The 144,179-nt window shown below is 44.4% G+C and overlaps 3 protein-coding genes and 1 long non-coding RNA gene across 5 annotated transcripts in view; 1 reads left to right on the top strand and 3 right to left on the bottom strand.

Annotated features, from left to right (window-relative positions):
* POLE4 (DNA polymerase epsilon 4, accessory subunit) overlaps positions 1-205 on the bottom strand; it is a 10,025-nt gene extending 9,820 nt beyond the window's left edge. Inside the window, exon 1 of the mRNA XM_027967027.2 lies at positions 1-205. This exon is cut by the window's left edge and continues 42 nt beyond it. Within this exon, the coding sequence (XP_027822828.1) occupies positions 1-168 (168 nt within the window). The 5' untranslated portion in view covers positions 169-205.
* Positions 206-26,929: 26,724 nt separating this feature from the next.
* On the bottom strand, positions 26,930-94,970 carry HK2 (hexokinase 2). Of its 2 annotated transcripts, XM_015094476.3 has the most exons (18): positions 94,458-94,970; positions 70,723-70,885; positions 54,832-54,980; positions 49,415-49,534; positions 48,725-48,820; positions 47,860-47,959; positions 47,338-47,521; positions 44,659-44,814; positions 40,856-41,089; positions 39,503-39,807; positions 38,136-38,284; positions 37,765-37,884; positions 35,087-35,182; positions 34,321-34,420; positions 34,035-34,218; positions 32,636-32,791; positions 31,258-31,491; positions 26,930-29,163 (listed from the first exon to the last, which is right to left on the bottom strand). In XM_015094476.3, the coding sequence occupies exons 1-18, from the start codon at positions 94,518-94,520 to the stop codon at positions 29,019-29,021; spliced, it is 2,754 nt and encodes a 917-aa protein (XP_014949962.2). In that variant the 5' UTR covers positions 94,521-94,970; the 3' UTR covers positions 26,930-29,018. The 2 variants fall into 2 exon arrangements, with proteins under 2 accessions (XP_014949962.2, XP_060269908.1); XM_060413925.1 differs by lacking the exon at positions 48,725-48,820.
* Positions 58,204-58,883, bottom strand: LOC114113951 (S-phase kinase-associated protein 1-like). The gene has a single exon (XM_042246348.2). The coding sequence runs from the start codon at positions 58,780-58,782 to the stop codon at positions 58,291-58,293; it is 492 nt and encodes a 163-aa protein (XP_042102282.1). The 5' UTR covers positions 58,783-58,883; the 3' UTR covers positions 58,204-58,290.
* LOC121819072 (uncharacterized) lies at positions 92,377-116,112 on the top strand. Its single transcript, XR_009600175.1, has 4 exons — positions 92,377-92,600; positions 109,361-109,517; positions 109,861-109,904; positions 110,598-116,112. It is a non-coding gene; the product is annotated as an uncharacterized LOC121819072 (long non-coding RNA).
* The last annotated feature ends 28,067 nt before the right edge of the window (positions 116,113-144,179 follow it).

Genomic DNA, 144,179 nt, shown 5'->3' with positions numbered 1-144,179 from the left:
AGTCACGTCGGGGTCCGCCTTCACCAAGGCCTTCACTCGCGCCAGAGGCAGCCTCGAGAGACGAGCTCCGGGCGCACTCGTCGGGGCTGGGGGCTGCGGCGTGGCTGCGTCCCCACCGGTGCCCTCCTCCTCCCGGGAAGCCCCGCTTCCAGGCGCCACCGCCGCCATCCCGGCCCTGAGCGTCCTGCGCGCGGCCGCCAACTGTGTGCGCGCAGGCGGCGCCGGCCCCTTTCCCGCGCGCGCTGGAAGCCACGCCCTCTACGGGCGTGTGACTCCGCCCCTCACGCGGCCGAGCAAATCAGCGAGTTCTTCTAGGCACCTGTCGAGTCTTTAAGCACAAGTCCCATCTTCTGGGGTCTGGGACTCTGTCTTACTGCGCCTGATGACTCTCACGCGCCATCTTGCCTCCTCTAAGAAACTTGATTGCAAAAGTAAATACAGCAGTAATAGAAATATATAGGAGAAACTTGAACAAATTTATATGCTACTGGAGGAGACTAAAATAGAAGCAATAAAAATGTGGGAGGGAAAAGTGATGGAAAATATTTTAACAATTCTTCCCACTTTCTGTGATAAAACCTCATCTGTAACAGAGTCCAATTAGGAGAAAGAAATCACACAATTTGAACAGTAAAGTTTAAAAATTCGTAACTATAATAGGGGATTGACTATTAAGGTGCAAAGAGAACGGTAAAGAACAGAGGAATTAATTACATGTATCCTCCCAAGCTGAGGTAGAAAACCCAAGGATGAAATGAACACGAAAGAGCACCCCATCCCACCAGAGCTGCGATCAAGGTCTTGTTGCGGAGGACGCAGCCATGACTCCCTGAGCCCCAGAGTCACTTAAGTGCCCTGTGTATGGCTGGACTCATGGGCAATTCACTTTCTAGGGTGTTTCGGAAACATGCCTAAGGAGAGGTGCTGCACACTGCTGGCACCTACAAAACACTACACTACAAAAACGTGTTCTCAAAAAAGCACACTGGGACCAAGAAATATCCCGTTTTGTCCTCCAATGCACGCTACTGATATAGCATAAAATCATAATCAAGTGGCTGAAGAGAAAGCTTCCGATCTTGCCAGCAAGCAGTGAAGGTGGATCTGGTACTAAAAAGCAATCGGTTGATAATGACACACCAGTTCAGTCACTCGGTTATGTCCGACTCTTCGTGACCCCATGTACTGCAGCATGCCAGGCCTCCCTGTCCATTACCAACTCCCAGAGCTTGCTCAAACTCATGTCCATCGAGTCAGTGATGCCATCCAACCATCTGATCCTCTGTCCTCCCCTTCTCCTCCTGCCTTCAGTCTTTCCAAGCAGCAGGGTCTTTTCCTATGAATCACTTCTTTGCATCAGGTGGCCAAAATATTGGAGCTTCATTTTCAGCATCACTCCCTCCAGTGAATATTCAGGACTGATTTCCTTCAGAATGGACTGGTTGGATCTCCTCGCAGTCCAAGGGACTCTCAAGACTCTTCTCCAACACCACAGTTTAAAAGCATCAATTCTTGGGCGCTCAGCCTTCTTTATGATCCAGTTCTCACATCTGTATATGACACACCAACCCGAGTTAAATTGAATCTTGTGTCTATTCTGCACTGACACTGATGCAGCTGTGTGCAGATTGAGAGAACAACAAAAACATCAACAACAAAAACCAAACTGACTGGTCTTACAAGTCTTATGGTCAGTCTCAAGTGAAAATCAGAGCAGCCAGCAATCCCACCACATTCTGCTCACTTGCCTACTCACCAGATGAGAATTTGACACCTTCTCTTTACTTCTCAAATATATCACCCCTTCTCAATCCCTTGGCTCTCTCTGCTGATGACCTCGGTTGCTATTTCACAGAGAAAATAGAAGCACTGAGGTTGGAGCTTCTGCCCACTCTCATCACCACGCCTACTCACCAAACAGTACCTACAGCCAGGTACTCTGCGGTCCCAGCTGCTATTAGACTGAAATGTCAGTGCTTCTCTCCAAGGCCATTCTCTCCACCTTTGTCCATCAGATTTCCAACCCATCTTGCTTTCCCAAGGAAGTCACCGTGGCATCTCTTCTCTCTCTTCCTCTCACTCTCTCTTTCTTTCTCTCTCCTACAACATCTACTTTTCCTCCTTCAGCTGAACCGTTCCTGTTAGTAAGTGTGTGCTTTGCAGCCAAAGATGGAGAAGCTCTATACAGTCAAAAACAAGACCAGGAGCTGACTGTGGTTCAGATCATGAACTCCTTATTACCAAATTCAGACTTAAATTGAAGAAAGTAGGGAAAACCGCTAGACCATTCAGGTATGACCTAAACCAAATCCCTTATGATTATACAGTGGAAATGAGACATAGATTAAGGGCCTACATCTGATAGATAGAGTGCCTGATGAACTATGGAATGAGGTTTGTGATGTTGTACAGTAGACAGGGATCAAGACCATCCCCATGGAAGAGAAGTGCAAAAAAGCAAAATGGCTGTCTGGGAGGCCTTACAAATAGCTGTGAAAAGAAGAGAGGTGAAAAGCAAAGGAGAAAAGGAAAGATACAAGCATCTGAATGCAGAGTTCCAAAGAATAGCAAGAAGAGATAAGAAAGCCTTCTTCAGCGATCAATGCAAAGAAATAGAGGAAAAGAACAGAATGGGAAAGACTCGAGATCTCTTCAAGAAAATTAGAGATACCAAGGGAACATTTCATGCAAAGATGGGCTCGATAAAGGACAGAAATGGTATGGACCTAACAGAAGCAGAAGATAGTAAGAAGAGGTGGCAAGAATACACAGAAGAACTCTACAGAAAAGATCTTCATGACCCGGATAATCACGATGGTGTGATCACTCAGCTAGAGCCAGATATCCTGGAATGTGAAGCCAAGTGGGCCTTAGGAAGCATCACTACGAACAAAGCTAGTGGAGGTGATGGAATTCCAGTTGAGCTCTTTCCAATCCTGAAAGATGATGCTGTGAAAGTGCTGCACTCAATATGCCAGCAAATTTGGAAAACTCAGCAGTGGCCACAGGACTGGAAAAGGTCCATTTTCATTCCAATCCCAAAGAAAGGCAAGGCCAAAGAATGCTCAAACTACCACACAACTGCACTCATCTCACATGCTAGTAAAGTAATGCTCAGAATTCTCCAAGCCAGCCTTCAGCAATATGTGAACCGTGAACTTCCTGATGTTCAAGCTTGTTTTAGAAAAGGCAGAGGAACCAGAGATCAAATTGACAACATCCGCTGGATCATGGAAAAAGCAAGAGAGTTCCAGAAAAACATCTATTTCTGCTTTATTGACTATGCCAAAGCCTTTGACTGTGTGAATCACAATAAACTGTGGAAAATTCTGAAAGAGATGGGAATACCAGACCACCTGACCTGCTTCTTGAGAAATCTTTATACAGGTCAGGAAGCAACAGTTCGAACTGGACATGGAACAAGAGACTGGCTCCAAATAGGAAAGAGAGTACGTCAAGGCTGTATATTGTCACCCTGCTTATTTAACTTCTATGCAGAGTACATCATGAGAAACGCTGGACTGAAAGAAACATGAGCTGGAATCAAGATTGCTGGGAGAAATATCAACAACCTCAGATATGCAGATGACACCACACTTATGGCAGGAAGTGCAGAGGAACTCAAAAGCCTCTTGATGAAAGTGAAAGAGGAGAGTGAAAAAGTTGGCTTAAAGCTCAACATTCAGAAAACGAAGATCTTGGCATCCGGTCCCATCACTTCATGGGAAATAGATGGGGAAATAGTGGAAACAGTGTCAGATTTTGGACTCCAAAATCACTGCAGATGGTGACTGCAGCCATGAAATTAAAAGACGCTTACTCCTTGGAAGAAAAGTTATGACCAACCTAGATAATATATTCAAAAGCAGAGACATTACTTTGCCAACTAGGCTATGGTTTTTCCAGTGGTCATGTATGGATGTGAGAGTTGGACTGTGAAGAAGGCTGAGCGCCAAAGAATTGATGCTTTTGAACTGTGATGTTGGAGAAGACTCTTGAGAGTCCCTTGGACTGCAAGGAGATCCAACCAGTCCATTCTGAAGGAGATCAGCCCTGGGATTTCTTTGGAGGGAATGATGCTGAAGCTGAAACTCCAGTACTTTGTCCACCTCATGCGAAGAGTTGACTCATTGGAAAAGACTCTGATGCTGGGAGGGATTGGGGGCAGGAGGAGAAGGGGACGACCCAGGATGAGATGGCTGGATGGCATCACGGACTCGATGGATGTGAGTCTGAGTGAACTCCGAGAGTTGGTGATGGACAGGGAGGCCTGGCGTGCTGCGATTCATGGGGTCACAAAGAATTGGACATAACTGAGCAACTGAAGTGAACTGAACTGAAGTCGCTTCAATCATGTTCAACTCTTTGCAACCCTATGGACTGTATCCCACCAGACTCCTCGGTCCATGGGATTCTCCAGGCAAGAATACTGGAGTGGGTTGCCATGTCCTCCTCCAGGGGATCTTCCCAACCCAGGGATCAAACCCATGTCTCATGTCTCCGCATTGGCAGGTAGGCAGGTTCTTTACCGCTAGCACAACCTGGAAAGCACTCCTATTAGCATACATCTTTACTAAAATATTTGCTCTTGACCCACACACCCCCTCCAACTTCTGCCTCATTTCTTTGCTCTTATTTGAAAAAAAAAAAAAAGCCTTTTGCAAGCCTACCTATATTCATTATCTCCAATTTCTCTTTTTTCGCTCCCTCTTGCACTTACTCCAGTGAAGTATTTAATACTACCATCCACTGAGATTGCATTTTCAAGATCATCAATGACCAGGGCCACCCCTGGTGTACAAGAACTCAGAAAGATATTTTTTTCAGGGCTTTTGTCTATCTAAACAATTTGATCTTAAAATGTCTTTCAAAAGTTATGGACCCTTGTGAAGTGCTCGTATTCTACATCAGTGAAGATTTAGGATCATCAATAGAGGATTTGTTTGTTGTATTAACAATGCACATGAAGACTCTTCATCGAGTCCAGGCACCAATTATTCCTGTTGAGGTGCAAGGAAACATCTATTTATGCTGTCTAGGCTAATATAACTCTCGCAATGAGAAAAATGGAGCAACACAATAGGAAAAACAATTGCTCAAAATGTCAGAGCTCTCTGACACCTGTTTGTATTGAAACAATATGGCTTTGGGTTTGGGGGTTTTGCCCACTGTTTGTGCCTCTGCAGTCCTCTAATACCGTTTCTTTAATGCTGGTTATATCATGACACATGACGCTGCAACATAGACTGTGGCACCTATGCATGCTCTCTCAGAGAGTGTCTCTGTGCTTCATTGGTGATGACCAAAAAATGCAAGCCTCCCCAAGCCTTACATACATGAAAGTATGAATGATAATCCAATTTCTGATTATATTAAATTTTCTGTTTGGCATTTTATAGTATTAACGTATAACAACACATCTTCAAATCACCTTTTCTCTTGAATTCTTTAGGCTATAATCACTGCATTTTTAGACTATGATCATTTTAGTGTTGTCTGCAGTCCTGCTTCCAAACACACAACCATCAAAAGGGAAGAGAGGTAAGGAGACATGAATGGAGCAAGAAAAACAGTCCCAGTAGCACAAGAAATGTCCATTCCTTAGGCATAGTTGAAGACTGACCTGGGAAAGTATACTATCACCATAGCATCTGGAGGCAAGAGAGGACATTAGTTGGAAGAGCCTGCTGTCATTGCAAAGCAATAGTCTTAAAAGCCCTCAGAGGAGTTATGCACAGTCACCCTGGAGGACTCGTGTGTGATGTGAAGGCTGAGGAGGGTGTGGGATGAAAGCTCCCAGTGGCAAGGGGCTATGCAGAGTAAAGGACGCCTGCCACTGTCCCATACCTTTGAGTATGAATCAGAGATGACACTACGGTTGGAACACAGATGGGTAAGAGCTGAGGTGTGCACACATAGGCAGCTCAGGTCAAAATGTTGGCACTGATCATCAGTAGTCCAGTGCCCAGTGTCTGATGTGAGAGTCACCCGAAATCAGTGTGTCAGACTGGTGACCCAGTCTCACACAAAATCACATCAGCCAGTAGGAGCAATCCAGCTGTCAGGCTGCCCTCCCAGACCAGGGCCCAGGGCACAAACCTTGGGGTTCCTCAAGGCTATAGGTCAACCCTACACGTGGAGTAAAGGTTGGGAGAGTGCCCCCAGGGGCAGAAAACAAGGATAGGGCTCACACATGTCCCTGTCTAAAGACCAGGGCTGTCATCTGTGCCCAACCTCTGGGTCTACTGTGACTAAATGAGCCCTACTGGAAAGAGATCAGATAACCCCACATATATTTTTTCCATTTGTGCTGTTTCCTAAGCTTCTCTCCAAGGATCCTTATTTTCATTCTAGACTTGATGTTATCTGTGTTCACTTTAAGGACAAGATACAAAATTCCTCATCACCAAGAATTAATTTTTATAGTCTTTGGAGATACCCACCGATTCATCAGGAAGTTTGTTTTTCCAAAGATGCAATTGAGTCACAGAATTTTGAATCTAGAAGGGATTTGAGATATTCATAAAGTCATAGACATCCAGATATGAGAGAGCTTTAAGGTCGTTTAGATCAGTTCTTTATTTCTGAATTCCCTCTTTCTAAGCCTCCTCTCTTGGTTTCTATGACATCCAATACCCTAGTTTCCCAGCTCCTCTTTCTAGTCACTCTTTCTCAGTCTCCTTTGTAGGTTACTTTTCCCAGGGTTAACCCTTCATTCTATTTTTCTCACTCTAGGTCCCTAAATGAGCTCATCCTGGACCATGGCTTTAAATACTATCTGTAGACTAAAGATTCCCAAATTTATATTTCCAGCCCCACACTCTCCACTATGTTTCAGGCTTGTGTATCCAGCTATCATTGTTCCTTGCCACTAGTATATTTCTTAAATGTCTCAAACTTGAAATGCTTAAAAATAGACTCTAGATTTTACCTTTCACACATATCAGTAAGTCCCCCATCCTAGCATTCCAAGCAAATGGTTCTGCTATCCATACAGATGCCAGAGCCTTAAACCCAAGAATCCTTTTTCTTACCTACCTTCTTTTCCTTCAGCCTCACGTCCACTCTATTAATAAATTCTTTCTATTTTGCTCACTTTTTTTCAAATGCCTCTACTTCTTTTCATCTCCAGTGCCAACATTCTTACCCAAGTCATCATCATCTCTCCTCTGGACCATTCCAATAGTGTCCTAACTGGTTTTTCCTATTCTAACATTGGCTCAATCTATGCTCTGCTTAGCAACTGGAGGATTATTCCAAGGTGTAAATTTGAATCTTAAATCAGTCAATGGCTCCCTTGTACTCAGAATAAATTTCAAACTCGTATAACTGCTTCATATGGCTTGGTCACCTCTGAGCTCATCTCATATAGGCCCTCTTGCTCACCATGCTCCAGCATTGCTATTCTTTCATTGCCTTGAACACATAAGGTTTTCCCACCCTCAGGGCCTTCACATACTAAGACCTCTTCCAGGAATGCTCTCCTACTGATTTCTTCTTTAGGTGATGGTTTTAAACACATCTACAAATTCTTAGACTTTAATCTCTTAAAAAGTGGAATCCCACTTTCCCTCCTCTTGCTTCCAATGAATAAAATGCTGCAGAATTAACTCTGTATAACTTGCTACAACTAGCTTGAAAAAGGTGATAAAGCTTCCGACTTCATTCTCCCTATTGGGAGGCTTGTCCTTGGAATGCAGCCATCATTCAAGCAGCCTCGTGGAGAGGCTACAGGAAGGTATTTTTGCTGACTGCCCCAGTTCCGGTCCCTGGCAACAGCCAACATCGATCACTAGACATGTAAATAAGGAAGACTTCAGATAAGTCCAGTCCCCATCCTCCAAGCTGCTCCAGTTGATGCTAGGTAGAGCAGAGACATGCTTTACCAACCCCCACCTAAATGATACATTTGTAAGCAAAACAACTGCTACCATTGTTTTAAGCCACTAAGTTTTGAGGTGGTTTGTTGCATAGCAGTAGATGTCTGAAATACAGCTGAGATGTCCCCTTCTCAGAACTGCCTTCCCTGACTGCCCTAAGTGTCTACTGGTTCCATCCAGCACTAATACATGATTAATCATTATTATTAATGCCCAGCCTAGTGCTTGGTACACAGCAGGTGCTCAGGGAATATTTCTGGAACGAGCAATTAAATGAGTGAATCCTCTTGTCACATTTGAAGTTACCAGTCATTAATAAGATAGAAGCTTATTTAATTATTTGCAGGGTGGTGACATCAAACATCCATTCAGACAGAGGAAAGGGGCTTTGCAGAGCTGCTTCTCTGGTGCTGCTGCATGAGGAGCATGGGAAGACTTGATGGCCACCACTCAGGGGTGGACGTCACTGGGGCCTGGGAAAGCAGAGAGGGAGTCCCAAAGACACCAACCGTGTTGGCAATGCAGCAGACTGTCTGCCTCATCTGTTACTGAGGAAGCAAGTGACTCCCTTTGTTATCTCATGCACATCTTTCTCAGAGGTGGGCATATCCCCAATTTGGGAAACAGAAGGCAGGTGGATTGAGGCAGAATTTCGGGGAATCATTCTTACAAGAGATGCTGCACTTTGGCCTAGTTGATCATGACAAACTTGCCAGATGATCGAGTTTCAGGCTGGTTCCTGGGGGCCCTGTTCTTTGCTTCCCACCCTGACTTGTGGTTTCCTTGGTGACAGGACAGCTGCTGGGCAGATGGCAGCTTTGGGGCCATCTGACTAGCTTCAAAGCTAACTGACTCTGGCAGTTTTGATTGAAATGAAAAGACTTACGGCTCCTACTTGCTTTCTTAAATTAAACCTTCCCTCCTGGAGTGAGTTTGTTTATAAATGTTGCATTAGATTAGGGGGTTTTCCGGTGACAAGAGAGTTTCTTTACCAGAAAGGTTGACTAATTGGGGCTGCTGGCAGTTTCTGCAGTTGAGCTCAGGCAACACCCTCATCTGTTCCCCAAGTGATGCTTTTCAGGGGTGTCTATCAATCAGGTCTCAATAGGAAAACAGAAACCACACCAGTCATTCTGACAGAGAGAATTTAACCTAGGCAGGTACCGGAGGCTGAAAAGGCAAACGAGGAATGTCAAGATAAACACAGAGGCAGTAAATGCAGCAGGCAGCTGGGACTGGAAAGCAAAAGAGAGAGACTGGGGTCCTAATTAATTAGATGCTTGGCAGAGGGGCCCAGCAGAGCTGGAACCCAGACCTCCAATGAGAGGCAACTGCCTTGTATCTCTGAGGCTGGTGCTGGGAGTGTAGAAAAAAACAGGAAGACACTGCTATTTGAAAGAGCTGTCATTGCTGGAGTTATGCTCAGTGAGGAAGGAGAGAGTCCCTGCTCCTTCCTCCAGCCTTGCTGACAGAGCCTAACCTGGAGTTAGTTGGCCACAGAGAATTGTAGTTTGCAGAGTCGTAGCCCCAGTGCCACAGAGTAGAGTATAAATGGGTGGGTGTAAGCTGACGGACGTTGGTTTCATAACCAGCACAGGAGTCTGAACAAAAGGATCAGGGTAGATGACAAGATAGAATACCCAGGTCACAAGTATCCGCATCTTCTCTTTCACTGGTGGATGTCACCCATGTTTACTTAATTCTTTGCACATCAGAGACCTTCTTACATTGTCTTATTTAAAGGCAGATTACGGTAACATGGAGAAGTTGCCTATGTGTTCTGGCCCTGAGGAAGGTGGGAGGCTGTCCTGGGCCCAGCGCTGGTCTGCTTCGCCCCCACTTTGTCCCTGAGCTCCTGCCCTCAGGGCCTAGAACAGCCTGGTGCAGCCTAATCTGTGCTTCTTGCGTCAAGCTTATTTCTCTAAATCTGGAAGTTTCCAACTTGTTCCTCAGGAGCAGGTGGGAGGGTCACCAAGCAGGACAGTCACCCTGCTCTCCAACCTTGTTTCAGCCAGAATAGCTCCACAGCATTTATCACATTTGGTTTCCAAGTCAGTAAACTTTTGAAGATGAGGTTGTACAGAGAAAAATAGGTGGTAGACCCTTATCCTAGAGGGAGAGCCTTCCAAATGCCAGCACCAAGATGCCAACAAGGCTGACTTCCAATGGTCTTCCCTTCTGAGTTGTCCTCTCTCCCTACCAGCCTTAGGCCGGTATCAGTCCCTGTTTGTGCCCTTCAGAGGCTAACCCTCCCCACAAACCTCTTAAGGGTGACCCTTCAAAGGCATGTTGGTGGGTGGTCCACTAAATGCTCAGTGTCTGGGTGGGTGGGTTGCACACATTTGCAATGTAGGTATAATCTGACGTCTTCTTTTTTGTTCATATGTTGGTTGATGTGTTTTTCTGCAAGAAGTCTTTTAATCCACCCTAGAGGAAGAGGAAGGGTGGAAAGGGGTGACTCATTAGGAAGGAAGGAATAGTATTTTTCCTTTCCCAAAGGGACCCTGGACCCACACCTGCCACTAACTTTGAAAGTATAAACATGGAGACAGTTGGCCCACACTCCCACCTTCTCTTGCCACTCCCAACCCCACCCAGCAGGCATTGAAGCATATCTCAACCTGCAAGTCTAAATCCTACCTAAAAACCCTCTGCCTTTGGCTACCCCTGAGATGTAGGTGAGCTCACCATAGGCGAGACAGATGGGGGATGAGGCTCATGCAGCTCTGGAAGAGGCTAGAGCATTTAAGCAAGAAATTTTTAGTCCCATGTACCCAAATATGGTCTAAATGGAGAGACTGACCTTGTTTGGCTATATAGGAGTTTTTGCAAAAAGACCAGGTAGTTGGAACATCAAAAGATTACTGTTACTTAAAATCAGACCTCTCCAGTTAAGGAATTTAGCGCTTTTCTATGTATGGAAAGATGCAAAAGTCTGGGCTCACTGAAATAACTAATTTTTAGATTCCACGTATAAGGGATGTCACGATACTTCTTCTCTGTCTGACTTACTTCACTCAGTATGACACTCTGTAGGTCTATCCAGTTGTTCCAAATGGCATGATTTCATTCTTTTAATGGCTAGTTTAAAAGCTTAGGTTGTTTATTTGAGATTCTTCTTGTTTCTTGAGGGAAGATTGTGTTGCTAGAAACTTACCTCTTAGAGCTGCTTCTGCTGCAGCTCGTAAGTTTTGGACCATGTGTTTCCATTTTCATTCGTCTCAGTTGCTGTTCAGTCACCAATATATTAATCTCTATATTCATGGAGATAAAATATACTTGGACAAAAATTTTTATCTGCCTCTTCATAAAATAATTTTCTCATATAATTTATAAATATGTAATTTTCATGTATTAGATGGTATTTGGGATATTTACATGATGTATAGGGGAAATGGCTACACTTATTGACAAGCTTAAATGGTAAAATGTCCTGATTTTAATAATCCTTTAAAAAATGGTCTCAATGTCAAAATTTATGCTCATGTTTTTTATGCCCTTCTTTCCTTAAATAGTACAAATCAATAATAATCTCATTTTCCAATTCTTTATAATTTTCATTATTTAGTAACACTTTTCTGCCCTAATTTAGTATAAGGATAAATTCAGAACCAAGTGAGCTACATAAAAGTGGAGCTGCTTGCTCCCCCTCTTCCCTCCAAAGTGTCTTTTTGCTTTTGTGTCCAGGTGCCTGGGTTCTTTGCTTTTATCACCCTTCTATTTGCTATTGGGCTTCATTCTTTTTTGTATCCATTTATATAGTTTTAAAAATCATTCCAAAAAAAAAAAAATGCTGAGAGACTGGTGATGATCCTCAGACACAGCATCCCCCTATACCAAAGCTCAACTTGGGCAAATCACTTCTGCTATAATTTGTGGGGGCAAAGTGGAGGCACTGTTTTTGACAAGACTAAATGAAACGGCATATGCTAGAAAGTACCAAACTTCTGGTGATATTCAACTACTTTTGTATTAATTACCCAAAGGCTCCCCTTATCAGTAACAAACTATCCTCCAGATAATTGAAATTTGCCAAATATTTTTAAAAAGCATTGTATTTTGATTTTATATAACCAAGAATGATATATCTGAAAAGTCTCACAGCCCCTTACTCAAGGCAAGGAGCAATGCCTGTTGTGTGCGTTTATTTACTCCAGGAAAAAGAGGGAAGGGCTACAAAGACGATTTCATGAGCTATTAAACATTATCACAACTACCAGAAAACCCTCTGTTGTTGTTCAGTGTGTCAGTCATGTGCAAATCTCTGTGACTGCATGGACTGCAGCACGCCAGGTTTCCCTGCCCTTCGCTATCTCTCAGAGTTTGTTCAAACTTATGTCCATGGAGTTGGTGATGCCATCCAACCATCTCACCCACTGTTGCCCCATTCTCCTCCTGCCCTCAAACTTTCCCAGCATCAGGGTCTTTCCAATGAATCAGCTATTCATATCAGGTGGCCAAAGTATTGGAGCTTCAGCTTTAGCATCAGTCCTTCCCATGAATATTTAGACTGATTTCCTTTAGAATTGACTGGTTTGATCTCCGTACTGTCCAAGGGACTCTCAAGAGTCTTCTCCAATATCATAATTCAAAAGCATCAGTTCTTCAGCACTCAGCTTTCTTTATGGTCCAACTCTCACATCTGTACATGACTGCTGAAAAAAACCATAACTTTGACTAGATGGACCTTTGTTGGAAGAGTAATATCTCCTCTTTTTAATATGCCGTCTAGGTTTGTCAAAGCTTTTCTTCTAAGGAGCAAGCATCTTTTAATTTTGTGGCTGCAGTCACTGTCCGCAGTGTTTTGGAGCCCAAGAAAATGAAGTGTTACTGTTTCCATGGTTTCCCCATCTATTTGCCATGAAGTGATGTGACCACATGCCATTATCTTAGTTTTTTGAATGTTGAGTTTTAAGCTGGATTTTCCACTCTCCTCTTTCACCTTCATCAAGAGGCTCTTTAGTTCCTCTTCACTTTCTGCCATTAGGGTGGTATCATCTGCATATCTGAGGTTATTGATATTTCTCCCAGCAATCTTGATTCCAGCTTGTGCTTTATCCAGCCTGGCATTTCACACAATATGCTCTGCATAAAAGTTAGACAAGCAGGGTGACAGTATACAACCTTGATGTACTTCTTTCCCGATTTTGATCCAGTCCATTGTTCTATGTCTGATTCTAACTGTTGCTTCTTGACCTGCATACAGGTTTCTCAGGAGGCAGGTAAGGTTGTCTGGTATTCCCAGCTAATGAAGAATTTTCCACAGTTTGTTGTGATCCACACAGTCAAAGGCTTTAGTGTAGTCAATGAAGCAGAAGTAGATGTTTTTCTGGAATTCTCTTCTGTGACCCACTGGATGTTGGCAATTTTATCTCTGATTCCTCTGCCTTTTCTGAATCCAGCTTGTACATCTGAAAGTTCTCAGTTCACATACTGTTGAACCCTAGCTTGAAGGATTTTGAGTATTACCTTGCTAGCATGTGAAATGAGCACAATTGTGCAGTAGTTTGAACATTCTTTGGCATTGCCCTCCTTTGGGATTAGAATGAAAATTAACCTTTTCCAGTCCTGTGGCCACTGCTGAGTTTTCTAAACTTATTGGCATATTGAGAGAAGCACTTAAACAGCATCATCTTTTAAGATTTAAAATAGCTTACCTAGAATTCCATCACCTCCACTAGCTTTGTTCATAGTAATGCTTTCTAAGTCCCACTTGACTTCACACTCCAGGATGTCTGGCTCTAGGTGTTATTAAACCACTGGGTTATCTGGGTCATTAAGACCTTTTTTTGTATAGTTCTTCTGTGTATTTTTTCCACCTCTGGTTAATATCTGCTTCTGTTAGGTCCTTACTGTTTCTGCCCTTTATTGTGCCCATCTTCATATGAAAAGTTCCCTTGGTATCTCTTATTTTCTTGAAGAGGTCTCTAGTCTTTCCCATTCTATTGTTTTCCTCTATTTCTTTGCATTGCTCACTTAAGAAGGCTTTCTTATCTCTCCTTGCTATTCTTTGGAACTCTGCATTCAGATGAGTATATCTTTCCTTTTCTCCTTTGCCTTTTGCTTCTGTTCTTTTCTCAATTATTTGTAAGCCCCTTCGGACAATCATTTTGCCTTCTTGCATTTTTTTCTACTTGGAGATGGTTTTGACCACTGCTATGAGAGGTGACCAGTCTTGAAGGTGAATCAGAGAGTCAAAGTGAATTTGGGGACAGGAATCACAGAAATCAAATGGTAGGGTGGTTTCTGCAGCAACGGCAGTTCTCATATGCAACCAATCACACAGGATGTCTCCAAAGCAGAGTTCCTGACAGCCCAGGGATGGAGTGCCAGTGCGGCCTCCTGGGCTGTCATCTCGTCAGCAGCATCTGAGCAGTGTCAGGGGAGAAGTGGGATGGGCTTCTGGACAGGGAACACGGGAGTCTCCAGGCAGCAGGGGCTCCCCAGCGAGCCACCTGGGCTGGCTCAGAAGTAGCAGAACCACAGCATTCTTAAAGACTGCAGGCCTTTCTCAGATGCCACTGGACTGTGCCCCTCCCAGGGACTCCCACTTCATCCTGGCGAGAGGAAAACTATCCCAATAATACTTGATACTGGACATCTCATTCTCTTGGTGAGGGAGTGTTCAGAGCTAATTTCAGCACTGTGACATTTCTTGCATCCAAATGCCGTGAAGCAAATTCATACTTGCTTCAAGCATCCCTGGTGGCTCAGATAGTAAAGAATCTGCTGCAATGCAGGAGATCCAGGTTAAATCCCCAGGTAGGGAAGATCCCTAGAGAAGGGAATGGCAACCCACTCCAGTACTCTTGCCTGAAGAATTCCATAGACAGAAGAAGGCTACAGTCCATGGGGTTGCAAAGAGTCAGACACAACTGAGTGACCAACACTTTCATACATAATGTATATAAATTAAATAATACACATGTAGAAATGCCATTTTCCTGATGTTTTTGCTTTGTGAATGAAGCATGGAGAAATGGCCTGATGGCAACATATAAGGCCTAGAAATTTGTAGAAATTTGCCAAGGAAAGCATTGCTTCATCCTGTTTGACCATGACGGCAGAGCTGGTCCTCTGGGGCAATTCTCGCACCCCAGGGCGAGGATATTCCTGGAATAACTGAGTAAACAAAAAGTGGAATCTTACAAATATACCTTCTCCAGTCCCAAGGGTCAGCAGGCAGCTGCAGATGATTCTGGCGTTTCCCACTGCTTATTTAAAAAGAAAACATTTTTATAATAAAACAAAGAGTTACAGGTTTGTCCTTCAGGGGACCCGAAGTCCCAGTACAGTCAAAGGTACCAATTCCTGTCTATTTCCCTGTTCCAGTTGGCACCATTAACGTCTGCATTCCCCAGAAATGGTTTTGCAGCCTGGAGAACAGAGACCATGATTGGAGAAAGAAACGTGTTTATCACTAAATGATGGAAAGCAAAAGGTCACATCATCTAGTGATAACGCAGAGAGGGAGACCTCCTTCCTGCCCCCACTGCCTGTGGGTGGGACCCTGTGGGCCAGATTTTTGAGGTTTTCTGCAGTGACCACCACCGTGCCAGGGTTTTCAGGTACCCACACCAGCAGCAAATGGTGCTTACAAATAACAGACAAAAAATGTTCAAGCCTGGTGAGCAGTTTAAATCTCCTCATTTTACAGAGTAGGATGGCAGGCCAGGAAAGGTGGATGAGTCATCCACACAGCCTATAGTGGCAAATGTAACCCTTGTCCATAGTAGCGCTCTTAGCAGCCTGGAGCAGTGGGTGCCATGTGAAGTTGTTGACATGGATTTCAAGAACATTAAGAAACAGACAAACAGAAACTGTTGTCCAAGAAAAAAACAAAGGCCACCTATAATTCTACCACCAAGAAACTCGTAAGTAACATGTCAGTCTAGAACATATCCACAGTCACTCTGCCTGTGTTCTCACACCTCTTTGTCTCATCCTTGCTCTGCACCAGAGAATACAGAGTTTTTAGTCACTTCTGGAAGGGTTACAGCATTGCCCATCTACTAGGCCACAGAGGAAGACTCGATAAATTCCAAAGACGGAATATCAACCAGACCATGTTCTCAGACCATAATGCCAAAAAATTGGAAATCAGTCACAAAAGAGCGGGAGTTAGGAGTTAGAGGTATGACGCAGGGAGCCCAAAGCCAGTGCCCTGTGACAACTTAGAGGGATGGGAGGGGGAGGGAGGTGGGAGGGGGCTTCAAGAAGGAAGGGACATATGTACACCTAATGCCAACTCATGTTGATGTATGGAAGAAACCATCACAATATTGTAAAGTAATTATTCCCTAGTTAAATATATATATACATATATATTTTATCTTATAAATTTCAATACTGGAAACTAAATGAGAGTACTAAAATTTGTAAGGTTAAAAAATGCATATGCCATATTAGAGTTCCAATGAAATGGCAATGTATTAAAATTTGTGGAGCTTAGTATATAGAGCTGAATTTGTAACTTCAAATATAAGCTAAACCGTTCACTTAAGAAGCTGAAACAGGAGCAACAAAGCAAGCTCACGAAATAAGAAGGAAAGAAAAATAAACAGTGAAAATCAATGAATGAGAAAAAAACACAAAAAATAACAAAATTCATAAGCTAATTCTTTGAAAAGATAAATGAAGCAAAATTCTGGCAAAACTGGTTAAGGAAAGAGGTGAGAAAGAGACATTATATATTAAAATAGATATATATATATATATATACTATGAAAATGGGGAAAATTACAGACATACAAAAATAAAAGAATAATGCAATAACCACTTTGAAGCAGTCTTGCTAAGACACCAAATTTACATTTGATCAAGAATTGAGGTTAAACTACCAATTTACAGGAATACAGAGGACAGATCACTCTAGAGATGCAGTCATAGGTAACCCTAGGCAATGTGATTTCTTCATAAGAGAGGGAAAACAGAGTTGGAAAGGAACAGAAGGTTATGAGAGATTAGAAAACAGGCAACCAAGCCCAATATGTAGATTTTGTTTGGACTCTGAATTTTTTTATTGTAATGATATTTATGAGACAGTTGGAAGTTTAAACACTAGGCATTTCTTGACATTGAGAAATTGTGAATATTTGGGGAGGAGATGATGGCATTATGGGTAGACTGAAAAAAATACTGGAGCATTTGTAGTTGTCATGATTAAAAGTCTGAGCTTTGCTTCAAAATAATATGAAAGGGGATGAGAATGGAGGTATAGACAAAATGAAATTGGCCTCGTGCCTCATTGAAGCACAGAGGATTCAGTATTCTGTATACGTTTACATGTGTAAGTGAAAAAAGGAAGAAAACTGCCCACCTTTTTTGTGAAGTTAATGTAATTTTTCAGTTCAGTTCAGTTCAGTCGCTCAGTCGTGTCCGACTCTTTGCGACCCCATGAATTACAACACGCCAGGCCTCCCTGTCCATCACCAACTCCCAGAGTTCACTCAGACTCATGTCCATTGAGTCCGTGATGCCATCCAGCCATCTCATCCTCTGTCGTCCCCTTCTCCTCCTGCCCCCAATCCCTCCCAGCATCAGAGTCTTTTCCAATGAGCCAACTCTTCGCATGAGGTGGCCAAAGTACTGGAGTTTCAGCTTTAGCATCATTCCTTCCAAAGAAATCCCAGGGCTGATCTCCTTCAGAATGGACTGGTTGGATCTCCTTGCAGTCCAAGGGACTCTCAAGAGTCTTCTCCAACACCACAGTTCAAAAGCATCAATTCTTCGGCGCTCAGCCTTCTTCACAGTCCAACTCTCACATCCATACATGACTACTGGAAAAACCACAGCCTTGACTAGACAGACCTTAGTCGGCTAGGTCTAATTCAAAAGCTAATGTCTCTGCTTTTGAATATGCTATCTAGGTTGGTCATAACTTTTCTTCCAAGGAGTAAGCATCTTTTAATTTCATGGCTACAGTCACCATCTGCAGTGATTTTGGAGCCCCCCCAAAATAAAGTCTGACACTGTTTCCACTGTTTCCCCATCTATTTCCCATGAAGTGATGGGACCAGATGCCATGATCTTCGTTTTCTGAATGTTGAGCTTTAAGCCAACTTTTTCACTTTCCTCTTTCACCTTCATCAACAGGCTTTTTAGTTCCTCTTCACTTTCTGCCATAAGGGTGGTGTCATCTGCATATCTGAGGTTATTGATATTTCTCCCAGCAATCTTGATTCCAGCTTGCATATCTTCCAGCCCAGCATTTCCCATGATGTACTCTGCACAGAAGTTAAATAAGCAGGGTGACAATATACAGCCTTGATGCACTCCTTTTCCTATTTGGAACTAGTCTGTTGTTCCATGTCCAGTTCTAACTGTTGCTTCCTGACCTGCATACAGATTTCTCAAGAGGCAGGTCAAGTGGTCTGGTATTCCCATCTCTTTCAGAATTGTCCACAGTTTATTGTGATCCACATAGTCAAAGGCTTTGGCATAGTCAAGAAAGCAGAAATAGATGTTTTTCTGGAACTCTCTTGCTTTTCCATGATCCAGCGGATGTTGTCAATTTGATCTCTGGTTCCTCTGCCTTTTCTAAAACCAGCTTGAACATCTGGAAGTTCACGGTTCACATATTGCTGAAGCCTGGCTTGGAGAATTTTGAGCATTACTTAACTACCGTGTGAGATAAGTGCAATCGTTCGGTAGTTTCAGCATTCTTTGGCATTGCCTTTCTTTGGGATTGGAATGAACACTGACCTTTTCCAGTCCTGTGGCCACTGCTGAGTTTTCCAAACTTGCTGGCATATTGAGTGCAGCACTTTCACAGCATCATCTTTCAGGATTGGAAAGAGCTCAACTGGAATTCCATCACCTCCACTAGCTTTGTTCGTAGTGATGCTTTCTAAGGCCCACTTGACTTCACATTCCAGGATGTCTGGCTCTAGATGAGTGATCACACCATCATGATTATCTGGGTCGGAATGATCTTTTGTGTACAGTTCTTCTGTGTATTCTTGCCACCTCTTCTTACTATCTTCTGCTTCTGTTAGGTCCATACCATTTCTGTCCTTTATCGAGCCCATCTTTGCATGAAATGTTCCCTTGGTATCTCTAATTTTCTTGAAGAGATCTCAAGTCTTTCCCATTCTGTTCTTTTCCTCTATTTCTTTGCATTGATCGCTGAAGAAGGCTTTCTTATCTCTTCTTGCTATTCTTTGGAACTCTGCATTCAGATGCTTGTATCTTTTCTTTTCTCCTTTGCTTTTCACCTCTCTTCTTTTCACAGCTATTTGTAAGGCCTCCCCAGACAGCCATTTTGCTTTTTTGCATTTCTTTTCCATGGGGATGGTCTTGATCCCTGTCTCCTGTACAATGTCATAAACCTCATTCCATAGTTTATCAGACACTCTATCTATCAGATCTAGGCCCTTAAATCTATTTCTCACTTCCACTGTATAATCATAAGGGATTTGAATGGTCTAGCGGTTTTCCCTACTTTCTTCAATTTAAGTCTGAATTTGGCAATAAGGAGTTCATGATCTGAGCCACAGTCAGCTCTTAAAAGCAAATCAGGACAATACAAAAGAAAAAAATGATGGCCCCATTTCACTTATAAATGATAATGCAAAAAGTAAAATGCCAGGTGATCTCCATCCAATAATATACTAAAACAATGGTTTATCCCAGAAATAAAGGAAGATTTTCCAGAGAATGCATAGTGCTATTCATTACAGTTAAGACTAAAGGAAAAAAAACCCATCATCTCTTTCAACAGATGCAGAAAAAGCCTTTAATGTACATCTACTGAAGATTTTATAATTAAAAAATCTTAGCAAACTAGGAATAGAAAAAAGAAGTCCTTAAATTGGTAACCCAAAACTGACATCAAAAAAATTTCTTAATGGAGAAAATTTAGGCACATTTCTTTTAAGATTGGGAAGGAAACCAAAATGTACTATTACTGCTACTATATAGCAGTGCTAGAGCTCCTAATCAATATGGTAAGAAAAGAAAAAGGTTTTAGTGATTTGAAGGGAAAAATAAAACTAAACAATTATTTATTTAAAAATATGATAATCTGCATAGAAAAACAACAGATTAAACAACCTATTACAATTAATAGTAAAATTAAGCAAAGTTATTAGAGATAAGGTGAACATACACAAATTTCTAACTTTTTTCTATACCAGTGCTTCCCAACAAAGAGTGATTTTGCCTTGCAGGTAGGATTGATAAATTTGACAAATCAAGTTTAAAATGACACCAAGTTTAATTTGAAATTTAATTAAGTAATACATAATTAAACATGTCCTATACAAAAACTGGAACAAAATATTAAGTGTTAGTGTTTTATGTGAGAATCCCACTCCAAGAGGAATTTTGGCAATGTCTGAAGACGTTTTCAGATATCAAAGGGAAGGGCTGCCACAGGCATCCATGGTGTAAGACAAGGAGAGCACTAACTACCTACAAGACATCTTTTGAAAAGGATTGTCCAGCCCCAAACCTTAACAGTGCCGAGGCTAAGAATCCCTGCAGTAATCAACCAGAAAATATCATAAAAATCAGGGATCATGCACAAGTGTAAACTGTCTCAGTTCAGTTCAGTTGCTCAGTCGTGCCCAACTCTTCGCGACCCCCATGGACCACAGCCCGCCAGGCCTCTCCGTCCATCACCATCTCCCAGAGTCCACCCAAACTCATGTCCATTGAGTCAGTGATGCCATCCAACCATATCATCCTCTGTCGTTCACTTATTCCCCCATCCTCAATCTTCCCCAGCATCAAGGTCTTTTCAAATGAGTCAGCTCTTCACATCAGGTGGCCAAAGTATTGGAGTTTCAGATTCAGCATCAGTCCTTCCAATGAACACCCAGGACTGATCTCCTTTAGGATGGACTGGTTAGATCTCCTTGCAGTCCAAGGAACTCTCAAGAGTCTTCTCCAACACCACAGTTCAAAAACATCAATTCTTCAGTGCTCAGCTTTCTTTATAGTCCAACTCTCACATTCATACATGACTACTAGATAAACCATAGCCCTGACTATACAGACTTTGTTGGCAAAGTAATGTCTCTGCTTTTCAATATGTGGTCTAGGTTGATCACAACTTTCCTTCCAAGGAGCAAGCATCTTTTAATTTCATGGCTGCAATCACCATCTGCAGTGACCTTGGAGCCCAAAAAACAAAGCCAACCACTGTTTCCCCATCTGTTTGACATGAAGTGATGGGACTGGATGCCATGATCTTCATTTTCTGAATGTTAAGCTTTAAGCCAACTTTTTCACTCTCCTCTTTCACTTTCATCAAGAAGCTAGTTCCTCTATACTTTCTGCCACAAGGGTGGTGTCATCTGCATATCAGTATCAAGGTTATTGATATTTCTCCCGGCAATCTTGATTCCAGCTTGTGCTTCCTCCAGTCCAGCATTTCTCATGATGTACTCTGCATATAAATTAAATCAGCAGGGTGACAATATACAGCCTTGACGTACTCCTTTTCCTATTTGGAACCAGTCTGTTGTTCCATGTCCAGTTCTAACTGTTGCTTCCTGACCTGCATACACAGTTCTCAAGAGGCAGGTCAGGTGGTCTGGTATTCCCATCTCTTTCAGAATTTTCCACAGTTTATTATGATCCACACAGTCAAAGGCTTAGGTATCAACAAAATTCACAAAGCCTCTATAAGAGAAAATTTTGAAGCTCTGAGAAAAGGAGAAAAGATTATAATACACAGAGAGACATTCTATGTTCTTATAAACATTCAAAAGGTCAATTCTATCCCTCAAATCAGTAATTTCATTGCAACTCTAAACAAAATTTAAGCTGTTTTTTTTTTCCAGGGATTTGATAACTTACTCTAAAATTTATATGGAGGAATAAAGGACCAGGAATAGCACAAATTTGGAAAAGAAAAGAAGAAAGACTTGCCCTGCTAGACAAAGCACTCTAGAAAGTCCTGGTAATAGAAAATGTCTGTTAGTGGTTCAGGGACAAGCAAAATAGATCAATGGGGCAGAAAAGAGTCCTCAGAAACATACCCTTTAATATATTCAGAAGAAGAGTTATAAATCAGTGAGAAAGAGCAGGCTTACTAAGGACACAAAGGAAAAAAAAACACTGTACTTTACCTGATATTACATGGAAAGATGTAATATCAGATTTTACAATAACCCTTTTTAAAAAGTAAATCTATTAATAACTTTAATAGAAGACAATATTAATGGGATAAGGGTGAGAAAGGTCAAAGTTACAAACCATAAAGCAAAAAAGAATTGATGGGTTTGGTTTTTCCAAAAGAAAGGATTCCTAGTCAACAAATACAGTGGACAAAATTAATAGATTGGGAGAAGTTACATTCAATACCTGAAGCCAACAAAGGACTGATAATCTAGATTAAATAAGAGACTTCAGCAAATCAGCAAAAGAAAAGGAAGAACCCTGGTTGAAAAATCAGCAAAGAAAATGACCAGGCAGTTAACTAAAGGAAACATAACAAGAGATGCTGAAAGTCATAGTGGGGAAATGTAAATTAAAACAATCATATTATCTCACTTTATACTAAGCACGTTAATAAAATGAAGAGAACAAGATAAGTCGCCACTAGAGTTATTAGTGGCTGGGGGTAGCCTTTTAGGAGAGTAATTTGGTAAGACAGGATCAAATTAAGCAAACACACAACATATGATCCGGCTCTCCTGATCCTGGGTAGGTACACGCCCAGAAAAATAATCACAAACTTAATTAATGTGCAAAGCTGCTTGTCCCAGTGATGTTTGTGTAGCTGGGCTAGGTCAATCCACAAGTCTATTACTGGAAGCACAGGTGGGAAAGCACACAATAGGATTTTCATGCAGTACCTGAAAGTAATGACTTAAATGCGCACAATAGAAGCAGCCACGAGCTGTTGTTGTTGTTTTTTAAGTAAAAAGTGATTTTTTTAGCCAACAGCATTTTGCAAATTAAAAATTATGCACACAAGACACACGAATAAGTTGCACATCAATATAATAACATGATTGCCACTTGTGAGAGAAAAATGGGCAAAAGGATAAAAGATAATAAGAAAATAAAAAAGCAAGAAAGGTCCTTGCAAAGACTAGACAATGTCTTGAATGATGGGGGTGGAGGGGTGGGGTGGTAGGCATTTAAGTAATCTAACCTTCTGCCCCTGGTGCCCAAACCAAAGAAAACGCAGCAACAAACAAGCAAGAGAGAGGTAAGACAAGCTGGCAGAGGCTGGAAAAGCTATTTTCAAGCCAGACACAACCTGGGTAGAGTCCATTTGTTTGAAGGAAACAGACTTCCCCAGTGGTGAGGAACCCTACGGAGGTGGGGGTTGTGTAGGGAGCAGCCTGAGGGGAATCTGTCAGTACGGGCGGCCCAGGGGCTTACAGGGTCTCTGAGTGCAGAAACTTGACATAACTTTCTTCTCAGCATCTTCGGTTCAGTTCAGTTCAGTCGCTCAGTCGTGTCCAGTTCTTTGTAACCCCATGGACTGCAGCACGCCAGGCTTCCCCATCCATCACCAGCTCCCAGAGCTTGCTCAAACTCATGTCCATCGAGTCAGTGATGCCATCCAATCATCTCATCCTCTGTCGTCCCCTTCTCCTCCTGCCTTCAATCTTTCCCAGCATCAGGGTCTTTTCTAATGAGTCAGTTCTTTGCCAAAGTAATGGAGTTTCATTTTCAGCATCAGTCCTTCAAAGAATATTCAGGACTGATTTCCTTTAGGATTGACTGGTTTGATCTCCTTTCAGTCCAAAGGAGTCTCAAGAGTCTTTTCCAACACCACAGTTCAAAAACATCAATTCTTCAGCGCTCAGCTTTCTTTATGGTCCAACTCTCACATCCATACATGACTACTAGAAAAACCATAGCTTTGACCAGACAGACCTTTTTTGGCAAAGTGATATCTCTGCCTTTTACTATGCTGTCTAGGTTGGCCATAGCTTTTCTTCCAAGGAGCAAGCATCTTTTAATTTGATGGCTGTAGTCACCATCTGCAGTGATTTTGGAGCCCCCCAAAATAAAGTCTGTTACTGTTTCCATTGTTTCCCCATCTATTTGACATGAAGTGATGGAACCACATGCCATGACCTTAGTTTTTGAATGTTGAGCTTTAAGCCAACTTTTTCACCCTCCTCTTTTACCTTCATCAAGGGGCTCTTCAGTTCCTCTTTGCTTTCTGCCATAAGTATGGTGTCATCTGCATATCTAAGGTTATTGATATTTCTCCTGGCAATCTTGATTCCAGCTTGTGCTACATCCGGCCCAGCATTTCGCATGATGTACTCTGCATAGAAGTTAAACAAGCAGGGTAACAATATACACAGCTTTGAAGTACTTCTTTCCTGATTTTGAGCAGGTCCATTGTTCCATGTCTGGTTCTAACTGTTGCTTCCTGACCTGCATACAGTTTTCTCAGGAGGCAGGTAAGATGGTTTGGTATTCTCATCTCTTGAAGAATTTCCCACGGTTTGTTGTAATCCAGTCAAAGGCTTTAGTATAGTCAATGAAGCAGAAGTAAATGTTTTCCTGGAATTCTCTTGCTTTTTCTATGATCAAATGGATGTTGGCAATTTGATCTTTGATTCCTTTGCCCTTTCTAAATCCAGCTTGTCCATCTGAAAGTTCTCAGTTCATGTACTGTTGAAGCCTAGCTTGGAGAATTTTGAGCATGACCTTGTTATCATGTGAAATGAGTGCAATTGTGCAGTAGTTTGAGCATTTTTTGGCATTGCCCTTCTTTGGGATTGGAATGAGAACAACTTTTCCAGTCTTGTGGCCACTGCTGAGTTTTCCAAATTTGCTGGCATATTGAGAGAAGCACTTAAACAGTATCATCTTTTAGGATTTGAAATAGCTCAACTGGCATTCCATCACCTCCACTAGCTTTGTTCATAGTAATGCTTTCTAAGGCCCACTTGACTTCACACTCCAGGATATCTGGTTCTAGGTGAGGGATCACACCATTGTGATTATCTGGGTCATGAAGACCTTTTTTGTACAGTTCTTCTGTGTATTCTTGCCACCTCTTAATATTTTGTTTCTGTTAGGTCCGTACTGTTTCTGCCATTTATTGTACCGATTTTTGCATGAAATGTTCCCTTGGTAGCTCTAATTTTCTTGAAGAGATCTCTAGTCTTTCTCATTCAATTATTTTCCTCTATTTCTTTGCATTGTTCACTTAGCAAGGCTTTTCTTATCTCTCCTTGCTGTTCTTTGGAGCTCTGCATTCAGATGGGTCTATCTTTCCTTTTCTCCTTTGCCATTCACTTCTCTTCTTTTCTCCCCTAATTGTCAGGCCTCCTCAGACAACCACTTTGCCTTTTTGTATTTCTTTTTCTTGGGGATGGTTTTGATCACTGCGTCCTGTACAATGTTATGAACCTCCATCCATAGATCCTCAGACACTCTATCAGATCTAATCTCTTGAATCTATTTGCCTCACAAGTAGGGTCAATGGAAGACACTGCAGAAAATTGGAAAGAAGTCAGGTGTTTCTAACCACCTCCCACCCCAGCTCTAGGGTTCTAGCTTCTGACCCAGCCATTAGGATAGAGGTGGAGTTATTTGATGTTGCTAAACTCTGGGTTGCTCCTCTACACTGTGGAACTGCTCAGCTCTACTAGTACCTCTGTAACCAAGTCCCCGTGCTAAAATCTGTTTGAATTAACCATAGTAGATTGTCTTCCTGACCAGATCCTGGTACAAGTTAGGCAAACCCCTATTCTGTTATTTTAAGTCATGCAATCACAAATACCCTTAAAGATAAATCTTGGTCTCCAACTATGTCTATTTCCTCTCACAAATTTCTAGAAAAGTGTACAGAACATTGTTTTTTTTTTAATGGATATTGCCTATTCCTCTCCTAAATGAATGCACTTTGCACTTCTATCAATAGTATATAAGTATGCTCCTATAAGCTCATCAATTTGAAGTCAGAAAAATAAGGTCTAATTTTAATTTCTTTTCCTTCACCACTAGCAAGTTTGAATTTTGTGTTCTACCTATCTCTATCATTCTGTTAGCCTTTATCTGCTCCTTCTTCAGGTATTGTCAAGCAAGGCCATGTCAATATCAGTGGGTATCACTAAGAACTTGTAAGAAGTTTATTTACCAAGTTTGTATTTTGCTTATTAAGGAAAGGGTTTTAAAAGATGATAAGGAAAGGATAGAAGCAAGTGCTTTTTAGAGTTCATGTAAGTAAGGGCTTTATGTCTTGAATGTGAATCATATATACCTACAGAGTTTAGCCAGAGTCCCTGAGGGTTCTGCTTCATCTCAGCCAAACTGCTTAAAACAGCAGACTGCTGCACCAGCCATGGTTTCAGCAATGGTTGAAATCCAGGGGCTCAAACACAGCCTAGGAAAGATCTAGCTTCCCATTCCATTGGCACTGTGTTTCTGGAGTGAGAAATATCTGGGGTCAAGGCAAAGTGTTGGTCACATGCCTGTCAAGCACGTATAGTCAAAATCAAAACACTCAGCAATTACTCAGATGGGTTCAGTTCAGTTCAGTTCAATCGCTCAGTCATGTCTGACTCTTTGCGCCCCCATGAATTGCATCACACCAGGCCTCCCTGTCCATCACCAACTCCCAGAGTTCACTCAGACTCACGTCCATCAAGTCCGTGATGCCATCCAACCATCTCATCCTCGGTCGTCCCCTTCTCCTCCTGCCCCCAATCCCTCCCAGCATCAGAGTCTTTTCCAATGAGTCAACTCTTCTAATGAGGTGGCCAAAGTACTGGAGTTTCAGCTTTAGCATCATTCCTCCAAAGAAATCCCAGGGTTGATCTCCTTCAGAATGGACTGGTTGGATCTCCTTGCAGTCCAAGGGACTCTCAAGAGTCTTCTCCAACACCACAGTTCAAAAGCATCAATTCTTCGGTGCTCAGCCTTCTTCACAGTCCAACTCTCACATCCATACATGACCACTGGAAAAACCACAGCCTTGACTAGACGGATCTTAGTCTGCAAAGTAATGTCTCTGCTTTTGAATATGCTGTCTAGGTTGGTCATAACTTTTCTTCCAAGGAGTAACATGATTGAAAGATGACTACACTCTTAAAAAGTCTCATGAATCACACGTGGAATATTTGAAAAATGTTAAAATTTATTAATAATAGTTAACATCACACAGTTAATCCCACTAGTTCTTTATTGTACATGACAACATCTTCACTAGACTGAGTGCTCCAGGGTTTGAGATGATCTGCTACTGAGTACATTGCAGTCATAGATTGAGAGTCAATACATTTACACAGGCGAAGCAGCGCCAGCAAGGAACTATCACCTAACTGTGGGAACACAACCATTCAAAACGCATTTTCCAGCGTTCCATTTCAGAAGCCACACGCACAGCTCTACCTTTTAAAAATGTGCAATTTCATAGATGGTGCCTAATGTTTCAAGTTTAAAAGTTAAAGTTCACTTCTATTTCTTGGGCATCCCTTAGTGATACACAAATCCAGACACTGCTCTCACTACAAGTTTGATAAATGCGCAAGATTTGGGTGCTTTGAGTTGTGTTGTTCCATTTTTGTTTTGATCCTTGTATCCTACTCAACATTGTTAAAAGGCCTTCCCCTCTTTATTATGCAGTATATGGGTTTAATAAAAATATTAAAATGATTTAATATTTTAGGGCAGAAGTGGGCTCGCAGATTCAGGATTAACTGCACTCTAAAAAGTAGGGTAAAGAAGGTTTTAGGTCCCTTTCCCTCTCCATCCAAGCGGTTTGAAATAAATACTTCTTGTAAAAACAGCTTAGCCTAGAAGTCTGTGGACAATACCTCTTATAGAACACTTACAAAACAAACCCAAGGTGAAATTTGCTAGAAGGGTACAAATCCACCAAACATGTTGTCCCTGAAGTTTTGTATGTTTGATTAATAGTTTGGTTTTGGTTTGCTATCAACAATTAGACCATTTTGCAAATATTTTTGGTGACTTCCTTTATCTTGTTAGAGAGGTTTAAAAAACTGCCTTAAGACTGAAGATTGCTAAGCAGTTTATTTGAAATGATTCCTGTTTCCTTTGTTAACATCTCATGTAATATTGTGCCAGAAAAGTTTCTAGACTGAGCAATCAGTTGGTGTGGTTTCTTCAGTCCACAGTCCCAACCCCCTTCATGCTATCCCCAGACACCTTCCAAGTTTCTGAGTCTGCAGGGAAAGGAGGAGCTGCTTGACCGTTCCCTTACTTTAATGATGTTTTCCTTCTCTTCCTGTAGATGAATGAGGTATTTCTAGTAACCGATTAGCATATCTTCATCTTCCATCCTTTAACTACATTGATCTATTGAGACCCTGTGTATTTATAGACATAACAAATTAACATATAAATACATTACATACAAAGGATCATACAGTGTCAAGATGAAGGAGCAGATGTACTTCATGAACTAAATACATTTCAAATATAAATTAAAATGAAAATACAGTGTTTCCACTTCTGCAGGAAAAAATTTTAAAACAGACCAAAAAGTCTTCCCGCCCCCAAAGGTCCACTGCTTATTGATGACCTGTGAACCTACTCCCAGGACTCTAGGCTTTGGTTTTGCTTGATCAGACTCAGGATGCTTTGATTCCAGGAACAGCATCCACTGGAACCCACCTGGCAAATGCTTAGAGATGAGGTTGAAGAGGGGCTGCCACATGGCTATCCATGGGCTTCCCCTCCATTGCTGCCCCTCCTCCCTGCCTATGGGAGAATCAGGCTCAAGTCAGTGGAGACCTCTCAGCTCTCTGAGAGGAGAAATAGCACCAACTTTCAAGCTGGGGGATGCTTTCCATCTAGAAATGTCATGGTCAGGCTTCAAGGTGAAGCAAACAAATTTTTTATTTTTGTCCCCATCCTGTAGGATTATACAGGGGCATGGAATTTGGCCAGGGGGATTACTAAAGATTAAATCTTTTTTTCGAGTTTTTAAAAAAAATCAATGGTAACGGTTGTGAAAAGTGTGAACAAATCCTTACTTCAAATTGTATTTATCTCAGGAGGGCCAAGGCTTGGGTACCAAACTCTACAATGAGTAGACAGAGAGACAAACTCTAGTCCAGTGAAGTTCTCTCTGCCAAGGAAAAGCCAAGGGGTCTGCTTCTGACACAAGGGGAATGGCATCTTATAATTTAAAGCAGGAAAGAAGGGAAACCAGAGAAAGTCCTTCCAATTGCAGGGGCTCTACCGTTGTCCAGCCTCTCGGATGCGGCAGGCCACAGCAGTGATGAGAGCTGCCCCCTTCCCACTGCCATCTTCTGACTCCAGGAAGGACACATCACATTTTGGAGCCAAGTCCTTCACCGTCTCATGCATGACTTTGGCAAAGCTGAAAAAAGTTGGGAGGAAGACAGAACAAAATGTCTTAGTCACGACAGATTTGTGTCCTAAAAGATAGTGCCCTAAGAAGTGATGCTGGAAACCTAGGAATAATCGAGATGGAGAAGAGGATGATAGCTACCATGTATTAAACACTATGTATTGTTTTTTCAGAAAACTGAGGTTTGGAGAGACTAGCAACATGCCCAAGTTCTATGTTACAGTGGGCAAGAGAAGCTAAGTGAGAAGCTAAGATTCAACTCTAGGACAAAAGCCTGAGATTATGGCCAGCTGTGTTCTTAAAAGAGCAGTCATTTATGCATGCCTTGCAGAAGTGCCTGTTCATCAGCTCTAGAGGCGAGGACCAAGTCCCATACATGTGGTATTCAACTCATGTCAGACTCATGTCTAACCCAAAATTTCATTAAAGGCAAAAGGAGCAGACTTAGGAGGGTGTTGCTGGGAGATGACAAGAATCAAAGATTCTTCCTGATATGGGACTAGAGAAAGAGACCATTTGTCATTATTTACCCACTAGAGCAGGGTTGCGTTGCTCCTCCCCATTGGCAGAGCTGAGAATAGAGGTCCTAACCTCAAGCCCCGGTGCTAGTGGCTGGACTTCTGTCCCACTCCCAAACCCTCACTTGGGACTGAGGTTCCTATTTTCACAATGACACTGAACATCAATAAGAGAAATTTAGAACTCCTCAGGGTCCACTCTTTGCACTAACTGTAGACTCTGGGCAAGCGTCTCAACGCCTTGAAACAATCATGGTGACACGGATGGCAATTCAATCAATGAGTCTCTCCATCCTACCTTCTGCTGAGCAAGGGGCACAGCTCTGTTCTTTTAAGTTTTAGTCGAAGAGCTTCTATGGAAAAGGGACTGAGGCATATCCTGATTTTAAAACAATTTGTTCAAAATATATGCAAGTGAGAGAAGAAAGGAGAAGAGAAATAGTGATGAGAGGACAAAAGGGGGAAGAGATGGACAAAGACAGAAAAAAGAGTAAAAAGAAAAAGGAATTCAGTATTTCCATACTAGAGATGAGGGTGGCAAACTGCTTCTATAGAGGGCTAGACAATTGATCCTTTGCGCTTTGCGGGTCATATAGTCTGCTGTTAATAGCCAAAAGCAGCCATAGACAACACATAAACAAGTGGGCATGGCTGTGTTTCAATATGTTTATTAAAAAAAAAAAACAAAACAGTTGTGGCTATAATCTGCCAACTCCTACCCTAGACGATAGACAAAAATGCTCCAGATTTCCCGCATACATTTACTAGAACATTGGCAGAAGCACTGTTTGAAATAGTCAAAATCTAGAAATAACCCAAATATTCATCATTAGGATAAATTATAGCTTAGACACTCAGAGGTTACAGCCCTGAAAATTAATGAACTATGATTGCAGACTTCAGTGTTGATGCATCTAAAAACCACATGCAATGTGAGAAAAACCAGTCACAAAAGAAAAGATGCCATCTTATTTCCCTTGCGGTAAATTCAAAATTGAGTAAAACTGGGACTGCCCTGGTGGTCCTACGGCTAAGACTGTGCTTCCAATGCAGGGGGCTCAGGTTCAATCCCTGGTCTAGGAACTAAGATCCCATACGCTGCTCAGTGCAGCCCAAAAAAAAAAAGTAAAAATAAACACTATAGATACATACATACAATATGGGAGAAAAAAGGTGATAAACTTAATCACCTCAGCACTTACTCTTGGTGGGAAAATGAAGGGTGCAACTGGGAGGAGCTCACAGGGGGCTTCCAAGCTGGATGGTAAAACACAGACCTACACAGTTATTAGGAGAAGGAAATGGCAACCCACTCCAGTGTTCTTGCCTGGAGAATCCTGGGGACGGGGGAACCTAGTGGGCTTCCATCTATGGGGTCGCACAGAGTCAGACAGGACTGGAGCGACTTAGCAGCAGCAGCAGACACAGTTATTAATCGTTAAAACTATAATACATGCACTATATACACTCTTTGCAGTGTCTGATAATTTGCCAAAAAATAAAGATTGAGAGAAAGGAAAGCAGGGAAAGAATGAAGAGATGTGGGGAGACAGATGGGCAGAGAGAGTAGAGGTCAGGCACTCACTGAGGATGTAGCTTGTAGAGGGTCCCGTCCACACCCACTGTCACTTTGAGGGTGTCCAGCCCACGGTTTTCTCGTATTTTGTCCACTACAGCAGCCATGCCTGCGCCACAGAGCTGGGCTGCCCGTCGAGCCACCACGGTGCACACCTCCTTGACGATGATGCTGTCATCGCAGGTGCTCTCGAGCCCTAAGTGGTGCAGGATGGCGCGGACCTGCAGCAGGGCCAGGCAGTCACTGGGGCAAGAGGAGACAGCCAGTGGTCAGTGACGTACCAAGAGGGCCTGATGGCTTGCCACTCCAGGATCCTACCTCCTTCATCTGAAGCAGTTCTGGGGGACCCGGACTTCCAAGGGCTGGGGGTCAAAGCTACCGTCCGTGAGAGGTGGTTCCATTTCTAAACTCAATTCAGGAACTAGCGCTTATCACCCTGGCCCACATGGACAGGAACACAAAGAAACAGCTCCCTCTGCCACTTTATCTAGGCAAGGTGCACACTGCTGCTGCAAAACTGATACTCAAAAGGAAATTCTCTGGCCATAATTCCACTTATTTGGAAATAGCAAAGACAGTGCTGATGCTAATACATGACAGTTTTCAGTTGCAAAGCCCTTTCCTGTCCAATCTCTCATTGTTCACAGGCCAGCAGGACAAGCCTCAACAGCCAACATTAGATGCCTCTTCTACTCCTCCTCCCCGACTCTGGGTGGTCTCAAATCGACCTGTGCTCTATTTATAGAAGAAGAAAATAGGCATGTAAACTGGAACAGTATTCTGTTCGCTGGTGCAGATAACTTAGGGCCCCCCTCATGTAGGCTGTCTAGTTTCTGTTTTTCAATATGCCTGAGAATAATATTAATGACAGCATTAATTTTCAGAAGGCTCTGAAACTCAGCATTCTAATTTAGAGCAGACTTCTCTTCTCCACCATTAAATTGGAGGAAGAAAGCCTTGCTTTAATGAGCCACCACAGGATGCCACTTAATCCTGGTTGCCTTATTACTGCACCAGCGGTTAAGAAGATCCTTCTTGCCAAGCACAGGGGCTTCAGTGAGTTATCTTCCACAGTGCATTCCCATTTACATTCTGTGAGCAGCTATCTTTCTTTCTACCTTTGAAATTGGTCTAAAACCAGCAATACTGCTTTGCACAGGTTCATCCAGCTTAGCATGATTTTTCACAAGAATATATATTTTCCCTTAAAATGCCAACTGTTCATAAAAGTACTTTAAAACAACACTATATAGAGACAAACACGTTAGCTACTAAACTGACCTGTATGTAAGCCACACCCTGATCATACCTGAACTGTGAAAATCCCAGCTTGTCTGTCCATGAAAAGGACACACGGCCCATCCTACTCCAGGCCCTAAATTCTCACCTCTCAATCTGAGACAGGAACTTGGTTTCAAAGATTCCCCTTGTCTTGAGCCGCTCTGAGATGCGGCCACGGAAAAGCAGCCCACGCTTGGTGAAATCGATGAGGATGTTACGAACAATCTCGCCCAAGTACATGCCGCTGATCATTTTCTCAAACCTGCAATGCAGGTAATGTTCATGGAGGTTAAAAAAGAAGTGTAGGATGTGCTGAGACAGACCAGCCTTCACTACATCAGAAGGTAGAGAGCATACAGCTTCCCATTGGTGGAACAGGAAATGCTATTTGACTCACTTAGGCAGGATTCCTGGCATCCACACGTACTGACTCATAGCGTTCAGTAAAGTATGTCCTGAGGCCCAAGGGATTCCCTGAATTGACTCCATTTAATGGGTTCATTTTCCTTCCAAGGCTTATTCTTGACTTCTCAAGAAGGAACTCACACCAGACCCCACCCCACTTCCAGAAGAGTAGGATGCTGAATCTTAATCCCTGATGTTGCTGAGAATTTAGCATGCTTTCCCGTCAACCTAATCATTTATTGCTTAAATAACTAGTGCCAGCTGAGAACCAAACTGGCCAAGAAAACCAAATGTGACTACTCAATAGCTTGAGGGCCTCCTGGCTCGGCCTAGTGCCTTTAAAAATATCAGCATTCTAGATTTCTACCAAGACTCCATCATCGTTTAATCTTGTCTTACTCCAGCCTGTTTTCTTTCATTAATGTTGTCTGGCTGGTTCCTGGAGGCACTATTCTGCAGAGGTACAGTCCCTGGTTAATCCAATTAGGAAAAACTACATTCAACCTCTTCCTAATGGGACCCCACCACACCAAGGGCTTGGTGATGCTGGAGCTGCCCCCTTGTCCAGTATGACAATAGAGGATGCTATATACTGGATGGATGGAGAAAGGCTTGCTCCTATTCGCTTCCTGGTCCTACCTGCCTCGCCCCAGCAATGCTTCTTCATTCTGATGGCAATAGGTGGTTCAACTGTCTGTTTTCCTCAAGTCCCACACCTAGGTTTTAACACTTTCTCTCACCTGCCCAGTCCTCACAGTAGGAGCTGCTTCCTACATGTATACTAACTTCTGTGCTACTCAGCAACCCTCTTTGATCTTTTCATCCCTCTAAAACCTTGATCAACTCCAATTCTCCTTGCAACATAGCTGTTGTGATTTTTGTTTTCCCAACTGGACTTCAAGACCATCACAGTTCAACAGGGCAAAAAGGACTTAACCCAGAACTTTCCAGATGTATCTGACAAGAAGCCCTTGCCAAAGAAACCTCTTCTGTTAACATCTCAAGAGAATGAGCATCCTGGGATTTGCTGTTGTGGGTGACTCATCACTGTTCAGTTCTGAGATAAACATACCAGAGCCCACACGCAGCTGGGCACCTACCTCTGTCTGCCAGGGTTAAGGGAAAGTTCATCCACAGCTGCATCAAATTCTGTGCGCAAGTCATCGAGGCATCCGTTGTCCCCGAAGGCCCCCCACTCCATGTTGACACACATCCGCCCCTCTTCCCCTTCCACCAGCTCAACATTCCGCATCTCCTCCATGTAGCAGGCATTGCTGCCTGTGCCTGCCAATCAAGAGAGGTCAGTCAGGGCCTCCCTCAGCACCATCCCCCCCACCAACCCTAGGCTATGTGAACCCGCAGGGGAAGGACAGCCCAAGTCCTCACCAACAATGAGGCCGACTTCACAGTGAGGGTCTTCATAGCCACAGGTCATCATAGTCCCAACTGTATCGTTCACCACGGCAACCACGTCCAGGTCAAACTCCTGAGAACAACAGCAGATCCCAGTCCCCAGATGAGCCACAATAATCTCCCTCAGACACTTGCAGGGGAGATTTAGATGTGTATAAAACTTATTGGTGGCTCAGAGGTTAAAGCGCCTGCCTGCAATGCAGGAGACCTGAGTTCGATCCCTGGGTTGGGAAGATGCCCTGGAGAAGGAAATGGCAACCCACTCCAGTATTTTTGCCTGGAGAATCCCATGGACGGAGGAGCCTGGTGGGCTACAGTCCACGTAGTCGCAAAGAGTTGGACACGACTGAGCGAATGAACTGAACTGAACTGAACTGAACTGAACTGAAAGCTTACATAGCAGGGCTTATTTGCTCTGCTCAAATGTCACCTTCTCAGAGACCTTCCCTGGTTATACTACTTGAAAGAATGTGCTTCCCCAGCCCCACTCACTCTGTCCTCACCCAACTTCATTTTCCTTCATAGCACAAAAGCACCTGACGTTAGCTCATGGTTTGTTTATAGAACGTGAGCTTGTGGCCATTCCTGAATCCCCAGCTGCCCAGAGGAAGGCTTGACAGACCATGGACACTCACAGACTGCCGAAGGACTAGAATAATTGTCCCTGTGACCGGCACAACAGCTCCCCCCGCTTTTGTACACAGAGACCCCTTCCAGCCTCGTGCTATGCCTCCCCTACCTCTCGCCGGTGGATGGCTTCCTTCAGCAGCATAACTACGTCCTCACCCTCGCAGCCAGACGCCTTGAAGCCTTTAGTCCACTTCAGGAGGATGCTCTAGGAATCACACATGGGCAGGGAGCGGGATATCAGAGAAGGACTCTTGGCTCATTCTCTAGTTGTCAACCTCACAGGTTATCAGAGGCCCTTTGAAAACCGAGCATCTCATCCACAAGTTATTCTAAACCTGTCTCACCTACTAGAAGGGCCTACTGTGCACCAGGCACTGGGCGAAGCACATCACATGTGCTACACCATTTAACCTCCACAGCAACTGTGTGAAATGTCTGTCATTATCGTGCCCATTTTACAGGTAACTCTGGCCCTGGAGCAAACTGCCCAAGGCCTGCAGCTTGGAATAGAGGAGGCCCTCACCCGCAGGCTCACCAACTCCAATGCACGGGCTCATAAGCACCACACGACTGCCCCTGCCAAGGAGCTAGGCTCTATACGCTCGTTGCCCTCACCAGGAAAAACAGTTTGCCCTGAACATCACATAGAGGGGTCAGTTTGTGCTTCTGAATTTTCAGACTCCACTACAAAGTGAACGAGTACCCTCTGCGGAGTTATACAGGGCCTTTCAGGAGCAGATATACGATGGCTCTGAATATGGGGGGCTGTTTCATATACTGCTCCCTGGATCCCTCTGTGCTGCTTCAGGCCATCAGGGAATAGGCATCCAGGACCCCCACACCACTCTTGAGAGGCCGGAACCCAAAAGAGGGCCACGTGCTCACTATCTACCCACTGGCATGGTTTCTCCAGGACTTGCTTGGTTTCTCACGGCCCAGGAGTTTAACATCACGAGTCCCACTGTGTTCGGATCCCAGGAAACTCAGAAAAACAAAGTTCAATCTCAGTAGTGACCTAGTTTACACACTTATATCCAAACCACTCTGATTTTCTTGTTTACAAATTAGCTTGACGTCTCTGATGAAATTTTGTATTTGGCATTTTCAAGCATTTGGAATGTTGAAATAACATTACTGCAAGTGGTCCTTAGATAATATGGCATGCAGAGGCCCCAACAGCTGGGGAGAGGTGCCCGTGGCCACCAGCTAAGCCAGGCAGCTTGAGGCCTCTGGGCTTCACAACCTGCTGATTTCCCCATCAACAGACTGATCTCAGCAGAGCAGAACCCAACTTACAGACAGAACAACAGACAGAACCCAGCTTCTGCTTCTCTTGTTCTTAGCTTTCACAGTTCTAGACTGAATACCTGATGCTTACAGAAACTTAGAACATATGGCATAAATGCAATACAATGACCTGGAATTTTGCAATTCAGGCACAAAAAGAAACAGTTGACATGTCTTGGGGGTCACCAGATAAATATATAAGCATATATATGTCTATAAGCATATATATATACATGCCATACTTGAAATATATACCTGAAAAGTATGTTAAAAATATTTCAGTAGAAGTATACTTGAAAAGTCTGTTAAAAAAATTTCAGTAGAAGAAGTCTAGAAGCATATAAACTGGAATTTTTTTTAATCTTCCTATTAATCACATTTTATACATTTCTGTATTATAGAGTTTATACTTTTCTTAAAAATATTTTTCTGGTCTTACCACCAGTGTTTTCCCAAATCATTGAGATTCCTTCCAAAAAACTAGTCGCTAATATGAGGCAGTAAATGACTCATGACTTAAATATTTCCCAACTGTTGAATGACTTAGTATGTTTCTAATGACTGTTATAATAAGCAATGTTTCCTTAAATATCACATAAGTACTTATATACATGTTTGATAAGTACTTTTGGTAAACTGATGCAAATGAGAAGGCTTTGAAAACCAATGCATTAATACTGAAAAAAATAATATGTTGAGACAAAGAAGCTGGAAAAACTAAAAGCAATCCTAGACTAACACTGGACAAATGTTAACAGATGTTGGGAAATACTGGATTCGGCAGGGTTTTTACCAGGACTTCCTAACACCTGTCCTAGCAGTGCACATGGTAAATTTAACTCGCAGAGGGGAGGACTAGGAGGCATTTACAAAACTCACTGAGTCACATAAGGGCTGCTGTAAGAGCACGAGATCTTTATCCCCTTCTTCATTCACCCAAGGCAAGCTGACAGGGAATAAAAAGCAAAGGGGACACTAGGGAAATATCACGACATCCAAACAGGAGATGGAGTGAAATGTCCCGAGCCCAAAACAGGGGCCTCAGGAACAGCTGAGCATAACTGGCAGCATGGACCCATGTGTCAAGAAACTGGAATGAAATCATGGCTTAGACACTCGCAGGCTATATGACCTGCAAGATACTTGGCCTCTCTGTAGACCTTGTTTTCCTTTCTGCAAAATGGGCACACAGACACCTACCTTATATGGTTGCTGTGAGGGTTAAATGAGGAAACCTAGCAGAGTACCTTGCACAAAATACTTTTAAAAAATGTTAGTTGCTGATATTATTAGCATCGTCATCATCATCCCAAAGATTGTTACCTACTTGACTCTCACCAGCTCTGACTTGCTCATTCCCATCAACAAGCCCTTCCCCATGACTGATCACTAATGCCCTTCTTTTCTTCCTCTTGGGTCAGCTTTCTCCCTTGCTCAAAACTCTGGCTGGTTCAGAGTTAGTAAAGCCCATGGGAGACCCCTCCAGGAAAGCACTGTTACCTCGTCTAGGCTGTTCTGCTGGCAGGGGAAGGAGAACGTGAAACCTAGAGGCAGGGACACACCCTTCATGCCCATGTACTCCAGGAAGTCCGCAATGCACTGGACGATGTGGTCAAAGAGCTGTAAGGAGAAGTTGGGCTCTGAGCAGGGTGGTAGGTGGGCCAGGGCAGGCTGCACCAGCAGGGCCTGAACACCAGCTCTGGGCCTCTACCCAAGAGAAAAGCCAGCTCAGGCACATACTTAAGTAAAGGCCAGCCAGAGCCTTAGCCCACCTACTCCTCCCCAGGACCACGGGTGAAAACAGAGAAAGCACTGCTCTCCCGGGTGAGGAGGGGTTGTCTCGGAGCCCTCCCAGAGGTGCCCTGTCTTACCTCGTCCCCTGTGCCGTGCATGACCTCCTGCGGGATCGAGTAGATCTTGTTGTGCATCTCCACCCCGCGGCGCTTCCCGTTCCGCACACGCACCAGCAGGACCCGGAAATTGGTGCCCCCAAGGTCCAAGGCCAGGAAGTCTCCTTTCTCTGGAAAATAAGCCCGGGAAGATAATTCACTGGGGCTAAAGAGAGTGACAGTCACCTTCCCCTAATGGGGAGCTCTCCCAGGATAACCCTGGACAACCTCAGGATAATAGACAGTGGTTTAGTCACTAAGTTGTGTCCGATTCTTGCAACCCCATGAACTGTAGCCCGCCAGGCTCCTCTGTCCATGAGATTTCCCAGGCAAGAATACTGGAGTGGGTTGCCATTTCCTTCTCCATGATAGACAGTAAGTTCCACCTAATGATAAAGAAAATAAGAACCCTGGGATTAGACACTTCCTGGCTCCTTTGTGGTTCTCAAATGAATTCAAGTTGCAGGATCCCAGGAATTACAATGAGCTCCAGAACATAGGAAAGAAATCGTGATATGGTACACTCCAGAACATCCAAATATGCCACCTGTACAAAATCAAAGGCCACCTTACATAAGGCTCCAGAATAGAGAAGAGAAAAGGAACAACAGTCCAACTCTCCAAAGAAAACTGAAGGGAAGTCTTTCTAAATGAGAAAACCCTCCTTTGTAGGACAGTCACAATGCACTGCATGCCTCAGTCAGTTTCCATGCAACCCTCAGGCAGCTGCAAGAGGGAGGCACTGCACTCCCCTCTATAGAGGAGCGAGACCTGGCTGAACTAGGGTGCAGCAATACAACCTGTCCCGTAGCACAAAGCACCATAAACAATATGTAAGCAAATGGGCATGGTTGTGTGCTAATAAAACTTTATTTGTAAAAATAGGCAGTGGGCTAGATTTAGACCATGGATTTTAGTTTGCCAACCCCTGACCTTATATGAGCTAACCCTGGAACCAAAATTCCTATATTTGAATCCAGCTCCACCATCTCCTAGTTGGGCAGGTTTCTTAATTTCCCTGTGCCCAGGTTTGGTGTAAAACATAATAGCTTATTAACAAGCAAAATTAACTACTAGTGTCTGTTAACAGTTGAAGATTAAATGAATTAATACGTGTGGAATGCTTAGAGAAGCGTTTGACACATAGTAAGCAAGTATTTACTACGATCCCTGTTCAGTTTTAGCAAAGGAGTACCTTGGTTGAGCTCACTGAACACCAGAATTTCCCAGGACTACAGCTGAAGAAACACATTTGACAGTCTGACCTGAACACCTAATGCTAAGGCTAAGGGAATCCTCTTGGAGTGACTGAGCCCCGCGGTGAGCTAGATGGCAGCCCTGCTGCATACCTGTGCCGTCAGGGGTGGCACACACGTAGGTGGGCAGCATCTTGACAGGAGCAATGGCGTGAGTCTCCTTGCTCAGACCTCGCTCCATTTCTATCTTCATCCTCTTCTTGACCTCCAGCAGCTGCTCACGGCTCAGCTTCAGAGACTCCAGGGTCTTCTGGCGGGCTCGGTGCTGATCGGCCAGCCGATAGGCCACTGCCGTCACCATGGCTGCCCCCTTGCCACTGCCATCCTCAGAGCGGAGGAAGCGGACATCACAGTCAGGCACCAGGCGCCGCACGGTCTTGTGAAGACGCTTGGCAAACCTGCAGTCACAGAGACGGGCTAAGAGTTGGGTGCCCACAGGTAGGGTCAGTGGTACAAATGTTTGGGGCAGTAGCTCACCACCTCAGCCCAAATGACACCCTAAACACTCTCTTCCTACTCTTTCCCAGGTTAGGGGTCACTGTATAAAAGCTCAAAATATTTAAATGTAACCACCATGTGAAAAGAAAAGGACCCTTCTGGGAAGCCACCATCTCCTGCAGACACTCACAGAAGACCCCCTTCTCATAGGCCCCAGCTCCTCTGCCCAACTTATCAGCCTCAGGTGACTCTGACACCAACTACTATTCATGTTTCATCAATTCAGCAGATGCTGCCTAGGAAAGATCCAAAAACAAAAACGTCAAAATGCTCTAGATTTTGGGCTCTCTTTGGCTGCTTTCTGCCAAGAAGCCCAGAGGTGTCTGAACAGCTAAGGATTTGTGTGGTGGCTGCTTGGAGCCACAGTCTCCGAGGCCTTACTACTCCAAGTGTGGTCCATGGGCCGGCAGCATCACTGGGTGCTATTAGAGTCACAGGATCTCAGGCTAAACTCAGACCTTCTGAACCAGAAGCTGCCTCTTAACTAGATCCTCTAGTAATCTGTGTGCACTTTAAAGTTTCTGAAGCACTGGACCAGGAGCCTAGGGCATGGAAGGGCTGAGGCCCTCCACATTCCCCTTCAGTTAATGCAGGGCCATTGACCAGGAGTTCTTATTTGGTGAAAATGATGAGCTAAGTGGGTACCATAGAAAAAAATATCTTTCAAGTTAAAGGATCAAAACATAGACGGCAGGGCAGGATCAATTCAATACCTAGGTGAGCCAGAGAAGCTGGAACTAAGAAAGCACAAAAAAAGAGCCCCCAGAAGCCAGGAGAGCTCCGAGGAAAGCCTCCACCCATGCCGAGGACAACACAGCTCCCGCCTGCCCAGTGGGGAGCTTCCATTCCACAAAGAACCTGGACGCCATGGCCCATCTCCACCACCCCCACAGTGCGACGCAGAGTTCCTGCAGAGTCAGGCCTCTGAGGGCCCGCGTGCTGACTCACTGAGGGTGCTTCTTGTAGACGGAGCCATCAACCCCGACGGTGGAGCGCAGCCGGTCCACGCCTTTGTTCTCCTTGATGCGCCGCAGCACGGCCGCCAGCGTAGCCGCACACAGGCTGGCCGAGCGTGTGGACACGATCTGGCAGACCCGATGAGTAGCCACACAGTCCTCATCCGTCGGGTTCAGCCCCAGCCGCACCAGGATCTCACGGGCCTTCCGGATGCCATCCTTCTCCCTGGGGAACAGAAACAGCGTGTGAGCAGGTGTCTACTCACCGTGGCCAGTGGGAGGGAAGATGTGTGCCCACAAGGAAAGCCCTTGGCCCCAGCAAATGCCATGTCCCAGGGAAGGCAGACACCCGCCTCACTGCTCTGCCCACCTATGGAACAAGGAGGCGAAGAAAGCACAAACTGAGGTCTTCTTCCCCACCCCTCCACCCCACCCCCGGTCCCCCCACCCTCCCCACTCCCCCCTACCCCCCACCCCCGCCAACACACAGTACTTCAGGTCCCCCTGTTTCCCCAGTGAGATCAACCAAGTTTCCTTATGCACACACTGTGGGAGGACAAGGCCCTGCTCCTGGGGCTTTACACACCAAGCTGCGTGTGTATCAGTTTGCTTGTCTCAGGATAGTGGGAATGTTGTCCCTGCCACCAACTATCTCTGACCACAGGAACCCAGCTGTGGAGCCCACCCTATTTTCTCTCTATCAAGCAGTCTGTTGCACTTCACCATGGAGTTGGCAGTGCTTTAACTTGCATCTAAAGATGTTGGTCAAGGGTTGATGCTTTGAGATTAGCCCTCTTTTCAGGGGGAATTAAGTGTCCACAAATATCAAGCACTGTCATTTCCTCCAAGTTTAACAAGGAGGTACAGTTCATTCAAGTATCCCACTAAAAACAAAGTCATTTGGACTGTCTCACTGCTCCTGTTAGCACCAAAATCATCTCCTCTCCACCATCTGGTGCCTGAAACGAGGCCTCCTCAAGTGACAAGTGGAAGTCTCAAAAACAGGACACCACTGCTTCCCTGGTGGCTCAGTGGTAAGGAATCCACCTGCCAATGCAGGAGACACAGGTTCAATCCCTGGTCTGGGTAGATGCCACATGCCACAGAGGCTCTAAGCCCGTGTGCCACTGCTATTGACCCTGGGCTCTAGAGCCCGGGAACCACAGCTACTTTGCCCACGTGCTACTGAAGCCAGTGAGTCCATGCTCCACAAGAGAAGCTACCACATTGAAAAGCCACCCCTACTCACTGAAACTAGAGGAAAGTCTGCACAGCAATGAAGATACAGCACAGCCAAAAATAAATAAACAAAGCTGCAGTTAAAAACAAAACAAACAAACAGGAAACCAAGTCCAACTTTTTGGATATCATTGATTGAAAAACAAAAATCAAGCCATGCTCACTCCCACTCCCGCTGCTCGGTGAAAATGCAGGCTTCAACTCTAACTTTTGGAACTAATGGGCCGTCCAAGGACCTCTTTTTCTGTTATGAAGCAGGAGTCAGGATAGAGCCCTTTCTGAAAATCGCCAGTATGGAATGATTGTCTGAGGAGGTCTTACAGATAGCTGAGAAGTGAAAGACAAAGGAGAAAAGGAAAGATACATCCAACTAAATGAGTTCCAGAGAATACCAAGGAGAAGAAAGTCTTCTTGAGAATACCAAGGAGAAGAGGAAAGACCAATGCAAAGAAATAGAGAAAAACAATAGACTGGGAAAGACTAGAGATCTCCTCAAGAAAAGTGGAGATATCATGGGAACATTTCATGCAAAGATGGGCACAGTAAAGGACACAAATGGCAAGGACCTAAAAGAAACAGCAGAGATTTTAAAAAGATGGCAGGACTTCACTTAAGAGTTGGGCAAATGTCTTAATGATCCAGATAACCACGATGGTGTGGTCACTCACCTAGAGCCAGACATCCTTGAGGTGAAGTCAAGTAGGTCTTAGGAAGCATCACTACAATTAGTGGTGGTGATGGAATTCCAGCTGAGCTATTTCAAATCCTAAAAGATGATGCTGTTAAAGTGCTGGGCTCAATATGCCAGCAAACCTGGAAAACTCAGCAGTGGCCACAGGACTGGAAAAGGTCAGTTTTCATTCCAATCCCAAAGAAGGGCAATGCCAAAGAATGTTCAGACTATCATACAATTGTGTTCATTTCACATGCTAGCAAGATAAGGCTCAAAATCCTTCAAACTAGGTTCAACAGTATGTGAGCCAAGAACTTCCAAATGTACAACCTGGATTTAGGAAAGGGAGCGGAATCAGAGATCAAATTGCCATCTGTTGAATCATAGAAAATGCAAGGAAATTCCAGAAAAATATGTACTTTTGCTTCATTGACTATGCTAACGCCTTTGTGTGGATCACAACAAACTGTGGAAATTCTTAAAGAGATGGGAATATCAGACCACCTACCTGCCTCCTGAGAAACCTGTATGCAGGTCAAGAAGGAACAGTTAGAACTGGACATAGAACAACAGACTGGTTCAAAGCTGGGAAAAGAGTACGTCAAGACTGTATATTGTCACCCTGTTTATTTTACTTCTATGCAGAGTACATTATGTGAAATGCCAGGCTGGATGAATCACAAGCTGAAGTCAAGATTGCCAGGAGAAATGTCAATAACCTCAGATATGCAGATGGTCCCATCCTAATGGCAGAGAGCAAAGAGGAACTAAAGAGCCTCTTGATGAAGGTGAAAGAGGAGAGTGGAAAAGCTGGCTTAAAACCCAACATTCAAACAACAAAGATCATAACATCCAGTCCCATCATTTCATGGCAAATAGATGGGCAAAGAAATGAAAACAGTGGCAGATTTTATTTTCTTGGGCTCCAAAATCACTGCAGATGGTGACCGCAGCCATCAAATTGAAAGACACTTGCTCCTTGGTAGAAAAACTATCACAAACCCAGACAGCCTATTAAAAGCAGAAATATGACTTTGCAGACAAAGGTCCATATAATCAAACCTATGGTTTTTCCAGTAGTCATGTACAGATGTGACAGTTGGATCATAAAGAAGGCTGAGTGCTGAAGAATTGATGCTTTCAAATTGTGGTGCTGGATAAGACTCTTCAGAGTTCCTTGGATTGCAAGATCAAACCAGTCGATCCTAAAGGAAATCAGTCCTGAATAGTCACTGGAAGGACTGATGCTGAAGCTCCAATACTTTGGCCACCTGATGTGAAGAGTCAATTCATGGGAAAAGCCCCTGATTCTGAGAAAGACTGAGGGCAGGAGAGGAAGGGGGCATCAGCGGATGAGAAGGTTGGATGGCATCACTGAATCAATGGACATGAGTTTGAGCAAACTCCAGGAGATGGTGAAAGACGGGGAAGTCTGCATGCTGCAGTCCATGGAGTCGCAGAGGGTCAGACACCACTTAGCGACTAAACAACAACAGGGAATGGAATGCCAGGGCTTCAGGAAAAGAGAAGTAGATGAAAATGAATCATTGAAGGGTCCACAGGGAGCCCCTAGCATAAAGCTGAGGTCCCTGTGCCAGGCAGGAACTCGAGTGCAAAAGTGAAAGTCCTTGCATGGGGGCCAGCTCTCCCCAGCACCATGAGTCACTCTGGTCGTCGGCACATTCAAAACAGACACAAGGGGAAAATATCTGGCAAGTGACATCAAGCCATAGGCCTGCCTTGTGAGGCCAAGGCCTCACGCTGGGTGAGACCCTCCTGCTGTCCACATCTGAAGGGTCAACAGCCTGAGCGTCTTCCTCATTCCCCAGCCATCTGTCCACCCTTCTGAGGTCCCAGCAAACAGAGAAGGACCCAAAGCTTACCCTTCAATATCTGAAACATCTTTGGTCTCAAAATGGCCTGTGGCAAGAAGTTCAGGGCTGAGCTTCCCCCCAAAGAGCAGCTCCTCCTTGGCCATCTTCACCAGGATAAGCCTCACCAGTTCCCCCATGTACATTCCACTGATCATCTTCTCAAATCTGCAGAGAGAGATACAGCAAAAAAATAAGTCTCCGCTGCCAGTAAATCTGACACGTCCTTGTGGAAGCGGCATGCACACACGGCGCCTATGCAGAACGAAGTGCGAACTTGTGTGGCACTGACTAGGAGGGAGATGTGTAGAGAAGTGACAGCTGGGCACAAATGGGCTTGGAGGCACTGGGAGCTTAGGCTGTCTCTGCAGGCAGGTGGGCCTTGAACTATGGAGAAGGAGGGTCCTTTAGCAGCCAAATCAAACATCCAGGGAGTGTGGGACACTCTACCAAAGCTTGAATTTGAGATGAAGTGGGTTATGTGGTAGGGTAACAATTTTTAATAAACTTTTTCTCTGGCAAGGAAATGCTCTTTTAAAATGAATTCTTATGCAAAACTTCAGTATTTATCTCAAGCAGAAAAAAAAAAAAAAAACCCACAGGTCACTCTAATTAAATTTGGGAGCACAGGGCTAGCAACTCATCACCTCAAACTTCCTTCCCCTTGCAGGCCATTTGTGGCTTCCTGAGAAAACAGAACGTGGGATGGAAGGGGGGTTGGGCAAGAATAGGGACAAATGAGAAGGAGCTCTTAAGTGTCACATGGTTTGGGGAATCTGGAAGTGAGACATGTTGGCAGTTTCTGAGCAGGAAGGTGACAAGATAGCGGAGAGGGAAGTAGGGTAATTCATTTTTTCAACACTAGGTGACACTGTTTTCTTTATAAGACAGTCTTTCTGGCTTAGATATATGACAGGCGAAACCAAGCCCTTGCAATTCTTTCTAGCCAAAAAAATTTAAAAAAAGGTCCTTTCATGGTATCTTGGAAAGGATCTAGGTCCCACACAGGGCCTTCAGAGAAGGCCCAGAGCCAAGGTGTGGAAGAAATTCCAAAGTCACCTGGTGCAAACTACAAGAGAAGAAGCCGGGCCCTCAGGAAGTGACTTGCCCAAGACCCAAAAACAGGTATGGCAGGACTAGAGCTGAGTGGAGAGCTGGCAAAGCTGCTTGAGCAGGAGGTATGTTGAAAATGTTTAAGCACCAGCACAGGCACGCTGCCGGAGAGGCAGCCCAGCTTCGGCAGCAAGGAACTCACGTGTCTACTTCTATACCTTCTCCAACATAGCTGGTTCTGTGAGAGATAATGGAGGGGGCCAGTGGGGCTCTGAAGTGTGAGTGGTAAAGGTTTTTATCTCAGGTTTTAAAAGCACTTTGTTTCAGTCAGTGTTTGGAACATGTTTATTTAGAAACATAACAAGAGTGAGAAAAAAGTTCGTATTCAAGCCCAGCAATAACTGCAGGGACAGCTGATGCACTGGCAATATGGCCTCCCAGCCTTTTTTGTTTGTTTGTTTGTTGAGCAGTTTTTTTAGTCCATGAATTTCTCACCAGCCGTGGCAGACACAGCCAGTACGCTGTGAATGGACTCACTCACTTTTCAACATGTGAGAGAAGCTTGTGACTTAAATAAGCTGTGCTTTGAGGAAGCAAAGACACCTCCCTGTAGAACGAAGGATTCTCCTATAAAGCTGGTTTATAAGGTTGGATTTTCCTCTCCAAGCAGGGGTAAGTACCAGATTTCCTACATCAGTCACAGCACCAATAAGACCATAGAGGGCCTAGGAATTCCCTGGCAGTACAGTTGTTGGGACTCCGAGCTTTCTGGGCTGAGGGCCCTGGTTCAGTCCCTGGCCAGGGAACTAAGATCCCACAAAAAAAGGGCCAGAGAGGACTTAATTGCTCAAAATGTTTTGTAATTGCCTTTAGAGCTTGCGGCAATCCCTGTTTCAAGATCTTTAATAAGGACATTAGGCAAATGTTTGTGAGATTGAAATAATGTTTTGTAAGAGTCAGAAGTAACCAAAATCTAAGTCTGACCAGATTGGAGAACATAACATCCAGGGGCCGTTAAAAAAAGTTAGAGCCCCTCCTCCAGTCCACTCAAGGGCCCTGGTTGGCCCACAGGTCCAGAGAAGGCAGCCAAAGGGGCTCCTTAACCAACTTTTCTACAGGCCTGAGTCTGCCTACAGCTATAGCAAGAGGCCCTGGGACTCTTGCAACTCAGCCTAGCTCATAATAGGCAGCAATTAGGAGCCAACTCTCAGCCTCATGCCCTGGGCAGTGACAGAGGTGGAAGCTATGAAATGAGGTTTCAGATCCCTTATCTTTGCTATCTCTTTGCTTTTCTTATGTGGTGCACAAATGGTTTCTGTGGACAACGTACAGACTGAAGGCAGAGAGAAAGAGCAGGGCAGCATGCTTAGAATACGATCTTCTAAAATGACCACTCTTGAGAGTCAAATTAGTAGCCATAATGTGGTTTTTCCACTTGTTCTATCGTTTGCAGACAGCTCTCAGCAACTGACAGTCACAGTATATGTAATAAGCACATTTCCATAAGCAGTGGGTGCCTTGGTAACTTTAGGGACTATATGTGAAATAAAAATAAGAACCACCCCCTCATCCTGGCCAGCTGCCACCTCAGCTCCTGAGTCCAACCCTTGAGCCCACTGCACACAGGGGGCCGCTCACAGTTGCTTCCCGGGGTTCAGAGAGCCCATGTCGATCTCCTGATCAAACTCCGTACGGATGTCATCAAGCGCGCCGTCATCCCCAAAGGCCCCCCACTCCATATTGATACACATCCGGCCCTCATCGCCTTCCACCGTGTCAATGTGGCGCATCTCTTCCATGTAGCAAGCGTTGCTGCCCGTGCCTGCACAAAACAAGAGAATGCTCAGCACCCACTCACGCTGTCCTCCCCCAGCCCCCGGCCCCCATCTCCCTCTTAAAACTCTGTCCTCAGACAGTGTGAATGGGATTCCTCCCTGGAGGCTCCTGGGGCATCTCAACATACTACCCACTACCACCCACAACTCCTCAAGTCCAGGCTTAGCCCTCAAAAGTGACCACACCATTATCTTCTAACAGGAAGGACAAAGGAAGATCCAGGCCATGGACTCCTCCTCTCTTTGCAGCCCACACCCGCCCCACCATCCATTGGCCAGCACTGTGTTCACACACCCACAATGCTCACACGCAGTGTTCACGTACCCACAATGAGACCAATCTCACAGTTCTGATCATCATAGCCACAGGTCATCATGGTCCCAACGGTATCATTCACTACAGCCACAATATCAATATCAAAGTCCTGCAGGGATAAAAGGGGGACTCTAACTTTCACTGTTACAGAAAGACTACAGATGTGAAGATAAAGAGTAATAAGACACACGGCTCAAGTGCAGGGCTAGAGCTGGAAGTTGGGTCCAGATCCAGTCTAACGACAGCATCTCACTTCCCACCCCACTGGTCTTCATCACAGAGGACTTCCCTCACAGCAGGCCTGCAGTCTAGTTCGCATTACTACGCGAAGAAGAGCCTGTCTTGTTATCACTGTCTTCTTCTCATTCTCTTTCTTCTTTCCTTTCTCTATCTCTCCCTCCCTCCCAGTAGGTCTTGCCCTTCTGTGACTAGACCTTTATCATGTCCTTTCTCTGCCCTATTCCACCCTGATGCCAACATAAATCCCAAACTTCTTATTTGAAAATGAGGGTTTTGCTTTCACCAAGGCTAAGATTAGTTGTCCATCATGCTAACCTAAAGACCCCAAAGGCATCTGATCATATATCAGATCACTGGTGTGCTAATTGCCACTCAATATATAGACGGGTCACTGTGCAGCATACCTTAAACTTACGCTTTATGGGGAGCTAACTCTCAATAAAATTGAGAAAAAAAACCCAAAGATTTTGGGGTGACATAACAGAGAAGAAAAGAAAACCCCTCCTTAAGACCCACAAAAAATGCTCATGCCAGTTTGAGGACAGACAAGGCAAGACTTCAGAGTGGACTCAAAAGAATGCAAAGGGCCTCCAGACCCCAAGCCCTGGGATCTCGCTCTGCTGCCCCTACTCACCCCTCTCCTCTGGATGGCCTTCCGGATCAGAGTAACCACATCTTTCCCTTCCACACCACTGGACTTGAACCCCTTGGTCCATGAGACCAGGAAACTCTGGAAAAGGACCAAGAAATATTGATTTCCCATGGAACTCAGTCCGTACTCCTCATCATTAGGAGACCTCTGCCATGGGGCTAAACTAAAGCCATGACTGAACTTATACAGGTCTTCCTATTAGCCTACGAAGGAGGAACTATGTTAGAGGCCACGTCAGGAGGTTAGATGCATGATCTACTATCCCCGAGAAGCAGGCTGTAGAACTGCCAGAAAAAGATTCTTGTATCCTAACATTGCAAACTTTCAAGGATGTTTATTACGACACTTTAGAACAAAGGAGTCCCTGACTAATTTCTCACTCTCGTTTCCCTAAGAGGGATAAGGATAATGAGCAATGTATGTCGGCCTGCATTTAGTCATCTGAGGGGACAGGGATTAAGACTCCCCACTTCTCCAATACCTCTTTACCATCCCTCTCACATACACCTACACACGCTCTCCTAGAAGGACAGATCTCCCAATACTCAAACATTGCCCATGCAATCCATCAGAGCAAGCTCCATCACCATAGTAGCAAGTGGCTCAGAGTTCTTTCCAGTCCTCCCAGTCCAAAGAATGAAGCAACAAAAATGTCTGAAGGATTCATCTTACCTCGTCTAGTTTTGTTTGGAGGCAGGGGAAGGAGAAGGTAAAACCCAAAGGGAGCTTCTTATCTTTGATTTGTAGCTTATCCATGAAGTTGGCCAGGCATTCAGCAATGTGATCAAACAGCTGAGGGCACATAACACAGGAAGATAAGCAGGGAGGCAGAAAGGCATAGAGATTAAGAGCATGGACTTTGGGCTCAGAAAGGAACTAGCTTGGCTGAGTACATGCAAGATATGTATCCCTTCTGAAGTTTTAGTTTGTTCATCTATAAAATAGGGGTGATAACTGGACCTGCTCACAAGTTACCAAAAGGATTAAATGAGTCAACACATATAAGGACTTAACACTAGTTAGAAGAGTCGGACACAACTGAGCGACTTCACTTTCACCTTTCACTTTCATGCACTAGAGAAGGAAATGGTAACCCACTCCAGTGTTCTTGCCTGGAGAATCCCAGGGACGGGGGAACCTGGTGGGCTGCACAGAGTCAGACATGACTGAAGCGACTTAGCCGCAGCAGCAGCAGCAGTGATTATTAAATTCTGTCTTCCACTTAGACCATTTATCCAAAGCACAATGGGGTTATCAATATAACCACATTAGGCAGGGAAAAATCGCAGTCAAAGCTAATCAGAAAGTCATTGCAAGCCCTAGCAACAGAGTACCCTTTAGTGGCTCTGTCAGAACCTCCCTTGATAAGGATGCACAGCTGATTATCTTACCAGAAATGGCAACCCATCTGACTGCCAACAAGTATTTTAGCAACCCAGTCTCTTGTGACTGGGGGAGGGGATGGGACATTCTCTGCCGGCATTCTATAAATGAACTTAACAAAAGTAACTTTTAGATCTTTCCTCCATTCTAGAAAACCAGTCTTCTGGGGGCAATTCCAAGAAGTTATCTTTGTTTTCTAACTTCAATATGAGAACCTAAGTGAGTTCACAAAGATCACTGAAAAAGAAACAAGGTTTGTGGATGGGCAGCCTCACAATATAACTATTGTAAGCAGGATCCAAAGCTCCTAAGAAAACTTGTAAGCCTAAGAAATTATCCACTTTCAATTTGTCCCAAAGCCCGTAGCCCCTTGGCTTCCTTTTTCCCCATTCAAAATCCTCAAAGAGAAATGGGTGACCCCTTTGACACAGAGGCTGAGGCTAGGAACGATCTGGTGCCAAAAGTAAGCGAAAATCCAAAAGACTGAGCAGATTCCGAGAGCCAGGTTGACCAGATGGCAAAATCTAAAAGCCAACAGAAGTAAAAGGAAACAATGTTTCTTTTCTTTTCCAGGCAGAAGCAAGGAAGAGCCCACTAGTCCAGGGACTCCCAAAGTGTAGTCCACAGCATCATCATCAAGTCCAGATTTAAACCTCCTGAATCACAAGGTGGTTGTAGAGCCTTCAAAGTAATCCTAAAGCGGTGGTTTGAGAACCATTGCACTAAACCACCAAAAGTATTTGCATTTACAAAGGGATTGAGAGGCTTGGGATGACAGGGTAGGTGAGGAGGTGGCACTGGCCGCCCAGATGTCTGGGGTATGCTCAGTCAGTGGGAGAATCTAAAGACAAGGCCAGCCCCTTCTAGAAGGGGACTGGCTCTAACTGAACTTCCCAGTGGATCCTGTCTCTGTCTGAGCATGTGTAAAATTAACCTCAGGTAATGCTGAAACACTCAATTTCCAAGCCAAAACTTTCTCAAGAGTACGTGCTGGGTAATGACAGGGCTCTCTCACTAAGAGGATCCCCAGTGCCTAAGTGCCAACTCCCTTGAGCAGAGATCAAGGATTTTAATGTGGAAATAGGGTTTCTGGATGGATATTCAGCAAGTTCTGTTCTGTTGGCAAGCTGATCAGTGACACAATTTACAATAGGGTTAAACAAATTCCCAGTACCTTCTTCCTGGTACTATAATCAAAATTATCTTTAGTACAATAGTTTGACCCAAAAAAAGGAAGTTACAGAAGCTGTGCAAAGAGATAAGGCCAATCATCAGAGATAGGGGGAGGGTTTGAAGAAAGAGAAATGGTTTCCCCTCTCCCAGCCCTGATCATTGCTCTTTCCAATTGCACTACCAACAGGGGTAGGCAGGAAAAAAAAGAAAGAGGAAGTGAAGAGGCATTAGATAATGTGTTACCCAATACAGTAGCCACTAGCCATCTGTAGCTATTTCAATTAATTAGAATTTTTAAAAAGTCACTTCCTCAATCACACTGCTGCTGCTGCTGCTGCTGCTGCTAAAACGCTTCAGTCGTGTCCAACTCTGTGCAACCCCACAGATGGCAGCCCACCAGGCTCCCTCGTCCCTGGGATTCTCCAGGCAAGAACACTGGAGTGGATTGCCATTTCCTTCTCCAATGCATGAAAGGGAAAAGTGAAAGTGAAGTTGCTCAGTCGGTCCGACTCTTAGCGACCTCGTGGACTGCAGCCCACCAGGCTCCTCTGTCCATGGGATTTTCCAGGCAAGAGTACTAGTCATTTTCAAGTGCTCAATCCTGCAAGTAGCTAGCGGCTGCCTCACAGTATAGGGCAGGTACTGAACAGCTCTACCACATGCAAAGTTCTATTGGACAGTGTTGGGTTAGAGCCTGCAGCTCTTTAAAAGAGGGGAGGAGGAGACCATCTGCTTCCTTTGAAGTAAGACTATCTCCTTTTCTGTTAGCTGATGATCTAAGGATAAGATACTGGGAGAAAGAGCTAACACTTTTCTGCCATAAAAAGGCTCAAAGGGTATTATTTTATGAAGGGAGAAAGGCTTTCTTTCCGTTATTGGTCTGAGAATCTGCTCACTCCCCTTCTCACAGGAAACACTAAAAAATCTAAACTGGCTGCTATTATAATCTGAAATTCACTGTTCCCAAGTGGAAGTTCATGGGCCATGAGACAGACTTTGTCCAGGACTCATACTATCCAGGTTCACAGATCTCCAAAAACCGTTGCAAGTTTTGAGTATGGTGATTTGGTCATGGTTTTAACTAAATTTTATTCTTTAAATCCATTGTTTTCCTATAATTAAAGGTTGATAGATAATATCTTAGGAAGAAAAAAAGAAAAGGAAAAGAGAGGGGGGGAAAGCACTAATAATTCTACCACCAAAATAGCCACTATGACTTTCCTTCCAATCTTTTTACCAAGTGTTTTCTGCAGTTTTTTTAAAATATAAATTTATTTATTTTAATTGGAGGCTAATTACTTTACAATATTGTACTGGTTTTGCCATACATTGACATGAATCTGCCACAGGTGTACATGTGTTCCCCATCCTGAACTCCCCTCCCACCTCCCTCCCCATCCCATCCCACTGGCTCATCCCAGTTTTCTGCAGTTTTTACGATGATAGCATTCTTTCCCTTCCTTGGGATGAATGAGCACCTGTATTTTCTAGTTTTCATTGTTTCATTTTTATATAGAATTTTTTTAAATCTACTGGAAGCATTTATATTGCAATTGAGTCATAATTTCTTTCAGGTGGGTTTCATAGATTCTTTGGACTAACACATTTTGTTTCTGTATTTTGGAGCCAGGTGACCACCTCAGTGGAGCTCAAATCCTACAGTCCCAGAGACTCCCTTGCCCAACCCCAGCATTAAAACAAGGAAAGCAGGTTTTCCCTCAGGGCCGTCCCCAAGGACACACAAAGGGTCTAAAACTCTCTCCCCTACATGTCCTGCTCATCATCCGAAGTTCCCTTCCCAGGAGGTGGTCTGCTGTGGTGGGAAGAACAGTGCATTAGAAGGGAGAAGCTTCTACCTCTTCCAAGCTCTAAGGTTCAAGAGATGACCATGCAAGATGGGCCCCTTGCTTAGATATCACCTCCTCCGTTCACACTTTTGTTGAGTACATATTAGGTATAATAAACACAGCAGGAATAGCCAGCACTCAAGAGTGATCCCTATAGCTGTGCAAGTATCCAGGAATGTCTTTGGTGATTCCTCTCCATGAACTGAGAGCAGCTAGAGTAGGAGGAGAAAGAACATCCCAAGGAAGCTTGTGCAGAGTCTGTGAAAGGGGATACCATTGTCCTTGGATGCCGAAAAACAGAGAACAATGGCTGGACCTGTGGCCATCACCCACCAACCAACCAGATACTTCTGCTGTGGCGGCAATGAGTGCCCTCTGTAGGAAGGCTCTACTGAGGGAACTGTTGAGAGGGAGAGCCCCCAAGAAGAGTCAGCACTAGCCCCTTTGGGGAGTGCTTTCTACTCTGGAAGCAGGGGCAGATAGTAGAGAACCTAGACCACCATACTGCCTAATTCCAGGAAGCACCATTCCCACAGACCACATCACGGGGTCTGAAAAGCAGATGGAGCCTCCTAGGGCCGGACAAACACAGGCTCTGGTCGTTTGGATCTGGCTTTGTCCCTTGCCTCTGGCCCCTCCCTCCCCTGAAATGGCAACTGGGCTCAATCCTTCAAAGCCCAGTTCCACATCTAAAAGTGGACAGAATAGAAGCACCCAGCCTTAGGGCTAGTGTGAGGAGAAAAGGAGAAAATCCACACAAACATGTGTTACTTCTGGTGGGCCGATGTGTGTGTCTTGGTGGTCCAGTCGGATCTGAAGAACTGAAAGGGGAGACCAGGACGTTGATTCCCAGCAAGGATCCATAGCTGAGTACACAGTAGCTGCTCAACACACGTTCGGACACTATCATGATGGCAAGTCCGTCCTTGCTTGTTCTCTTCTAGCTATTACTGAGACGACTCTTACTTAGATTTCTTACTTACATTTCTTACTTACTTACTTACTTCTTACTTTACTTACATTTCTTCTCCATCTACTCTTTCTATTTTATGTGGCGAGTACAAAACATGACTTGGGGTCACAGAGATGTGGGGATGACTTAGCACGATTTGGGGCCAGTGTGGAAGTACACAGAGCCCACTGCAGCGCCAGGTAGAAGAGACAGCCCAAAGCTGGGTTTTTTTCCAACAGGCTCCCATCCCTGTGTGTAAAACTTCTTCTGTTTTAGAATGTCAAAAAGAGGGAGAGCAAATAACCTAAAAGGTTAAGAAGCATGTTCCATTTCACGTTTTGCTATGCTAACAACGGCAGGTCAGAACAATCACCGTGACAGGTGGCAGCGTCAAGCCACAATTATGTATTCTCCTGACTTGCTATTCAATGACACCACTAACCACAGGTATCTGGGTGTACTGGCCCAGACTCCTCTTCACCAGTGCGTGCAAGCAGAGCTCAGATGAGACAGAAAGTGAAAATCCCTCCCACTAAAGCGCATCCAGACCCTGGGGTCTCGTGCACATGCTCTCTGGCCACAGGGACCTCTCCTGATGGAGGCCCCCACCTAGCCTCCAGGTGTTGAGGGGCATCACCCGGCAAAGAGGGGAGTCAAGGTCTTCTCCCTCCAAGACCACAGAGAAGGAGCATTGTCTGCTCCTGTAGGGCCCAGAGCCCCAGTGGGCGTCATACCTGGGTGCCACTGCCTCGCATGATGTCCTCGGGGATGGCATAGATCTGGTTCTCCATCTCAACCTTCTGGAGTCCATTGTCTGTTACTCTTACCCAAAGCACACGGAAGTTGGTCCCTCCAAGGTCCAGAGCCAGGAACTCTCCATGTTCTGCAGAGAGAAGGGCCACTATTAGTTCAGGAAAGACAAGGTGCAACTGTTTCACAGAGACCAAAACTTAAAACCCAAGAATCCTGCCATAAACACTGGTCATCTCTGGATGATATGTGGGTGAAAAAAGTGGGTCTTACTTTTTTCTACACACTTTTATGTATTGCCTTATTCTTTTTCTTAATGCTAAGCACTTGTATTACTTTTAGGATACACATGAAGAATCAGTTTCCTATCCAATGATGGGGTGGCCACCCCCTCACAAAAGCTGACTATTTCCCAAGGGCTTTCACCCAAGTCCCCACTGAGCTCACAGGGCCCATCAAGTCCTACATCAAGAGACCAGGCCTTGGTTTTCTTCTTCATGCCCCCAGGACACCCAATACACTGCTACAAGCTTGTGGCCCCCCTGGGCCTTTTGCCAAATTGTGATCTTTGCACAAAATGTAGTCTTTAATGTTTGTACACAGTGACGGCAAAATCCCTCGGCAGGAATGAGAGTCACACGAGGGAGTGGAATGGGATCCAGCCAACTATAAGTTAAGAGGCCTCGTAAATAAGTCTAGCAGGTGCCCCCTGCCAAAAAAAAAAAAAAATCCCAGGCTTACTCAAGTGTGAGAGAATGCTGACCTAAGAGTATATGAGACAAGAGTCTGGCCACTCAGACAAGCCACAGAGCGGGGGCGAGAGGGGAGCGAGGGAGAATCCACAGACACAAGTGGGTCAAGAGCTCCACGTGTCACGGGAAGGCACAGTCCAGTCCCTCCAGGAAATTAGCAGAGCAGAACAGGAAACATCCGGATTCCAGATGGTAACAGGGGCTGCGGGGACACACGCCATTGTGCGGTGCAGAATGGAAGTGCTGAAGAGGCGTGGAGGCCCGAGCCGGGGCTGGGGCTCAGAGGGCAGGCCAGGACCGGGACATGGTGGACTTGTCCCCCGAGCAGTCTCCTCAACCAGGCCTGCTCCAGCAGTCTGCCAGTGCCCCGCCACACACCTTCCGAAAGGATACGTGGTTATTTCCGGGAGGGGGATTCACTTACTGGCATGTTGGTCAATACTCAGCCCCTCTCCTGATGGGAGACTTGCCACTGAAGTAAGGGAGAATGGATCAGAGGGTCCGGGAAGCACCCTGGCTAAGAGAAACAAGGGTTTATTCTGACCCACACGCCCTCAGCAGCAAGGAGTGTTTGGTCCTGAGGAAAGCCGACCTCTGCCCAGCTCCTTGAGGGCACTCACCAACACTCCCCTCCCATCCAGAGGGGCCGCCTGAAGTGGACATCATGCCCCCGAGATTGCATGGGCCTTACCTCCACGCAACCCTGGTCTGCTGGCAACAGTGCACGGGGAGACCGGCTCTGGCGCCCACATTACCCACACCACAACTCCAGCCACTCTGGGGACATGGCAGATGCCTGAGCCTCTGCGCTTCAGCTGCCTCATCTCCGGAGCAGGAGCTTCCTACCTGATGTGGTAAGGTGAGGGGAAAACCAAGTAACACGCCTCAGGTAGCCAGCACAATACCAAGAACTCAGAACACACTCAATAAGGACCAGAAACCTTCCATGCAGGCTCTTGGCAAACACAGCCTGACACTCACACTTGAGTCCCCCGGGCCCAGCATCAGGGCTGCCTCTCAGAATGAAAAAAAGTAAAAGCAACATCCTGAGGCAAGACTGAAGAAATCTGTCTAAGAAAAGCCACCAGAATCTTTGCCAGTGACTTCAGCACGCCTCCTCAGGGAGTACTAATTTTCTGTCCCTTTCCAAGGCATCTCGCGGTCCCCCAGCCCTTCAGCCACCGCTGCTAGATAACTAGGGCAACCTCAACCCCATCTAGAGAGACTGCTCCCCTTGGGCTGTGGCTGACTTTTCCAGGCATACCAGTTCTGAGCCTCCCCTGGTAGTGGGACGTCAGCCAGTTTGTAGGGAGAACTATGTGAGGCTCTCATGGGGGATGAAAAGGAAAATCAAAGATGAATCGCCTGCCTCAGCATTCTGCAGCCCAGGATGCATGAATCTGCTGAATCGGCGACCGTGGGGGATTGAGGCGGCCGAGGCTGCCCCTGGTTAGTCACGATTCAAGGCTAGCCCAGCTGGATTCGCTGGAGGGGACAGCTCCATCAGGAATGGTGGGTTTGCAGTATTTGCTGAGGGACTGTAGGGAAATCACAAATAATAAAGTACTGCTGATAAATCCATTCCCAAGAAGGAATGTCATTCTTTTCAGACTCCGCCAGATCAGACATTCCTCTTCACCTCTCCTGCCTGATGCCCCTCCGCAAACACGCATAATCACAACTAACACAGCCGAAGACTTCAGTCCTTCCAGAGTCCAGTATCTCTGAGACAGGCCCAGCATCATGACCCCTGGAGCTAAATTGTAAGGTGACCCCTTGAGACAGTGAATGGACCCCCTTCCCTAGTGCCCACCTCCCCACTATGCATGAGCTGCTTACCCCGAGCAGCAGCAGGCTTTGTTCTGAATTCCAGCTCGCTGCTTCAGTACCTGTATGGACTCTCTGAGCACGTCACCTCGCCTGCAGAACGGGGCTCATAATGCTGACTCTCCCAGGGCTCATGAGCTTACACAAAATCCAGAACACATTATAACGGGATATACAGGTCCAGAGTGAGCCGTCGATCGGCAGTTACTGCTGTCACCGTCATTGCTTCTTCGATTATGTAGCTCCTCTCTCCTAGCTCTCAGCCCCTCTAATTCTTGCCTACTCCTATCCGATTCCGGGCCCAAGTCCTACCACCACTGTTTGCCTTCCAGGACATCCCAGAAGTCCGGAGCAGAGGGTATGTGATGTGGTATGAAAGGGGACGGTATCTGCGGGTCTGAGACAGTCAGACTGGCTGGGCAGAAGCAAGGCTCTGGAGCAGAAGAAGCTACAGGAGAAACCTATAGCTGGTTTCTTTTTCTTTCTTTTGAAGGTTTTTTGCAAGCTGCTTTATTTACAATGCCAACTTTAAAAGTCACTGAACTAAAATTAACTGGACGATAAACTAGGCAGAAACTGCTTTACAAAAAGGGAAAGCCCCAAATGCCACTTTCTATAGGGAACCCACAGTTCAATTTTATTCAGAGCAAAGAAAAGAAACTTTCAATCCTGCTAGAAGAAACTGGGCCTTAAGTTTGAGAACTGTACTGAAACGACACGTGCAATGAGGACAACATTCTGCTAATACAGTTGACTTGCTGCTGCATTTGCTGACTGTTTTTCTAATATTAACAATGATACACAAAGCAGTGCTACTAGTATTTGGAATAATCCTTACAGTGTTACAGCGTTAGACACGAAATTTCACTTCTCCTCACACCACTGGTTCTCTTTGCGTACCTGGGCTTCCTCTTCTTCAGTAAAATCATTTTTGATATTGAATGTCTTTCGAATCTCCTCAGGAGTTTTGCCCTTGATCATATTAGCAACAGTCTTGCAGGTAACATCAAGCAAACCTTTGATGTCTAAGTAGTTTGCTGCCAATATAAGCTCAAAGAGTGTCCCTTGGTCAACTTTCAGGAATTCTTGATCCCAAGCAAGTATATCATCTGTTCGTTTCTCTTTGTTCTCTTCATCCTCAGGAGGAAGAGGATCATCCTTGTGGTGGGTGCACCACTGAATGGCCTTTTTTAATATTGCTGCATTAACATTTGGTAAGGGGACTGGACCATCATCTCCTTCATCATCCATTCCCAAATCTTCCAACACAGTCTTGATGGTCACAGACTGTTGTGCAATTTCAACATCAACTTCAAATATCTCTCCATCAGAACTCTCCAGCTTAATTGAAGGCATGGTGTTAGGTCTCAAGGAGATGGCGGGCCGGAGGCTGAAGTGAGCAGGGCGATGTCGTCAAACAGCAAAACTGCAAAGCGGAGAACAAGGCCACTACAGCCTAGCTGCTTTCTTCCGTACACAGCCACAGGGCGTAGGGCCCAGTGAGGCCCAGCAAGATTATTCTGCTGAATGATTATATTTGGTGTAGAGGCAACGGATTAAGAAAACATCTCATATTTCATTTGCTTATTGACGGTTCATTTGTTAAACCAAATATTTAAGATCCTAAGATCAGAGGTAAGATTTACTTTATTGTTAAGCAAGTTGTTATGTCTAGAAAACAATTTTAACATCTGATTTTTAAAATGTTCAAACAGTACAAACGTGGGAAAAAATGAAAAGCAGATATCTCTTTTCTTCTCCACATCCCCAAAGTAACCATTATTAATGTTTCTTGAGCGTGGGCTCAGTCATTTCAGTCATGTCTGACTCTTTGGGACCCTGTGGACTGGAGCCCACTGCGCTCCTCTGTCCATGGGATTTTCCAGGCAAGAATACTGAGTGGGTTGCCATTTCCTTCTCCAAGTTAGGTTAGACATTTTGAATTACTGACTGGCAGTGTAAATTCTTTTTTCTGTGAATTTTCTACTCACATGTCCTGCCTTTTATACATATATATTCTTTATTTTATTAATAACTTAAAAGAGCTCTTTGTATATTAAGAAGAATAGTTTCATTGGTTGTATATCTGCAAATTTCTTCCAGTTGGATGTTTGCATTCACTCTCCTTTATAAGTCTCCCTCTCCAGTTACTTCTAAATGGTGTCACCACCACTACAAAAAAATCAAAGAAGCAAGGTTCTACTATAGGTTTATTTGAAAGGTCAAATTCATCTTAAACTTTATTATGTGACTTTTTTGAAAAAACTGAAGCCCAGAACCTTGCCTTCACCTCTGGTCTCTGGGACACAGCTTGGACTTCCCTACTTGCATCTGAATTATTGTGGTAATAAAACAGTGAAAAGACAGAGGCAGGTGTGGAGGAGATTCAGTTAATTTAAGGCCCAACATGTCGATATTTTTAATAGAAGAGAAATTTGTTAAATGATGTTTATAAACATAATCTCATTAATCATCAATGACCCCCATTTCCAGATAAGAAAACCAAGGCTCAAGTCAAGAAAAACTAAAACCAACATTTAAATTCAGGTCTAGTTTTCCAGCAAAGTTTTCTGTTGTAATGAGCAAGGAGGCTGCTCATGAGAAAATTATAAATCCTCAAATAAGGAATTATTCACTACTGGGGCTCCCCTGGAGGTCCAATAGTTAGGGCTCTGAGTTTTTGCTGCTGAGGGCCTGGGTTCAATCTCTGGTTGGAGAACTAAGATTCCACCAGCTTCCTGGCATGGCCAAAAAAGCAGGCGGTGGGCAGGGGTGGGAGGATGGGATTCTTCATTATCAATGCCAAAAGCAGAGGTTGCCACAGGCTCTAAGCTGGCCTGGGTGGCAAAGGAAGTGAGAGTGTGGCTCAGAAGTTGAGTTACTTGGTTAAGATCATTTAGGGGGAAAGGCCTGCTGGATTTGACCCCAAGTTCATCTGACCCCACACCCATGCCAGTTCCTCCGCACCTCACCCATCTTTCTCATGGCACTACTTCCTTGAAGCTGAGGGTTACCTGATGCAGAGTCCAGGAAGGAAGCAAAAAGCCATAGTGTTGAAAAAGAAAGCAAAAACACCCTTATCTCTATCAGTAACTTGGCCCATCCCTCTGGGCCTAATGATCTCAGAACTGAGTGGGAGGTGGCAGACGGACATCCACTGGCGAGAGGTGACACACCCCTGTCCTTACAGGAACCCAGGACCTACTAAAGCTTTCTGAGGCAGGTGTTTTCGCTAGCCGCAAATTGGTGCTGTCTCATACAATTATACCAAACCCCTGTTCCCAACTTATTGGATACTCCCCAAGCCCTCTCTGATGAAGAGCCTCCTAATTAAGAACATGCCCCTCCAAAAACAGACAAAAGAAGAGGTAACAACCCTCTATCAGAAGAAAATAACTCACAGTGAAGAGGAACAGGCCAGGCTTCCCTGCTCCTGAGCCCTGGTCCAGTGGCTGAGTCTGTCTTGCAATGCAAGGCATGTAGGTTCGATCCCTAGTCAGGGAACTAAGATCCCACATGCCATGGGGCAACCAAGCCCGTGCACCCCAGAACCCAAGCACCGCAGCTGGGGAGCCGGCACGCCACAATTACTGAAGCCCAAGAGCCACAACTAGTGAGTCCATGCGTCACAGTGAAAGGTCCTGCATGACGCAATTGAGACCTGATGTGGACAAATCAATCAATCAAAAAAAAAAAAGGAACTAGCAATAGAGTATCAGGTCCTGCCACCCTCCATCAAACTGCCCAGTGCTTTAAGATTCAAGTTGTTTCCTCTGGCAGAGTTTGTTTGCTGACTCATTCCCCATCCTGGACTACAGCTGTGCCCACTTTCAGTGAGTGTTAGTCACTCAGTCATGTCCGACTCTTCGTGACCTCACGGACTGCGGCCCACTAGGCTCTTCTGTCCATTGGATTTCCTAGACAAGAATATTGGAGTGGGTTACCATTTCCTTCTGCAGGGGCTCTTCCTGACTCAGGGATCAAACCCAGGTCTGCTGCACTGCAGATGGATTCTTTACCATCTGAGCCACCAGGGAAGCCCCACTTTCAGTGAGGTTCTTATCAAACGCATAAGGTCAGCAAGATAAAGGGATTTCAATTTCTCCTGGGAACTCACCCATCCTAGGGAAAGGCTGAAGAGGACTAAAAACGGCATTTGAGTAACTAACGGCCTGAATGTGATACTCACCATCATCTTGGCTGATGGGACATCAGTAATGTGTTTGAGCAGGCCATATCTCCTGCATTGTTCAAGTCACCCACTCCCAATGTCCACGTAATTTGTGAGGGGTGAGTTGAATTTCCCAACAGTTTATTTTCAATCACTAGGTACTTGCCACTAATTAAAATAGGTCACCACCTGCCACTCCCATAGGGAGCTCAGAGCAGTTTGCCAACCAGTGCATAAAGGGTGGCTTGCAAATAGAACAGGTCTGGTTTTGTTCTGAATTTTTAAGTAGCAGTACCCTTTTGTCCAAGGCAACTATGTTCAAAAGTGGCAATGCCCTGCCCTGTGAAGGCTGAAAACTGGGCCCACCTCCTGACCCTGGGGCTTCCTCAGATGACTAAATGGACTTCTTCAGAACCACAAGCTCCAGAAGCCTTCTTTAAATAAGTAGCTTCAATGCAGCGTTCCCAGAGCTCTGAGGATCCTAGAAGGTGGCATGGTGCCGTGACGGTCTACTCTAAGAATGTATGGCATGGACTCCAATTGAGATGACAACTCAATTTCCAGGTCTTGGATATGTAAGCTGGCAAAACTAACTTTGCCAGACAAACGTTTCAAGACATGTATTTCCTACATACCTGGAAACACCAGTCATTACTACATCTGGCAGTCTCTTTTTAAGTTCCGAGATTTCAGCTACTCCATTATAGCACACCAACAGGATGCTGAATGCAAAAACGTACAAACAGAGAGACATAAACCTGCCCCAATTAAAGGGGCCTGGAGCACATAGCACCTTACAAGTGTCCCCCAGAACTCCCAAAACACCATCAGGAAGCACCACTCTGGTACTTTTATACTCAGGAAATGTTTCTTAAGGAAGTCAGAGCTGTTACAGTAGTTCCGCAGATATGAAACCACTCTTCAAAGGATTAAAATATGATTGCTACAATACTGTGTAGGCATTGAGTGTGTAAAGGTTTTCAGGCAGGCCAACCTGGGTTCAAATCCCATTTTAACATTTAGCCATATTATTAGCCATGTAATTCAGCAAATTATTAGAAATCTAACATTGGGATTTCACCATCTGTTAAAAAGGGATAGTAATAATATCCTATCTAGCCAGGACCTCCCCACCTCTCCCTAGGACACAGGGACAAAGACACACAGACACATATAGTTTTCGGTCAAGGATCAATGCAATGAAGGCGTAAGGTGTTTGGCATAATGCCTGGCACATGTAAATGTTTAATAAACTCTAGTTATATGATTATATGACTATATGGAGGCTAATGAATACAATCTTCATTTTATATTGTAGGTACCATATAAATCCACTTATTAAGCTGCATGTATGAAAGCTATCGATCTACACTTCACTGTCTTCACTACACAGCTGTTGATACAATGCTGAGTAACCAAGATAAGAGCTCCTTACAGGGTTCCATGCCAGCTTCCAGGCACCCTATCACGTCTAGTCTCTCTTTATCACAGCATGTGCTTGCATTATATAACCCCATATCATTGAGTAATCATTTCGTCTGTTCAAGCCTTATGTCCCCAGGATAATTTTCACTCTTCAAAGATGGGACACAAGGTAGTTCAGCACACTGCTGCCCCACAGAGGACCAGACGCAGTGGGGACTCTATTAAATGAACTGAATAGCTAGGCCTAAGTTACTAACACAAGAATGAATGCATTGTGCTAGCAGTGTTGGGGGCAGATAAGCGCAAATGCAGCACTAGCGATACGCCTAATGGCCCAGGCTTTGAAACACAGCTGGCTGGTTCAAATCCCAATGCTTCAATCTGCTCACCACGCAACTTAGATTAGTTGCCTAATCTAACCTAGTTTCTTCATCATCGTCATCATCATTCCCTGCTCTGGAGGGAATTAAGTCTAGCTAGAGGATGGCTTAGACAGTAAAGAATTGGCCTGCCATGAGTTTGACCCCTGGATCAGGAAGACCCCGTGGAAAAGGGAATGGCTACGCACTCCAGTATTCTTGAAGCTTCCCTGGTGGCTCAGATGGTAAAGAATCTGCCTGCAATGCGGGAGACCCAGGTTTGATCCTTCGGTTGGGAAGATCCCCTGGAGAAGGATTCTATGGACAGAGGAATCTGGCAGGCTACAATCTATGGGTTTGCAAAGATTCAGAAACAACTGAACAACTAACACTTTCAATTTTTCAGAGGGTAGAGATATACTCGAATAAGCAATTCACAACTCAGGTAAGTGGGGAAGTATCAAAAGATCAATACAGCAAAACCTTCATCTTACTCCGCCTTGTTGTTTGGTTGCTAAGTCATGTTCGACTCTGCAACTCCATGGAGAGCAGCAGCCCAGGCCTCCCTGCCCCCTCTATCTCCCAGACTTTGCCCAAGTTCATGTCCATTGAGTCAGTGATGCTATCCAACCATCTCATCTACTCTGCCTTAAGACATGCTTGTATCTAAACAAACTTGCCAAGACAAGGAGGGCAATAAAGACACACGACAAAGATTGCTTGTTTCTAAGTTGGAATGCTGGGGTAAAAAGAACTTGCTGAAAATGTAAATTATTTAACAAATAATTAATTGGAATGCTGGAATATTTGTAGATTTTTAGTTGGGTTCTACTTGAGCTTCTGATTATAATGGTACAAAGCAAATCCATGTTTATGGTCAATTTTAAAAGCTAATAATTTGAAATGCTTTAGAAACTTCTGTTCAGCAACTTGAGCCAACGTAAACATGAATCTGTGGCCTTGGAGTCAAGACTACCTGTGCTTTAAGTCCAATTCTGTCACTAACTGGACTCAGGTGACAATCTCTTTTAGCCTTAGCTGTCTTATTTTTAAATTGGGAATATCTCTCTTGTAGACTTTACATGGAGCATAAAATAGATTGTTTACATAAACAGACATCATGGGTGATCATTAAATGATATCAATTATTCTTGCATTTCCTCTCAAGATGAAACTGCTCCTGAAAACCATATCCCTGTGAGGCATGTAGTAGGTCCCAATCGGGCTGTATTTGGGGCTATTATCTCAGTCACATGCACAGCCAAGCTTAAGTTAGGGCTGCCTACTGCGAGCTCAAGATGGTGAGATTCCTGGCAGATACAAATAAATAAACACTTTCTCTATTCAACTCTGCACTGCCAAAAGCAAAACAGGTAGGGGGAGTTACAGACAATAATTATTGGGGCAAGTGGAACTCTCATACAGCATTGGTGGGAGTATAAAAGAGCTTAACCACTTTGGAAACCAAAATTCAAACCATTTTGGTCCAGGAGTTTCTTATGAATTAAACACATCCCAAACCCTATGATCCAGAAATTCCACTCTTAATTGTTTACTCAAGAAAAGGAAGAAAATGGAAACATTTCCACACAGAGGCTTGTGCAATAATGTTTATAGTAGCTTTCATCACCTTAGGGGAAAATTGGAAACAGCCTAGGTGTCCATAGAATTCATGTCATATAGGACGCCAATCACCCTAGAGAATCAGCAACCAAAAAGGAACTACTGATATACACAACATGGATAAAGCCTGCATTATGATGGGTAAACGAAGCCTTGTATAAAGAGTAACTACTGTATGATTATATATAGGGAAGTTCTAAAACAAGAAAAACTAGTAATACATGTGGATTTAAAACAGGGACTGCTTCTGGGGGTTGGGGACAGGAGCTGCCTGGGAAAGTGCACCAGGGAACTTCTGGGCTGATGGTAATGTTTTCTATCCTGATAGATGTTGTATTAAATAGGTGTATGTATTTGTCAGTTCATCATATGATATTTAAGGTTTGCATCTCGTATGAAATTTTACATCAAAAGATAAAAGAGTAACATTGACCTCCAGTTAATAATAAGCACACCGAGGTTTTAGGGTTGAAATGAACTGATTTCTGCAATGCACTCTGCAATGCCTCAAGTAAAGCAAGCTAGACTGAGAGACAAAAGGATAGAGGAATGTGATAAAACAGATTTGGTTAAAATATAAATGTAGACTCTAGGTAGTCTGTATATGGATGTTCATTATATTGTTCTTTCAACTTCCTAAAACTGTCTTAGAGAAAAAAAAAAAATCAGGAGCATTTTTCATATATATATCCTGTTGACACCAAATTTAGTCACCAAGCAAGATATTTTTGCTATTATTTAGTTGCTAAGTTGTGTGACCTCATGGACTGCAGCGTGACAGGCTCCTCTGTCCATGGGATTTCCCAGGCAAGAATACTGGAGTGTGTTGCCATTTTTTCCATCAAGTGATCTTCCCAACCCAAGGATCAAACCCTCATCTCCTGCACTGGCAGACAGATTCTTTGCTACTGAGTCACCAGGGGCAGACCACAATCCACAGGGTTCCAAAAGAGTCAGACACAACTTAGCAACTAAAACAACAAAGATATCCTTGGATCATTTATAAATATTTCATTTTTATCTGTCCCAACTATTTTTCTTTGCACTGCATGGTCTACACAACCTATGAAGCACAGATACTTTTGAGTCAGCTGCCACGGGGTTCTGGCTGTTGACATTCCCTTCCTTCTCACAGAGAACTCAAACAATAATTTAGAGGTTCTTTTTTCTTGTGTGTAATGGAGGCCTCCATCATAAATGAATGGCCTGACACTTCCTGAAGTCTCTCCCACATTCTCTTACCAGGCCTCTGATTACCATTACATAGCTGAGACCTGACTTATGAAAGCTGGAACTCAGTCCATGCTCCAAAATGCAGGACCACCAATGATGGGGATGAACCCTCACACCTGCTCCCTGAGCAACAAAAATCAGTGCTGGGTGTGCACCTTGCTGTCTCGGCTACATATGACTGGGTTTACAACACACCGAGAAAGTTACATGACTGACTCCCCCTTAATTCTGAGAGCCAACCCTCTGATGCTTCTTTTTACAAATGAGAAAATGGAGGATTGTGGTATAAATGAACTACTCGAAAGCATACAACTTGAATTCACAGTCTTTTAAACCTAGAATTCTAATCTTTGCCCCTTACCACACACTGCCCTGAAACCACCTCTCACCCCTGGCAAGAAATAGCCAATTTTACAAAGGCCTGACCAGGACAAAACTGGGTGAGGAGCATTTAAGATAGTGGCTTTCACACTGCAAGCTGAAAAAAGATTAGTTAAGTCCTGACTACAGACGGTTCTAAAGTAGATAAGATAATAGATGTGTCATATTTAAGAATAAACATTAATTCCTGAAACTCGTTTCAGTTGTCTATCAACATTCCTATGCATGAGTTTCTTGCTGTGAGTATATAGTCCAGAAAAGTTAGAGAGCCACTGACTACGTCCCTCTAGATCACAGCTTTAGATCTGAGGTTTAATTTCCCAGATTAGAAAAGTAACACTGGAAAGGGCTGATCAAGGTGCTGAAGAAGGCTAGCCTGGATCAGGCACCACTTGCGCAAGGCCTCTAGCCCTCTGCAGCAGAGAAGCACAGTCACCACCAGCAGCAACAGTGTCTGGATTGCAGCCTTGACCAGCAAGCAGGTGTGCAAGCCAAGCCTCACCGGCTGCGTGACACATCCGGAGAAAGGCAGTGGTCCTGCACACAGCTCTCCCTCGTTTCTTCTCGCAGCACTTTACAAAGAAGAATCTTCATTTTGACAAGTTTTATTGACTGAAGAGTTAGCAGTCCTCTCTACCACCTTCCAGAACTCACAGCCCCCGATTAACAAAACATAAAACCCAAAGCCTTGATGTTGACCATGTTCAGTTATATTTCCTCATGCTCCCCTCCCCAGTTCAATTTTCTTTCTCTCCAGAAGCAACCCTATCATTTATCCGATGCACATTTTCCAGTTTATACCCTAGCAATTTTAGGGTGTGTACATGAGCAACATATAGCATTGCTTGGAGTGATTTTTTTTTAAATTACATTCAACTACTGTGAGGTACATGTCCTGCTGTTTTCATTCATTTTCTTTCAGATGTATCCATATTTATACACTTTTTTTTGGTAATATGCTACATAGTATCCCATCACACACAGTCTATAAACGGTCCCCAATACACTGTTATTTACAAGCAGCACTGCCATGAACATTCTTAGACATGTCTCCTCGAGTTCATATGGAAATTTGTTAAAGGTATAGTTGGAAGTAGAATTACTGAGTTGTCATATACACATATATGTAGTCACTGCCAACCTCACAGTCCAGGCAAACCCTACCAATAACTTAATACATGTCCTTAAGACTTTACACACCTGTACACACACACACATACATATATATGATCTTAACATGAATTTAGATAAAACTGTCTCATGGTTTACGCTGGGTTACAGAGGACTGTTTTCTGCATTAATTGACCAGTGTCCAACTGATGGACATTATGGGTCTTTCCTTCATTACAGTAATTCAAGGAACTTCACACCGTGACACAGTAGTTCCAGGATGTGTAGAACAGACCGGAACTATCGGATCTACCTCTTATTTTTACAAGGGAAAAAAGGCTGGGGTGAGAAGCTGGCCCACGGACACCTCAGGAAGTGAGAAATGATGGGGCTGGGGGCCCCATTTCCTACAGTCTGGTCTCCAGTACTCTAGGGGTCACCTGCTCTGCTTAAGTGAATAAAAGATTCCAGTACACAGTTGGGGCTTCCCTTGTGGCTCAGACTGTAAAGAACCTGCCTACAATGCAGGAGCCACAGGTTCAAACCCTGGGTTGGGAAGATTCCCTGGAGTAGGGAATGGCAACCCACTCCAGTATTCTTGCCTGGAGAATTCCATGGACGGAGGAGCCTGGCGAGTTACAGTCCACTGGGTCACAAAGAGCTGGACATGACTGAGCAACTAACATAGTACACAGTATTCCTTTTACACGTTAGGCGCTGTCTCCATTAGCATGGCAGAATCTGTGACCACACAGTATAGCGATGGGTTCAAACTCTTAAGAGGCAAGGGGAGATCTCCATGCTCCAGTCTCAGGAAAGCAACAAGAACAGAAAAAGCTGGTCGCATACCTAGTTCTCCAAAATAAGCTTATTCACCTGCCTATAATCCAGGCCACACATCCACCCCTAACTCCATTTTAAAAAACTTTAACTGAGCATGTGCGGCGTGCTCTGTTGCTGAGTGGACAGGCTCACGTGTGCACATACGCACATAATGGAACAAGCGCCGCAGCCCCGATGCCTCGCCTTTGGCATTTATGAGTTTGAATCCTGACTTAGCTTCTCATTAGCTGTGTGACCGTAGACAAATTATCTGACCATTCAGGCTCCCAACTCATCTTTAAAAAAAAAAAAAAAAAATGTAGGTAAAATTTGTACATATCTTATAGGGTTTTGTGAAAAGTAAATAAATTACTACCTTAAGTGCTCAGAAAAATCCCAGTATTTATGATACTTGCTTAGTGCTAGTGCCTGAAACAAAGACAAGGTCCCTGGACTAAAAGAGCTAGCAAATTTATCAGAAGGTCAAATAAAAACAGTAAAAGCGGGTGTGGCTGCCAGTCAGAGGAAGTGGCAGGCAGAGGAAATGCACCGTTCCAGAGGGCACACAAGAGACACAGGAGAACTGGAGGAGGCTCCTCAACTCAAGGAGCTCTCTGAAAGGCTGAGACACACTCACTCACAACACTCCTGGACAAGGCCACACCCTCAGCGCCGGGCCCCAGGGCTTTAGCAAACACGTATCTCTTTCAGGGACTGTAGAAAGGTGAGCCTCAGGGACACAGACATGATGGAAACACTGAAAGCATGGCCAAGGCCGGTCCTGTGCCTTTCCCCCCCTCTGGACCTTCTCTGCAAATACAGATCTTCACCAACCATCGCCTTCCTGGCCTCATCTCCTCTCACGTGGAGACTCTGTACTTCCTAGTTCCTCCACTACCCTGGCAGCTGCTTCCAGGCTCTTTCTTTCACCCTCTATATGCAGGTAGCCATCACGCATCCTTCACTCCTCATGGCCCCAGAGACACTTTAAAATGGAGGGCTGTCATGAAGATTAACTGAAACAAACTGTGTGCCAAGTTTGTCTGCAGAAAGTACTGGCCCAACTTCGTTCCATTCCCTTCTCTGAGGATGCTGCCACCCTGGGACAGCTGTGCTCCACACCCTGGTATGATCTTTGAATTCTCTCTGGTCTCTGCCCACTACATTCCACCAGGGCCATGCCCCGTGCTCTACTAACCACCCATCACCCCACACGCACACACACTCTACATAAACTGCTGACAATGTGCGTTCCCAAGACAGCTCTGCTCACACCTCTCAAAAACTTTCAGCTACTCCCCAGTGTGTATCACTGAAGCCAGACTCCGTGTCTCAGGTGTGCATGCAAGGTTTCCGAATCTAGCCTGAACCCACCTTCCGACTTCAGTCTCCCCATGACCCTCATCTCCAGTTTAGTTAAATCACGTTTGGGGAGGTGCATCATGAAATACAGACTGTATCCAAATAAGGGGATAAAACAAAGCTTGACAAGTTCTAATTGCACAATTTCAGAGACTTTCATACCTTAATATGTACCATGTCTCTTTTACATTATCCCAGGTTTATTTGGATTTCTAGTAGTCTTTATTCATGGAGTTCAAGAAACAATCTAGAACAATCTGCACCACAATGATTCTCCAGCAAGCCTGTGGAATGTACCAGTTAGGTGGGCTCAAGAGTGACTGCCATGGAGTATGGCCGTAAGCATTTTAGGCATATTTGCTGTTTATGACCCTTACTGTATGCAGTCTCTGTGAAGGTATAAAGTGAAAGTGAAGTCACTCAGTCGTGTCCGACTCTTTGCGACCCCATGGACCATAACCTACCAGGCTCTTCTGTCCATGGGATTTTCCAGGCAAGAGTACTGGAGTGGGGTGCCATTACTGAGCCATGGATGGAATCAAATGGCCGATAGCAGTACCCCAGCAGGAATGATAAAGATTTACTTCTCCCTTGACTGCCAGGCTGCCTCCTTTCCCAGTCTTCCCCTCTATCCCATGCCACAGACTTCCATTCAAATCCCTACATGCTTGAATTAGCCAGCGTTGGCTTCTGAGGCTTAAATCCAAAGTACCATCACTGATGTATATAGTTCTTTGGGTCCCTGAGCAAAGTCATCCAAGTCCCCCCCAGGCAAAGGAGCTCCCAGACCCCTCCCCGTGGGTACAGTACCTGTCCCGTCTGGAGTAGACCTCACAAAAGTAGGCAGCATTTTTACTGAAGCGGTGGGGTGAGTGGTGGCTCCAAGCCCTTTCTCCATCTCCTTACGAAACCGCTTAGCAATCTCCAGAAGAGTATCATCAGAAAGACGCATGTGGTAGAGATACTGGTCAACCTGAAAAAGAGGAAAGTGATATATATACTAAATTAATTATGGTATTCATTTATGTCATGGAACATCATTCAGCTTATCAAAAGGGTAAAATCTATTAGGTACAGAAGATTATTAAAGACCGTTGAACCAGAATCTGTGACAGGACTTTGTTTAAAAAAAAAAATAACTAAAAATTAAAATTAGAAAAATGGTCTAATTTCATTTCTGGAGAATGGTGAAGACCAGGAGAAAGTCCAACTAGGGGGGAGGCCCATCTCTTGTCCTGTGCACTCAAGGCCAGTTGTGCCAACCCTACTGCCCCTCACCATAGGCCAAGCAGCCATCACCTCCTCCCTAGACTAATAAGCGTCCCTGATTCTACTTTTCCTTCTGCCAGCCATTTTCCATCCCCAGACAGAGTCTACACTATTCCCATGCTTAAACCCTTTCTGCGACCTCCCATTGGCACCAAATCTGAAACCCTCCCAAGGCCCTACCATACAGCCTGGCCTCGCCCACTGTTCATCTTACCGCTGCCTCTGCACTCCTTGTGCAGACCAGCCTTGGCTCAGTCCCCCAGCACACCAACCATGCCCTTCCCTGCCTGCAAGACTGTTCACACAGGCCACTCAGCACCTCACTCTGCTCTTCATCTACAGACCCCTTACCAATCCTTCAGCTCTCTCTGCACAGAGTCCTTCTCGGATCTCCCTAATAAAACAATCAGCCCTCCCTGCTTTTTCTATGAACTCAGACTTTTCCCTTCACATCACCAACCTCAATTTGGTAACATACATTAGTGTCCAAAACATAAGCACCAAGGGCAAGAACCATGACTATTTGTTCACGCTTGCACCCCTGAAGCCCAGCACAGTGCGTGACACATTGACAGAGGCTTGATACACATCGTAAAGCAAAGGTCCTCCCCCATCCTCAGAGGCAGAGGTGGCTCTCCCTAGTCATTTGATTTATCTTGTTTTCAACATAAATTTCTTTGAACTTTTCCCAGATTTAACACTGGGAGAAGGAGAAACAACAGGAGTCCCCCTCAGACAGCCTGCTTCTTGAAGGCTCTCATCTGCTCTGGCTCTGGATATTCCCAGTTTTCTTCTATCAGAAAAAGATCTGATAGAAATCCATACAAGGAGGCACTCAAGTTTCCACAATATCCCTGTTCTCAGCAGGAACGTCCAGGCCAGGTGGGTTGCTGGCCATGGAGATGGGGGTAGAATCAGGACCCTTAGACCAGGCTACAGCTATGCCCTCAAGGTATGAGGGTGGTGGGCCTGGTACTCCCAGCCTCATCAGCAAACTGCGGGGTGAAGTGACCTTGTTCTTTCCAGCTCCCAGACTTCAGGATTCCCAAGGGAATCCTGACTGGCTTGGTTTGGCTGATGACCACCACCACTGTTACTCCTGTGGGACACAGAAGTAAACGCCCACCTGTCCTTTGCCCAACTCTGACCAAGAGGCATAAACATTTATAATTAGCTTTCCCTGACAAATGTGCTCATTAGTATTAACAGACTGTTCTATTTTCCGACACTTTTTTTTTTCAGATCTTCTTAGAACCAAACTTTTTTGGTTCTAAGTTAAAACCAAAGGTTTTAAACAAATTTTGAAGCTTGAGATTCCCAGAGGAACAGCAAAAGTTGTTTAATACTTTAAGGAAAGAACAGACCCATTGCCCTCTTTTGGGTTGGGGGGGTGGGAAGAATTAGACAGAGAGCGAGAGAAACAGTCCTCTTACTCACAAGTTCTCTCTTGCAGGCCACATCCTAACTCCCTGTGGGGTTTGGGGTCCATCCCTCTCTCCTGAGGAATTATGAGATTGGCCCTTCTCAGATCATTTCAAACATCCTGACCACTACTAATCTTTCATCATTCTTCTAAAATCCCACAAGCTGAAAGATCAGAGACTGGATAAAATGCTGAAAGAAGCTGTAAGCAAGACAAAGAAGAGACTGTGGTTAATCAGCCCACCCCTCTTCGTAACTGCATGGCTAAAATAGAACAAAATTGACAGACACAATCCTCACGTGGGATGGAAAAGGACGAAGCAGGGCTAGAGTAGTGAAAGCCCCTCAGCCACTTCTCCACTCCCTCCCCAGCCAGCAGAGGGACTAGGCTTGTCATAGAGAGTTTGAAATATGCAGAAATGAGGATATCCCCAAGTTCCCTTGGTGCCAGCATTTATTAGAGAGCTACCGTAGACATCTAACTCCTTTGGTCTAAATCAGAAAGGCTTCAATCATCCACTCTATTTCCTACTTTCAGGTTCATGGCACCTCAGGTTCATGGCAAACCCCCTTTTTGCCTTAGCCTCCCAGGTCTGTGGGGCACTAGCCCCCTTCCCTGAGCAGGGTCACTGATCTGGGCTTCCTACAATACTGGGGAGCCAGGGTGTTCCTGAGGAGGTTGGCCTCCCCTACAACGACACGTGAGGCTCCCAGGAGGAAAAAGCGTATAGTCTCAGACAAGTCCTCTCTCTCCCTATTGGCACAATGGGAGACAAAACGCAGGAGACTCTGGGCCCAGAGCAACTATAATCACCACAGAGGCCTCCTGCTTCAGACTCAGTGACGCCTGGCTTGGCCGAGGAACACATTAGGGCTTAATGCATCTCAGTGCTAATGTACAAGTCCCAGCCACCAGACCAAAGGCTAAAGCCAAGCCACATCCAAGTCCAGCCTCACAGGCAACAGTAATAACAGCAAACCCTTCAGCTAAACCTGTTCTCAAGGTCTTATACCCATTAACTCATTGAATCCTCACTACAACCCTTTGAGGTGTTATTTTCTCCATTCAACTGAACGGGGAAGGCAACATGCCCCAAATCACACAGATGCAAAAGATTAAGCCAGGACTGGACGGGGCAGCCCACCGTGCTTTTGTCCACTCTACTAGATGAATGCCCCTCTCTGCTGAACAGCAAAGTCAATACGGCTCAAATGGCACTACAATGCGTGCAGGCTGGCCACATCCACTAAAGGCCATCTTCTGAACCAGTCATCCCACCACACAGACACGCACAGGGCTGCCCTGGCGGGTCAGAGGGCTGCAGACATATCTCTGGACATTATCATGATTTTGACACGTGACTAAGTTGGAGCTCCTGCATTACTGCTGCTGCTGCTGCTGCTGCTGCTAAGTCGCTTCAGTTGTGTCCAACTCTGTGCGACCCCATAGACGGCAGCCCACCAGGCTCCCCAGTCCCTGGGATTACTACTTTCCCAAAAAGAAGCGAGGCCCAGAAGTCTCGCTGCCACCCACTCCTGCTTCCATAGATGGCTCCAGATGTTCTGTTGTGGGAAAGCTGAGCCTGTGGTGCTGCCCAATTAAGGAGCTGCCCTATCACTTCTTGGAGTGTGAGCTCATGTACACACAAGACCAAGTTAGGATGGCATAATTCTACTGTGGTCATGCTTAATTTAACTTTGATGTTTAAGCTGCTATAAGGCTTGTTGGAAATCTAGTCAACACTCCTCATCCTTAACTCTCAAAAGGACCTAACAAGTTAAAGGGTCAGCCTTTACTCAAATCATATTGCCCTTTACCCAAGAGATTATAATCATTCTTCAGTGTTCAGTAACAGATGAAAATGGTCATGATGATCACCATTACAGTAGCTAAACATTTACCAAGTATTTCTTACCTCCCCAAACCCATCCTACAAGTTTACTGACATGAAGTTCATTGTTCTTTTGTAAAACTTCTATATCGCTGTTTTATAGCTCACTTGGTGAGAAGCACAGGTGTCTGGCTCTGAAGCCAGGCCCTTCGGCCTCTCACCCTCACTTTTCCTGTGGACCCTCCTCATCTGGGTGGGGACTCTCTGCTCTGCAGCTTCTTGGATGACCTCAGTACTTGATTTATCATCAAAGTACTTTGATTTACATTTCCATCAGATGAGACCAAGAAAAAGCATACGGGACAGTTATGAAAAATGCAACTACAGCACCTTGGCCCAAACTTCCTCTCTTTGGGCCATAATGATGGACATGAAGATGTATCCACCCTGAGTTTCTTAGGGCCACTGAGGAAGGAATGATTAATCACCTGATGTTATAACTTCCTAAACACACCACTGAGGCCCACCAGCCTTGGCCAGCACTGCTGCATTGAGTTGAGGGTAGCCAAGGGAAGCAGGAGTCGGAAGCAAGAAGCAGCCTCCATACGAAGACCTTTCTCCTGGATTGGGAAGGAAGTAAATCCAGAATCCCGCCAACTGTCACTCACAGTGCAACCCGAAGGAGGGAACACAAGCAAGGCCCAAAGTCATAGGAGAATGTCATTTAGGAGTTCCCAAATGTACACAGCACAGTAACGCTATGGCTAAAAAATACTAACTCTTAGAAAGAACCTTGGGGTAATGACAATTCAAAATCCCATTGAACGTAGACAGCATTTGAGTTTATCTCCTTTGTCCCTCCCACCCCAATAGGCATCAGGCTATTAAATCTGAATGCTTCCAAGCATGACAGGCTCCTCACTTCTCAAAACTGGTTAGCTTCTACTGTTGGTCAGTTCTAGTTGTTAGAAATTTCTTCTCTGCGATAAATCTACTTTCTGATAACGTCTGTCTATGCTCTGCCGCTTGGGATAAGAGTTTCCGAACTTGGCTAAGAATCTCAAAGATCCATTCCAGACTAATCAAACTGACACCTTTTTTACTGTCTGGGTGCTCCCCTCTCCTTGGATTGGTATCTACCTTACCAATAATGTGATAATAATGGACTGTGTTCTAGTCAACACTGTTCAAGGTCATCTGTTACCACTTGCTGCCTGGGATCTTTGAAAGTCGGTAGTTAGGACATTAGGCTAAACTGTGAAATAATTCTTCATCAATCCTGGGTGTTGAGAGTTGCAAAGACAAATCTGAACTTGTTGGGGAAAAAGTTTCAGTTATTGGAAGCTATCACAGTAGAATCATTGAGGTTGGCCCTTATTTAGTAGCTGGTGGTGGGGAACTATAGGCTGTGGCATCAGAAAAATCAGGGTTCAAATCCCGGCTCTAGCATTTGTACAGGCACCTGAGTCCCAGTTTCCTCCTTATGAAACGGGAGGACTAACACTCACAGCAGAGTCACTAGCATAAACGGCGTGGCAAATGTAAAGCTATCTATTAATATCTAACCTTTTTGTCTATCCCCTTTCCTCTTTTTCTCCCAGACTCCCCTGTGCCAAGTGGAACCTTCAGAGGATCAAAGACATTTCTTAACCCTACTTAGTCACACTGGGATTAGCAAAACAGGAGCTGTGTCCCCAAATTCTTCCTTCTCTTTTTGTGGTGTGTGTGTGGCCGAACACCCTGGATCACTTCTCTTTAAATCTCTATTAGGAAAAAAGATGGAAAGGATGGGGTGTTCCAGGCTGGGGATAAAGAGGCAGGCCAGAAGCAAAGCTTGGTTGCGGTATGAGAAGGTCACTTGCTTAACCAGAGGCTAGGGTGTGTATTAAACACAGATAGTAGCTTTAGACACATCTATTTAGCAATCTCAAGATTAGAAATTCCTCATTGGGCAATTGTGGTCAATTTCTTTCTTCGCATAACACACTAGTCTATGACTGCCTCCTCTCTAGAACTGTGGGTTCAGACAAGAGAAGTTCTAAAGAGAAATTGAAAACAAGCAGGACCCTGTGGAGCCTTCCCAGGTACAAAAGCCTTTCCAAGTCCCCTGTTCATATTTGCAGGAAAAAAGGCATCGACCTCCTAGACTTCTCCAGAGTTCTAAAGAACAGATTCAAATAGTTACTAACTAGGGAAGGGAGGGAATTTGGAAATGAAGGAGGAGCAGCCTAGAAATAACAGTGCAGCAATAAAGCAGGGTCCTGGTTCCTCCTCAAGGGATACACATAACAATTATCTCTTGAGTTCTCCTGAGTTTTTTCTGCAAGAACTAAGGCCCCCATCTAGGTGGAGAATAGTAACTTCAGGCTTAGCTAAAGATAAGTAAAAGAGAGACTGAAAAAGTTGGCTTTAAACTCAACATTCAAAAAACTAAAATAATGGCATCTGGTCCCATCACTTCATGGCAAATAGATGGGGAAACAATGGAAACAGTGACGGACTATTTTCTTGGGCTCCAAAATCACTGCAGATGGTGACCACGGCCATGAAATTAAAAGACGCTTACTTCTTGGGAGAAAAGCTATGACAAACCTAGACAACATATTAAAAAGCAGAGACATTACTTTGCCAACAAAGGTCCATCTAGTCAAAGCAATGGTTTTTCCAGTAGTCACTGTATGGATGTGAGAGTTGGACACATAAAGAAAGCTAAGTCTCAAAGAATTGATGCTTTTGAACTGTGGTGTTGGAGAAGACTCTTGAGAGTCTCTTGGACTGAAAGAAGATCAAACCAGACAATCCTAAAGGAAATCAGTCCTGAATATTCATTGGAAGGATTGATGCTGAAGCTGAAGCTCCAATACTTTGGCCACCTGATGCAAAGGACTGACTCATTAGAAAAGACCCTGATGCTGAAAAAGAATGAAGGCGAGAGGAGAAGGAGACGACAGAGGATGAGATAGTTGGATGGCATCACCGACTCAATGGACAAGAGTCTGAGTAAGTTCCAGGAGATGGTGAAGGACAGGGAAACCTGGTATGCTGCAGTCCATGGGGTCGCAAAGAGTCGGACACGACTGAGCAACTGAACAACACAGCCAAATGGAAAGCTCATCTCCTTAAGTGCCTACAGTTTCCTCCAGACTAGCACTAAAAGGAGAAGCTGTGTCATAGCCACAATGCAAGGAATAGAGGGAGCAGAAGATCGCTGTTGCAGAGGCTCCACTTCAAAGTGTGAAATGGCTCAGGTGTGGCAGACACAGCCCCAGTTAGGTATGAGGAAGCCCAGAAAGGAAAGTCCTGGAACTGAGAGCCAGAAAGGAAACTCACAGAAACTGAGGTCAGGGGAACAGCCTTGACCAAGGTCGCAGAGCTGAAACTAGAATCTGGATCACTCAGATCCCTTACTATAGTGTCAGAAATAGTAAATGACAATCCTACCCCAAGCGTCCTCAGGAACCGTTCCACTGTCATGTTGCAGGCCAATTTCAACTGAGTGACCTTCCCTGAGACCAACCTAACAGGTCTCAGAGAGGAAATGGTCCTCATCAAACTACTTACATCCAGAAAAGAACAATATTCCAACGTTGACGGTTTGTTACATAAAGTGCCATAAATCCTACCTTGAATACCTTAAGAGGTCTCAACACCTTAAATTTCAACATCTAAATCTGTAAGATTCTTTTCTATCACTCAATTGCTGAATCCCTGACCCAAGCTTCTCCCATTTTAAGCCTTTGTTGAAAATCAATTACATGCAAAGCACTATAGTATACAAGAATATAATTTTAAAAGAAATCAATTGCAGAGATAGTGGTGATAGTTGTACAATAATGTGATGTCCTTAATGCTGCTGAATTATACACTCTAAATATATATACAGTGGGTCTTTGAACTACACACAGGTTGGGGTGCTGATCCTCCACTGGAGGCACTCCTTATATATAGTTCACATCCACAGATTCAACCATGAATAATGCAGTGAGACAGTACTATAGCACATTATTATTGAAAAAATCCACACATAAGTGGACCCGTACAGTTCAAACCCATGCTGTTCAAGGTTCAACTGACGCGCACACACACACAAATGTTTTTTAAATTTTTTTAAAGAAATCAAGCTTCTTATTCTCTAGGACTTCATTGTAGACTCAGTGTTTCTGAAAAGAATGGAAGATGGGTGTTAATGTAAAATGGCCCATGCGAAGTGTCACAGGTATGAGTAAGTGGCCTGTGAGACTAGCATTCAGAGGAGATTGCTTCTGGGCTGCTGCTGCTGCTGCTGTTGCTGCTAAGTCGCTTCAGTCGTTTCCGACTCTGTGCGACCCCACAGATGGCAGCCCACCAGGCTCTGCCGTCCCTGGGATTCTCCAGGCCAGAACACTGGAATGGGTTGCCATTTCCTTCTCCAGTGCATAAAAGTGAAAAGTGAAAGTGAAGTTGCTCAGTTGTGTCCGACTCCTAGCAACCCCATGGACTGCAGCCTACCAGGCTCCTCTGTCCATGGGATTTGCCAGGCAAGAGTACTGGAGTGGGGTGCCATTGCCTTTTCTGGACTTAATCCTAGTTACCTTTAATCAAGCAGTCACAGGAAGGGAGAATCATAAAGATCATCCCATTGCATGAAATTGCTGTGTTGTTCACTGGCCAGTCCATTCCCTACAGGCAACTTACAGGGAATTTAGTGTCAGGAAGTCTTGCTGCCCAGAGTCACTGTACTTCCTGATACAGGCCAATGAAATTAAAACAACTGACTTAAGAAGAGTCGGTTTTGGTTGTTGTTGAGGTTTTTTTTGGTTTTGTTTTTGGTTTTGTTTTTGGGTTTTTTTTTGGGGGGGGGGGTGGTTTGCTTTGGCTATTAGGAAGCTCAGGGCTCTGTACTCAACTTTAATCAACTAAGTTTTAATCATTCCTGCCTGTTCCGTGACTCTTATTCTAGAAGTCCTTTCAATGAAAGTTAAACCGTATCATCTAATCCTTTTAGTAAGCAGGCAGAAAATAAACAATACATGAACAAGCAAATGCTCATCAGTCATTCCTACAGGATACACCATCGTGGTAGAAGGGCAAATTCAAGTGACCAAATTGGATAAGAAAGCAACTCCATAAGCATAGTTGGCCTGGGGACACAGGGACACCCTGAGGTACTGCTGTACTGCCAAACTGCTTTCTCCAGCCTTTGGGTATTTCTGATTTAGTACCTAGAATCTTCTCTCCAAGAGCTGCTGGATGAACACTAGCTAATTCCCATGTTTTAGATTCTTCTAGCCCCCAAGCAAACCAACTGACTGAATTTCAACTTTCCTGGCACTTCTGTATTTGTCCCAAAGATACAATCAGGTGTATATATATTAAATAATATCTAAGGACAGACTCCAGGGCTCTATAACCTAGTCTCCTAGGAAGAAAGTTAGGAAGGACCACACCCCACTGAAGTGAAGGACTTTGGCTAATTTCATCTACTTTAACTCAACTACAGTGAAAACAGGGCTGGAGGGGCAGGGGCAGGGTATTCTACAGCAATGAGAATGTGCCACCTGTCACTCCATGCCTATGGAGATGAATCTCACAATATAAAGTTGAGTAAAAGAAGCCAGATACAGAAGGGAACAGATCATATCATATGAGTCCATTTATAATAAGTACAGAAACAGATCTACGCCAGTAGAAGTCAGGATAGTGATTACATTTAGTGGGGGATATACTTGCTGTTGGGACTTCCCAGCTGCCGCTAGTGGTAAAGAGCCTGTCTGCCAATGCAGGAGATGTAAGAAACTCCGGTTCAAACCCTGGGTCCAGTCCTTAGGTTGGGAAGATCCCCTGGAGGAGGGCATGGCAACCCACTCCAGTATTCTTGCCTGGAGAATCCCACGGACAGAGGAGCCTGGTGGGCTACAGTCCATACCATTCCACAGAGTCGGACACAGCTAAAGCAACTTAGCATGGAGTATGAAAGTGAAAGTGAGGTCGCTCATTCGTGTCCGACTCTTTGCGACCCCGTGGACTGTAGCCCACCAGGCTCCGCTGTCCATTAGGTTCCGCTGTCCATGGGATTCTCCAGGCAAGAATGCTGGAGTGGGTTGCCATTTCCTTCTCCAGGGGATCTTCCCAACCCAGGGATCGAACCGAGGTCTCCTGCATTGCAGGCAGATGCTTTAACCTCTGAGCATGGAGTATATGTAGTTGTTATTAGGGATTCCTAGGTGGTGCTAGTGGTGAAGAACCTGCCTGCCAATGCAGGAGACACACGAGATGCGGGTTCAGTTCCTGGGTTGGGAATATCCCTTGGAGAAGGAAATGGCAACCCACTCCAGTATTCCTGCCTGGAGAATCCCATGGACAGAGGAGCCTGGTACAGTCCATAGGGTCGCAAAGAGCCCAACATGACTGAAGTGACTTAGCGCATACACACACATACACACACACACACACACACGCATGCTTGCTGGTAATAATTTGTTACTGGATCTAGGTGGTGGTTACTTAGTGTTCTCAGTTCTCTATGCAAATTATACTTCACTTTAAAAATAAAGGAAGGAAAACTGACAAGGTTCTGACTAGGTCCTAGTCTTTGGCACATGGTAGGGAGAAAGAGGTCAAATCGGAGGGGAAAGTCATAACTTAAATGTAGCCACACACAGCCTTCCGGTGACTCTATGTGCTAATATATGCTTACAACTTAGTTTTGAAAGAATTTCATGTTTTCACATTATTCCTTTGCCAGTGTTTTACTGCAAATCATTGACAAGGAAACCAAGGTCTGAAGAAGCTTCCCCAAACCATAGGCCAAGTTCCTAACAGGTCCCGTAACATCCAGGCCAGATGAATGCCCTGACCTGGGGCACAGGTGTGCGCTCATCCAGGGAAAGCTAGGTAACTGCTATCTGTGACCTCATTAATACTAATGTCTTCACAGACTCCTCCTGGGAGGACCAAGTTTGTACAAACAGCAGCAGGTTTACCCTGTAAAGTTGCCAAGCCAAGGCCAGATGTTCCCGATAAGATAACAACAACAAAAAAAGGATAAGTTGGGGAGGAAAAGACACAGTAGATTCTGGATTCTTTAAGGCTCCTGTCCTCTGAAATGCAGCTAACCAAAAGCTACAGATCTGCCTTGACGCTTTTTAGATGGGACAAAGCAGACCCCCACTAGGGTCATCATGCCACCTCAGGGAGATGGCAGCTGACACCTCACAGCCTGGAGGGCAGGGTGAGTGTGGAGCCAGGCTCACAGGCCACTCCTCCAGGATCCTGCTGCGCGTGAGCCACAGGGTTTCCTGTTCTTCCAGTTCTTGCTCTCAGCTGCATCAAGTTACAGCCAGACAGACTGCAGGCAACAGCACCTGTCAGGGGGCCAGGAGACAGGCCTTTGGATCCCTGTCCTGGGACCCTCCTATCCTCAGACTATAGGACATCAGTTCAAAGGAATAACTTGTCCCAGGTGTGCATGACCCTGCAACAGTTCTTTTTCCCACACATACTGACTGCTAAATTGAGTGTGCCAGGCACTTAGGATACTGGGATAAAGGAGATCCTTCTGCCTGCAAGTGCTCAGACTATCAGTAGGAGGCAAATATGTCAACAACTAATTACAAACTGAGGCAGTAAGGACAGATGGTAAGCAGCTTCTTTCACTACAATAAGATGTAGATTCACAATCACTTAAATCGCACACATCAATACAATTCTGAGTTGTTTTTTTTTTTTCTTGAAAAGGTTAGAGATGTGTGTTGACCCTGTACCTAGAATGTTCTCCTACTCTGGCCTAACAAATTCCCAGTTGTTCTTCAGGGGCCCAATACAAATGGCCCCTCCACAGATATCTTCCCCAAGTTCCCAGCTGGTTATACCACCTTTTGACTAAAAGGCGTCTCTTGCTGTCACTGGTCCCAGAGGACTGCAGGCACTGACTGCAGGTTCTCAACTTCGTGTCTGTGATACCAGCCTTATTTCAGTATTGAGATACAGCAGGCGCTCCAGACACAACTGTTATGGGGATACAGAGGCGCAAAGGGAACACCAAGGAGCAGAGTCAGAGAGTAACAAGCGCTGGCCACCGCAGACTGCCCCAGTGCTCAGAGCCTGGCCTTGTTCTTCAGGCCTGGGCCCACGCTGCATGTGATCCTGGCCGCAGAGCTTCCTCTCCGTCTACCTGGCTGCCCTGGCCTGTCCCCCAGATCCCTTACTCTGCCTCCTCTGGACAGCCCTATCCCAGGGACCAGACTCTGCGCCTGAGCCCAAATTCCCACAGGGGGATCTAAACTCCCCATTCCTGTGTGCTGCCCACTGTCACTTGCTGGATCAAACCCCTCTGGGTCTGTCCCTTTGTACCATGTCCAGCCCCAGACCTTCCCACCCACCCCTGTCACACCCACCATAAGCAGGGCAACCACATATCCCAGTTTGCCCAGGATAATCCGCCCGGTGTGGTAGCAGCGTAACTGTTAACAATGTCCCCTTTTACTCTCAAGTGATACAGTCTGGACAAAAAAAAAATACGGGGTTATCATAGGAATAGGCCACAGAGCAAATTCTGCTTGTGGTTCTTGGGGAGCCTACATCTGAATGATGGGAAGAGCTCACGCTCACTGCTGAAAGGAAACAGGATGGGGCAGAGCATGGAACTGGGTTCCTGGCTGGTCCCTTAGTACAAGACACCTGCTTTCCTCACCTGTAAAATGAAGGGTTTGGACAAATGAGCTCAAAGGCCTCTTTCAATGGACACCAGCTTCATAACCCCATGAAACTGAAAGACAATTGGCCGTCCCTAGTTGTCCCAGGCAGCCCCATGCTGGGGCCAGAGGCCAGGGCTCCTGAATCAGACCGCCTGGGTTTGAATGCTGGCTTGCCCTTGAGCAAGGCACTGCCCTTTCTGTGTCTTGATGTCTTCCTCTGACTAATAGGCAGCAATAATGGCTATCCTGGAGGCTGCCTGAGGTGGCTTGAGTTGTGGTCAAGTTCCTAGACAGAGTCCAGCACTTAGTAAGTGGTGCACGTTTGCTATTTTAAGGCCTTTGGGAATTAAGGGGAAAAGCGAACTGATAGGAAATGGCTGGAAGACTTCATTAGAAGCGGTTGAAACAGGAAAATTTGGGAGGAAAAAGTCCTTCAAAGGGGAAAAAGGAAAAGTGACAGCTTCAAATTCCCTTATTTAGCCCAAATTAAAGCTGTTCAATAGCTTATCTGGCTTCATTCCTTTTTCAGACAATATGGAGATGCCAGAAGGAAGAAGTTGGGAATAAAGCCTTCCAAGAACATAGACCATATCCAAGCCTCCAGGACAGGGCTGCTAAGCTGAGGAGAGAGAAGTAGGCTGGGTGGGTAGGTACCAAGGTTTCTCAGAGCCAGGTCCTCAGACCTGACTCACTCTCTTCATTAACTCCAAGATTATTCTGCCAACAAAGGTCCATATAGTCAAGGCTATAGTCTTCCCAGTGGTCGGGTACGGTTGTGAGAGCTGGACCATAAAGAAGGCAGAGTGCCAAAGAATTGATGCCTTCGAACTGTGGTGCTGGAGAAGACACTTGTGAGTCCCTAGGGCAGCAAGAAGATCAAACCAGTCAAACAAAATCTTTTATTTTAAAAGGAAATCAACCCTGAATACTCATTGGAAGGACTGATGCTAAAGCTGAAGCTCCAGTATTTTGGTCATCTGATGCGAATAGCCAACTCATTGGAAAAGTCCCTGATGCTGGGAAAGATTGACAGCAGAAGAAGAGGACATCAGAGGATGAGATGGCTGGATGGCATCACTGATGCAATGGACAAGAACTTGGGCACACTTAGGGAGATGGTGAGGAAAGGGGGGCCTGACGTGCTACAGTCCATGGGGTCCCAAAGAGTCACACATGACTGGGCAACTGAACAACGACAACAGCGCCGCTCCAGGGAAGGACTATTAAGGAAGTGCTTAGAGATCCACAGACAACAGTGCAAAAAGCATGGCACTTCCGGGGGAAAGGAGATTTTCTAGCCATGACAAGAGGCTGTACAGGAATGAGACAAGTAGATCATGGGTCCCACACAGAGGGTCCTCTCTGGCTTTGTCAAGAACCCCAGGCACCCTAATGTCAGAAGAGGCCAAACTAGACAACCCCAAATCTGTATATGAAGGGCAAAGATCTCTTTGCTGAGAACCAAGATGTCCAGGGACTCTATACTCAATGTGCCAAAAAAAAAAAAAGGGGGAGAATGACCATTCACTTCACTGAAACTCCAGGGTTAGTGCGGCTGAAACCTACTTTGACCCAGCTGTATGACTCAATAGCACAAGGCACCTCAAGTGGTTCCCCCAGTGGGAAGGCAGAGTCTGCGGCAGACTGAGGAAGTGTGAGCAAGCATCTCACAAGCCAACTTCAGCATGCGTGGCCTCAGCAACTGCCCTTGGAACCTCTGCAATTCTGCCCTCCAGGGGAGGTACCAATAGAAAGGGGACCAGGCTTCTACAAGGAAAAGAGGTTTGAACTAATGCTATGACTATTCAGTGCAACTGTGTCTCTCATGACTTCCCAAGGAGAACGCTTCAACTAAGGCACACCAAAACAGCCCAGGCATCCCAAAGACCCACCCACCCAATGGGGTTGCTACTTCCTCCCCAGAGGATCAGGAGCAAAGCAAGTTAGAAGAAGAGTTCAAAAGTGAGTCTCCTCTGCCCAGGGAAAGAGAAGGTTTTAGGAGTCGGAGGGAACAGTGAGGACGCTTCCTTATTCCTCACCTTTAGGAACTTTCCAGCCTTCTATCCTCCCTGTCCTCTGCTCTAATCTGACATCAGACAGAGAACATAAATGGGCCAGAACCCACCTGCCCTGAAAGCTCTTAGAAACAGGGCCTCTTTTGCTCCCACCCAGATGGGCAGCACAGTTGGGTATCTGAGAATGTCTTATGTACTCATATTTGACAGCTGTCTAGGAAATCCCACAGAGGAACCTGGCGGGGGCTACAGTCCATGGGGTAGCAATAAGTAGGACACAACTCAGTCACTAAACCACCACCAATATCTGCCATATTAAGTGTTGACTTAATGGCACAACTCTAAGGACTTCACATATATTCACTCTCTTAAATCCTTACAAAGAACCTATTAAGGTGTTATCCACTCTCCATTTCACAAGTAGAAGAAACTGAGGTCTAGAGAGGTTAAATAACTGGCCCAAGTTCACACTGCTGGTTTGTGGGGAGCAAGGATTCAACCCCAGGAAGCCTGGCTCTACTTCACCACGGAGACCCTCCCAGAGACTGCTGGACTGTCCCTCAGTGGGCACCAACAGCCCCTTTCCTCTGTCCCCAGCAATAGCAGTTTCACCACCTCACAGGCCTGTCTTGCTCAGAAGCCTGGCAATGCCTGGCCTACAGGGAAACCCCAACAAAAGTCAGAGTGAGATTCTCCGGGGGTCAGCTGAGCAAACTTCTCTCCCACGGCTTTCTGGAGTGCTTACCTTGCCCACAGTTTTCTGGTTGAAGACAGAAAAACAGTAACTCAGGTAACCCACACTTCAGCCAGGGGCCATGGACAATTACTGTGGTCTGCAGACCTCACTGTAAATTCACCTTTTGTAAAAGGCCACGTCCCCCCATGACTATCCCACGACATGGGACACTAAGAGCGAAGAACTATGGTCCTCATCACAGCTGCTACTAAGTAGTATGACCATTTGGCGATGCACTATAATACTAAAATGAGGGATAGACTACTCTATTTGATGCAGCTTCTCCTGATGTAGCTTCTCAATCCATAGATACTTGAGGGCAAAAAAGTCTTTTTTTTTTTTTTGGCGGGGGAGGGGAACCTGTCCTGGGCATTGTAGGATGTTTAGCACCATCCTTTGCCTCTGCTTACTAGATGCAATAACACATCTTCACCCACCTGCTTATAACAACCAAAAATGTCTCCAGACAACACCAAAGTACACCTGGGGGGCAAAATCACTAATAGTTGAAAACCATTGCTCTAAAGGAGTAGTTTAAAAACAAATAAACAAAAACACAGTCTTTGCCCCTGTAAATTGGACTAGGAGAAAAACTCTTGCTCTTTATGATAGACTAGGTAGCCCCTCACAAGATTATCCAGCCCAAAATGTCAACAGCGCTGAGGCTGAGAGAATTGCTTTAAAAGTAAGCAGAAATAGCCACCTGTGATCTATGGCATGAGATATTAACTCACAGCCAATGAACTCTGATTTGCTTCGCCAGGTCTCCAACCCAACTGCTTTGGAAAGTCGAAGATAACATGCAGTGTTGGAAAACAAACCAAACTTGCTGACTTCAAAACTTAACAGTGATAAAGAGGAACCAGTTATCAGGAGTCATCTTTTAAACCGGAAGTATCTGAACAAATGAAGCCAGTTTTCTGGGGTTCCTGAGCTCTTTTAATGTACCAGATCTCCTTACTAAGGCTGCTAGTTTTTGAGAAACCTGTTAGGGCTTGTGCTGTTTTGAGGCCCCCTGGAAAATGGCCCCTGCCTGCCTTCAAACTCTTCAGGGTGATAGAAAAGTTCAACTTTGAAAAGTGATACATAAAAATATATATTGGCTTTGTCTGAGGAGGCTCACAGAGAATATTAATTCATTCAGGAGTAAAGAAAAAAGTGCTTCTTGGCCACTCTCTGAAATATAAATTTGACAATACAAAACAAATGGATGATGAGTAAAAGCTACAAAGTAACATTGTAAAAATTTTTTCCAAAAAAAATTTAAATAAATTTAAAAAGCATATTAAAAAAGTTACAAAACATTCCTGTTAGCGTCACCTGTCTTCTGAGCAGGAAAGGGGCTTAGTATTAAGCTACTAAGTACTAAGTTAGAGTTGAACAAATGGGCCAAATTGTACCTACGTGTCAATGTCAGTTAACTCAGCCAAAAATAATCTCGTGTGTGCCTGAGCTAAGTTGTTTCAGTCCTGTCCAAGATTCCACGGACAGAGGAGCCCGCCAGGCTCCTCCAGGCTCCTCTGTCCACAAGATTCTCCAGGCAAGAATACTGGCATGGGCTGCCATTCCCTTCTCCAGGGGATCTTCCCGACCCAGGGGTCGAACTCACATTTCCTGTGTCTCCTGCTTTGCAAGCAGATTCTTTACTGCTGAGCCATTAAAGTTTAATCAATCCTTTTACTCCCACACTTTCATCCCCTATCTGAAGATTAATGACACAGAGTAGGTGCTCAAAACTACCAGTCAACTCCCCATCCCATGGGAATAACTCCCACAACCCTTCAGCAGATGTAAAGTATCTATTCCTGGAGCCTTATCTCACCAGAGAGCTGAAAGGTATCTTAGTTTCAATTTTTGACATACTATCTAGAGGGCCTTGTACACACAGCAGATTCTCAAAAAAACATTAAACTCTCATCTCTTGGGGGTTCCGTTAAACCTTTCTGCTTCCAAGATATTTCCCCCTCTCATTAAGTTCAGAATTGAAAGCTACCCTTCATTAATCTAGTGAAGAGCCTAAATTAACTATCTGTATTCCAAGACTGCGTGTCACCAGTCTATGCGTATTGAAATAACTGATTAGTGACTAAATGCATTCTTCATTTCACTCCCATGGTAAATCCTGATTCTCATCCTTAGGAGACCAAAAAACCCTGTATCTTATATATTAATTATAGTTCAATTAATTAAAAGAATCCTCTAAGTCCCCAGACAGGACACAAACCTTTGACTGCTAGAAGACAGGAAACACTTGTCTCTCTCCTTCCAACTCTGGGCCCCCCTTTCTCAGGATGAGCCTCACACCATGCCTCAGGCCTTGATGAGGGAATAGCTCACGATCCAATGGTCCGCCCTTCCACTCCCCCTTCAGTCCAGTGCCAGCACTTCCCCCAGATGCCTCTCACCCTCCTCCTCTTCCTGCAGCAGTTACTCAGGTTCTTTTTCCTGAAAGGTCTACTCCTTTCTTGCATTCACTGAGCACCTCACTAGTGGCTACAAACAGGCTATAAAGGTGAACAGCTAGGATTCTCCATTCTCGGAAACTACCAACTCCAGTGTACAATGGGATGACACAAACGCCACACAAAAGCATCTAGTGTGAACAGGTGTGACACGTAAGGGGAATGGAGATGCAAGTCTCGGGAATGGAAGATAGAGAAGATGAGGCTGATGTGGGAGCTGGGGTCAGAGGGCAATCAGTGCACAGTCTTTTTTTTAAGTATAATTGATTTACAATGTTGCGTTAGTTTCTGGTATACAGCAAAGTAATTCAGATAAATATATATGCTTTTTCACATTCTCTTCCTTCATGGTTTATTATAGGACATTGTTTAAAGCATTTTTTAAAACGTATTCATTTATTTATTTTTGGTCATGCTGGCTGTCTGATACTGCACAGGTTTTTCTCCAGTTTCCCGGAGCAGCATGCGGCCTTCTCATCGCTGTGGCTGCTCCTGTGGCGTGCAGTCTTCGGTAGCTGCAGTACACGGGCTCAGCAGTTGCGGCTCCCGGGCCCTAGAGCACAGGCTCAATAGTTGTGGTGAATGAGCCTAGTTGCTCCGCCACATGTGGGGTCTTCGGGGATCGGGGATCAAACCCATGTCCTCTCCATTGGCAGGTGGAACTTTTTACCACTGAGCCACGAGAGAACCTCTATTACAGAATATTGAATATAGTTCCTGTGCTATACAATGGGACCTTGTTTATCTATTTCATATATAGCTTGTATCTGCTAACCACAAACTCCTAGTTTCCTCTTCCCCACTCCTTCTCCCCTTTGGTAACCGTAAGTCTGTTTTCTGTCTGTGAGTCTGTTTGTTTCACAAGTCCATTTCTGTCATATTTTAGATTCCACATATAAAGTGAGGGCTTCCCTGGTGGCTCAGAGGTTAAAGCATCTGCCTCCAATGCGGGAGACCGGGGTTCGATCCCTGGGTCAGGAAGATCCCCTGGAGAAGGAAATGGCAACCCACTCCAGTACTCTTGCCTGGAGAATCCCATGGATGGAGAAGTCCATGGGGTCGCAAAGAGTCGGACACGACTGAGCGACTTCACCTTACCTTACCTTACATATAAAGTGATAGTACAAGTGCTTAAAAGGCTTCTGAAATGATCTAGTCCAACTCTAGAAAGAGACTAGAAACAAACCCCACGAGGCCTCTGAAGCAACCCAGAAACCAGCTGACAAAGGTATAGCAATCAGAAAAGAAATTCAATTAAATGAGTCCAGGGATTCCAACCAGAAAAGTCAGAGAGTACTGGTGCCATTAATCTGACCAAGAAGAGAGTTAGCTGCATTCCTGGACATGCTGGATGAAGGTGCTGCCAGCGTCCAAAAGTGAACACAGACATAGACCAGGATGGAGTCTTCTAACGGTCCCAGAAGCAGGGAGTGTGGTCATGAGCAAGGGCCTCTGGAACCCAACTGGCTTGGCTTCAATTCCCTGCTCTCACAAAAAAGTTAGTGACCTTGAACAAGCCACATGTGCCTCAATTGCTTACCAGTAAAACAGCGATGCTGATAATAGTATCTACTTCATGGTGTTCCTGTGAATGTTAATGAGCAGCTGTAAAGAATAAATGCTAATAACAAGTGTAAAGAGCTTAAAACTGCCTGGTACACAGTAGATGCTATATGTGTTTGCTCTTGAGTTTCAAACTGTCAAATCAGCAAAAGTGAGCAAATAACCCTTACTCTCCCTGGTGGCTCAGAGGTTAAAGCATCTGCCCGTGATGCGGGAGACTCAGGTTCAATCCCTGGGTAGGGAAGATCCCCTGGAGAAGGAAATGGCAACCCACTCCAGTACTCTTGCCTGGAGAATCCCATGGACGGAAGAGCCTGGTAGGCTACAGTCCACGGGGTCACAAAGAGTCAGACACAACTGAGCAACTTCACTTCACTTCACTCCTAACAGCACAAAACACTGGACTTGTCTATCAGGAGACAAGTGATTCCGATGGAGCTAATTTTGGGCAGATGAACCTAAACTTTCCCTGCCTCAGACAATAACCCAGAATATATAAAATGATACAGATTTCAGAAGAGTTCAAATGAAGGCCTTTTCAAAAAACTCTAAAATTCAAGCTTCAACCTTCTCTCCTAATTCTTCCTTCAAGGATCAACTTTTAAGAGTTTAAGAGTCACTGCTCTATGTTCCCAGGTGGCACTAGCGATAAAGAACCTTCCTGCCATTGCTGGAGACGTAAGAGACATGGTTTAAAAGATGTTTACAAAATATTCTTTCTGATTCTCTTCCTATTTCCCAAATGTAGCTGGAATCAAACAGCTTTGCTCACCTAAGTTCAGTTCAGTTAGGTTGCTCAGTCGTGTTCAACTCTTTGCGACCCCAGGAACTATAGCATGCTAGGCTTCCCTGTCCATCACCAACTCCCAGAGCTTGCTCAAACTCATATCCATTGAGTCGGTGATGCCATCCAACTATCTCATCCTCTGTCATCCCCTTCTCCTCCTGCCTTCAATCTTTCCCAGCATCAGGGTCTTTTCCAATGAGTCAGTTCTTTGCATCAGGTGGCCAAAGTATTGCAGTTTTAGCTTCAGCATCAGTTCTTCCAATGAATATTCAGGACTGATTTCCTTTAGGATGGACTGGTTGGAACTCCTTGCAGTCCAAGAGACTCTCAAGAGTCTTGTCCAACACCACAGTTCAAAAGCATCAATTCTTCAGCACTCAGCTTGCTTTATAGTCCAACTCTCACATCCATACACGACTACTGGAAAAACCATAGCTTTGACTAGACGGATCTTTGTTGGCAAAGTAATGTCTCTGCTTTTTAATATGCTGTCTCGGTTGGTCATAGCTTTTTTTCCAAGGAGCAAGCGTCTTTTAATTTAATGGCTGCAGTCACCATCTGCAGTGATTTTGGAACCCAAGAAAATAAAGTCTCTCACTGTTTCCACTGTTTCCCCATCTATTTGCCATGAAGTGATGGGACTGGATGCCATGATCTTAGTTTTCTGAATGTTGAGTTTTAAGCCAACATTTTCACTCTCATCTTTTTTCTCCAACTTTTTTACTGCTCACCTAATCTGGGAGACTGAACAACAGACTGGTTCCAAACAGGGAAAGGAGTACGTCAAGGCTGTATATTGTCACCCTGCTTATTTAATTTATATGCAGAGTACATCATGAGAAACCCTGGGCTGGTAGAAGCACAAGCTGGAATCAAGATTGCCGGGAGAAATATCAATAACCTTAGATATACAGATGACACCACCCTTATGGCAGAAACTGAGGAACTAAAAAGCCTCTTGATGAAAGTGAAAGAGGAGAGTACTTTAGGGCCACTTCACGAGAAGAGCTGACTCATTGGAAAAGACCCTGATGCTGGGAGGGATTGGGGGCAGGAGGAAAACGGGACGACAGAGGATGAGATGGTTGGACGGCATCACCTACTCGATGGACATGAGTTTGGGTAAACTCTGGGAGTTGGTGATGGACACGGAGGCCTGGCGTGCTGCGATTCATGGGGTCGCAAAGAAGTCAGACACAACTGAGAGACTGAACTGAACTGAACTGAACTGAAACTCCAGCTTCCGCAACTGCTGAGTTAAGGCCTGACTCAATTCTGCCCCCACTGGTAATTTAGAGGAAATACACCCAAGCGTCCCTGAGGCACTTCACTCGCTGAAAGGTAGCTGCAAGTGCAGAGAATCTCACAATAAAGAACTTTTTACGTTGTTGTGCTTAATCATCACAACTTCCTAAACTGGAGAAACTAGACGTTTATCACTCTTGTTTTACAAATTAAAAAAAAAAAAGGTTGGCGGTCCAAAGAACCACAGTGACTTGCTCAGGGTCCTGTGGTTAATAAACCACAAAACAGAGATTAGAACTCATTTCTACATAACCTGGGTAATTCTCTTTACAACCTGGGACTAAAGGGATGACCACTCCCCATTCCAGGCCAGTAAGGTTCCAGTCCTAGCTTTCATCCTCTCGCTTGGGGGAGGGCAAATTTGTGGACCTAGGTTCCATCCTCTGAACAAGGAGTGAGTAAATTTAGAAGTCCTGGGGCAATACTTCACCCAAATGAGAAGACAGCCTCTGAATTAATAACCCTCCAGCTTAAAGGAAATCAACCTTGAATATTCATCAAAAGGCAGGCTGCTGAACCTGAAGCTCCAACACCTTTGGCCACCTGATGCAGAGTCAACTCATCAGCAAGACCCTGATGCTGGGAAAGTCTAAAGGCAAAAGCGGTGGCAGAGAATGAGACGGTAAGATAGCATCACCAATTCGTGCATGCTTAGTTGTTCAGTCGTGTCCAACTCTGCTACCCCATGGACTGTAGCCCATGAGGTTACAACCAGGCTCCTCTGTCCATGAAATTTTCCAGGTAAGAATACTGGAGCAGGTTACCATTTCCTCCTCCAGGGGGTCTTCCCGACTCAGGTAATTTAGTGGAATTACCTAAATTTAGAGAAATCACGCATCTTTTGCGTCTCCCGCAGTGGCAGGCATATTCTTTACCACTGAGCCCCCTGGGAAGCCCCAGCATCACCAACTTAATGGACATGAATTTGAGCAAACTCTGGGAGACAGTGAAGGACAGAGGAGCCTGGCATCCTGAAGTTGCAGAGTCGGACACGACAACAGCAAGCTTTGAATTCTAGGACTTGCCAAGAAATGACAGTCTTCCACAAGGGTTAACTCACTTCTTGGGCAAATAAGCCGAAAGCTAAGGTCCTGCCTCTGACAGACAGGTACTCAACTAAACGAGATGCCGTCTGCTCCCTATTCCAGTTTGAGGCTGGGAAACTTCGTGTTATATTGGAATTCATCTGCCACGGCTCTGAAAACACTGTGACGGCAACCCACCATCCTCTCCTTCGCTCTCAGGATCAACCAGAAAGAGAGTATGAGCAGGTCGTCCCACAGAAAGATAATGTCAAAACATTTTCCCCAAAATGTGTTCCCACTAAGACAGAAATTTCAAGTATGTAATTGAGCAACGTTCCGTCATTGACTCACAGATCTGGACACCCTCCACCCCCGCCCACCCCTTCGTCTCAAATCCTAGCTGAGGCCCAGGGCAGGAGCCAATCCCGCAATCTCGAGCATTTCAGAAACTCAATTCTCCCCCAGAGAGCGCCTGGGGCCCTGGCTAGCCCCACCCCCACTCCATACCCAGAGGCACAGAGAGCGAGGCTCCCCGGCGTAAAAGATCTGGCCCGAAAAAGAGCTCGGATCTGAGGGCACTGCTGAGAGAGAAAGTGGGCAGACTGGTCGAGGCCTACAACTGAAAAAGGCTCGTTTCCAGCAAGACAAAAATCCCCAGGAAGACGGCAAAGGAACGAGGGGGTTGTGGAGTTGGTCCTCTTGGAGAAACTTTTGGGAACATCAAAAGTAATATCCAAAGTCCGGCCCCCATTTGGAGGCAGGACCGGGGGTGGGATACTCGAGGCGGGGCGGTCCGGGGCCAAACGCTAGGGAGGAGGGGAGGAGGGGGTGGACGGCCCTAGCGGAGCCTCGGTTCCGGGCGCCTCAGTTCCGGAAAAGGGGCGCGGCGGGCGAAGTTCCTCTGCCCATTTCCCAGCTTCTTCCCGTGTGGTCTTTTCCCACGAGGCCGTGAGGAACGCTAGAGGGACTCGTAGGTCCCCGAAATGCCGTCTTTTAGCGCTGGAGGAGCCCAGGCAGCCGAGTCTGCTCCCCCGACCCCGCCACGATTCTCCCCACGTGCTCCGGCCGGAACACAGGCTGCGAACGGGGGGTTCCTCCCACGTGGAACCAGCAGTCACAGACTACGTGCAGGGTGGCCCGCCCCTCCAGGGGCGGGGGGTGGGGGGAAGCGCGAGCGCGAGTGCGCTCGGGAGAGCAGAGAGGCAGAGGCGCGCGGTGCACGAGCCCCGGAGCCTCGCAGGCGCGCACACGCCTGCCGGTGCCTAGCGGACGTGGCTCCTCCAGCCCAGGGCTTTTCCCCGCCGTCCTGGTATTTTCCGCGTCCGCGGCCCAGAATGGGGAGAAAGCGGGTCCCCGCACGGTCTAAGAGGAGATTCCTAGTCGGCCGGGACCCCGGAGAGAGAGCCGCGTACAAAGTAAGGTTCTCAGAGGCGAGCCAGGCGCCCCTTGCTTACCTTCTGCACTTGGTCGTGGTTGAGCTCCGTAAAGAAGTAGGCGAGCAGATGTGAGGCAATCATCCTGCCAACTCCCGACGGAACAGAGCTGGGAAACCGAGGCCGGAGCGCGTGCGGGGTAGGAGAGTGCGGCGATCGGACCGCTTTGTACCTGGACTTGGCGGCCCAGCCGGGATTGGTGAGTCCGGGAGGCACACAAAGAAAGCACACGATGGCGCGCCCGGCTGGAGGGTTTCGGGTCTCTAAAAACAGGTTTTGGTAGTCGCAACTGCTGAAAGACCAAGAATCACTCCAGGCGACGTGTTGGGATGTCCCAGTGTCAAAGTACTAACTTCAGCCACAAGATCACTAAGGCTCAACTTGAGAAAGAATCGAAGTCCGGCTTCACTAGGGCGACCGGAACTCTCTGGCTCATACGTGGGCTGCGTTCGCCCGCGGATCTTCTCGGCTAGGTGTCACGGCGGTGCTAGCGGCGGGCTGGGACTCCTGTGCTGGAGTTTCGTGCAACAATGTGGCTTATTGAGGGATTGCCGGCTCGCGGGCCGCCGGGTCAGTGACGCGCGCACGCCCATTGGCTGCGCGGGGAGGGTGTGTGCGCCTACGGGCCGCCCCCCGCCGCGGCGCAGCCAGTCGGAGCTTACGGCCCGCGGGCGCGGCCGCTCAGACACGGAGTGGGCCAGCTGAAGGGGCGCGCCTGGGGCTGGGGGCGGGGCCAGGAGCCGAGGATGAGACGTGTGGTCCGTGGCAAGAGGCTGCGGCGGAAAGGCGCATGAGCCAACGCCGCGTCAGGCTCAGCTATGGGTGGGGGGTGCATGATCACAGACCCGGGGTGTGGGGTGACTGGAAAGACGGGTCAGCGGACCTGCACACGCCCTGGGCGGGGAGAAAGACACTGTCTGGCATCTCGGGGTCATGTGAGGGGCCCCTGCTACCCGGTCACATTTCTGAAGCATCTTAGTTCTCACCTATTGTGGCTCCAGGCGTCCGCGCAACGCTGATGCAAAGTTAGCCGCCACAACTACTGCTTTACTTTATGCCAAGCTTCACAAAATTGAATGGATGTGAGTTTTACTGACCTTGTTTTACAGATGAGGATACAGAGCCCTTAAGAAACTTGCCCAAGTTCTTACAGTTAGTGAGTGGCAGATAAAGGAAGGAACCCACGTCCTCTGACTTTGAGGCCCTATTCTTTTCCCAATTAGTTACCCCATCCTGCCATTCTAAGAGCCAGAAAGTGGAAAGCAGAAAAGAACTTTTGTCTGCAACTGTGGGACTGATGCGTGAGTGAAACTGGGTGGGTGGTAAGTGTGTAACCAAATGACCCTGGCCATGTGTGGAGTGGGGTGGCTTAGGGATTCTGAGACAAATAGGAGCCACAGCTAATGTCCAGCATCAAACTTTTTTTTCCTTTTTCTAGAAATTTTATTGAAATATATTTGATTTACCATGTTGTGTACATTTCTGCTGTATGGCAAAGTGATGCTGTTATACATGTATATTCTTTTTCCTATTCTTTTCCATTATGCTTTATCACAAGATATTGAATACAGTTCCCTGTGTTATACAGTTGGACTTCATTGTTTATCCATACTATATATAACAGTCTGCATCTGCTAATCCTGAACTCCCAATACTTCCCTCCCCTTGCCCTCCTGCTTAGCAACCACAAGTCTATTCTTTTATCTGTGAGTCTGTTTCTGTTTCATTTGTCTCATATTTCAGCTTCCACATATAAGTGATATTAGATGGTATTTGTGATATTAGATGGTATTGATCTTTTTCTCTCTCTCTTTCTCTTTCTGACTTATTTCACTTAGTATGATAATCTCTAGGTCTATCCATGTTACTGCAAATGGCATTATTTCATTCTTTTTAAGGCTGAGTAATCCATTATATACACATACCATGTCTTCTTTATCCATTCATTTGTAGATGGGTGTTTAAATTGTTTCCATATTTGGGCTGTTGTAAATAGGGGTGCATGTATCTTTTCGAACCACAGTTTTGTCTGGGTATGTGCCCAGGAGTGGGACTGCTGGGTCATATGCTGGCACCAGACTTTGATTCATGCTGGAAGCCACCAAGAGTGACTACAGCCTATGGGAGATCAGTGATTGTGGAGAACAGCAAGCCTGAGGTTGGAAAGATCACAGAGGAGGAAAGATGAGGGTTTGCAGTGTTCTGCTGAGGAGTTTGTCCTTCTCTGATAAACAGGGGAGTGCTATCTGCAATCTATAATAATAATAAAACAGAAGTATTAAATGTTCATTCTTGGGAAATAAGAATATACAAACATATACAAATATACAAATTTCTGCATGCAAATATACAGAAAAAGCAAAAACATCGATGATCTAGCCTCTCAGCAAAACTTCTCAGAAGCTATGTACTCTTGCCAACTAACTACACGTTCTCACCCTTCCCTCCCTATACTCCAGTCAGGCTCAGGTCCAAAACTGTTTTGGTCATCATCACCACAATGACGTACATATTGTCAAATCCTCTGTTCCTATCTCTTTTTTTTTTATCATTTAAAATGTTTTATTGACATGTATTTGATTTGTGGGCTTCCCTGGTGGCTCAGTGGTAAAGAGTCTGCCTGCCAGTGGAGGAGATATGGGTTCAATCCCTGGGTCAGGAAGATCCTCTGGAGAAGGAAATGGCAACCCTCTCCGGTATTCTTGCCTGGGAAATCCCATGGGCAGTGGAGCCTGGTGGGCTGCAGTCCGTGGAGTCACAAAGAGTTGGCTATGACTTAGCAACTAAACAACAGCAGCACAATAGATTTACAGTGCCGTGTTAGTTTCCAGGGTACAGCACAGTGGCTCTATATGTACATGTATGTGCTGCTGCTGCTGCTGCTAAGTCACTTCAGTCGTGTCTGACTCTGTGCGACCCCATGGACTGCAGCCTACCAGGCTCCTCCGTCCATGGGCTTTTCCAGGCAAGAGTACTGGAGTAGGGTGCCATTGCCTTCTCCCTATATATATGTATATAGATATACATACATATCTATAAAACTATTGTGTATATATTCAATTCTATATATATATGTATATTTTTCAGATTCTTTAATAGGTTATTCCAAAATATGGAGTATTTGGAATACTGTGCCATACAGTAGGTCCTTGGTTATCCAGTCCTATCTCTTTTATACCCTTGTCTTACTGCCCCTCTCAGGGATGTTGGGCACAACTGACCAAATCCCTCATCTGGACACATCTTCCTCTGCTGAGCCAGGGAAGCTTTACCTTTCTGGTTTCCCTCGAACCTCACTCCAGGTTCCTTAGCCCCCACTTTCTCTACTGGTAAATGCTGGCCTATTCAAGGGCTGTCCTTCACCCTCTTCTGTGGTCTAGTGTCACTCTCTCCCTGGTGTTCCCTGCCAGCCCCATGACTATTATATCATTTATGTGCTGATGACTCACTAATGTAGATCTGCCGTGAGGCCCTCTCCCGGAGTTCCAGATGAATTTCTCCAACTGCCATTTGTCATCTCCCAGTGAAGTGACTAGCATCTCTCATCTAACATGTCCAAAGCCGAACTCAACTTGTCTTTTCAAATCTCTTCCTCTCCCAGTTGTCTCAGCATATTGCATCATCATCCGCCCTAAATCATCCTTGATTCCTTGCTAACTACTCACCTTCATCTACAGCCAATCTGTCAGCGAGCAGTCAATCCGACCCATAGCCAAGCCACCAACAACTCAGCCAGAGCCACTATCAACGTTTTCCTGCCTTGCTCCCTGCTCCCATTCATGCCTCTCTCCACCCAAGCCCTAAAGTCAGTTCTTCACTCAGGGGCCAAAGTGACCTATAAAATACAAACCATTCTGTGTACTGTGAACTACAAGAAGGCAAGATCTGTACCTGTGTTGTTTTCTCATGTCCACAGGGCCTAGAACAGTGCCTGTCACATGATAGGCATGTAATAAATATTTGACAAATGAATACAAAAAATTTAGAGATAACCATTGTCCACATTTTGTATAACAATTCACACACCCAACATCTCTCACCAGACTGCAATAGTCTCATAACTGGGTTTCCCTCTTTAGATATAGAAATGCCACAGATAAATAGGTTTAGCCATCCAACAGAGATTCTTAGAGACGTGATGTGACCTTATTTGCTTTTTTAGAGCAATAATTGCCCTCCATGTGGATACAGGGGAAGGAGGTCAGAGACCAGAGGCAGAACGAAAGCTGTAAGATAGCATGAGGACCTGAACCAAGGTAAAGGTAGGTTACGGAGTCAGGCAATAAGGTTAGGTGTTTTGAAGACTGAGGTAGTATTGATGGCTTTGGTGAGGAGTGGGAGATGAAGAGGAGGATGCCTGCTGCCTAGAAATACTGTCCAGTAGTACAGTGTTACAAAACCTTTTGGCCTCAGGCAGGTGGGACCACACCCAGTCAGCCAGTCAGTCAGTCAGTTCAGTTGCTCAGTCGTGTCCAGCTCTTTGCAACCCCATGGACTGCAGCACACCAGGCCTCCCTGTCCATCACCAACTCCTGGAGCTTGCTCAAACTCATGTCCATCGAGTCGGTGATGCCATCCAACCAACTCATCCTCTGTCGTCCCCTTCAGTCTTTCCCAGCATCAGGGTCTTTTCCAGTTCTTCCCATCAGATGGCCAAATTATTGCAGTTTCAGCTTCAGCATCAGTCCTTCCAGTGAATATTAGGGCTGATTTCCTTAAAGATGGACTGGTTGGATCTCCTTGCAGTCCAAGAGACTCTCAAGAGTCTTCTCCAACACCACAGTTCAAAAGCATCAGTTCTTCCGTACTCAGCTTTCTTTATAGTTCAACTGTCACATCCATACGTGACTACTGGGAAAACCATTACTTTGACTAGACAGACCTTTGTTGGCAAAGTAATATCTCTGCTTTTAATATGCTGTCTAGGTTGGTCATAGCTTTTCTTCCAAGGAGCAAGCGTCTTTAATTTCATGGCTGCAGTCACCGTCTGCCCAGTAGGTCATGTCATCTATGATTCTTTCTCCACACAGTAATTGTAGAGCCTCTTCCCCACACCCCTCTTTGGTCCCATTTCATGTGGACCAGATAACAAGGTACTTCAAGTGCCTGTTATCTCACAAAGCTCCCAATCCTGGGAGGTGGTTGGAGTGGGTATTGGTACAAGCCCCCCACATACATGACAAAATAAAGAGTATTGCTCACTCCAGGCCAGGACTTAAATCTTCGACTTTTCTGGCTCCAGACTCTACACCTGGAATTTATTATTGATTGATCCTCAGATCCCACCCCCGCACACAAACACACAAATGTTGAGGAGTCATGACACATCCATGTAATTTACATTCCATAACCCAAAGAGAAATAAATCAGCAAATACATTTTAAACAAACCCTTGCTTTGTTCAGGACAGTCTGTTCAGTGCTGAGAGAAATACAAAAGACTTCTTAGCCCTGAGGGATTAACTGTTCAAAGATATAAAAACATTATTACAGAATGGAAAAGTCTATCACTAAGAGCAAAATGGGCTTCCCTCAGAGCTCAGTTGGTAAAGAATCCGCCTGCAGTGCAGGAGACCCCGATTTGATTCCTGGGTTGGGAAGATCCTCTGAAGAAGGGATAGGCTACCTACTCCAGTATTCTTGGGCTTCCCTTGTGGCTCAGCTGGTAAAGAATCTGCCTGCAATGCGGGAGACCTGGATTCAATCCCTGGGTCGGGAAGATTACCCTGGAGAAGGGAGAGGCTACCCACTCCAGTATTCTGGCTTGGAGAATTTAATGGACTGTATGGTCCATGGGATAGCCAAGAGTCAGACATGACTGAGTGACCTTCACTTTCACTTTCAAGAGCAAAACGTGTGTGTTTGTATGTGATGGAGTTTTGGAGGAGGAAGAGACAGAGCAATAGGCCAAAGTCAGCCAAGGCATGTCTGAAAGATTCAATGCCAGCTTTTACACAAGGCTGCCTCTTGCCTCACACAGGGCTGAACTGAGCCTGACCTGAGCCTGACCATTAGGCTTCAGGGAGCTGCCCTGGGAAGAGGCCACTTTGGCAAGAGGCTACTCTATTTGCCAAATATTCCTTTTACTAGTTGGGATTTATCAAGTTTGCAACTCATTGTGAGTGATGGGATTACTTAGAGAATTTTAAGACTGAGAGCCGGCCTGCCCTGAATATAAATGTTTAGGACTACTTACATTGTGTTGTCTTTAATGTTGGGCCCTAATGATATGCATAAATTTCTTATGTTTCATAGTTCAATTGTAATGTATGAATTTGAGAGATTGGGGAAAAGAGTCATTTAAAAGCAGTTACAATTTAAAAATTGAAGCCACAGGGTTCACAATAATCTAATTTTATCTGTCACAGTTGCAAACTGAACACCATCAAGCTAACTTAAGCAGAAAAAGAGTTTATTGAAGAATCTGTAGTCCCTTTCAGGATCTTCAGGAGGACCAGAGAATCAAATTCAGAGGCTAGCCAGCTAAGTATAATGTACAAATTATACCATCAAACTCTGCTGGTGAATATGCTATTACTGTGGCTACCGGGCTCAGGCCTCTTTGCCCAACACCTGATGTTAACCATAGGGTTTTACAGCTGGTATATGGCGCAGCCACCTTTGATGATTAGACATCTATCTGTCAGCATCCTTGCTAGAAGGAATTTTGCATGACACCCCTTTCTTTATGGTATTTGCCTCTGAACTGACATCTTACAAGTGATTGCCAGAACCTGAGCCACATATTAATGCCCTAGATTCAAGGGAAGCTGGGGAAACGGGCCCACAGTGTCAGGAGTCACAACTTGGAGAAGTCCTAAATTAAGAAGGGTGTTCAAAGGGGCTGGGCAGGCCCAAAGCTTGGCAACACATTCACCACACCCAATAGTCACTAAATGTGGAGCATTGCAAAGTTTAAAACAATCTACAGATTCAATGCAATCCCTATCAAATACCAATGGCATTTTTCACAGAAATAGAATGAAAAATTCTAAAAGTTTCTAAAATTCTAAAACTATGGAAACGCAAAAGACCTTAAGTAACCAAAGTGATCCTGAGAAAGAACAAAACTGGAGGTATCACACTCCCTGATTTCAAACTGTACCACAAGCTACAGCAGTCCTCAAAATAGTATGGTGCTGGCACAGAAATAGAACATAGATCAATGGAATAGAATAGAGAGCCCAGACATAAACCCATGAGGTGGCCAAAGTATTGGAGCTTCAGCTTTAGCATCAGTCCTTCCAATGAACACTCAAGACTGATCTCCTTTAGGATGGACTGGTTGGATCTCCTTGCAATCCAAGGGACTCTCAAGAGTCATCTCCAACACCACAGTTCAAAAGCATCAATTCTTCGGCGCTCAGCTTTCTTCACAGTCCAACTCTCACATCCATACATGACCACTGGAAAAACCATAGCTTTGACTAGACGGACCTTTGTTGGCGAAGTAATGTCTCTACTTTTTAATATGCTGTCTAGGTTGGTCATAACTTTTCTTCCAAAGAGTAAGCATCTTTTAATTTCATGGCTGCAATCACCATCTGCAGTGATTTTGGAGCCCCAGAAAAGTAAACTCTGACATTGTTTCCACTGTTTCCCCATCTATTTCCCAGGAAGTGATGGGACCAGATGCCATGATCTTCGTTTTCTGAATGTTGAGCTTTAAGCCAACTTTTTCACTCTCCTCTTTCACTTTCATTAAGAGGCTTTTTAGTTCCTCTTCACTTTCTGCCATAAGGGTGGTGTCATCTGAATATCTGAGGTTATTGATATTTCTCCCGGCAATGTTGATTCCAGCTTGTGCTTCTTCCAGCCCAGCGTTTCTCATGATGTACTCTGCATAGAAGTTAAGCAGGATGACAGTATATAGCTTTAACGTACTCCTTTTCCTATTTGGAACCAGTCTGTTGTTCCATGTCCAGTTCTAACTGTTGCTTCCTGACCTGCATACAGGTTTCTCAAGAGGCAGGTCAGGTGGTCTGGTATTCCCATCTCTTTCAGAATTTTCCACAGTGTATTGTGATCCACACAGTCAAAGGCTTTGGCATAGTCAATAAAGCAGAAATAGATGTTTCTCTGGAACTCTGTTGTTTTTTTGATGATCCAGTGGATGTTGGCAATTTGATCTCTGGTTCCTCTGCCTTTTCTAAAACCAGCTTGAACATCTGGAATTTTACAGTTCACATATTGCTGAAGCCTGGCTTGGAGAATTTTGAGCATTACTAGCCTGTGAGATGAGTGCAATTGTGTGGTAGTTTAAGCATTCTTTGGCATTGCCTTTCTTTGGGATTGGAATGAAAATTGACTTTTTCCAGTCCTGTGGCCACTGCTGAGTTTTCCAAATTTGCTGGTGCACCAGCTGCAACGAACCACGCAGAAGCATGGCCGAGACGGGCTACCCCTCTCCCAAGGTCAGGGGCAGCGACCAAGAGTGCTGGGCTGCGACAGCACAGGAGCGGCCTAGAGGAGCTACCACACATCCGAGGTCAGGGGCAGCGGCAGAAAGGAGCTCCACGTTCAAGGTCAGGAGGGGCAGCCGTGAGGAGATACCCCTCGTCCAAGGTCCACAGATATAGTCAATGTCAACAGTAAATGGGGAAAAGACCACTATGAAGTATTGCCAGAAAGCCCTCCTGCAGTGCCATTCTAAATGTGAGGGCTATTGTGTCTGATCCCCTCATCCTGAAGGCCACGGGGTTTTATCCCCCAGTTTGCCTGAGAAGAGCACGGCAGCATGCTGAAACTGACATGGGAGCACTGTGTGGTCTCAAGCCTTTCTGAGCTCTGCCTTTCTCATCTGCAAAGTGGAGATCATGAGACACAATATGCGAAGACTTCAGAATTCGTGGTGGATCTTGAATACCAGTTACCTAAGCACATCACTCATAATATCAAGTTTTCTATCTGATAAGAACTCAGTGATAAAAGAAAATTTCACATGTCAGAAACAGCAAGTGCCAAGTCTTGGAGTCATGGAAAGGATTGGTTTGTTCTGAATGGCATGCAATGCTCTGGTCTAGAGAACAGATTTCAGTGGGGATTGGCAGGAGGGAAGCTGGGCAGGTAGGCAAGGAAGGCTCAGACAAGAAGGAAGGAATAGAATCCCGTCAGCACTCAAAAGCATAGCGCTAAGGCTGGAAGCAATGTGGAGGACAGATTGGTGGGAAGTAAGACCAGAGTCCTGGGGAAAGATGCTGAATGCCACTACTAGGCTTATGACAGAAGACAAAGATGTGAAATTAGTGAGAAAAGCATGAAGTAGCCCAAACAGGACATGATCAGTGATTGAATGTGAGGGATGGAGACAGGAAAAACTCTTAAGACAGTGATTCTCAGCCTTGGACTGCTCTTGGAAAGACTGGTGACTGTGTAAAGAGCTTCTTCAAATTAACAAGAAAATGAAATCAAGAACGCTTAGGTAAAGGATGCAAACAAGTTCATGGGAAAGGAACAAATGACTATTTGGCGTTTGAAAAGATGATTAACATCACTCAGAGTAGTGACATGCAAATTTTAAATATATTGTTGTACCATTTTTTCACCCATCAGTTCAGTAGAAATCAAATAATGAGAACACCCCTTACCACAGGGACAGAGGTACTCTTTCTTTTTTGGGGGGAGGGGAGCGGCGTGGACCGCAGCATGAGGGATTGTGGTTCCCCGACCAGGGATCAAACCCAAACCCCCTGCATTGGAAGCACAGAATCTTAACTACTGGACTAGCGGGGAAGTCTAGGAGGTGCTCTTTCTTGCAGCACATTTGCTGACATGGGAACACAGCCTCCATGAGGTCAGTTTAACACAGTCCCTCAATTACAAGCACTCCTACCCACTGATCTTGAGATCCCATTTTTCTTACAGACATAACTACATATGCATGTAAGTTTGTACATTCGGGCATAATTTGTCATAGTAAGGCCGGGACCAACCTGAGCCCTATCAGTTGTGGACTGGCTCAGTTCAGCTCAATTCAGTCGCTCAGTCGTGTCCACTCTTTGCGACCCCATGAATCGCAGCACGCCAGGCCTCCCTGTCCATCACCAACTCCTGGAATTCACTCAGACTCACGTCCATCAAGTCAGTGATGCCATCCAGCCATCTCATCCTCTGCCGTCCCCTTCTCCTCCTGCCCCCAATCCCTCCCAGCATCAAAGTCTTTTCCAATGAGTCAACTCTTCACATGAGGTGGCCAAAGTACTGGAGTTTCAGCTTTAGCATCATTCCTTCCAAAGAAATCCCAGGGCTGATCTCCTTCAGAATGGACTGGTTGGATCTCCTTGCAGTCCAAGGGACTCTCAAGAGTCTTCTCCAACACCACAGTTCAAAAGCATCAATTCTTCGGTGCTCAGCTTTCTTCACAGTCCAACTCTCACATCCATACATGACTACTGGAAAAGTGGACTGGTTAGGTAAATTAATGGAGAAGGAAATGGCAACCCACTCCAGGACTCTTGCCTGGAAAATTCCATGGACTGAGGAGCCTGGTAGGCTACAGTCCATGGGGTCACAAGGAGTCGGACACGACTGAGCAACTTCACTTTCACTTTCACTAGGTAAATTAAAGCACATCCGTACAATGGAATTACTTAGTCATCACATAATAAAAAACAAAGAGGTTAGGTATTAATATCAAATGATCTATGAGATACAGTTAAGTCAAAAACTCAAGATATAGAGCAGTATACGTACAAAATTATCATTAGTGTATAAAAAAGAACCAAATATAAACATATACCTGTGTAGTACAGTCATAAACTTTCCTCTAGGTAGAGGACCTGGATAACTGGGAGACAGGCATGGGAGAGAAACTGTATTGTATAGTCTTTGTGTGTGTTTGTGTAGTCCTTTGCACCAGGTGCAAGAATTATCTATTCACACACACACAAAGATAGAAATAAGAAACGTACCTATGAGTGTAAAGGCAGCACAATAGAACGGAAATCACTTGGGGTTAGACACCTGAATCCACCAACTGTGAAGTTTCAGGTTTTAAAAAAAATGATGCTCAGCCCACACAGCAGTCCAATTATATAAGAAGCTTGCGGGGACGGGGGAGGGAACCCAGGCATCAACATTTTTTAAAGTTCCATGAGTGATTCCAATGTGCAACCAAAAAAAAAAAAAAGCATGGTATAAGCAAACCTGGGTGTTTTGGCTTCAGTGCTGCAGAATCAGCTGAGCCTGCATCAGTCTTGGCATTGAAATCTGACTCCTCCACTCACTAAGCACAGCTTGACCCATTTGCACTTCTCTGATCTTTATATCTGTTCCTGATCCAGCATCATCTAGTCCTTATCTTTGTAGCTGCCTTATCCCTGTCCTCTAGACAGCAGGAGCTCAGTTTATTTATAAACTTGCCAAAAATCCAAGTAAACTTCCTAACGTCCTAATCGCTTCAATGACGGGAAATGTGGTGGTGGTTTAGTCACTAAGTCATGTCTGATTCTTTGCCACCCCATGGACTGTAGCCCACCAGGCTCCTCTGTCCATGGGATTTCCCAGGCAAGAGTACTGGAGTGGGTTTCCATTATGGGAAATCTATCCCTTTTAATTATGAAGGCAACTGTCCCAGCAGGAATGAGGAAGGGCCCTGCCTCTCTCTGTGCCACTCTCCCCTGATGACTTCAGTTCAGATGATTTCAGGTGCAAGGAACAAAACACTCTGGCTCTAACAATAAAAATACTTGTTTCTAATAAAAATCTGCCTGGTGGTGGGCTGGGCTCCAGGCTGGGTGCGTCAGGGCTCTTGCCCCACTTCCGGGAGAATCTCTTGGTTTTGCCTTTCTCTCTGAGTTTGCTTCGTCTTCCTGCTACAACATATCCAGATTCCATCCACAAACTACAAAATCCAGAGAAAGAGAAAGGACTTGTCTCCTCCTGGGTCTCTTTCTTATAAGGGAATAAAACATATCCTGAAACTCCCCAGTAGCCTTCTTTTCCCTTAATTTCATTAGTCAAATTGCCATATACTCATTCTAAACTCAGTTATCTTGAAAGAAGAGTAAGATTATCACGGCTGATTTACATCAGTGGTTCTCTACTATGGGGGTGATTTTGCCTCCTAGCAGACATTTGACAATATCTGAAGACATTTTGGGTTGTTTCAGCTAGGATTGGAAATACTACTAGCAAAGATGCTGCCCAACATCCTGTAATCACACAAAAGTCCCCACAACAAAGAATTATCCAATCCAATATGTCAAGAGTACCAAGACTGAGACACTGGGCTTAGATCAATCAGGGCCCATCCCTGGAGCTGATGACAGGGTTACCTTCCCCTAGTCATTTGGTGGATCCCAAACAATATCAGGTTTCTTAGGGAAAAGAATGGATGTGATAGGCAGCCAACAATGTCCCCTATATGACTGCTTCAAAGGTCTTGGGATCCAGCATCTGCTTCCTTCAAAGTAATCCAAACAGGAAATTTATAAACTGATGGCCTAATCACAACAGATTATATAGATCTGTAGTCCCAGAAGCCAGAAAGGCTAACATTTGTGATTTAATATTTATATTTTTGCGGAACTAGTAGGCTGGCACTCAAAATAGCCACAGGACCCTTGCACATTGGTCAATCCAAGAACATTAAAACTTTGCTTCTCTAAATCATATGAGAGAAGACAGTGTGATATCACTTGATAGGATTTTAGCTATTAGAGAAAACGTGTGGCTGGCTGCTCCCACTCGCCACACTGGTTGGTGTCTCAAGGAGACATGGGAGTTCAGGGAGTCGAGATTAAAGTATCAGCTAAAACATCCAGAACAATACATCACTGTTCTTTGTTTTTTAGCTGAGACAGTTATTTATCCAGTATCTCTTGGGCCTGAAAACAAAACCATTAATTACAAAGACCAACCTTTTAGGACACAGAGCAGGGTTGATATACCATCCTGGAAACTGTGTGTGTCTGTGTAGATTTCTGATTACTAAACCTCTGGAAATATCTTGAGAACTAACTCATGCCTACAGAATGGGCACATGCTTCTGGCGTCATCAGGACTCAGCCACCACCAGTGCATGGCGGCTGTTTTCCACGTCATCATGACTCTCTCCCAGAGCTCTGTTCTGTAACTTCCTTTTATTAAACCTAAAACTTCATCCACCCCATGGCTCACATCCCCACAAATTAGAGTCACTCTCTGTGGTAGTCATTAATTCTAGTCACAAAATAGTTTTAGTTCTCCAAGATCATGGTAGGATTGCATAACCTCATCCCTTTAAATTTAGATGTGATCAGGTGACTTGCTTTCAGTTCAGTTCAGTTCAGTCCCTCAGTCGTGTCCAACTCTTTGGACCCCCTGAATCCCAGCACGCCAGGCCTCCCTGTCCATCACCAACTCCCGGAGTTCACTCAGACTCGCGTCCATCAAGTCAGTGATGCCATCCAGCCATCTCATCCTCTGTCATCCCCTTCTCCTCCTACCCCCAATCCCTCCCAGCATCAGAGTCTTTTGCAATGAGTCAACTCTTCGCATGAGGTGGCCAAAGTACTGGAGTTTCAGCTTTAGCATCATTCCTTCCAAAGAAATCCCAGGGTTGATCTTCAGAATGGACTGGTTGAATCTCCTTGCAGTCCAAGGAACTCTCAAGAGTCTTCTCCAACATCACAGTTCAAAAGCATCAATTCTTCGGCGCTCAGCCTTCTTCACAGTCCTTCTCTCACATCCATACATGACCACTGGGAAAACCATAGCCTTGACTAGACAGACCTTAGTCGGCAAAGTAATGCATCTGCTTTTGAATATGCTATCTAGGTTGATCATAACTTTTCTTCCAAGGAGTAAGCGTCTTTTAATTTCATGGCTGCAGTCACCATCTGCAGTGATTTTGGAGCCCAAAAAAATAAAGTCTGACACTGTTTCAACTGTTTCCCCATCTATTTCCCATGAAGTGATGGCACTGGATGCCATGATCTTTGTTTTCTGAATGTTGAGCTTTAAGCCAACTTTTTCACTCTCCTCTTTCACTTTCATCAAGAGGCTTTTAGTTCCTCTTCACTTTCTGCCATAAGGGTGATGTCATCTGCATAGCTGAGGTGATTGATATTTCTCCTGGCAATCTTGATTCCAGCTTGTGTTTCTTCCAGCCCAGCGTTTCTCATGATGTACTCTGCGTATAAGTTAAATAAGCAGGGTGACAATATATAGCCTTGACGTACTCCTTTTCCTATTTGAAACCAGTCTGTTGTTCCATGTCCAGTTCTAACTGTTGCTTCCTGACTTGCATACAGATTTCTCAAGAGGCAGGTACGGGGGTCTGGTATTCCCATCTCTTGAAGAATTTTCCACAGTTGATTGTGATCCACATAGTCAAAGGCTTTGACATAGTCAATAAAGCAGAAATAGATATTTTTCTGGAACTCTCTTGCTTTTCCATGATCCAGCGGATGTTGGCAATTTGATCTCTAGTTCCTCTGCCTTTTCTAAAACCAGCTTGAACATCAGGAAGTTCTCAGTTCACGTATTGCTGAAGCCCGACTTGGAGAATTTTGAGCATTACTTTACTAGCATGTGAGATGAGAGCAACTGTGCGGTAGTTTGAGCATTCTTTGGCATTGCCTTTCTTTGGGATTGGAATGAAAACTGACCTTTTCCAGTCCTGTGGCCACTGCTGAGTTTTCCAAACTTGCTTTGGTCAATGAAAAATTCAGCAAGTGTACACCAAATATTGAACTTTGGCTGTATCATAGAAACATAAAGACAGCTTCTGTCAACCTGGATCCCTAAGTGAAGATGACATGAAACAGAGGTAATGTCAACCTGTAATGTTGGGGTTAGGGAGTGTAACCTGCTTTATCCTGACTGATACTGTTCCCCAAATATTGGCTTCCCTCCAGCCGTTTCCTCCTACACCTTTTCCATGGATTACTCCCAAGTTTGCTGTCCTCCACCTAATTTTCTACCCCTCTTTTCATATCTCAGTATCTACAGTGTGCCTTGTGGAGCCCCATTTTGTACCAGGAAATTCTCCTGCATCCTCAACTTCCCAACAGAATGCGTCCTTTACTGCTGGACCTTACCTGAATCCTAGCTGTCTTCTAGAGGCGTCTCTTCCCACACACTTCAGACCTGAGGGTGGGTAAGTGACACTGAAATTCCCATGGCTGGCGATGGCTCTGTCTTTGAGTAAAAGTCCCACACCATTAAGACTCATGGCCTCCTGCTGGGTCACCCCCAGTCTTTCATTTTATTGACATCCTTCCCTTTTGGGCTCCTAGTCTTCTTATCTTCTCCACGTCCTGCAGAATTCTGGGAGACTTCAACGGTCCTAAGGACAACTACCAAACACCCGGGCCTCATAGCTTCCAGACCTCATAGTTTCCAGTCCTTACCAAATCCAGTGACCTCTATCTTCTTTGTATTCTGATCACTTTCTCTGAGGCTACATCCTGAACCCTCTCAAACTTGTTTCCCTTCTGCAGTAAAAGCTATGAGGACCGCCACAGATGGACAAGGAAATGGCTCAGTAAGTTGAGTTGTACTGGATCCTAAGCAACATTCCTCTTCCCAAACTATATCCTAGAGCAGAGGTTCTCAAATTTTAATGATTTCCTCCCATTACCTGTGTGTCTTGTTAAAAGGCAGACTCTATTAAGCAGGTCTGGCGTGAGACCTGAGATTCTGCATTTCTAACAAGCTCCCAGGTGATAGCCATGCTGGTTCATGGCCCTTACTTTGAGTCACAAGGAGCTAAGTGTCCATGAGACCTGGCTGCCCTGTTCTTTCTATTCTTCCTATGAGAAAAGCTCACCAGTGCCTCTTTGAGTTCTAATCAGCCCCTGTATAACCTGCCCCCCAAAATGGAGACCTGTCTTAAGGGCTCCAGTGAACTGCCTGGAGTTTCACATTTTGACTTTTAATGTGTTGTTGTTTTAATATTTATTTATTTTTAATTGCTGATTGGTTTACAATGGTGGTTTGATTTCTGTCATACATCAGCATGGATTAATCATAGGTGTACATATGTCCCCTCCCTCTTGAATCTCCCTCCTACCTTCTGCTCTTTCCCCTACCTGGGTTATAAGGAGCCTGGGTTTGAGTTCCCTGAGTCATACAGCAAATTCCCACTGGCTCTCTATTTACATATGTTAGTGTATATGAGTCCATGCTACTCTCTCCATTTATCTCACCCTCTCCTTCTCCCCCATCCTTACCCCAGTGTTCATTGCAGCAAGACTTGGAAGCAACCTAGATGTCCATCAACAGATGAATGGATAAAGAAGCTGTGGTATGTATATACAATGGAATACTACTCAACCATAAAAAGGAATGCATTTCAGTCAGTTCTAATGGGGTGGATGAACCTAGAGCCTATTATACAGGGTGAAGTAAGTCAGAAAGAGAAAAAGAGATATCATATATTAACTCATATACGTGGAATCTAGAAGGATGATACTGATGAATTTATGTGCAGAGCAGCAATGGAGATGCAGATATAGAGAACAGATTTATGACTTTTAATTTTTAAAAAAATCTCAAATGATTCACAATTCTTCAATGCATAGCATACTCACATCAGCTCATGAAAAGTCCCATTACTTGCAGTTTATTTCTTTTCATTTTCACTTTTTAAACCCTTCCATCTTGGTACTTGCACCTTTCTTCTCCCCAGCTTTTGTCGTAGGCCATCACTCTAGTACGTTTGCTATAGGTCATTAAATACGCATGCATTCAACCTTGGAAGGTGAGTTGTGTATGCTTATGTTTTTAAACTACATAAATGATGTGCACTTTACAAAGAAAAAAGCTCGAGATCTTCCTGGGAGATCTTGCTGTGGGCTTTTCCTGCTGAGGTGGCTGGGATTCGTGTTCCCCTTATTTATATGGGAAACGAATGACCCCCTTATTATGTGAATCAGCTCCAGAGAATCTCTATTTCTTGTGACCAAAATAACTCAAGGAGCACCCTACCTCACAGGGAGGTTGGGAGCTTAACGGAGAGCAGGATGTGGTGTCTAGACATCCCTAACCCATTGCTCCTTAAGTGTCAGACCCTCTCTTGTTGTAGCTGGCAAAGAGCTAGATGGTGAATGATTTAGGCCACGATTAAGAATTGTCTCCATATGGCCTAGTTAGCTTTGCTGTAAATCAGCAACGCCCCTAACACTAGCCTAAAATACTGTTGTAACCTCTTTGACATAATAATAGAAGTTATAGAGTTTAAATCATGATTAGACAGACCAGAGATAGATCCAGAAACAGATCCACAGACTAATAAGTTAAAGGTGGTTTTTCAAGTTGGTGAGGAAAGGATGGATTAACTAATATATAAATGGTGTTGGAACATCAGGGTGATGATCAGTGAAGAAAAATTAATTTGGATTCTTAGCTTAGTGCTTACAACAAAATTAATTCCAGATAAAACAAACATTTATATGTTTAAAAATTATTAGAAAATATTGTGGGAAAAATTTTGCAGTAACCTCCAGTTAAACCTTTTCTAAGCATCACACAAAACCCAGATGCCTTAAAAGAAAGATGAATTTAGCTACATTAAAAAAATTTTAATTCCTCAAGTCAAACTTGCCATACACAAACTTCTTTAAAAATCAGTAAGAAGTGCATTATCTTATTTGAAAAATGGGAAAGAATATGAAGAGTTCATAGAAAAGAAAACATAAATGCTCTAAATATATGGAAACATAGTTGAGATCACTTATAATTAAAAAAATGCAAATTAGAGTTACAATGATGATACACTTTTCAGATCAAATCAATTGACAACTTTGAAAGATTTTAGAAACGATACTAACAAAGACGTATGGGGACAGGCACTCTTGTAAATTACTTCAGACAGCAATTTGACATTATATCAAATTAAAAATGAACATACCCTTTGACTTCTAGGAAAGTATTCACTAATATATTTGAATATGTATGAAAGTATACATCATGTTATTAATGCAAATTATGATTTGCCTAAATAAGGGAATACTATAAAGAGCTATAAAAAGTTGCAAAGATTTTGGATTATTTACAGAACATGTTCAGAGTACAAAAAAAGCTGCAGAACAATGTAAGAGTGCGGGGATGGGGAGGGAGTGAAAATACATGTATATTTATAAGCACATAGAAGATCTCCAGAAGGTTATACCAGAACTTCACAGAGAAGAAGTAGGGGCAGTGTGAGCCGGAGAGGGAGACTTAACATTCTGTGTTTACCTTTTCACACCCACTGAACTTTATATCATGCACATCATTATAAAATGTAATTAAAATTTTAAATGATAAATTATCAAATGCTACCCATTTTTTCAGCAGAAACTTTAATGTCCATTGAGTTATGATGTCCATTGACTGTAGATACAAAGAAACAGGAAAGGAAGTTTAAAAAGGAAGTAGAAAAAAAGAAATCAAAATTTTAAAAAAATGTTTTTAAGGAAGTAGAAAGAGACTATAGAGAGGGTTCTGTTTTTTTTCTGGGATTTGGTTTCTCTAGGCATTTAGTGAGAAAGTAATACCTGCTTTTTTAAATCCACAAGAGCGTATGGAATAGCTCTCTCTCCCTGATCAGAGACAGCTACAATGTAGCCTTAGAGAGTGGGTGTCAGGTCACAAAGCTGACATCCTGTTGGTGAAAGCAGTGTTGGCCAGTAAGGGCAAGCAAGAGGTGGGGGCCCTCCAGCCAAGACTGTCAGCAAGCCCTGAGGGAAGCACTCAGCACAGCAGTCATCCGCAAGGAAAGGGCCAGAATGTTCCTGCAATGCAGGGGCCAAAAAGAGAGGGCAGCCTTCTGGGTATGGAGCACACCAAAAAGATAAATAAATAGTAAAGGCAGAACACAGCAGCTTGACGGGACAGAGATATCAGGGTACAGAATGGAGGTGTAAGAGGAGGAGAAAAGGCAGATTCTGCATGGCTGAATGATCTGCTGCTGTCATCTTGAAATTCTTAATAACTTTATCTTTGTGTTTAATTCCTACATTACAGGTTGACATTACCTCTGTTTCATGTCATCTTCACTTAGGGATCCAGGTTGAAAGAAGCTGTCTCTGTGTTTCCATGATAAAGCCAATGTTCAATTTTTGGTGTACACTTGCTGAATTTTTCATTGACCAAAGCAAGTCACCTGATGACATCTAAATTTAAAGGGATGAGGTTATGTAATCCTACCATGATCTTGGAGAACTAAAACTACTTTGTGACTAGAACTAATGACTACCACAGAGAGTGACTCTAATTTGTGGGGATGTGAGCCATGGGGTGGATGAAGTTTTAGGTTTAATAACAGTAAGTTACAGAACAGAGCTCTGGGAGAGAGTCATGTTGACGTGGAAAACAGCCGCCACGCACTGGTGGTGGCTGAGTCCTGATGACGCCAGAAGCGTGTGCCCATTCTGTAGGCATGAGTTAGTTCTCAAGATATTTCCAGAGGTTTAGTAATCAGAAATCTACACAGACACACACAGTTTCCAGGATGGTATATCAACCCTGCTCTGTATCCTAAAAGGTTGGTCTTTGTAATTAATGGTTTTGTTTTCAGGCCCAAGAGATATTGGATAAATAACTGTCTCAGCTAAAATACAAAGAACGGGGATATACCCATGTCTCTTCATTTGTATCTGGTGATCATCGCAAGCGACAAGGCCTAGTGTTGTGCAGGTTGAGTTCACATTCAGCGTCATAATGGTATGTTAGTACTTATCCCCATTTAGAGAATGATCAGTACGCATTCTAAGAGCTTTGACAGATAGGACTCTCAGAGAAGGACCCGGCATGTCACATCCTCATGCTTCTAGTTCCCTTGGTATCGGAGTCGTGCTGCCCCTGAATTCTTCATCACCCAGACTGTAAGACCCTGTCCCCCTTACCCTGTCGGCTTTCATTCATTCAGCCATCCCTTCGACAGGAATTTATTGAGTACCTGCTATATCAAGCACTGTATTAAGCCCACAGAGACAGTGGTTATCATGTCAAATATGATTTCTACCTTCATGGAACTTACCCCCTTCTCCAGACAGAGAAACAGTGAAAACCGAGATATGTATAGAATACAAATTATGATACATGCTATGAGGGAAGAGTGTGGTGCTCTGTGACTGAGAAGCCGACAGCCCGTTCTGAACTGGGTGATAATGAAAGAGGGCTGCCTGGGTGCACAGCCTCAGCAGACGTTGCATAATGTGCATGGCATCTCAGATGCCACCAGGCAGAGTGGAGCCAAAGAGCCTTCCAGGAGGGGGAACAGAGATCAAAGGCAACAGAACAGGAAACAGTTTGGCAAGGACAAGTCCCTGTGGGAAGTACAGAGCAGGGGCAGCATGAAGGACGGGGTGTGAGATGAGGCTCTGGACGGCTACAAGAGGAAATTTTGTCCGAGTTCTACGGGGTACTAAGCAAGCGAGTGACATGATTCAACATATGGGGTTGGCCAAAAGGTTTCTTCAGTTTTTAAGTAAAAATGAAAGACAAATTTTTCATTTTCACTAGGAACTTTATTAAACAAGTTCACTATTTTGTTCCACTACTTTCTGCCATCTTCAAGCAACTTCATAATTCCATCTTCCCATAACTTTTTCTTTTTGACCAAAGAACTATTCCAGGTACCTTTTAGTCTTCCAGGGAATTGAAATTTTTTCCATCAAGAAAAATTTGTAAAGACAGAAACAAAGGGAAACCTGAAGGGGCAATGGCAGAGGAATCAGAACTCCCCAGCCAAGCTGTGACAGCTTTTGTGTGGTCATCAAATAAACATGTAGTCTTGCATTATCCTGACGGAAGATTGTGCATTTGCTGTTGACCAATTCTGGATTCAGCCTCCACTTTAGCCCTCTAGCCTCAAAGGAGGCTGAGGATCTACCTTCCTTTAGAGCACTGGTCTGGGCTGTTGCTGTAACTCACCATCATCTGAAGCTGACAGAGTGAGAACCTCCATTCCGGTGAGATTGTAAAGTGTCCAGACCAGTGACTTAGAAAGACATTCCAGCTGTGAAGATTACTCTCTCCAACTACATCATAAAATCTTCCATCAGGGTGTATTGCTCTGTTTTACAACTCTTTTCTGCCAAGTTCTATATGCAATTTTATTTCTCTCAAACTTGAAAAAAATCTTAAGAAATGTTTTGAACATTCCTTATACATCTCTTAATTATAAGTTCAGGATTTGAGTCTAAGTAAATAAAACTGATCAAGTCTTACCATATTTAAAGCTAACAAGGACCTGAGAGTTTGAAGTAAGACGAAACAAAGTAGCTTGAGGAAGTGATCAGAGAAGGATCATTTGAACTTCCCTTTAGGAGACAACTTCAGATACACAGTGGTCAAAAGAACATCAGTGATAGAAGGTTTGACCTTTTGGGTCAATGGGAAAAGTCACCTGTGTATTATAGGTGCGATGGGAGAAAGAGTAATACAATGGGAGAAAGAGATATAAGTGAAGGGAAATTAATCACCCCATTAGCTGATCATTATCAGAGGCTTGTCCTGTTAGGGGACAAGTCTAAAACATTCTCTGGCATCTCTGCGTATCTTGGGATCAGAGCTCTACTTCCCTTTATTCCAGCTATCTTTTCAAGGATGTCTCTATAGCAAACAGCCTTGAAGACAGAGATGGCGTCTCCCTCCAGAGCATGAGGCAAATTTGTTTACTGTCCAGTATGATCAAGATAGTGTCTCCCTAAAGGGAACATTTGTATGTTGTTGGTAAATAAAGGTAGCCACTATGAAAAACAGAATGGAGTTTCCTTTTTAAAAAAGCTTAAAATAGAGCTACCTCAATTCAGCCCAGCGATTCCACTACTGGGTATACATCTGGGAAAAAAAGGAAAACTCTAATTTGCAAAGATATGGGCACCCCAGCATTCACAGCAGCACTATTTACAATAGCCAAGATACAGAAATAACCAAAGTGTCCATTAACAGATGATTGGCTTAAGATGTGATGTATATATACATATAGTGGAATATCACTCAGGCTTTAAAAAGAATGCAATATTGCCTTTTGCAGCAACATGGATGGTCCCAGAGAATATCCTACTTAGTTGAAGTAAGCCAGACAGACAAATGATATCACTTATATGTGGGATCTGAAAATATACAAATAAATCCACATACACAGAAACAGGCTCATAGACACAGAAAACAACTTATGGTTACCAAAGGGGAGAGGGAGGGAGGGAAAATTAAGAGTATGGGATTAACAGATACAAATCACCATACATAAAATAGGTGAGCAACAAGGATATTTTGTATGACACAGGGAATTATGTTCAATATCTTGCAATAAAGTACAATGGACCAGTTTGAAAAAAAATAATTGAATCACTTTGCTGTCCACTTGAAAATAACACAATATTGTAAATTAACTATACTTCAACACAATTTTTTTTAAATTTAAAAAATAAAAAAAAAATATTGTCTCTCTTTGGGACAAAGTTCAGGCAGGCTTGCTATTCATTATAAAAGATCGTTGTGTCTGACTATTTGTAACCCCATGGGCTATATCCTGCCAAGCTCCTCTGTCCATGCAATTCTCCTGGCAAGAATACTGAAGTGTGTTGCCATTTCCTCCTCCAGGGGATCTCCTCACCCATGGATTGAACCCACATCTCTTGCATTGTAGGCAGATGCTTTACTGCTGAACCACCGGGAAAGCCCCATAAGAGATCCAAGTTCCCCAAACTTGGGGTTCCTCTGTTAAAATGTACCCACTACATGCGCAGACATTGCTTTGAAGGCATTGCTTGGCTTTTTCATGTCATCCTGTGGAAACTGGGTTTTGATTGAAGGCGAAGGTGAAGTCGCTCAGTTGTGTCCGACTCTTTGCGACCCCGTGGACTGTAGCCTACCAGGCTTATCCTTCCATGGGATTCTCCAGGCAAGAATACTGGAGTGGGTTACCATTTCCTTCCCCAGGGGATCTTCCCAACTCAGGGATCGAACCCGGGTCTCCCGCATTTGGAGGCAGACGCTTTAACCTCTGAGCCACCAGGGAAGCCCTGGTTTTGATTAACCAACGCAAAAAGGATACAATTGTAGCTACTACTATTGCTGTGAGTAATAAGCTGTCCTTTGTCTCTGACCCAGGAATCTTGTGTCTTCTGCCAGCACCCATGAGGCAGTCTTATAGCTTTCAAGTCAGGTAAAATCTCAAACCCTTAAGTATTCTTGACTATTGGGCACCTGTAAGGGCAATTTTAGCACAGGACATAACAGCAGTGTTAGCAATATCAAGAACTATGTTGGGTCTTTCAAATAAAACTTTCCTGACAGCCCAGATGTAGTTCTTTTACTTCTTCAGGTTATCAGACTGCATGAACAAATACACAATAGTGCACTTTTCATGAGACTAAATTCAAAAACTTCCTTCAAAAGTTCTTCCAAAACGTTCCACCGCTGAACAAAGTTTTGGGGACAAGAAATAATGACCACCTGGAACAGTGGCCATACAACTGGATGAGATGTTTTAAGTTCTCCTCCCTGATGGCAGCCAAGAACCTCAGCCCACCGCCACATCAAGGCTCTCCTTCCTCCTGAATGAATGAAACTGGACTCTCCTCCACCACTCCCACGCCCATTGCTTATTCCTCCGACACCCTTCAAATCCACCTGCTCCTTTCATCTCTATTGCCCCCTCCATAGTCCACACTCTCATCTATTTCTAACCTTCCTCTCAGCTTTCACCCTCTTCCCTTCCAACATGGTCCTATATGGACATCAGAGTTTACAACTCCTCAAATGCTCATCACCTTCACCAAGGGCTTTCAAACCAGGCAAACCTGATATATTTGATATATTGTATCCATTTGATATATTGGACCTCTGTTAAGATTGTTTTCAGGAGAAAAAAAGAAAGAGTTCCACTGCTTCAACATTTTTGAAAAGTGCTAGCCTGAAAGATAAACTTCAAAACTTTAGCTTTTCATTCAAAGCCCTTGTCTCCTAATCCACCCTCAGAAGCCCTACACTTTAGTTCAGTTCAGTTCAGTTCAGTCACTCAGTCGTGTCTGACCCTTTGCGACCTCATGAACTGCAGCACACTAGGCTTCCCTGTCCACCATGAACTCCCGGAGTTTACCCAAACTTATGTCCATTGAGTCGGTGATGCCATCCAACCATCTCATCCTCTGTTGTCCCCTTCTCCTGCCTTCAATCTTTCCCAGCATCAGAGTCTTTCCAAATGAGTCAGCTCTTCGCATCAGGTGGCCAAAATGTTGGAATTTCAGCTTTAACATCAGTCCTTCCAATGAACACCCAGGACTGATTTCCCTTAGGATGGACTGGTTGAATCTCCTTGCAGTCCAAGGGACTCTCAAGAGTCTTCTCCAACACTGCTGTTCAAAAGCATCAATTCTTAGGCGCTCAGCTTTCTTTATAGTCCAACTCTCATATCCATACATGACTAATGGAAAAACCATAGCTTTGACTAGACGGACCTTTGTTGACAAAGTAATGTCTCTGCTTTTTAATATGCTGTGTAGGTTGGTCATAACTTTCCTTCCAAGGAGTAAGCGTCTTTTAATTTCATGGCTGCAGTCACCATCTGCAGTGATTTTGGAGCTCAGAAAAATAAAGTCTGACACTGTTTCTACTGTTTCCCCATCTATTTCCCATGAAGTGATGGGACTGGATGCCATGATCTTCGTTTTCTGAATGTTGAGCTTTACGCCAACTTTCCATTGTCCTCTTTCACTTTCATCAAGAGGCTCTTTAGTTCTTCTTCACTTTCTGCCATAAGGGTGGTATCATCTGCGTATCTGAGGTTATTGATATTTCTCCCAGCAATCTTGATTCCAACTTGTGCTTCCTCTAGCCTGGCGTTTCTCATGATGTACTCTGCATATAAGTTAAACAAGCGGGGTGATGATATACAGCCTTGATGTACTCCTTTTCCTTTTTGGAACCAATCTATTGTTCCATGTCCAGTTCTAACTGTTGCTTCCTGACCTGCATACAGGTTTCTCAAGAGGCAGGTCAGGTGGTCTGGCATTCCCATCTCTTGAAGAATTTTCCACAGTTTATTGTGATCCACACACTTTAGTAAATGTGCCTATATCCATATTACCTGAAGTCTTTTTTTAAACCACACTGTCAGTTTCATCAAGCTTCACTACACGTGGGATCAAGTTCAGACTACTTAAGTTTGTATTTATCACTCCCCCTGTTTCACCCTGTCCTAGTCTCCTCCCTGAAACAAACTCTAAGATGCAGTTCAGTCACCACCTTTTTGTCTAGCCCAAGTTCTGTGTCATCCTATACAACAACCTCAACCATGAGGCTGATTCATGCTATGTCTAGATTCAAAGCTTCTTGATGTTATGGTTGACTTCATAGACCCTTATCAAATTTTGTATCCTACAAACAGATGTGTGTGTGTTAGTCACTCAGTCGCGTCCAACTCTTTGCAACCCCATGGACTGCAACCCCATGTAGCCCACCAGGCCCCTCTGTCCATGGAATTCTCCAGGCAAGAATACTGGACTGGATTGCCATTCCTTCTCCAGGGAATCTTCCCAACCCAGGGATTGAACCCAGGTCTCCTGCATTACAGGCAAATCCTTTAGCAACTGAGCCACCAGGGAAGTCCAAACAGATAATTCCTCTATATACCTTTCCATCAGAGCACTTACTACCTCGTATTACAAAGCAACTGTCTTTGCTTCTATATCTACCTCACTCTAAGAGACGATATTTGCTAAATGAAAACGTGAGTTTTTGCAACTGCTCCGCTGCAATTGTTAGTTTTCTGTGTTAACTTGACTAGGCTATGGTATCCTGATGCTTAGTTAAACTCTCTTTTAAATGTAATTACATTTAAATTAATAGACTTTGAGTAAAGAAGATTATTGTTTATGCTGCTGCTGCTGCTGCTGCTGCTAAGTCACTTCAGTCATGTCTGACTGACTCTGTGCGACCCCATAGACAGCAGCCCACTAGGCTCCCCCGTCCCTGGGATTCTCCAGGCAAGAACACTGGAGTGTGTTGCCATTTCCTTCTCCAGTGCATGAAAGTGAAAAGTGAAACTGAAGTTGCCCAGTCATGTCCGACTCTTCGCGACCGCATGGACTGCAGCCCACCAGGCTCCTCCACCCATGGGAGTTTATAGTCATTCGAATAATTGAAGCCCCAAAGAGAAAAATACCAATCCCCCCAGAGGAAGACTAGAAGTGAAGGAGTGAAGGCAGCAGGTGACTCGGACAATTCAGTTGGAGATTGGGAGGGCAGCTCTGCCAAAGTCTTTGACTGTGTGGATCACAACAAACTGGAAAATTCTTAAGAGTCAGGAATACCAGACCACCTTACTTGCCTCCTGAGAAACCTGTATGCAGGTCAAGAAGCAACAGTTAGAACCAGACATGGAAAAATGGGCTAGTTGAAAATTGGGAAAAGAGTATGTGAAGGCTGTGTATTGTCACCCTGCTTATTTAACTTACATGCAGAGTGAAGGTGAAGGTGAAGTCGCTCAGTCATGTCCGACTCTTTGCAACCCCGTGGACTGTAACCTACTAGGCTTCTCCGTCCATGGGAGTCTCCAGGCAAGAATACTGGAGTAGATTGCCATTTCCTTCTCCAGGGTATCTTCCCGACCCAGGGATCAAAGCCGGGTCTCCCGCATTGGGGGCAGACGCTTTAACCTCTGAGCCACCAAACAATGCAGAGTACATCCTGTGAAATGCCAGGCTGGATGAAGCACAAGCTGAATCAAGATTGCTGGGGAAAATATCGATAACCTCAGATATGCAGATGACACCTTCCTGATGGCAGAAAGCTAAGAGGAACTAAAAAGTCTCTTGATGAAAGTGAAAGAGAAGAGTGAAAAAAAAACTGGCTTAAAACTCAACATTCAGAAAACTAAGATCATGGCATCTGGTCCCATCACCTCGTGGCAAATAGATGGGGGGTAGGAAATGGAAACAGTGGCACACTTTATTTTGGGGGCTCCAAAATCACTGCAGATGGTGACTGCAGCCATGAAATTAAAAGACGCTTACTCCTTGGAAGGAAAGTTATGACCAACCTACACAGCATGTTAAAAAGCAGAGACATTACTTTGCCAACAACAAGGTCCATCTAGTCAAGGCTATGGTTTTTCCAGTAGTCATGTATGGATGTGAGAGTTGGACGATAAAGAAAGCTGAGTGCTGAAGAATTGATGCTTTTGAACAGTGGTGTTGGAGAAGACTCTTGAGAGTCCCTTGGACTGCAAGGAGATCCAACCAGTCTATCCTAAAGGAGATCACTAGTGATGAATGGCATCACCAACTTAATAGACATGGGTTTGGGTAAACTCCAAGAGTTGGTATGGACAGGGAGGCCTGGCATGCTTCAGTACATGGAGTCACAAAGAGTCAGACACGACTGAGCAACTGAACTGAACTGAACTGAACTGTGGTGTTGAAGAGACTCTTGAGAGTCCCTTGGACAGCAAGGAGATCCAACCAGTCAATCCTAAAGAAAATCAGCCCTCAATATTCATTGGAAGGACTGATGCTGAAGCTAAAGCTCCAATACTTTGACCGCTTGATGCAAAGAGCCGACTCATTGGAAAAGACCCTGATGCTGGGAAGGATCGAGGACAAGAGGAGAAGGGGGCAACAGAAGGTGAGATGGTTGGATGGCATCGCCGACTCAGTGGACATGAGTTTGAGCAAACCCCAGGAGATAGTGAAGGACAGGGAAACCTCAAGTGCTGCAGTCCATGGGGTCACAAAGAGTCAGACGCAACTGAGTGGCTGAACAACAGCAAGAGCAGTGGGAGCAAAAGCAGAAAGGTAAGGGAATTGAAATTGGGGGCATGCGAGTGACAGAAATGATGGGTTGTAGAAGCTTAAGCTAGGTGGGAAGGACAAAGGAGTCAACCAGAACAGGGAGATGGATGGCGAGAAAACACAAGGATGACAGGACTAGAGATGTCAATGAGACTGAAGACACAGGGGTGCAGATGCAGGCCTGTGAGTAAGAGGAGAGCAGCGCCTGAGGTGCTGAATGGGTAGGGGGCAATCATGCTGCTTCTGAGCACGGCATGGTCTACACTTAGTCACAGAAATGCACACGCAAATAAAAGGGTAGAAACTTCTGTTAGTAAGGGTTCCCCAAGGAAGCAGACCCAGTAGGATGTCTGTGGATAGAGGAATTTATTTTAAGGAATTGGCTCATGTGATTGTTAGGACTGGCAAATTTGAAATCTGTAGGACAGAGGCCCAGGGAAGAGTTGATGTTCCATTCCATATACATTGTTTCAAATTTTTACTATAGTAAGAAGTATTGGAATAAACATTCTTATCTAAAATAGATCAATTTTTCTAACTCTTTCATGAATATACAACTTTATATCTTAAGACGACACACTGTCTTTTTCCAAAACATATATCTCTGGACTGTGACTCAACCAAATGAATGTTGAAATTGCAGAGCTTGATTCTAGGTGAAGAGGAATCATATGGGCCATGATCCTAAATTGATAAAGTTATCTTTCCCCCCACATTCTCTCTTGACTTGTCATGATGTTTTTCATTTGCAATTCAACGTCACTCTAAATACAAAAAATGAAAAAATTTAACATATTAGTATGAACTTTATTGTTCATCTTTATGTGCAGTGCCGATTTAAATGTGAGCATTTAATTCATGTAACTCATAGAGCATTTAACACAATGCTCTTGTAACACAGGAGCATTTAATTCATGTAACTCATATGCAGAATCACTAAGATGAGAGAATCTGTATTTTGTAGTTGGTACATGCTACAGAATGTGTATTTCATCTTATCAGAAGAAAACTAACTCACCTGTTTTAACTTCACTTCTTAATGTATACAATTCCACCTACCTTAGGCTTTCTGATGAGTAAGAGAAGACTGGAAGAAGAAACTATGGGTTGACCAATCTTTGCTTTCTATGTCATCATTTTCAGAGTAAGTGGCGGGCAGTCAGAAAGGAAGTGAAAGGGTTCCTCAATTGTTTCTGTTTCTTAAAATGCCTTCTTTTCTGCATTTGAAGCAAGTTCTAGTTGAAATGGAAAATATGGCCTCTGGGGCTATAAAATAAAATTATGTGCCCATCGTGCCTCATGAATGCCATATGAATGGGCAGCAAGGAATGGTGGACACATGTTGTGAGTATCTTCTCTGTTCATGTTCATGCTCCATCATCTCATTGGACATCACTTACTAAACACAAGTTCAAAGATAAAATTAGTAAGAATTTCAAGACGGCAAGAGCAGATCATTAAGCCAAGTACAGGGCCCCTCTGAGCAAGGAGCCCTGTTGTGACCATCCAGATCACGTGTCCAAAACATCAGTGTCAGCGAAGGGACAAAAAGACATGGTTCTCAAAAAAGCTGGTTCCTGAAAAACAAAGAAGATAGCAGAGGAGTAAGATATTAGGAAAAATTTTGGAGAGCAATGGTAGGTTTTGCTTACTGCTTAGTTAAAAAAAAAAAAAGGAATTCTGGAAAATACAGTGTACTCTCTGTTTATAGGGTACAGAATTTAACACATTAATAGATCTATTGAATATATCATTAGATCAGGAAACCTCAAGTCCAGATATAGGTCTGTCGACTTTATGAGTAAGGTAGTGCAAGATGGCACAGAACTTGAGCTGGGCAGGAACACAATGATCTGGGTCTCTAGAATCTCGAGGACTAGGAATAGGAACCACAGAGCACACTGCTAAGACAGGCAGGTACTGTTCCTAAGGAGAAAGGGTTTTAGAAGAAGATAAAGAAAAATCTGGGGGGAAGAGCAACAAAATGCTAGAAGACTTTTGACAATGTGCCCCAGCTCCTCAGATGGCAGCTGGTGAATGAACCGCCCAGTGCTCTCCAGAGAGAATCAGATTTCCAAAAGGCAGGGGAAGGTTTTGTTGTTTGTTGTTTGTTTATTTTTAAAGAAACCCAGGCTATAAGGAGGTTTGTTTACCATAACCAGTGGTTTCAGAGACATGCTGGAATGGGTCTTGAATTCTGAGTGTGAAAGACATTTGAAGCTTGTAGAGACTAGCTAGGCTTGGGTCCAAAAGGAAGTCTTATATTTCTAAAGTTATTATCTTTCTAAAATTCAACTGCCAATACTTTTGCCTGGCTCACAATGCTTCCTCACAATTGTTCTTGTTCAGTCGCTAAGTTGTGTCTGACTCTTTGTGACCCCGTGGGCTGCAGCACACCAGGCTCCTCTGCCCTTCACTGTCTCCTGGAGTTTTCTCAAATTCCTGTCCACTGAGTCGATGATGCCATCCAACCATCTCATCCTCTGCCACCCCCTACTCCTCCTGTAGGATGACTTCTCAGCCCTCTGGCTGGGGCTCACATTTTCACTTTGCACTAGGCCTACAAATTGTGCAGCCGACCCTGCTATTTCCTCTGACTGGGATGCCCTCCCCCTCTTCTTTCCCTGTTTAACACAAAATAATAATAATAATAATTGTAACTATTATTTACTGAACTCTTTACTATATACTAGACACTTTAGGGGAGAAGGCAATGGCACCCCACTCCAGTACTCTTGCCTGGAAAATCCCATGGATGGAGGAGCCTGGTAGGCTGCAGTCCACGGGGTCGCTAGGAGTTGGACTTGACTGAGCGACGTCCCTTTCACTTTTCACCTTTTTGCATTGGAGAAGGAAATGGCAACCCACTCCAGTGTTCTTGCCTGGAGAATCCCAGGGACGGGGGAGCCTGGTGGGCTGCTGTCTATGGGGTCACACAGAGTCAGACATGACTGAAGCGACTTAGCAGCAGCAGCAGCAGCAGACACTTTAGGAAGGAAGATAAGATCCACAGGGATAATTGTATTTCAAGGTAAGAGTTTCAGAGTAAATTAAGTGCAGGTAAAGCATAGATTGTTTCCAGCGGAGGGATCTGAGAGTCAAAAGTGTTGGAACTGTTGGCCCTGAGGGATTTATAGCAAATTCAATGCACCCCTGGCCTCTTTGTTCTCAGCCAGGAGGCGCAGGTGGGAGGCTCTGTCCTTGGATAATGAGAACAAGCAGGGAACAACAGCAGAAAAACCAGCAAGGAACATACTGTAACACCCTAGAACTAGTTGACATCTGAGGACCTCCTTTGGGTTCCTTCCAAACCTTCCTTAACCCAGAGTAAGAAGCAACTAAATTTGAACAAGCGCTGTGAAGTCTGTCCCTCCCAGACACTTCTCTGACTGTAAATAAAATCCTGGCTAATTATTCAACAACAAGGTTTCACCTACACTGCCATTATGTCAGAGAAGAGGACCTCTCTAGGGCTTGGAGAAACAATCCATGGGACCCCACCCAATAGGGTGGGCTAAAAGATGACTGAGGCAGCTGACTTTTTCTTACCAGTTCACCAAGAGCAAAGAGTACTGGCCCAGTTTTGTTGTTCTCGTTCAGTAGCTCAGTCATGTCCAGGTCTTTGTGACCCCATGGACTGCTGCACGCCTGGCTTCCCTTCTTTCACTAACTCCCAGAGTTTGCCCAAACTTATGTCCATTGAGTTGGTGCTGCCATCCAACCATCTCATCCTCTCTCACTCCCTTTTCATCCTGCCCTCAATCTTTCCCAGCATCAGGGTCTTTTCCAATGTGTTGGCTCTTCCCATCAGGTGGCCAAAATATTGGAGCTTCAGCTTTAGCATCAGTCTTTCCAATGAATATTAAGGGTTGATTTCCTTTAGGATTAACTGGTTTGATCTCGTTACTGTCCAAAGGACTCAAGACTCTTATCCAGCACCACAATTTGAAAGCATCAGTTCAGCACTCAGCCTTCTTTATGGTCCAGTTCTCACATCCATCCATGACTACTGGAAAAACTATAGCTTTGACTATATAGACATTTGTCAGCAAAGTGATGTCTCTGCTTTTCAATATGCTGTCTAGGTTTGTCATAGCTTTCCTTCCAAGGAGCAAGCGTCTTTTAATTGCATGGCTGCAGTTACCATCTGCAGCAATTTTGGAGCTTAAGAAAATAAAGTCTGTCACTGTTTCCATTGTTTCCCCATCTATTTGCTATGAGGTAATGGGACCAGATGCCATAATATTAGCTTTTTTGAACGTTGAGTTTAAGTCAGCTTTTTTCACTTTAAACCAGTGGTTTTCAGGCTTCAACTTTCAGGCTTATTAAAACAGAGCTGGGCTCTAGCCCCAGTGTTTCAGCTGCAAACCTGAGCTGGGGCCTAAGAATTTGCGTTTCTAACAAGTTCCCAGGCAAGGCAAATGCTGCTGGTCTGGAGATCACATTTTGAGGGTCACAGCTTTAAATCCAGAGCAGAGTAGGCTAAGGGCTTTTGAAAAGAGGACTTCATAAGCACAATCCCTAGAATGGCTGTCATCCAGCTCCTGCCCTATCTCCTTCTGCAAATACCCCAACTTTCAGACACACCTGACCTCTCATAGTTCCCCAAGACCTCCCCACTATTTCACATGTCTACGTCTCTGTTTTCTTAAATGTGGAACCATATAAAAAGTAAAACAAGAATTCTGCTGTAATTCCGCTACCCAAGAGATAACTGACACTGACATCTGGTTGTAGCCTGGTTAGAATCAATGAGTTGCCAGCAAGTACCTTTGGTCAAAGATCACAAATAAATCTTTCAAGTACCTGTTTTTCAATGCTCAAGTATAGAGCAGCAGCACGTTGCCCTCAGGAAAGGTGGCACAAGGCTTTCTTCCACTCATTTCTTTCATTTCACAAGGACGGCTCTTCTGATGAAGGTTTGCCCATTTTAGGAATCAAATCCCATTCCTGTGTAGCAGTTTATAAAACACATTGGAATATGTTGTTTTATTTGTGTTGCTTGCTGAAAGAGGGTCTGTAACTTGTTCAAGGTTGAATAAGTGTAAGTCCAGACAGAAATCCTGGTCTCCCAGCTCCGGGCTCTCCTCTTCCCACATGGCGAAGTTTTCTACCAAGGTGTCATATTTGTGACCACCGTGTGTTGTCCATTTCCCGAGGTCGTCTCCTGACAATTACAGTCACACAGTCTGCCGCTTCTAGCAGCTTTTTCTCTTACATAGGTATAACTTCCCCAGCTCTGCCCCTCACAGTCCCCAGCCAAATACCCCAAGGCAGAAACTGCAGGGAGCTCAAAACCCTCCCTTCCAAGTCACACTCTCCCGGTCACCTCTGTGCCCTGTTGCCAGTCCCCCTCACCCCACCACCCTTTTCCCTCCTCACTCTGATTGGTGGTCACAAAGGAAATAGACTCTTCGATGGTGAAGGGTAGTGGGAAATTATGGAAGCCATCTGGCCCAGGAGATGCTGGAGCTGGAGGCCTCAAAGTTACCCACTTATTCACTGGATAAACTGGGACAAGACTCCTATTTCTTTGTAGGTTCTTGTATCCATTCAAGGTGGATGATAATAGGGTACAAGACTGAGAAATTGAGCAGCAGGTTTCAGCAACTCTCATTAACAGCCGATGAAAATAGCAAGGTCTCTAAAGCCCAAGGTGAAAGGATAAGCCTCTAATGGGGGAGAGGCTTTGGAGTCACAGGGGAAAAAACTGGTAGAGAAGGTAGTTGAAGCCGAAGGTAACAGTTATCCACAAATTCTAAGCTCTCCTAAAGTTGTTTGGGCCCAGATTATCTAAGGATATTAAAATCTCATAGATTTCCTCCCTGTTCTACTTGCACTTGTCCCCACTCCTTCCCCCTCAGCCTCCTTCTTGCAAACAGAAGAGACAGATAGATACACACAGAGACACATAGAGATAGGCCTCCTGCGTGCACACATACATTACTGCTAAAGACCCCTCTTTTAAACCAATGATTCTCAAACTCTTTTATACATTAAAAGCACTCCTCTGCTCTTCAGCCACCTCATGGAAAAAGACACTGTCACAGCTGCCTGTGCGTGACCCCAATGTCTCGTCCACTGACGAGGACAGCTGTGGGCTCATTGCTCCACCACTGCGGTAGAGTGACCTGCACAGAGGTAGCCACAAGAACTCAAGACACAGGGACCGTGTATAGCCCAAGTCATAGCTTAGTTATCCTCTCCCCATGTCCAGGTATTGTTCTAAAACAGCTTTACTGGTTTAAACAGTCTTTTACCATACGATCCAACAGTCCTCTGTGTGTGTGCATGCTAAGTCATTTCAGTCATGTCCGACTCTTTGCAACCCTATGGCTCATAGCCCACCAGTCTCCTCTGTCCGTGGGATTCTCCTATTAAGTTAAATTGACCACTTTTAAGTGTACAATTTAAAGAATTTTGACAAAAGTATACAGTCATGTAAGGACTACTACAATCATATGGAATTATATATCACCCCTCTAAAATTCACCCAGGTGTCTGGGTTGCCCTTGGCAACCACCAATTTATTTATATCCCTATAGTTTTGCCTTTTCAAAAAGTCGTGGGGTGTACAGTGTGTAGTTTTTGTTTTCTGGTTTCTTTCGCTAGCATAATGTTTTTGAGAGTCATCCATTTTGTTGCATATGATAATTCCCTCTCTTTTCTGAGTAGTATTCCACTGAGTGGATATGCCATAGCTTGTTCATCTGCTCACCAGCTGAGAGACTTTGGGTCATTTCAAGCTTGAGACAGTATGAATAGAGCTGCTATAAACATCCCTACCCAGGTCCTTCAGTAAAGCATTTTTATTTTTCTTGGCTTAATAGTTAAGAAAAAGATTGCTAGATCATCTAAGAGTATGCTTAAATCTTATAAGTATCTATCAAACTGTTGTCCCAGGTGGCCATTCCAACCAGCAGTGTATGAGATTTCTACTGCTCTGAATTCCTGCACACACTTGGTATTGTCAGTTTTTTAAAAGCCAGTCTAGTAGGTGAGTATATAGTGACAGCTCATTATGGTTTTAATTTGCATTCTTAGTTACTAACAGTGTTGAACACTCTTTTGCGTACTTGCTTGTCATCTGTACCTTGTCCAATGTGAAGTAGCTGTTCAAATCTTCTGCCTACGTCTTCCTTAGATGGCTTATGTATTCTGGATACAAGCCTCTATTAGGTAAGTGTTTTACAAACTGTTTCTCCAAATCTTTGGCTTTTCCTCTTTTGAACAGCATCTTTTAAATATCAAAGATTGTTGTAAATGTTCACCCCTGGTATATAGGTAGGGTTACTGCAGAAAGGACCTGCTCACTCCTTTTCTGACATGATTTCCTTTTCTGACAAGAATCATAAACTGAGGGGTTAGGAGAAGGTCTATATCTTGGTTTCAGGAAGACAATTTGGATTTGTATCAGTTCGCTAGGGCTGCCACAACCAAATACCATAGACTGGGCGGCTCAACAATGTATTTCTTAAAGTTCTGGAAGCTGGAATTCAGGATTACGGTTTGGGCGCTGCTGGTTTCTCCTGAGGCCTCTCCTTGGGCTATGGGTGGCCGCCTTCTCACAGGGCCTTTTCTCTGCATATCCATCCCTGGTGTCTCTCCATTCAACCAAGCTTCCACTTCTCATAAAGAAACCAGTCACAAGGGGTTAGGGCCCAGTCTAATAGGCTCATTTTAGCTTAATCACATTTTTGAAGGCCCTATATTCAGATATGGCCACATTCTGAGGTACCAGGGATTACGGCTTCAACATAGAAATTTAAGGGGCCAAAATTCAGCCCATAACAGAATTATATGCTCATTTTCACAGGATCAGATAACAAGGTCCTTAGAAGTTAAACATTGACTCTGACACAGTAACTAATTTTCCTGTTTCCATTCTTGCCACCACAAAACTGTTTTCAAAACAGCAGCCAGGATTTCCCTGGTGATCCCATGGTTAAGAATCCACCTGCCAATGCATTAGACATGCGGTTGATCCCTGTTCAGAAAGGTTCCACAGGCTGCAGAGCAACTAAGCCCGTGCACCGCAGCTGCTGAAGCCTGCGTGCCTGCAGCCTGTGCTTCACCAGAGAAGCCACAGTGATGAGAAGCCTGCACGCCTCCAGCAGAGAGCAGCTCCTCTCCTCTGTAACTAGAGAAAGCCTAAACACAGCGACGATGACCCAGAACAGCCAAAAATTACAAAAATTTTTTTAAAGCGGCAGCCATAATTATCCTTCAAATGTTTGTCAAGAGCTTCCCTGGTGGCTCAGTGATAAAAAATCTGTCTGCCAATGCAAGAAACACGGGTTCGATCCCTGATCTGGGAAGATCCCACATACCAAGGAGCAGCTAAGCCCGTGAGCCACAATTATTGAGCTTGTGATCTAGAGCCCGCATGCCACAACTACTGAGCCTGCATGCCACAGCTACTGAGCCCATGTGCCCTGGAACCCATGTTTCACAACAAGAGAAGCCAGCACTTGCCCCAGCTAGAGAAAAGCCTGAGCAGCAACGAAGGCCCAGCTCAGCCCAAAATAACAGATAAAATTATTTTTTTCATGGGTGTCAAATTATGTCACTGCTCTAATGGCTTCCTATAGTTGGCTGAATAGTGGGCCCCCCACAATGTTACATCCTAATTTCCAGAACCTGCAAATCAATTACCTTACATGGTAAAAGGGATGTTGTAGGTGTGCTTCAGCTCAGAATCTTTTTTGGATGGATTATCTTGGATTATCTGGGTGGACCCAGTGTAATCACAAGTGTTCTTAGAGGCAGGAGGCAGGAATGTCAGATTCAGAGAAAGATATGATGACAATAGAAGCAAAGTTTAGAGTGATGGAGCCAGAAGCCAAGGAATGCCACCCCCAGAATTTTTTTTCTTTTCTGGCCATGCTATGCAGCTTGCCGTACCTTAGTTCCCCAATTAGGGATTCTACCAGGGCCCCCTTGCAGCAGAAAGGTGAAATCACTGGACTGCCAGGGAATTCCCACCCCAAAGTTTCTGATTCAGTATGTCTGAGCAGGACTGAGGTTCTGCACTGCTAACAACCTCCGAGTAATACAGATGCTCTCAATCCCAGAATCATACTGTAAATAGATAGATATTAAAAAAGCACTGGGGTCCTAAATCCCACAGCACAGTTCCTACCTGACACCAGCCTGCTGCTGACTCAGTTCACCTCTCATCAATGTCCCTCCAGAATCGGTTCACCCTGCCTTGCCTTAGATTTCGGCTTGAATTTTCCCTGGTAGGCCCTGGGCAGACCAGGAGGCCATCAAGTGGTAATGATGAGGCCCTGCTTTAGTTCTAGCGGAGCTGGGCCCCAGGCCCCCAGAACACTGGATCTCTGCCGCCAGTCTCTTCTACACCTTCCACTAGACTCCAAATTCATCCTTTCCACCTGTCCGTCTTTTCTTCCTTCCTCTACCACTCCTTTTTGGCCACTAAAAAGCCCTCACCACCTTCATGAATTTGCCCATCATGTTCTCTCTCTGGGTCCATGGTCCAGGTCAAGTCCAAAACACAAGTAAAGTTCACTGGTTTCAAACAGCAGTGGTGGGCTCCACCACAGTCCCACTAAAGAACCAGGAAGCTGGAGAAAAGCTGATGCTCAATGTGAGCAGAGTCTTGAAGGTCTGGGGTAGAAGAAGCAAGGAGAGAACCAAATAGAGTTTGTTGTGGGGACCAGTGGCATGAGAAGTTTATAGGAGAAATGAACAGAATGGATTCAGCAAAGGATTTGAAAGCAAAAGACCAGCAATCTAGATCTGTAAACCTTACAGTTAACACATGATCTTGTGAGGAACACCAAATGTTGAGTGCCAAGGCAACAGATTCCAGACCCGTCCCTGGTATCTTCTTATCTTGACCTCTCCAACTGCTTGGCTCAGAGAGCCAGCCCACTCTCCTGAATTCCTGCACTGCTGACATGCACAAGAGTCAAGTCTTATTACAGAATTTACGCTGGCTGCTCTTTGACATTTATGGCTCGGTGATTGCAGCCTTTAATTTTTCACAATTTTATTTTATATCCATGGTTCACTTTTTCAGGTAGAAGGTGAAGTTTTTCAAGGTCAGACCACCTATCACATGGAGTAAGTCGAATACTAATTTAGAAACTGAGCTGACTTTGAACCTAATCTTATTTTGTTTAATCCTTACAGCAGCAAGTGAATCCTTTAATGAGATTTAAGCTATGAAACTTAATGGTAACATAGAATAGGAAAATTGAAGTGTTTATGGATGAACTATTAATATGCCTGTGAAATACTTTAAAATACTCCAAAAGAAAGAAAGAGAGAAGGAGAGGAGAACTAGAGGGCTATATAATTAAGAACTGGAAAAGTTGATGGTTGTTAAAGCTGGGACCCAGATTCAAAGAGGGTTTGTTGTTCAATCCTTCCCACTTTTTAAATGTGTTTTAAATTTTTTATAATAAAAAATTTCTTAAGAAAAAGGTTACAATGTAAGAAATCCTGCAGACAAGCCAAGAACTCTTTGAAATTGACCACCCATCCTCCTTCTGGAGGTTAAAGGAAATTATTTAAATGTCCCACATCCACATATAGATTTGCCTTTTATCACATACTCCAGTCCAGTTGAGTGGTTCTTTTGGGGAGGAGCAGGAGGTGGTAAAATACATATAACATAAAATGTATCATTTTTAAGTGTACTATTCAGTGGCATTCATTACATTTCTAAGATCGTACCACCATCATTAGTGTCTCTTAAGTGTTAAACGTCAGTGTACAAATGAATTCCTAAGCAGAGTGAGATATGCCTGTCCTGGATGTTGGACGTCACGAGCAGATCCAAGCCATTGAAAGGAATTTTTTTCTCAATATATATGTATTTTATTGAAGTACAGTTGACTTACAATGTTTCAAGTGCACAACAAGGTGATTCAGTTATACACATACCATATATTATTTTTGAGATTATTTTCCATTATAGGTTATTATAAGATACTGACTGGAGTTCCCTGTGCTATACAGTAAACCTTCATTGCTTGTTGCATATCTATTGTTTTAATCAGAAGTGTAGCATTCTATTCATACCAAGTCAAACAAGTGGAATCAAATGTCTTATTATACATACTATTTATACATATGTATACAAAACTTTTCCACTACACTTGATAAAGGCTTGAGAAAGAACAAAAAAAAGAGATGGAGAAATTGGAAAACATAAAATAAATGAAATGGGAGCACTGAATATGAAATAGAAAAAGTGAAACAAACTAGGTAAAAGTGAAAGATCACCAGATAGCCCAGTTGTTTTTAAACATGGCTGATTGTTAGAAACATATCTGAAGCTTTTAAAAATTCCAAGATAATTCTGAAATGCATCTGGATTTTAAAAAGTGATTACAGGTTTTTCTATTAAATTAAATTTCTATTTTAAAAAGTGATCACAGCTTTTTCTATTAAATTAAATTTCTATTTTCTATTAAATTCTATTAGTTTTGGTGATATAGAATTCTATTATTTTTCTGCTGACCAATCATGATATAATGGTATTAAATGAGTAACAATTACATAATCAAAAAGTAAAAGATGTTTATCAGTTTTCATAATCAATGGCCAGACAAAAAATAAATGGATAGTTACAACTGCAAGCCATAACGGGAACACGATTAACCTAACAACACAAAATGGTGCTGGTTTAGTCACTAAGTCGTGTCTGACTCTTTGTGACCCTATGGACAGTAGCCCACCAGGCTACTCTGTCCATGGAATTTTCCAGGCAAGAATACTGGAGTGGGTTGCCATTTTCCTACTCCAAGGGATCTTCCCCTCCAAGGGCTTGAACCTGGGTCTCCTGCATTGCAGGTGGATTCTTTGCCAACTGAACCACTAGGGAAAACCCCTTCCCAATTCCTACAATATGAATAATTATGCATAATGGGGGGGGCGTCAAGCAGAGTGATGCGGTAAGTGGGGGTGCGTACATGCACGTTTTCATCTGCCGAGCCAGTCTATGTGTTTTTGTTGGTGCATTAAATCTACTTACAGTTGAGGTAATTATCAATATGTATGATCCTATTACCATTTTCCTAATTGTTTTGGGTTTACTTTCTGTAAGTCTTTTACTTCCTTGTGTTTCCTGTCCAGACAAGTTCCTTCAGCATTTGTTGTAAAGCTTGTTTGGTGGTGCTCAATTCTCTTAACTTTTACTTGTCTGGAAAGTTTTTGATTTCTCCATCAAATCTAAATGAGAATCTTGCTGGTGATAGCTTACAATGAATGATGTCGGATTCGTGATCTCCAATGAAGATTTAGCTTTGGGACCAGGGACCAGTATTGATCACTCAAGAACTTTTGTGTAGCACAGTTTTATTAAGGTGAAAAAGGGACAGAGAAAGATTCTGACATAGACATCAGAAGGGGGATGGAGAGTGCCCCCCTCACTAGTCTTATCAAGGCCTTATATACTTTTGATGCTGTGTAGGGCCACCCAAGACAAACAGGTGGTCCACTGGAGAAAGGAATGGCAAACCACTTCAGTATTCTTGCCTTGAGAACCACATGAACAGTATGAAAAGGCAAAAAGATAGGACAATGAAAGATGAACTCCCCCGGTCGGTAGGTGCCCAGTACGCTACTGGAGATCAGTGGAGAAATAATTCCAGAAAGAATGAAGGGATGGAGTTAAAGCAAAAACAACATCCAGTTGTGCATGGGACTGGTGATAGAAGCAAGGTCCGATGCTGTAAAGAGCAATATTGCATAGGAACATTGAATGTTAGGTCCATGAATCAAGGCAAGTTGGAAGTGGTCAAACAGGAGATGGCAAGAGTGAACGTTGACATTCTAGGAATCAGCGAACTAAGATGGACTGGAATGGGTGAATTTAACTCAGGTATCTACTACTGTGGACAGGAATCCCTTAGAAGAAATGGAGTAGCCATCATAGTCAACAAAAGAGTCTGAGATGCAGTACTTGGATGCAATCTCAAAAATGACAAAATGATCTCTGTTCATTTTCAAGGCAAACCATTCAGTATCACAGTAATCCAAGTCTATGCCCCGACCAGTAACGCTGAAGAAGCTGAAGCTGAATGGTTCTATGAAGACCTACAAGACCTATTAGAACTAGCCCCCCAAAAAGATGTCCTTTTCATTATAGGAGACTGGAATGCAAAAGCAGGAAGTCAAGAAACAGCTGGAGTAATAGGCAAATTTGACCTTGGAGTACAGAATGAAGCAGGGCAAAGGCTAATAGAGTTTTGCCAAGAGAACGCACTGGTCATAGCAAACACCCTCTTCCAACAAGACAAGAGAAGACTCTACACATGAACATAACCAGATGGTCAACAGCAAAACCAGACTGATTATATTCTTTGCAGCCAAAAATGGAGAAGCTCTACACAGTCAGCAAAAATAAGACTGGGATCTGACTAAGGCTCAGATCATGAGCTCCTTATTGCCAAATTCAAACTTAAATTGAAGAAAATGGGGGAAACCATTAGACCATTCAGGTATAGCCTAAATCAAATCCCTTACGACTATACAGTGGAAGTGAGATATAGATTTAAGGGACTAGATCTGATAGACAGAGTGCCTGATGAACTATGGATGGAGGTTCGTGACATAGTACAGGAGACAGGGATCAAGACTATACCCATGGAAAAGAAATGCAAAAAGCAAAATGGCTTTCTGGGGAGGCCTTACAAATAGCTGTGAAAAGAAGTGAAAAGCAAAGGAGAAGAGGAAAGATATACCCATTTGAATGCAGAGTTCCAAAGAATAGCAAGGAGAGATAAGAAAGCCTTCCTCAGCGATCAATGCAACATCCATCGGATCATTGAAAAAGCAAGAGGGTTCCAGAAAAACATCTACTTTTGCTTTATTGACTATACCAAAGCCTTTGACTGTGTGGATCACAACAAACTGGAAAATTCTGAAAGAGATGGGAATACCAGACCACCTTATCCACTTCTTGAGAAATCTGTGTGCAGCTCAAGAAGCAACTGTTAGAAATGGACATGGAACTATAGACTGGTTCCAAACTGGGAAAGGAGTACGTCAAGGCTGTATTTTGTCACCCTGCTTATTTAACTTATATGCAGAGTACCTCATGAGAAATGCTGGGCTCGGTGAAGCACAAGCTGGAATCAAGATTGCTGGGAGAAATATCAATAACCTCAGATATGCAGATGACACCACTCTTATGGCAGAAAGTGAAGAAGAACTAAAGAGCCTCTTGGTGAAAGTGAAAGAGAAGAGTGAAAAAGTTGGCTTAAAGCTCAACATTCAGAAAACAAAAGTCATGGCATCTGGTCCCATCACTTCATGGGAAATAGATGGAGAAGCTGTGGAAACAGTGGCAGATTTTATTTCCTTGGGCTCCAAAATCACTGCAGATGGTGACAGCAGCCATGAAATTAAAAGAAACTTACTCATTTGGAGAAAAATTATGACTAACCTAGACAGCATATTGAAAACCAGAGACATTACTTTGCCAACATGGGTCCGTCTAGTCAAGGCTATGGTTTTCCCAGGAGTCATGTATGGATGTGAGAGTTGGATTATAAAGAAAGCTGAGTGCCAAAGAATTGATGCTTTTGAACTGCGGTGTTGGAGAAGACTCTTGAGAGTCCCTTGAACTGCAAGGAGATCCAACTAGTCAATCCTAAAGGAAATCAGTCCTGAATATTCGTTGAAAGGACTTATGCTGAAGCTGAAGCTCCAATACTTTGGCCACCTGATACGAAGAGCTGACTCATTGTAACATACCCTGATGCTGGGAAAGATTGAAGGCAGAAGGAGAAGGGGATGACAGAGGATGAGATGTTTGAATGGCATCACTAACTCACTGGACATGAGTTTGAGTAAACTCCGGGAGTTGATGGACAGGGTGGCCTGGTGTGCTGTAGTCCATGTGATTGCAAAGAGTTGGAGTGACTGAACTGACTATGTACTTTTACCAGACCCATTTTCACAACATACATCTTAAATTAACAAGATTAGAGCTAACAATATAAAGGTCTTACCAGACCCACTCCCACAATATATCTTAAGATAACAAGATTAGCCAGAAGGTTCTTGTTAAGGTGAAATGTCTCCTCCAGCAAGATACCTTGTTATATTGACTAAGACAAAGCAATGTAGAATAAAATGTTTGTCCTTTTCTCCTTGAGAGCCCCAGACCCCTTTCCCCTTCTCAAGGGCTCTGGACCCCTTTCTCCTCCTTGGGCACCCTGTACATCTTATCAACCTACCTAGAAATTGACTGTCTCACTGGGTAAAATACTCTTGATTATAGGTTCTTCTCTTTTGTCACTTTAAATATATTGTGCCATTCCCTTCTAGCTTGTAGAGTTTCTGTTGAGGAATCAGCTGATAATTTGATGAGTATTCCCTTGTATGTTATCTTTTGTTTTCCCTTATTGCTTTTGATATTTTTTATTTGTCTTTATTTTTGTCAGTTTGATTACTATGTGTCTTGGTGTGTTCCTCCTTGGGTTTATCCTATCTGAGACTCTGTGTTTCCTGGACTTAGTTGACTATTTTCTTTCCCATGTTAGAGGAGTTTTCAGCTACTATCTCTTCAAATATTTTCTCGAGTGCTTTCTCTCTCTCTTCTCCTTCTGGGACCCCTATAAGGCAAATGTTGGTACATTTAATGTTGTCTCAGAGGTTTTTTAGGCTGACTTCATTTTTTTTTCCAGAGAAGGCAATGGTACCCCACTCCTGTACTGTTGCCTGGGAAATCCCATGGATGGAGGAAACTGGTGGGCTGCCGTCTACAGGGTCATGACTGAGCGAATTCACTTTCACTTTTCACTTTCATCCACTGGACAAGGAAATGGCATCCCACTCCAGTGTTCTTGCCTGGAGAATCCCAGAGACGGGGGAATCTGGTGGGCTGCCGTCTATGGGGTCGCACAGAGTTGGACACGACTGAAGCAACTTAGCAGCAGCATTTTTTTTCATTCATTTTTCTGTATTCTGTTTTGCAGCAGTGATTTCCACCATTCTATCCTCCAGGTCATTTATCCATTCTTTTGCCTCAGGTATTCTTTTCTACTGATCCCTCCTAGTATATTGTTCTTCTGTGTTTGTTTGTTCTTTAGTTCTTCTAGGTAAACATTTCTTGCATCTTCTCCATTCTGTTTCAGGGATCCTGGATCTTCACTATCATTATTCTGAATCCTTTTTCTGGAAGGTTGCCTATCTCTGCTTCATTTAGTTGTCTTTCTGTGGTTTTATCTTGTCCCTTCATATGGGACATAACTTTCTGCTTTTTCATCCTGATTAACTTTCTGTAATGTAATTTTTGTTCTAGCCTCCACTGTTGAGTTGTGGCTCTTCTTGATTCTTCTGTCTGTCTCCTGGTGAATGAGGCTAAGAGGCTTCTGTAAGCTTCTTGATGGGAGGTTGTTGTTGCTCAGTTGCTTAGTCATGTCCGACTTTGCAACCCCATGGACTGCGACATGTCAGGCTTCCCTGTCCTTCACCATCTCCCAAAGTACACTCAAACTCATGTCCATTGAGTTGGTGATGCCATCCAACCTCTCATCCTCTGTCGTCCCCTTCTCCTCCCACTTTCAATCTTTCCCAGCATCAGGGTCTTTTACAATGAGTCAGCTCTTCGCATCAGGTGGCCAAAGTCAAATTCCCTGGGGGTTCTCAGTCCTTTTGCTGAATCCCCAGGTTGGGAAATCTGTTGTGGGCCCTAGAACTTTTGCAATGACAATTTCTTTGGCATAATTGTTCTCCAGTTTGTGAGTTGCCTGCTCAGCGACTCTACAGTGGAGCTAATGGCGACCTCCTCCAAGATGACTTATGCCATATGCTGCGTCACCCAGGTCTGCTGCAGCCAGAGCCCCTGTCCACATGGCAGGCCACTGCTGACCCATGCCTCTGCAGGAGACCCTCAAACAGTCACAGGTATCTGGCAATCTCAGCCTACATTGCTACTAAAATAACAACCTTCCCATCCATGGACAGGAAGTCCTCACTTCACGGAGTCCCTGGTTTTCACTTCACTGGTCAACTGTCTACTTTGGAGCTGATGCAAGTTTGAGCAACACACCACTCATGGCCACAACGGTCACAACTGACAAGCCACAAGTCTGTCAGAACCACTGGACGACTCTAAAAAAGTACCCCTTCCTGGATCTAGGGAAGCCAAATTGCCAGGGTACCGGGGAACTTTTAAAAGCCAAGAGGGTGGAGTTTGGTGAGCCCTGGGAAGAGTGGGACAAGATAAGCTTAGAAAGTTAGGGGCTGGATCACTCAGGGTCTTGAAGTCCACGTTAAAGAGCCTGGATTGCATTCTGCTCTAATTTCCTCTTTAATGAGCTACAAGGTACCAAGATATTCTATACTACCAGCTTGCATATCTTTAAGGCAAACCACTCTATCATTGCCCATTGTTATAGGAGGGCATGGCAACCCACTCCAGTACTCTTGCCTGGAGAATCCCCATGGATAGAGGAGCTTGATGGGTTACAGTTCATGGGGTTGCAAAGAGTTGGACATGACTGAGTGACTAAAACGTAGTAATAATCAGTTCAATTCAGTCACTCAGTCATGTCCAACTCTTTGCGACCCCATAGACTGCAGCAAACTAGGCTTCCCTGTCCATCACCAACTCCCAGAGCTTACTAAAACTCATGTCCACTGAGTCGGTGATGCCATCCAACCATCTCATCCTCTGTCATCCTCTTCTCCTTCTGCCTTCAATCTTTCCCAGCATCAGGGTCTTTTTCAATGAGTCAGTTCTTCACATCAGTTGGCGAAAGTGTAGGAGTTTCAATTTCAGCATCAGTCTTTCCAATGAATATTCAGGATTGATTTCCTTTAGGATGGACTGGTTGGATCTCCTTTCTGTCCAAAGGACTCTCAAGAGTCTTCTCCAACAGCACAGTTCAAAAGCATCAATTCTTCGGCACTCAGAATTCTTTATTGTCCAACTCTCATATCCATGTATTACTACTGGAAAAACCATAGCTTTACTGGACAGACATTTGTTGGCAAAGTAATGTCTCTGCTTTTTTAATATGCTAGACATCTAGGTTGGTCATAGCTTTTCTTCTAAGGAGCAAGCATCTTTAATTTGATGGCTGCAGTCACCATCTGCAGTGATTTTGGAGCCCCCCCAAAATAAAGTCTGCCACTGTTTCCCCATCTATTTGCCATGAAGTGATGGGACCGGATGCCATGATTTTTGTTTTCTGAGTGTTGAACTTTAAGCCAACTTTTTCACTCTCCTCTTTCACTTTCACCAAGAAGCTCTTTAGTTCCTCTTCACTTTCGGCCGTAAGTAAGTAAGTAAAGTAGTTCAGTCGTGTCCGACTCTTTGCGACTCCATGGACTGTAGCCTACCAGGCATCTCCCTCCATGGGATTCTCCAAGCAAGAGTACTGGAGTGGGTTGCCATTTCCTTCTCCAGGGGATCTTCCCAACCCAGGGATTGAACCCGGGTCTCCCATATTCCAGGAAGACGCTTTAACCTCTGAGCCACCAGGGAAGCCCGTCACTTTCTGCTATAAGAGTGGTGTCATCTGCATATCTGAGGTTATTGATATTTCTCCCGGCAATCTTGATTCCAGCTTGTGCTTCACCGAGCCCAGCATTTCTCATGATGTACTCTGCATATAAGTTAAATAAGCAGGATGACAAAATACAGCCTTGACGTACTCCTTTCCTGATTTGCAACCAGTCTGTTGTTCCATGTCCAATTCTAACAGTTGCTTCTTGAGCTGCACACAGATTTCTCAAGAGGTGGGTAAGGTGGTCTGGTATTTCCATCTCTTTCAGAATTTTCCAGTTTGTTGTGATCCACATAGTCAAAGGCTTTGGCATAGTAAATAAGGCAAAAGTAGATGTTTTTCTGGAACTCTCTTGCTTTTTTCAATGATCCAGTGGATGTTGGCAATTTTATCTCTGGTTCCTCTACCTTGTCTAAATCCAACTTGAACATCTGGAAATTCACAGTTCATGTACTGTTGAGGCTTGGCTTGGAGAATTTTGAGCATTACTTTGCTAGCATATGAGATGAGTGCAATTGTGCAGTAGTTTGAGCATTTTTTGGCATTGCCTTTCTTTGGGATAAAAACCAACCTTTTCCTGTGGCCACTGCTGAGTTTTCCAAATTTGCTAACATAGTGAGTGCAGCACTTTCACAGAATCATATTTCAGGATTTGAAATAGATCTACTGGAATTCCATCACCTCTACTAGCTTTGTTCGTAGTGATGCTTCCTAAGGCCCACTTGACGTCACCTTACAGGATGTTTGGCTCTAGGTGAGTGATCACACCATCGTGATTATCTGGGTCATGAAGATCTTTTTTGTACAGTTCTTCTGTGTATTCTTGCTACCTTTTCTTAATATCTTCTGCTTCTGTCAGGTCCATACCATTCTGTTCTTTATTGAGCCCATCTTTGCATGAAATGTTCCCTTGGTGTCTCTAATTTTCTTGAAAGGATCTCTAGTCTTCCCCATTCTGTTGTTTTCCTCTGTTTCTTTGCATTGATCACTCAGAAGGGCTTTCTTATCTCTCCTTGCTATTCTTTTGGAACTCTGCATTCAAATGGGTATATCTTTCCTCTTCACCTTTGCTTTTCACTTCTCTTCTTTTCGCAGCTATTTGTAAGACTTCCTCAGACAGCCATTTTGCTTTTTTGCATTTATTTTCCATGGGGATGGTCTTGATCCCTGCCTCCTGTACAATGTCATGAACCTCCATCCATAGTTCATCAGGCACTCTGTCTATCAAATCTAATCCTTTAAATCTATTTCTCACTTCCACTGTATAACTGTAAGGGATTTGATTTAGGTCATACCTGAATGGTCTAGCGGCTTTCCCTACTTTGTTCAATTTAAGTCTGAATTTGGCAATAAGGAGTTCATGAAGTGAGCCACAGTCAGCTCCCCGTCTTGTTTTTGCTGGCTGTATAGAGCTTTTCCATCTTTGGCTGCAAAGAATATAATCAATCTGATTTCGGTATTGACCACCTGATGATGTCCATGTGTAGAGTCTTCTTTTGTGTTGTTAGAAGATGGTGTTTGCTATGACCGGTGCATTTTTTGGCTAAACTCTATTAGCCTTTGCACTGCTTCATTCTGTACTCCAAGGCCAAATTTGCCTATTACTCCAGGTGTTTCTTGACTTCCTCCTTTTGCATTCCAGACCTCTATAATGAAAAAGACATCTTTTTTTGGATGTTTGTTCTAGAAGGTCTTATATGTCTTCATAGAACCATTCAATTTCAGCTTCTTCAGCATTACTGGTAGGGGCATAAACTTGGATTACCATGATATTGAATGGTTTGCCTTGGAAATGAACAGAGATGATTTTGTCATTTTTGAGATTGCATCCAAGTACTGCATTTTGGACTCTTTTTTTTTACTATGATGGCTACTCCATTTCTTCTAAGGATTCTTGCCCACAGAAGTAGATGCAATGGTCATCTGAATTAAATTCACCCATTTCAGTCCATTTTAGTTCGCTGATTCCTAGAACGTTGATATTCACTCTTGCCATCTCCTTTTTGACCACTTCCAATTTGCCTTGATTCATGGACCTGACATTCCAGATTCCTATTCAATATTGCTCTTTACAGCATCAAACTTTACTTCCATCTCCAGTCACAACCACAACTAGGTGTTGTTTTTGTTTTGGCTTCATCTCTTCATTCTTTCTGGAGTTATTTCTCTACTGATCTCTAGTAGCATACTGGACACCTACTGACCTGGGGAGTTCATTCTTCAGTGTCCTATCTTTTTGCCTTTTCATACTGTTCATGGGGTTCTCAAGGCAAGAATAGAGAAGTGGTTTGCCATTCCCTTCTCCAGTGGACCACATTTTGTCAGAACTCTCCACCATGACCCGTCTGTCTTGAGTGCCCCTACATGGCATGGCTCATAGTTTCATTGAGTTAGACAAGGCTGTGGTCCATGTGATCAGACTGGATAATTTCTGTGACTGTGGTTTTCATTCTGTCTGCCCACTGATGGAAAAGGATAAGAGGCTTATGGAAGCTTCCTGATGGAGAGACTGACTCAGGGGGAAACTGGGTCTTGTTTTGATGGGCAGGGCTGTGCTCAGTAAATCTTTAATGGAATGTTATGTTGATGGATGGGCCTTGTTCCCTCCTTGTTATTTGACCTGAGGCCAAACTATGGTGGAGGTGATGAAGATAATGGTGACCTCCTTCATTAGGTCCCATGCATGCACTGCTGCACTCATTGCCCCCAACCCTGCAGCAGGCCACCATTGACCCATGCCTCCACCAGAGACCCTGGACACTCACCGGGAAGTCTGGGTCAGGCTCTTGTGGGGTCACTGCTCCTTTCTCTTGGGTTCTGGTGCAACCAAAGTTTTGTTTGCGCCCTCCAAGTATCTGTTTCCCAGTCCTGTGTAAGTTCTGGTAGCTCTATGTTGGGGTTAATGGCAACCTCCTCCAAGAGGGCTTATGCCATACCCAGGTCTCCTGTACCCAGAGCCCTGTCCCTGCAGCAGTCCACTGCTGACCCGTACCTCCGAGGAGACACTCAAACACAGTTCTATCTCAGTCTCTGTGATAGAACTGGGTGTTGGTGCACACAGGCTTTGTTTGAGCCCTCTGAGCGTCTCTGGTGGATATGGGGTTTGATTCTAAACATGATATTGCCCCTCCTACCATCTTGTTGGGGCTTCCCCTTTACCCTTGGACATGGACTATCTCCTCAAAGTTGCTCCAGCACAATGCAGCCACCGCTCCAACACCACACAGCCACCACCCCTGCGCCTACCATTAATAATGACAGAACTAACAATTTGTTGTTTGCTTTGTTTCAACCATAGGCTAAATGCATTCTCCATCACACCGTGGAGCATGTGCTCAGAAATGGATTCAGTTTTCAGCCTTTATTGATTATATCTTTTTTTTTTAATTGATTATATCTTGACCTTGGATACTGCAGTCAGAAAATAGTAAAGCTCAGGGCTCTGAGCAATATTCACATATTTGAAACCTGTGATTTAGAGCCACCTCCAGTATTTTCACCTGGAAAATCCCATGGACGGAGAGGCCTGGTGGGCTG

The sequence above is a fragment of the Ovis aries genome, chromosome 3 (assembly GCF_016772045.2).
Source record: "Ovis aries strain OAR_USU_Benz2616 breed Rambouillet chromosome 3, ARS-UI_Ramb_v3.0, whole genome shotgun sequence".
Classification (NCBI taxonomy): Eukaryota; Metazoa; Chordata; class Mammalia; order Artiodactyla; family Bovidae; genus Ovis; species Ovis aries.
This window is presented reverse-complemented; position numbering and strand designations above follow the sequence as displayed.

Excerpts from the sequence above, each read along its gene's own strand:
- LOC114113951 (XM_042246348.2), bottom strand. The coding sequence starts at position 58,782 with ATGCCTTCAATTAAGCTGGAGAGTTCTGATGGAGAGATATTTGAAGTT.
- HK2 (XM_015094476.3), bottom strand. The coding sequence starts at position 94,520 with ATGATTGCCTCACATCTGCTCGCCTACTTCTTTACGGAGCTCAACCAC. Across the intron at positions 70,886-94,457 it reads ACCACGACCAAGTGCAGAAG|GTTGACCAGTATCTCTACCA; the intron begins GTAAGCAAGGGG and ends CCTCTTTTTCAG. Across the intron at positions 41,090-44,658 it reads GATGTTTCAGATATTGAAGG|GGAGAAGGATGGCATCCGGA; the intron begins GTAAGCTTTGGG and ends TCTGTTCCCCAG.